This window comes from Melospiza melodia, chromosome 20, assembly GCF_035770615.1.
Source record: "Melospiza melodia melodia isolate bMelMel2 chromosome 20, bMelMel2.pri, whole genome shotgun sequence".
Classification (NCBI taxonomy): domain Eukaryota; kingdom Metazoa; phylum Chordata; class Aves; order Passeriformes; family Passerellidae; genus Melospiza; species Melospiza melodia.
In genome coordinates this window covers 2405766-2508069 of record NC_086213.1, presented here as the reverse complement: position 1 = coordinate 2508069, position 102304 = coordinate 2405766, and the positions used below count along the sequence as shown (strand labels likewise).

Genomic DNA, 102304 nt, shown 5'->3' with positions numbered 1-102304 from the left:
CAGAGGGACACGGGGACACGGCGTCTCAGTGGCAGCACTTTATTTCCTTCTGCCATTGTACAAAAATAAAGAAGTGCCACATGGGCGGGGGCACTGCCCTTCTCTGTGTGTACCAAAAATATCAATATTCATAAATAAATCCTTGTGATGGTCATACCTTAACAGCGTACAAAAAAATATAATAAAAATAGATATTTATATATTAGCAATATATAAATACATCTGCAATCTGCAGAAGTTAAATTAACACTAATGATCAATAAATACCATACAGTAACAAATAATAATACATAAATTAGGGGGGAGGCAGTGGGGGCTGTCACCCACTGTCACAGTGCAGTGGCCAGGGCCGGGTCCCTGCTGGGCACAGTCAGGGCTGTGGTGGCACAGGGGGGGACACGGAGGGGACATGGAGGGGACAGGGATGGATGAGAGCACAGGGGACACAACACAGGGATGTGCAAAGGGACGCTGAGAGCACAGAGACACCGAGCACAGGGACACAGGGCACAGGGATGTGCAAAGGGACACCGAGGACAGAGGGACCCTGAGCACCCAGGGATGTGCAAAGGGACACGGAGAGCACAGGGGACACCCAGCACAGAGGGACACCGGGCACAGAGGGACACGGAGAGCACAGGGATGTGCAAAGGGACACAGAGACACCGAGCACAAGGGACACTGAGAGCACAGGGGACACCGGGCACACAGGGATGTGCAAAGGGACACCGAGCACCGAGGGACACACAGACCGTGCAGGGACCCGGGATTGCACTCCCAGCTGCTCCCCGGGGGCAGAGCTGGCCGCGGGGTGACAGCACGGGGGTGACAGCCCCGGGACAGCCGCCGGTGGCAGCGGCGCTCTCCGTGGGCCCGCGGCGGGTGCTGGGCGAGCAGCTCTGAGTCAGGCTGTGTCAGCCGACCCATTGAATCACTGGAAAATCCAGCGGGGCCCGGGGACAGGGAACAGCACCCGGGGGACCCCCGGCTCCACCGGGACCACCTGGATGGCGGGGAAAGCGGAGCGGGTGCGGGAGAGCCAGCCGGGGCTGTCCTGCAGCCCAGCGGCGGCTCGGGGACAGCAGGGTCCCCGCGGGAGCCGGAGATGCTGTCGGTGCGTCCGTCCGAGCCCTCGCTGCGGTGAGCGGGAGCGGCTCCGCGGGGCATCCCGGCCGTCGGACGCCTCTCCACGCTGGGAGCGGGGCTGGGATCGCCTCACACGGATGGAGGTGACGGAGGTGACGGAGGTGACGGAGGTGACGGAGGTGATGGAGCTGCACACGGGAGGTGCCCGCGGGGCTGCCCTAGGGCCGTGCGGGCCGCCCCGAGCCCCGGGCCGCTCTCCCCGCGCCCTGGTCCCGGCGGCTCCGGCGGCTCCCGGCGCTCAGCTCCGCGCTGCGCTCGGCCATGAAGCGGGCGTAGCTCCAGAGGGTCCGGCAGCCCTGCAGCTTCTGTCGGAAGATGCCGAGGGATGCCGCGGGGCTGGGGAGGGGCCGGCGGCCGGGCCGGGGGCTGGGGGCCGGGAACAGCCCCGCCAGGTTGCTGAGGAGCGCTCGCACCTTCCGGTGGGTCCCGTTCAAGCGGCGAAGGATCTCGGCCTCGGGGGGGTGGAGGTCGCGCTGGTGGCGGATGATGTCCTGCAGCGCCCGCTCCATGTGCACCATCGGCCGCCGCAGCCGCCGCAGCCCCCAGGGCCCCGAGCCCGCCCTCTGCAGCCACGGGGGGCGGGTGTCGGTGCGGCACATGCCGTGCATGTCCAGGTGCTGCTCCTTCTCCTGCCCAGAGATTGAGGATCAGGGATGTGCAAGCGGCACGGGGACCGCCCCCGGCTGCCCTGTGGGGGGACAGGCGCGACCCCTCGCCCTGGGGAGGGGGACTCACGTAGAAGGTGAAGAGTTCCTGCGCGTCCTCGGCCATGAGCCGCACCAGCGCCTGCGTCTGCGCCACGGTGGGGGCCAGCGGGGACCTGCCCCCCTGGCCCGGCACCGCCCAGAGGATGAGGAGCCCCTTGGTGACAGCTGGGGACGAAGAGGAGGGAGTCAGAGGCCATTGGGGCATCGCTGGGTGCAGGGACAGAGCCCTCCCTCACAGGGTCACCAGCCCCGTGCCAGGAATGCTGCCTGCACCACAGACCCTGCACCAAAAACCTGCTGGGTTCATCCATCCATCCATCCATCCATCCATCCATCCATCCATCCATCCGTCCATCCATCCGTCCGGAGGAGGATGAGGAAGGTGCAGAACAACCACAGCAGCCGCTCCAGCAGCTCCCCCTGCAGCGCGGGCCCCCGCCAAGGAGGGGACAGCAGCGACACTCCTGGATCCAGTCCCGCTGTCCCAGTCCCTCTGTCACCCGCGGGACGGTGGATGTGGCACTGGGCTCAGACAGCCTCTGTCCCTCTGGGCAAGCTGACCCCTGACCTTCCGCCATCCGTCCCCAAGCTGTCCCCTCCCAGCATCCCCTCCCTCCCAGCGCTCCCCGTGTGCCACAGCGGGCAATGTCCCCGTCCCCGCCGGCGCCCGAGGGAGGCGACAGCGCCGTGGCACAGCCTCGGTGCCACCTGCCCCGGCAGCCAAGGGGCCCCGCGAGAGGGGACACGGGGCTGGGGCCCACGGGCACACCGGGCACACCCGGGGGCACACCGGGCACACACGTACCTGCCAGCAGTGCCCAGGGCCGCCCGTCGCACCGCATGGCCGGGCAGGGTGTCCGCCCGGGCTGGCACAGGCACTTCCTTGAGCGCTCGGCGAGGGGGAAGCGCGCTTTAAAGGCGCACCCGAGTAACCCCCGCCCCCGAGGATGAAAAGGAAGCTCTGCCGCGAAGAGAAGGGGGAGAGCGGCCGGCGGGAAGGGTGGATGGGGATGTTCTTCGAGTCAGTTCCTCGAGGGAGTCCGGGACCGTGCGGGGAGGCCGCGGTGCACCCGGGTCCGGCGGGACCCCCGCTCCCGGTTCTTGGGACAGAAACCCTTTGGGTGACGCCGGTGTCACCCTCAGCACCCGACAGGCTGAACTGAAACCGGCGCCGGCTGCCCCGAAACCCCAATGCAAAAGAGGCCGGCTGGCAGCGGGGACAGGGATGTCACCCATGCGCCACCACGGGGGGCTCGCATCCCAAATCCGGCTGTGGGAGGCAAAAACCCACCCCGGCAAGGAGCGAGGTGCAGGTGTGGGGAGCGCACGGCATCCCAGCACTGCCCGATGCTCCGGGGGATGCTCCTTCCCTGCTCACAGCCACCCTCACCTCTGGGTGACAAATTTGGGCGCTGAACCAAGCGGGGACCCCAGGCGGAGCCCCTGCGCCCGGCAGCACCCAGGGCAACGCCGAGGGTGCCGGGTATTGCCCAAGGCAGCGCTGCCCCTTGGGCAATGCTGTCCTGGGAGAGCCCGGGGGCTGCCACGGCCTCGGCACAGCCCGCAGCGCCAGGACAGTCCCCTCTGTCCCCTCTGTCCCCCTTGCTGGCAGGCGGAGCCCGCACCCGCAGGGCTTTTCCCGTTCCTTGGAGGTGAAGGGCTCCGCTCAGCGGGCCGAGGTGTCGCAATCCCGTGGATTTTGGTGACCCTGGCCGAATTTACGCATTCGGAGGGTTCGGTGGCGGGGCAGGGACACGAGGCAGAAGTTAACAGCTCCTTCCAGGAAGAAGGATGCAGCGCTCACTCACTTTTAGAAGTATTTTGTTTTCCCAGAATTTCCCTGCCCAGCCGCAAAGACCTGCACGCTCTGCTTCCTCCACCCACCGCCTGTGACGGCTCCTCCTCTTCCTCCTGCCCGCAGCGGTTCCGTGGGGCCGGGGGGTGCCCGGGACAGTCCTGAAAGGGTGGAGGAACCAGGAGAAGAACTTGCTTGTTCCACAGCAGTTTGTCCATCCCTCAGGCTGCCGCGACAGGCTGTCCACTTGTGTGTCCGTCCGTCCATTCATCCATCCATTCATCCATCCATCCATCCAAGAATTCCTCCACCTGTTCAGCTATGCATTAACCTGTCTGTCCATATGATCATCCATCCATCCATCCATCCATCCATCCATCCATCCATGCCCTGCCATGAGGGTGATCAGGGAGAGCTCTCCCCTGCCCACAGCTGGCCCTGTCCCCCCCATATGGCCCTGTCACCCCCTGGGCTGGGCCAGCAGGACCCCACGGCGTGGCCACCCCGCTGTGGCCAGGGCTGTGCAATGGCAGGGGACAGAAATAGCTGCGGTGACCGCAGGGCCAGCAGCAGTTTCTTCATCGCGGGAGCGTCAGCGGCGTCCCATGACTCGGAGCAGGGAGCGAGACAGGAAGGAGAGAGCCCGTGGAGCTGGCAGGAAGCTGGAGGCTGCAAGAGCCCGGGGCTGACGTGGGCACGACGTGCCAGGAGAGGGGCACAGCCCTGCCCGGAATGAGGGAGAGCAGGGGATGGCCTTGGGGACAGGGTGGGAGCAGAGGTCCCGCCAGCTCGTCCCTGGTTTGGGGACAGGGTGGGAGCAGAGGTCCCACCAAGCTCGTGCTGGGTCTGGCTGAGGGCCAGGTCCCTCTGGGGGCACCCCTGGCTGCAGCCCCCACCCCGGGCACCCCGCTTTGGCACAGGATGCCAAGCTGCCAGCAAGGGAAGAGGATGTGGGGACACGGTGGCAGTGTGACAGGGACACCCCCAGGCCTGGGGTCAAGCTCCTGCCTCGGTTTCCCCCCAGTCTGGCCTGGTGGGGGGCAGGGGGAGGGCATAAATGTGGGTCTGGGTTTCCCCAGGGTCAGTGATTTGCTGGGGGCTGCCGCTTTAAGCCATTTTTTCACCCAAACTACAGAGCAGAGAAAGTGGCCGTGTCCCAGCCAGACTCTGTCCCCCTGCCCCATCCCAGCCCCTGCCACCAACACAGAGACCAGCTCTGAGCAACCTCCCTGGGCTACACAGAAATAAAAATAATAAGAATTTTATTGACTTATCAAAAACTATGTGAAAATACAACTTGTGAGGGGCTGGGAGTCACTGTCACCCCTCCATAACAGGTGACAGCCAGGGCTGGCATTGAACCAGAGCCCCCCACTGCCCCCTTGGGGAATTTTGGGGTGCCAGGGGTAATCCCAGCTCCAGGAGTGCTCTCCCCTCCATGGGGCTGCTCCAGGGCTGTCCCTGAGCATCGTGGCCAGCGCTCCCTTCCCAAGGGGACACGTGCCATCAGCCCCAGGCTGTCCCCTATAGCACCACGGTGGCACAGCACTGCTCTTTGGCATGTCCCCCCTGTGTCCCCTCCACCTGGGCCACCCACCCCACCCAGGCCAGGCCAGAGGGAGAGGATGGCACCAGGGACTGCCCCTCTCCTTGTGCCCACTGCCACAAGGCCACCACGTCCCCAAAGCCACCACAGCCCCAGCACAGAGGGAGCGACGCTGAGCCCGGCTCTGTGCTGGGGGATCATTAAAGTGAGCAATTAATGACAGGGGTGGGGAGCAGGGGGACACCACGCTGGGACAGCCAGCCCGGGGACACCACGCTGGGACAGCCAGCCTGGGGACAGCCAGGCTGGGGACAGCCAGCCCGGGGACACCACGCTGGGACAGCCAGCCTGGGGACAGCCAGCCCGGGGACACCACGCTGGGACAGCCAGCCTGGGGACAGCCAGGCGCTATCTGCCGCTCTCCTGCCGCTGCTGCAGCAGCTGGATCACCTCAGCAATGCCCTCCTCGGGGACCTGCGGGGCACAGAGGGGGTGTCAGCCTCAGGGGACACCCCAGGGCTGGCAGGGGTGCCCGGGGAGGGGCAGGGCTCACCAGGGCATGATCGAAGTTGAAGGTGCTGATGTAATAGGCCGAGATGTCGGCGGCCGCCAGCGGCTCCGCGATCTGCGCCACGATGCCACACTCGTCTGGGGACAAAGGGGCCTCGGGTCACTGCCACGGGGACATGCGGGGACAGCAGCGCCCCACGGCACGCCCTGGCTGGCAGTGGCACAGGAGGGGACGCGGCCAGCACGGGCACACTCACCGAAGCCGAGGGGCTGCCCCCCGATGCGCACCATGCGCCACAGCTCGCCCGTGGAGCTGGTCAGCAGCAGGTCACTGGGGAAGCTGAGGGGACAAAGGCAAGTGTCACCCCCTCCCCGAGCCCCCAGAGCCAGGGACAGAGGGACAGACGGCCCCGGGGTGGCACCTACCGCTTCTGGGTGTCGGCATCCATCACGATGGAGATGTAGCCCTCGATGAGGGAGAAGGAGAAGAAGGTGATGGAGTCCAGGTCCTGGCTGCCGGGGGCTGCATCCCACGGGGGGCTGCGAGGGACAAGGGGACACTGAGAGGGGTCACACCCCCAAAATGGGGAGCAGAAGGGTTTGGTGGTGCCTCTGGGTGTCTGAGCATCGTGCTGGGTGCTGCAGGGTGGGGGAGAGGGGACAGGAGCAGGTGTCCCCACAGGCTCTGCAGCTCACAGGTGACAATAGGTTTTGGGGCACTCTCAAAAGGGCAGGATCACTCTGGAGAAGGAGCATGCCACCAGCAGGGACCCCATCCCAGGGGACACTGCAGAACCCCACCAGGAGCATTTCCTCCCACCAGCACCACTCCCACTGCCTTTCCCAAACCCACCCCCTCCTGCTTTAGTCTCCAAATGGGCTTTGGTACAATGGTGGCTTTGTCCCTCGTGTCACCTCGGGGTTCCCACCCCTCACTGTGGGTGACAAAACCAGTTTGGAAAACACACCCAGAGTCTGAAGACCCGCTGGGACCAATGGCAGGCACCAGTGTCACCGCAGTTCAGGTGGCACCAGGCCAGAGGCCGCCCCCACGTCCCCATCCCCGGGACTCACCTGTGGGAGTAGAAGAGGACGTCGATGAGCATGGTGGCGATGGCGGGCAGCGTGTCGGGGGCCACCGTGAGGACACAGAAGCGCGTCTGGGGGCTCTGCACCGGGTGCAGCGTGGGGCTGGCGGCTGGCAGGGGAACGGCGGCGCGTCAGGCCTGGGGACAGCTCGGGGACAGTCCCGCAGTGCCACCCCGTGGCCACCGCGCCCGCAGCCCCAAGTCCCAAAGGATGTGGGTACCACGGCTGGGAGCTGCAGCATCTCGGTGGGGACTGGGTGGCCCCAAAATGGGCATCTCCAGTGGGAACTGGAGCATCTCCAGTGGGGTCCCTCAGACATGCAGGTACCACTGGTGGGAGCAGGAGCACCTTGGCAGGGGACAGGGTGACCATGGGGGTCCCCCAGGATGTGGGAACCACCCATGGGAGCAGCATCTTGGCAGGGACTGGGTGGCTCTGGGACAGGGTGGCCTTGGAGGTCCCCAAAAGATGTGGGTTCTACTGGTGGGAGATGGATCATCTCACTGGGGACTGGGTGGCCCTGGGACAGGGTGGCTCTGGAGGCCCCTCAAGGAAATGGGTACCACGGGCTGTGCTGGAGCACCTGGGTGGCCCCAGGGGACACAGAGCCCAGTGTCACTCACGTGGCTTGGGCTTGAGGAAGCCGTTGCTGACGTCATCACAGGTGACAGGGACACACTCGCCACCCTCCTCCTTGTAGATGTCGAACTCCCCGGCCAGCGTGTGGATCACCACGGGCAGGTCCCGCTCCCGCACCTGCCCCGGGGCAGGATCAGCACTGCCACCCTCCTCGGGGCACAGAGGGGCCCTGGGACAGCCAGCCAGGTGTCCCCGTGCCCTGTGCCACTCACCAGGATGAAGTCGGTCTGGTACGTGGAGAGCATCAGCACCGAGACGTGGTGCTCGGCCAGCGGCGCGATGACCGAGCGCGCGATCTTGGTGACACCGGTGGCCTGGCAGCCGGGGGGCTCCCGCCCGTTGGACACCACGCTGAGCACCAGCCACGTGGAATCTGCCACCTGCATGAACTCGGAGGGTGGCAGCTCTGCGGGGCACAAGGGACACTGAGGCAGGTGGCTCTGCAGGGCTGGGCACAGCCACAGAGCCAGGGCCAGCTCGGGCACTGCGTGCCACACTGTCCCCAGGGCTAGCTCAGACACTGTGTGCCACACTGTCCCCAGGGCCAGGATTGCGTGCCACACTGTCCCCAGGGCTAGCTCAGGCACTGTGTGCCACACTGTCCCCAGGGCCAGCTCGGGCACTGCGTGCCACACTGTCCCCTGGCTGATGCCCCAGGCAGGATCAGCCCCAGGTGTGGGGACGCTGGTTTGGATCAGCCCCAGGTGTGGGACACTGGTTTGGATCAGCCCCAGGTGGGGGACACTGGTTTGGATCAGCCCCAGGTGTGGGACACTGGTTTGGATCAGCCCCAGGTGGGGGACACTGGTTTGGATCAGCCCCAGGTGTGGGGACGCTGGTTTGGATCAGCCCCAGGTGTGGGACGCTGGTTTGGATCAGCCCCAGGTGTGGGGACGCTGGTTTGGATGAGCCCCAGGTGTGGGACACTGGTTTGGATCAGCCCCAGGTGTGGGACACTGGTTTGGATCAGCCCCAGGTGTGGGGACGCTGGTTTGGGGTGCAGATCCACAGGTGGAATGAGCCAGACAGGGCTCAGCTGCCCCACCCTGGGATTTGGCCATAGGGACCAGGGGGCCAAGGCTAAGCCCCCCCAAACCCCAAGATGTGTCTCTCCTCCCTGTGCCAGCACCCCAGGCTGGGTGCAGGGGGATGTTGGCATTGCACCCCAAAACCAGCACCACCAGGGCCGTGGGGCTGCCCAGTTCATCCTCTACCCCCAAAGAGCCCCCAAGCCCTGTGCCCATCACCAGGGATGTTCAGGGATGCACACGGGGCATTGGAGGGGACAAGGGGAGGGTCACCCCACTGCCCTGGGGTTCCCAGCACATGGTGGAGAGAGCCCAGGCTGGCAGAGGGGCACAGCTGCTTCCCAGAAATCTGCGGGTGTTGGCAGGGTGGGCATAGGCCAGCTGTTCCTGCCTCCCACCCTCCTGCCCAGGAGAGGGGCTGGCACTGCTGGGGCACCCCAGGATTCATCCAGGCTGTCCCCTCCTCTCTGGGCTCCCCCTCCCAGCACGGGACGGGCCAGGGCCCCCATCCATCCCTCCCACGCAGGAAAGGTGGGAGCAGCTCCCATGGGAGGTCACCCAAGCCCGCAGCCCTTCCGTGGGCACCCGGTGCCCAAGCCCGGCTGAGACCCCAGACTCATCACACCAGTGGTGGGGGGGATGTCACACGGGAGGGTCCGGCACGCACTGAGGGGACCCCTGAGGGGACAGGCTCCGCACCCCGCTCCCAAAGCCGGCCGGGCAGGGCGGAGCGGGGCCGGATCCAGGCCCGGCGGGTGTTCCCAGCGCCTGTTCCTGTGCAGGAAGCGCCAGAACAGCCTCGGCTCCGGCCCAGCGCCCAGCGCTGGGAACAGGGGGGCGGGACAGGGACTCGGGGACATGGGGACCTGTCCCAGAGCTCAGCGTTTAATTGCTTTTCAACACCACTCTGGGCGAGGCTGAATGCAAGGGGACCTCGCTGTCCCTGTGTCACCCACCCCAGGGCTTTATCCTGATCCCAAGGGAATGGGGGGAGCAGCTCTCCTCTGCTGGGGGTCCCCTTCCAGCCTGGCAGCGGGGGACACCGCAGCCCCCGGCCAAGGGGGGTTCACAGGGCACTGCGGGGCCATTGTTCAGCACTTCCCGCCCTCCCCTCGGGATTGAGGAATATTCGTGTGCAGGCCCCAAAATAAAACAATACGTGGGGAACAGCTCTGGCTCTGGGAGCGGGGAGAGCCCGGGACACGGTCCCGCTCCACAGCACAAGGAGCCGAGCCTGGGAGCCGGCCGTGAGTGCCCCTGGCCGGAGCGCTGCCCCTCGTTCCCTGGGTCACGGCCAAGGCTCGGCTGTGCCCAGCTCCTGCGGCCAAGGCAGGAAGGTTTGGGCGTGGGGAGGCGGGCCGGGATCCGGACCCTCCGGCTCGGCCCGTCGGGCCGGTACCGGGGCAGGGCTGGCGGCGAAGGTGATGCACGGCACACGCCGGCTCACCAATGGCACCTCCCTGGGAGAGGGAATGGCTTGGAAGGGATCAAACCGCCCCAGGACACCCCAAAAGCTGACCCTGCTGCCGGACAGGGCTCACCCTGCCAGCCTGGCTGGGCCTGTGCTTTGCCCTCCTCTGCCAAAGCTCCAGCTGGCCCTCGCAGGGAGGAGGGACGGATGAAATCGGACGCGGGAATGATGACAGGAGCGCTGCCAGAGCCTGGAGCGCTGCCCGCGGGCATCCCGGGAGGTGCCCGCGCCCTGCCGGGAGCGCCCGGGCTCCAGGGGCAGCTCTGCCCGGTGCCACGAGCCGGGGGCACCTCAGCCCGGGAGGGGCTGCCGGCGCGAGGGCAGCCACGCCGGAGAGCCTCGGCCGGGCAAGCCGGCACATCCCCGGCGCAGGCGCCGAGGGGACGGGACGGGCACGCTCCGAGGGAGCCAAGCACAAGCCGGGACTCGCTCCCTGGGCCCAGGCGCGGAGCCGGGCTGGGGACGCGCACAGTGGTGCCCGCGGTGCCAGCCCGCCCTGCTCGGTACCTTTGAAGCCCTCCTCGTCCAGCATGACCGTGTAGTCCTCGGGGGTCTCCGTCAGGCTGAAGAACTTGCATCTGAAGCAGAAAAAATCGGTGCTGCAGACCTCAAAACCGCCAGCGTCTCCCGGGGCCGGGAGTCGGGGGGGGAAGAAGAGGAGGAGGAGGAGGAGGAGGGTGGGGGGAGAAAGGCCGGTACCGGCAGCGCTGGGGCAGGAAGAGCAGCTTGAGCAGCGGGTGGGTGTAGAGCCAGAGCCCGCGGCGGGCCAGGCTCAGCACCCGCACCCGGTGCTCCAGGATGTGCAGGTCCATGGCGGCCGCGCCGCCCCGGGAGCCGCCGCCGCCGCCGCTATAAGGGCGGACACGGGCCCGCCCCGGAACCGCCCCGCATCGCCCCGGGACCGGCCCGGGCCCGCCCCGCATTGCCCCGGGACCGCCTCGCATCGCCCCGGAACCGCCCTGGGACCGCCCCGCCGCCGTTCGTCCACGCCCCGTGACGGCCCGGGGACCGATCCGGGAACGCTGCGCATCTCGCTGGGACCGCCCTGTGACCGCCTGCCTGGGCCTGGACCGCCCCGCATCGCCCCGGGACCCGACCCGGCACCGCCCCGGGACAGGCCCGGCACCGCCCCGGGACAGGCCCGGCACCGCCCCGCACCGCGAGAGGCCGCGACCCGGGCCCGGCACCCCGGGAGCAGCCCCGGTTCGGAGCCCCGGGATAGCCGCACCGGAGCCCCGGAACCAGCCCCAGTACAGAACTCCGTGGTGCCCAAACCCAGCCAAATTCAGCCCCCCGGGGTGTCTGGAGCAGTTCCAACTCGAGTCCCGGGGTACCCCCGAACTGCAGCCCTGGGGGTGCCCAAGGAGACCCTCTGGGAGCCCCATTCCACCCCCAACCCCTGCACCCAGCCGGGTCCCACATGCTCAACACCAGGCCTGGAGAGGGAATTCACCAAACCAGGGCCACCCCCAGGAAAAGGGAGTTCTGGAGGGAGGAATGAAGGTTTGGGCATAATTCCTGCCTGCCAGAAGGAGAGAGATGGCCTGGGCACCATTTTGGATGGGAAACTGAGTTCTGGGGTGTCATGGAATTAATTAGGGGTCCCTGGCCCTGTTCAGCCACAGGAGCTGTGACAGTGGGAGAGGGGGAAAGGCCTGGGTGCTGGGATGGGAGTGCACCAGAGCCTGGCAGCCACCACTATCACAAGCTGGGGCAGGTCTCAGTCTCCTCCCATTCCACTTCAAACGGGCAGCCCCAAGGCTGGGTGAGACAGCAGGGCTGGGCCACCCTTTGCAGTGACAGAGCAGTGACAGAGCGGTGACAGCAGCGCGGCCAGTCCCAGGTCACTGCCCAGCACCTGCCCCCCAGGACAAGGGCAGCCAGGGCAGATGGGACCCAGGGAAGGGTGCATGCCAGGGTCAGTGCCCAGTGCAAATGGGATGCAGGGGAGGGTGTTCCACAGGGACAGAGAACCGTGGGAAGGGTCCAGATGTCCCCCGAAGCTGGTACTGGTGCAGCAAGCGTGAGGTGACACCACCCTTGCCTCCTGCCACCCTCCACCCCCATCCCAGGCCAAGAGAGGTGGGAGCCAGGGCTGCGCCTTTACACACTCGCTTTATTGACCCCTTTGTACAAAACTGCTTTTCCCGCTTTATTTTACAAAGCCACCACCCACCCTCGGGAGGGCAGGGGGGGCAGAGGGGACCCCACAACCAGGGAGCACCTGGCTGCTGCTCACCCACCCCGTCTCACCTGCGCTGGGCCCGGGGGGCAGCAGTGGTGGGGCGAGCCCTGGCAGGGTAAACACTCCCCCTGAGCTGTGGGCAACTTGGGGGTGGGAGGGGATGGGATGGGGGGGCTTTAGCCCCAAAACTCGGCATCAAATCCTGCTGCCTCTAGCGCATCCTGCCTCGGTCCCTGTCCTGCCTCGGAGGAATAATAAATAGGCTCAGTGAGTAGGTAAGTTGGGTACTACATAAAGGGCTACAGCTTGATATATCCTCACTAGATAAGAGGGGGCGAGGGGTCCCAGGGCTCCTCGTGTACCCCCAGTGCCCTGTGCCAGGCCTAAGTGCTCGGGAGCCGGGGCTGGGGCTGCCCGGCTGGCGCAGGGTGGGGGCCACAGGGGGGACCCGGGGGGTGATGGGTCGAGGGGCTCTGGGACGGGGAGAGGGGCCCGAGGGGCAGCCCAGCCCCCCAGTGTGGGGAGGGAGCTCGGGTGGCTCAGCCACCCCCTGCCCGGGCTCCCACCGCTCGTGGTGCCAGCACCCTGCGGGGTGGGCACCCAGCGCAGACCCACGGTGTCCCCTTTGGTCACCACACCTGGCCAAGCTCCACGGATGCCCCGAGAGGGCCACGCTGTTCTCACGGGGCCGCAGAGCCCCCCTGTCCCATCCCTCCAGCTCAGAGCCCCCAGCGCCGGGTGCCAGGGGTCCCCCTCGGTGTCGTCGCGCCCGGGTCCGTGCGCAGCCCCGCTGAGCCCGGCTGCCCGGGGGTGGGCCGGGCCCTACAAGTACGTGTCCTCGCTCTCCCGGGAGCTCAGGCTCTCCTTGGACTGGTGGTGGGGGGAGACCTGGGGGTGCAGCAGCTCCCGGGTCGTGCCGGGCGCCCCGTTGCCCTCGGCCCCGGGGCCGTTGGCAGGACTGGCCGGGCCCTTTTCCCGGCTCTTCTCCTTGCTCTTGCGGGCCTTGGGCACGGGGGCGGGCCCGGGGGAAACGATGATGGAGGGCACGGGCTCCAGCGCCTTGCGCGGCGCGGGCTCCGCCTCGCTGATGGCCTTGGCGCCGTGCAGGCGCGGGGGGGATTTGCACTGCAGCTCTCCGTGCGTCTCCCGCCACTTCTTCAGCTGGATCAGGTGCTCCCGCTCGATCTGACGCTCCGTCACCGGCAGCTCGATGACCTGCGGGGACACTTGTGCCATCAGCGACAGCGCCACCGGGGCTGGGTGTGGGATCCCCCTCAGGGCACAGGCCACTGCTAACCGAGCCTTTCGGGAGCTGCTGCCCATGCTCCACCCACCCAGGGACAGCCCGGTCTGGCAGCACTGGCCCCCCAGACCGCCCCCAGCACCTCACCTCCTGCACCAGGAAGGCCTCCTGCATGATTTTGGGGCTGAGGGCCCTCAGCCTCTCCATGGTCTCATACTGGCCCTGGCAGGATTTGAGCTTGTCCGAGGAGCCCAGGGTGTGTTTGAGCAGCACCAGGCCCACCCGGAAGATGATCTTCACTCCTGCAAGAGGAGACGTGAGGCAGTGAGCACCAGGCAGGACAGGGTGACACTGCCACCATGTCCCTCAAATGCTGTGGGGCAGCAGATCTAGTCCCACTAACAGTCAGGACATGCAAGAGGGAGAATTTGGGATGTACACACCTCCTAACCCCCAGGAACACAGCCCACCTCCACCCCAGGCATGTGGCTGCCCCAAACCTGCCCTGCTACAGGTCCCATGGCCGTGGGGAGTGCAGCCACCCCATGAGGAGGATGATGAGGATGAGGATGGTGGGAGCTCCCACCTTCACAGAAGAACATGTCCCAGACGCGCAGCACGGAGCTCCAGGGCAGCGTGCGGGAGAAGGCGCACATGAACCACTCCGTCATGTACAGGATGGGGTCGATCTTCTGCTTGCTCAGGTGCTTGTAGGCCACAGGTGAGACCTTGTGCAGCAGGGAGAAGAGGATCTGTCCGTCCAGCTGGATGGCTTCCTGCAGGGACAGGGAGCAGCATCCCAGTGAGTACCCCAGCCCTGGATCAGCCCCCAGTGCCCCCCAGCAGGGGCAGCCAACCCTCTACACCTGATTTGAGCAGAGCTGTGTCCCATGGATGCTGCACTGAGACCCCCATCCCTGAATGTGAAATGCTTCAGGGAGCCTCAGCACAGCAGGGACACTCTGGGGATACCCAGCCCCTCCACAGACCCCTTTCTTTCCCCAGGGTGAGGAGCTGAAGAGTTTTTGGCCTGGAGATTCAGAATCATGGAATGGTTTGGAAGGGACATTAAAACTCATCACATTCCATCCAATTGCCATGTGGTACCTTCCACTGTCCCAGGCTGCTCCCAGTGCCATCCAGCCTGGCCTTGGGCACTGCCAGGGATCCAGGGGCAGCCCCAGCTGCTCTGGGCACCCTGTGCCAGGGCCTGCCCACCCTGCCAGGGAACAATTCCCAATTCCCAATATCCCACCCATCCCTGCCCTCTGGCACTGGGAGCCATTGCCTGTGTCCTGTCCCTCCATCCCTTGTCCCCAGTCCCTGCCAGCTCTCCTGGAGCCCCTTCAGGCCCTGCAAGGGGCTCTGAGCTCTCCCTGGAGCCTTCTCCTCTCCAGGTGAGCACCCCCAGCTCTCCCAGCCTGGCTCCAGAGCAGAGGGGCTCCATGGATTCCTCTAGACTTGCTCCAGCAGCTCCAGGTCCCTCCTGTGCTGGGCCAGCTCTGCAGGTGGGGCCTCACCTGAGCAGGGCAGAGGGACAGAATTCTCCCTCCCCTGCTGCCCACACTGGGGGCTCAGCCCAGGACACACGGCCAGGGCATGGCCAACCCTGACCCAGCAGCACCCCAAAGTCCTTCACCCCAGGGCTGCTCCTGATCCCTCCATCCCCAACCCAGATTGATCCTGGGGGTTGCCCCAACCCACACGCAGCACCCTGCAGGTCCCTGCCACTGCTGAAAGCACCATGAGCCCTTTACTCACCAGTTTCTCGCTGTAGTAGCCAGGGAGGTACTTCTCACAGATCTGCACCAGGCACCAGAACGCTTGCTGCAAGCCAAGGGACAGCAGGTGAGCAGCCAGAGGACATCCCTGTGACCCACTGCCTGCTCCCAGGGACCAGGGGAGAGGGTGGGGAGCAGCAGAGCACCCCTGGGGCACTGTGAGTAGCCCTGAGCCGGGCACCCCTCCCATCAGCACCCCCCAAGGGGCCCCACACCCCCCGGGAGGTGCCAGCTCTGTCCCGGAGCCGCGTGCCCGTACCTCAGCTGGCATGTGCATGAGCAGGACGGCGGCGATGGGCGCCTGGGCCTGGCAGTACCCCTCCTCTGGGCGGTACAGCGTGTACGCCTTCAGCACCCGGAACAGGTCCTGCTGCCTGCGGGGACACCGGGCACAGCTGGGCACACTGGGCACGCACAGCTGGGCACACAGCATGCACAGCTGGGCACATGGTGTGCACAGCTGGGCACACGGCACACACAGCTGGGCACACACAGCTGGGCACACACGGCACGTACAGCTGGGCACACACAGCTGGGCACGCGGTGCGCACAGCTGGGCACACACGGCACACAGCTGGGCACACACAGCTGGGCACACACAGCACACACAGCTGGGCACACTGGGCACGCACAGCTGGGCACACAGGGCACGCACAGCTGGGCACATGGCACACACAGCTGGGCACACACGGCACGCACAGCTGGGCACACATGGCACGCACAGCTGGGCACACACAGCTGGGCACATGGCACACACCGCTGGGCACATGGCACACACAGCGGGGCACACACGGCACGCACAGCTGGGCACACACAGCTGGGCACACACAGCTGGGCACACGGTACACACAGCTGGGCACACGGCACACACACACAGCTGGGCACACCGGGCACATGGCACAGTCAGGCACACACGGCACACATGGCACACACAGCTGGGCACACACGGCACACACAGCTGGGCACACAGCATGCACGTGGCCCAGCAGCCTTCCCCGTGCATGCCAGGCTGAGCCTGGCTCAGTCCCTGGCTGGGATCCCTTTTCCACACAAGCCCAGGGCCGCAGGACACAGCAGAGCGCAGATCCTGCCTGGATCTGGGACTCGAGCCATGGATACAACCACCCTGCCCAGGGTGAGCCATGGACAGGCAGGGACCCAGCAGCAACACAGGGGCACAGCTGCTCCCCAACACGCTGGGAGCAGCATTTTCCTGGTGAAATGGAGGGCACAGGCTGCCACCTACTCCCTCTGCCCTCCTGTCATGGCAATTCCCACCCCACTGGGTGTCAGAGCTGGCCTGAGCCATCCTGTTTTCAGCCAGTGGACGCTCTGTGACTGTGGGAGTATAGGGAGGACACTGGGCACATGAGTGTGGCTCCATGAGCTGGGACAGACAGTGCCCACCCCATCCATGGCTGCTGAGGGCTGGACTCACATACCCATGGCCTCCACGTGAGACGAACATCTCATGGAAGGGGAACTGCCGGTGGAGATCCCGCTCGATCACATCCAGCCACTTCGGGTCTCCTGTGAGGAGGTCCAGTTCCTGGGGAGGGCAAGATTGGGGTGAGCAACACCCTTGACACCCCCCACAAGATTTCTGAGATGCCAACAAACACCCAAGCCCCAGCAGGAGCCACCCCAGCAGTGCCCCCTCCCTGGTGATGGGAGCCACCCCAGCAGTGCCCCCTCCCCGGTGGTGCAGGAGGGTTCCCAGCAGGACTCACATCAAACTTGCCCATGTTCTGCTCCAGCTTGACCTTGCTCCCAGACAGGTACTGCCAGGCACGGCCCCGCAGCGAGGGCGGGATCCCCTTCTGGCAGCGCAGGCGGATCTGCAGGACAGACACACAGACACAGCGTCAGGGGAAACACAGAGTGTCCCGGGGCAAGGGGGCAGCCAGGCCAGCACCACGGCCACAGGCTGGTCCCCTGCTGATCCCAAACAAGGAGCAGTGTCCCTGAGCCCCTGGGATGCAGGGATGCCAGCTGGAATGGCAGTCAAGCCCCAGCAGCACGGGGGAGCTGCCAGAGGCCCAGCAGAGGCTTTGTGGCTTGCAAACAGCTCCAAACAAGCCTGGCACTGCCTCAAAGGCAGATCCTGCTGGGAGCTGGAAAAGCAAACTCTGGAGTCAAGGTGGAGAGTGAGTCTGCCCCACATGGGAAGCACTGAGGACACAGAGGAGGTTCCCCAGCCCCCAGTCCAGTCCCCCACACCCCTGTGGGGCCATGGAAAGCAGGGATGTGCACCCTGATAAGTGTCTCAGCCTTTCCACCTGCTCATCCTGGGCAGAAGGGCAGGTGTGGTTCTGTCTCTGTGCATGGCCAGATCCTGAGGCCCCTGGAGCCAGCTCCATGCCCACAGTTTCCTGTGCCCCTGGTTTCCCTGGCACTGGGCACCAGCCAGGACCAAAGTCCAGGCGAGGCAGTCGGTGCCTACCCTGCGTGGGGAGCTGAGCCAGCTTAGCCCTGGGGCTGCCTGCACCAGCAGGGACCAAAACAGAGCCCCCAAAATCCCACTGCAACTCCTCATCACAGCAGCAGCCCCAAATCACACAGTGATGGAATGGTTTGGGTTGGCAGGGACATTAAAGACCATCTCATTCCATGGGCAGGGTCACCTTCCACTATCCCAGGGTACTCCAAGCCCTGTCCAGCCTAGCTTTGGATACTGCCAGGGGCAGCCCCAGCTGCTCTGGGCACCCTGTGCCAGGGCCTGCTGGGCACCCTGTGCCAGGGCCTGCCCGCCCTCACAGGGAACAATTCCCAATTCCCAATATCCCATCCAGCCCTGCCCTCTGGCACTGGGAGCCATTCCCTGTGTCCTGTCCCTCCATCCCTTGTCCCCAGTCCCTCTCCAGCTCTCCTGGAGCCCCTTCAGGCCCTGCAAGGGGCTCTGAGCTCTCCCTGGAGCCTTCTCCTCTCCAGGTGAGCACCCCCAGCTCTCCCAGCCTGGCTCCAGCCCTCAGAGCATCTCTGGTGCCTCCTCTGGACTCTCTCCAGCAGCTCCACAGCCTTATGTGTCCTTTTCCCCACAGTCCTCAGCCAGGGTATGCAGCAAGGTGGGCCCCACAAGCCCAGTCACCCCCCACAACACCCTGCAAACCCCAGCACAGCCTCCCCTCCTCATGTCCCTGCTCGGGTGGCACATGCCAGCTGTGCCAGAGCTCTGAGAGCAGTGGCCAACAGCTCCCAAATCCTCTCCTGCCTGCCCAGGGCTGTGTTTCCCTGCTTGCTGGAGCAGCTGAGGAGCAGGTGGCTGTTTCCAAGCACAGCACCATCACCTCCCCAGGGGGTTTGCTGCTCCCTCAGTGGTTGTTTGCACGGGCAGGTCCCTTTGTGCTGGCAGGAAACACAGCGGACGATGCCCAGGGCTGCAGTGGGCAGCTCCATGGCTGCTGACAGCTCCCATTTCCAGCCAGCTCCCCTTCCTGCTGACGGAGCTGCCAGGAAGGAAACTGCCTCGCTGGGTTTTGGTTGGGCAGCCCCTCCAGCTGGCTGGGCCAGTGCTGCCAGGGCTGAGCAGCTCATCCCCTTGGACCCACGTGGGGTGCTGCCATCACCCCCACGATCCCACTGTGATCTGGAGTGTGTCTGGGCTGAGGGAGGCTGAAAGCAAGGTGAAGCTGGAGCACTGCCCGGGCTGGGAGAGCAGTGGGAGCTGCCCACCCACACGTCTGCCCTGCTCCCAGCACGCGGTGCTGGCACAGTGCAGCTCCAGGAGGGATGTGGGGTCAGGCTCTGCTGGGATCAGGGCCAGGCAGGGAGCGTTTGGGATGCTGGAGCAGTGCAGGTGTGAGCAAGCCCGGCAGGAGCTGGCCCAGGGATCCACGGGCTGCCTGCCAACCCTGTGAGGCAGCCAGAAAAGTGCTGGGGTTTTTCACAGGCTCAGGGAGCTCCCCCAGAGCAGCAGGGACCTGCACCAAGCAGGCTCCTGCCAGACCAAGGATAGTTGACAGCATCCAAGGCCAGGCCTGGCAGCCTTCCCTGAGCAGCCCCAGGGATACAGGCACAGAGCAGCATTCCAGAGCAGCCTCTCCAAAGCTCCAGGCATGGATTTTTGCTGCAGGACAGACCATACAGCACATCAGCCCCATGGAGACTCCCAGAGGCTCGGCCCAAGCACAAGGGAGCTGCTGTGCCAGCTGGAGCCCTCTGCCCATCCCAGAGGGCACTCTGTGGCACACGGCTGGAGAGCGGCAGAAATTGCCCATGGAACAAAGCACCCACCTGCTGTGGCCCAGAAATCTCTCCCAAATCCCTTAAGAGCAGCCAAGAAACAGATGAGGGATTCCAGTGTCATTCACCAGCAGGGACAGCACTCTGGCACACTGAGGAGACTCTGCCAGCATGGGGAGGAGGATGAGGAGAAGGCCCTTTGGCCACTCTCTGGCACTGCTGTCCCATGTCAGCAGCCTCACTGCTCCCAGCAGACACACAGCAGCAACCCTGGACTTGCTGCATCCCAATTCCTGCCTCATCTGCAGGCTCAGGGATCAGGGAGCCCAGCAAACCAAGCCACAGAGCCAGCACACCAGGAGTCTCCCAGGGACCCCCGTTTGCAGACCAATGTCACGCGCGTCAGACTCAAACATTTCCTACACCGAGCTTTTTTTGGTCTGCAAGATGCTCAGAACAGAAGTTTCCATGAGCAAACAATTCCCATGGCTGCCTGCAGGCAGCCAAAGAAGGCCTAGGAAGGCTCCAGCCCGGCAGGGAAGAGCTGGAGGCAGAAGTGGGCTCCAAGTTCCAGTTTCCAAGGGCAGTGAACAGCCCATTCAAGCCAACAGCATCACCCAAAGGCACACAGATGCCTCTCTGCAGGGAACCAGTGACACCAGGCTGCCCCAAAGGGACACTGCTGTGCCTGGCTGTCCCTCACTGCCACCTCTCAGAGGTGACATGGCTGTCACTTACCTTCTTGTGTTTCTTGGCCATCCACTTGTCCCAGTTGTTGAGCATATCCAGCCACTTGGACTCCCGCTGCCGCAGCACCTCCAAGGGCACCTCCTCCAGCCTGTGGGACCGGGAGGAAGAGGCCGGTCAGCGGGTGCCTGGCCCTCCCCATGGCGCTGACCCTCTGGCCTCCCGAGCACCCTGGGTGCCCCCCATGCCCAGGTGGCTGCAGCCCTCAGGGCTCAGGGCTCAGGGCACGCTCGCAGCTGCCGGAAGCGCTCGCCACCCGTGAGTGAAGTCGCTGCAGCAGCAGAGCAGCTCAAAGCTCTCGGGAGCGGCCTGCACCGCACGCAGCACGTGCTGCAGCATCCCCGGGGACACGGCAGGAAGGTGAAGCATGAGCAAGACCTGATCCCTGTGGCAGGCCCAGCTGCACACGGAGAGGGCCGGGGCCATGAGCACCGTGTCACTCACACAGCCCCGGCCACGCCGCGCTCCCAACGCCTGGCGCTGCTCCAGGCCCGGCGCCGAGCCCGAGCAGGGTCCCCGAGGAGGGAGGGGAGTGTTTTCCAGAAACGGCTCCGTCTAGCCAGGGAATCCGACTTAACCCTGCTGAGGCAGGGGGATGCTGGGGGGATGCTGAAGACGGCACTGCAGCCTCCAACCCCCCGTGGCACCACATCTGTGCAGAGATGGGTGACAGGCAGGCCCAGGCAGGGACGCCCAAGGAGAGCAGACGCTCCTCCAAGCCATCAGTGCAGACTCAATGCCTTCCCAGGCTCTGCTCCACACTGTCCTGTGGCCACGCCAATCTCAGGAAGAGTCAGATCCTTCCTGAGGACCCGAGGCCAGCGGCCTGGTGCTGAGCATCCTCCAGCAGCCAGCCCCACCACAGGACATGCAGGCCCGGCCTCCTCCCTCCCTCCCTCCCTCCCTGCACATGCCGAGCCGGAAAGCTGCGGCAGGGTGAGCCCAGGGCCGCATCCAGCTGGCAGCGCTGCCCCGCGCCCTGCCCAGCCCTTCCAGCCCAGTCCCACCCACCGCAGCGGGTCGGACGGGGCGAGCGCGATTGTTCCGAGAGCAAACCCGCTCCCAAAGGATCTGCTTTGCTTGGCTCCCCACCCTCCCCGGCACGGCCAGGCATGGCCGGCAGCTCCCCAGCCCGGCACGGGGATGGAGGCAGCGCTGGCCTCCAGCCGGGGCTCCGCGAGGCGTGGGAAGCTCGGGACGCTGGATGCAGGAGCTGGCTGCGGGCCGGCTGGAGCTCTGCCAGCACAGACTGGAAGCTGCTCCCAGCTCATGGCTGCTTGGCAGCGGGCAGGGAGCGAGGACCGGCTGCGTTTCATATGGCCCGGGCGGGAGGGTGGGGGCACTCCAGGCGGGGAAGTGACGGGATGCCCTGTGCTGGGAATGCGCTGCTCTGCATCCACGCCGGGTGACATCCCCACAGCTCGGCCCTTCGCGGTGCCCTCACACCCTCCATGGGTGCTCGGATACCCTGCCTGCCCTTCCTGTGCAAACCCAACTCCGGCAGCCACAGCAGGAGGGCACACATTCCCCTTCATCCCCGCCTGGACAGACAGTGAACCAATAAAGGAGCAGGGCAGGATTGGGCCCCAGCACATCTGTGGGGTGCTGCAGGAGCCTCAGTCCCCAGTGACTGTCAGCACCCCTGGGAGCAGCCACTGGCCTCCAGCACCACGACCTTCATGCAGAGCTGCTGCTGCAGGGACAGGGACACCCACAGGAATGACAGCCAGGACAAGTGTCCCCTAAATGTGGTGTGTGCTCAGGACAGGGTGCAGCACCGCAGGAAGGAGAGGCCACACCACTCCCGCAGCGCCGAGGGATAAGGTTTATCACCCGGAGTGATGCACCTTGCCCAGCGCCAACATTCCAACCTCCAGCACCTTTTCACCCCACAGACCCACCCAGAAACACCCACAGGCCACGGGGGGTGAACACTGCTCCTCACAGACAGGGAAACGGAGGCACGGCTGGCACCGGAGCACTCAGGTGGGCAAAGCCCAGGGAGTGTGCTCCAGGCAGTGCCCGGGCTGCCGCGCGCTGCTCCCACTGCCACCCCGACTTTCTCTGGGCGGTGCTGTGAAAGCAGGGCCAGGAAGACAAACGCCAAACACGCTGCCGAACCAGCTCGACAGCAACAGCACATTCCTGGGTGTCAGCACCGCCCTGGGGCCCAGCGCCTCGGGTTAGCCTCACTTCCTCCGAGGGTTTCCTCCGGCAGAGCGGGGTGACCATGGTGCCCAGCACTGCCAACAAGGGCTCCTTGCAAAGACACCACGGCCTGGCCTCCTTGGCTTGACAGAGGCCAAAAGTCCACGGGAATCACTGCCTGGAGCTGACCAGACACTGACCTCGTGTGCTGGCAGCTCCCGATCCCAAATGGGGTGGACACCACTTCCCAGCCATTCGCCCTCTTCAGAGGCAGATGGGACAGCTGGAACAGCTTTTGGGGCTCTTCACACAGCCATCACAGCATCATGGAATGGTTTGGGGTGGAAGGGACCTTAAAGCTCATCCAATGCCATCCCTGCCCTGGGCAGGGACACCTTCCACTGTCCCAGGCTGCTCCAAGTCCCATCCAGCCTGGCCTTGGGCACTGCCAGGGATCCAGGGGCAGCCACAGCTGCTTGGGCACCCTGTCCCAGGGCCCCAGCACCCTCAAACAGAACGATTTCTCCCAGATATCCTATCTAACCCTGCCTTCTGACAGAAGGAAACCATTCCTCCTTATCCTGTCACTCCAGGTCCTTGCCCAAAGGCAGGAGTCCAGCTTCCCTTGCCGCCCCTTTAGGCACTAGAACGGGTTCTAAGCTCTGCTCGGAGCCTTCTCTCCTCCAGGCTGAACACCCGCAGGTCCAGCCCGGCTCCCTTGTTCACATCCCGGCTGCTGCGGCCTCCGCCGCGGGCACGAGCGATGCCTGACAGCGGTCCCAGCGGTGCCGGCGGCCCCGCGCCCAGCCCGGGGGCGGCGGGGACAAACCCCCCGGGGCGGGGAGAGCCGCGGCCGGCCCGGCCCAGCCCCAGGCCCGGCCCTGCGGGGGCCGAGCGGCCGGAGCCGACTGGGCCGGGCCTGGGGCGGCTCCTCTGCGCCTCGGTGCCCCAGCGTCCCCCCGGCCCCTCACGGCCCCGGCCCCGGCCCCCCCTCATGGTCCCCCCTCACGGCCTCACTCACGTCCCCTCGGCGCCGCGGCTGCCCACGATGAAGCCGAACTTATCGACGCGCCGCTCCTCGGGGCCGCCGCCGTTGATCTCGGAGTCGGAGCCGAGCGAGCTAAGCTCATCGCCGCCAGGGTCGGCGAGGCTCTCGCGGGTGCCCGCCAGGCTGCGCCCGCCGGGCGAGCTGGGCCCGCCGCCCCCGCGGCTCTTGGCCATGGCGGCGCCTCAGCGGCGGCGCGGCCGCTCCGCCATGCCGGGACACGGCGGCGGCCACGCCCCGCCTCGGCCACGCCCCCTCCCTGCACCGCCATTGGGCGGGAGCAGAGAGTCGGCCAATCAACCGCCGGGATTGTGGGAAGGAAAGCCCGCCCCCGAAGCTGATTGGTCGAGAGGACGAGGAGAGCTGTCCGTCAAGTGCCGGCGGGTGTCGGTGAGGGGCGGGGCTCCGTGCGCCGGCAGTGGGGCAGCGCTGGGGCGGGAGGCGCTGGGACCAGTACGAGACATAACGGGAGGGACTGGGACCAGTACGAGACATAACGGGAGGGACTGGGACCAGTACGAGACATAACGGGAGGGACTGGAACCAGTACGAGACATAACGGGAGGCGCTGGGACCAGTACAGGACATAACGGGAGGGACTGGGACCAGTACAGGACATAACGGGAGGCGCTGGGACCAGTACGAGACATAACGGGAGGGACTGGGACCAGTACAGGACATAACGGGAGGGACTGGGACCATACAGGACATAACGGGACGGACTGGGACCAGTACGAGACATAATGGGCTGGATTGGAACCAGTATGAGACATAATTGGATGGACTGGGACCAGTATGAGACTTAACAAGGATGTATTGGGACCAGTATGAGACATAATGGAGCTGTACTGGGACCAGTATGAGACATAATGGAGCTGTACTGGGACCAGTATGAGATAGAACGGGATGGACTGGGACCAGTACGAGATAGAACGGGATGGACTGGGACCAGTACGAGACTTTACAGGGCTGTACTGGGACCAGTACAGGACACAACAGAACGGACTGGGACCAGTATGAGACAGAACTGGGCTGTACGGGGTTCTGCATGAGATATAATGAGCTCTGTTGAGGCCAGTGTGAGCCATAATGAGCTGTACTGGGACCAGTACGGGCCATAACACGCCATACTGGGATTGGTATGAGACACAACACAGCTGTACTGGGATGTGGATGAGATATAACAGGGCTGTACTGGGACCAGTGTGAGCCACAGCAGAGCTGTACTGGGACCTGTATCAGGGGCTGTAGCAGGACCAGCCTGCCACAGTGGGGCTGTACTGGGATGGCACTGGCATTCCAGGAGGGCTGGATACTGGGACTGCAGGAGGGTTGTGCTGGGAAGCACTGGGGCATCCACAGGGATCTGTGTCCCTCTCCAGAGCTGTCCCTGCCCTGCAGATCCCACCATTGTGTCACCTCAGAGTCACCAGCCACAGCACCCCAGACAGGTAAAACCAGCCTGTCTCTCCCAAAAATAACACACCAAAGGATCTGGAAGAGACTGGGATGTGCTGGGACCTGTCCTGGGTAAGGCCTGCCAGGGCCAGGTCCATCCCTCCTCCAGAGCCCAGAGCTCCATTTCCCCCCTCTCAGCCCAGAGCAGGGGGTATTGGAAGGATCCTTCTCAAGGTGCCAAAAGGAAGAGGGAATGAGGCTCCTTAAAATCAGCAACTCGAGCTACTTCCAGATTTTTCTGGCAGCCAGGCCCCACCAGTCCTTGCCACTGAACTGGAAGGCTGTGATGGAGCTTGTTTTGTAGCAGATCTCCACACACACAGTCTGCTGCAGCATTCATCCCTCGGATTTAGATGGAAACAGGCTGGCAAGGCTCCACAAAAGTGATTTCCAGGGGGAAGTTTTCTTGCTGGAGTGCCGGTAGAGGGGCTTGGCTGGAACTGTTACGGAGGGCACGGAGGGAACAGCTCCCACCAGGAGCTCCTGGTGCCCAGCACAGCAGGAGGAGGAACACAGGGTGACCTTCAGCACAGCCCAGCCCAGCCCAGCCCCGGATACAAACACAACTTCTCCATTTCACAGCTCCCTTGGCAGTTTTGTTCTATCCGCTCTGGAAAACCCCGCTCACTGCCTGTTTTCTCCAGGGCTGCACCTATTGTCTGCTTCTGGAGAGAGAAGGGAAGTGATTATCCTGCCTTCCTGCAGGGCAGGAGCAGCCTGCACCCACCATCCAGGCATTCCTGCAGCAGGGAGGGGAGCAGGCTGTGACAGGGACACGTGGGGACCTGTCACAGACAACAGCTGGACACGGTGGCCAGGGAACACCTGGGCTGGGCCAGTGCCAGCCACCTTCCCCACAGGCACACGGCTTCCTCCTGAGCCCAGGGGAGACAGCAGAGGCAGGAGGATGCAGGCTCTTCCCTCCTGCTTCATCCCTCTCTCCCCTCCTGAGCATGGAATAAGGTAAACAGGATGTTCCTATACTGCCTGAGCATGACTACAAATATATGTAATAATAAATGTATGGCTTTGGGTTACCCAGAAAAACAGAGGTACCCAAATTCCAGACACCTGGCTCTTCCTGGGCACCTCATTCCATGGATTAACTTTGCTGGGTTGTGTTTCTATCAAATGCTGACTGAAGGCCCAGGAATCATCTGTTTTCCAGACCCAGATGCTCTCCAGGACCAAGAGATTCCAGCTGCAGGATATAATTGTTAAATCACATTTTCCAATAAAATTCTTGCTAAGTTCAGACTATTTTCCCCCCCTCACACATAAGCATTCCTTCAGGAATGACTGAGGAACACCAGGGAAACCTAAACAAGCCCCTTTTCTTGCAGCTTTTCCCAGAAATTAAGAGGATTTCCTATTGTAAACTGCTTAATTACAAATCCTGGTGTATTTCCCCATCCGGGTGCTCCGAAACCAGGCACATCCCCATTAAAAACCCCAAATCCAAGGAAGGAGAGCTCCAAGTTTATTAAAACAAATCACAGGCTGTCCAGAGCAGACCCAGACCTCCTTTATCACAGAAACAGCAACACAATCTCATGCCAAGGGAGAAAAAAATTCTAACTCAGGGTCCACACAAGATCCAAGACAGGGAAAGAACAAGAACAAGGAGGTTAACAAGTGTGTGGAGAAGAAGTTTTCAATTAGCAGGAGGTTAAATGAAGCAGTGAGTGCTGAGGGCAGACAGATGATGCCCCTGGCCACCATAAATCCCCCAAAGATGGATCTAAACTAAGCTGGGCATGACCTTGATGATGTCTTTTCCCAAGGGGATTCAAGGGAGAGCCTGCACTCAAGCAAAGCATTGATCACTACAGACTATGCACTACTCTGACACATTTTGGGGCTCCATCAGCTTCTCATCAGTGGGGGTCAGAGTCTCTCTGTTCAAACTACTGCTGGGGGGCAGTGGATGCAGCCCCCAAAAGGCAAGAATGGAAACAGGGCTGGGAGGGTTGGGGTTACAACAGGGACACGTTACATGTCAGGACTCCACACCTCCTATTTCTTCCTGCCTCCTCTCTCTTTGAGTGCCAGGTGAATCAGAGAGCCACTGGTCATGTTGTAATAAGCCAGGGAGTTGGAATCCTTGATGAAGATGCCCTGAGGGGAGGAGAAAAGGATAAAAAAAAAAAAAAAAAAAACACACAAAAGAGCAGTCAGAGCACAAACCTCAATGTTGCCTTCCCACAAAATCCCACCCAGATCTCAACCCTCCTGGCTGTGCCCTCAGAGCAGGGGATGAGAGGACACTGCAAGCTTTGAAGCCCCCAGAGAGATTCCTGTGTCCAAGGTGGACACTGGAGGTGGGTATAGAATCTTAGAATGGTTTGGGACCCTAAAGATCCCCCATCTACCCCCCTTGCCATGGGCAGGGAGTCTTTCCTCTAAACCAGCCAATATAGACAATGTGGCTCCTACAACACACAGATAAAGAGTCACCACAATGGGAGCCACCCAGGTTCCACTCTCCCCCCACCTTTTTTATTTTCCCTTAAAAATAATCAGCTCAGCTCCCTTTCTTGTTAAGGGTTAACAGAGTATCTGCCCACAGATGAACTCTGAGGAGACAAGTGCACAAAGTTCACTGCTTAGGCAGCAGGTTATGCCTGCCTGGGCACATGCATGACTGGAAATAAGTCATTAAAAAGGAACGGGGCTTTTCTCACAGCTCTGGCTCCCAGAGGAAGAGAGAGAAGAGAGAGTGAGCCCTTCCCTTCCCAGAGCTGCCAGGGTTCCAAAGCTCGCCCACCTCCCTGAGCACACAGCAGAGCTGTGGGAGCAGGCTGCTGCAGTTAAATGTCAAAAAAAAAACCACCAATACAACAAACTAATAAAACAAGAGGCTGATTTCAGAGAAAGCCACACCAAGTTTGGAGGACTCATCAGCAGCAGCAACAATGTGAAAATCCACTGATTTAATCACCTGTCTTGCTGTAACAGAGGGCAGATCTGTCACAGCTGTGCAGGAAAAACATTCCCTTTGCTCTTCCAGTAGCTCAGAGTGCATTAAATTATACATTATAATTTTTATTTTTAAAAAGGTCATGTGAGAGAATGCACTGAAGAAACAGCCAGCACTTGAAGACCTTATACCCACCTCATACTGCAGCTTCTGCTTCCCAGCTGGCATCCCTGTGGCCTCATGGATCTTAACCTTTATCACAGACACCTGGGGGGATCAAAGGGCTCCTTCAGAGCTTTGTCCCAGTCCTGCTCCCCAGCCCACGGGGCTGCAGTGTGGGGAGCAGGCTGAGCTCCCAGCTGCTGCTCTGACAGGCAGCACATGGAGCAGGGCAGGGCAGGGGGATGAGCTACATGCCTGGTCTGAGAGGGGCAGGGTGAACACCAGCACTTGGCCATTCAGCTTCCATTCTGTCTTGTCCTGCATGTTGGGAACCTGGACTTTGACCGTGACCGGGCCCTATGGGAAAACACAGATAAAGGCTCTCAGGGCTGTGATAACACAGCTCCAGACTGAGTGCTCATTTCCATATCTTGGTTCCTCAGTAAACACACTCAAATGTGTTTACAAGTTACTCCGCTGCTCCCACAATAAAACATTTGGTTGGATTTCTCCTCCTTTTGTGTGCCATCTATCAAGCACCACACACACTGATGGTGTCACAGGTGAGGGTGTGAAACACTGAGACAGCTTCCCTGTGCACATGAAACCACAGAATCAGATTGGTTTGGCTTGGAAAGGACCTTAAAGTCCATCCACTCCCACACCCTGCCATGGCCACAGGACACCTTCCATGATCCCAGGGTGCTCCAAGCCCCATCCAACCAAGGACAGGGCAGCCACAGCTTCTCTGACCCTGTGCCAGGGGATCCCCACCCTCACAGGGAACAATTCCTTCCCAGTATCCCACCTAAACCTTCTCTTTTACTTTAAACATTCCCAGAAAAAGCATACAGCCCTTCCTAAGGATTTAAAGCTCCTCCTGTGGCACTGGCACTCCTCAGGAAGGAAGGGAGGCTCATATTTAGCTCACCTTGTTATGGAATACACCACATTACACCCCACTATCATGCTGGCACTGATACTCTAATCTCTTTGCATCTCCAGCTTAGCCCTCCTCTCTTGAAAAGCTCATTAGCAACTTTAGTTCTTCTCTGCATTATAACCTACCTCTCGCTGCCCTTAATTACAGAAGAGCATTATCCCACCCTGTGTAGCTCTTCCCAATAAGAGACAAAGGAGTTTGGTTTGCTCAGGAATGACAAGAGAAAGGAGACACCCCATGAAGTCCCTTTCTTGCCAGGTATTTTTGCCCCTCTGTGCATGGAATTGGCTTTGCAGCCCCTTTGGAGCTGGAGTGGAGCAGCCCATGACTCTGAGCCACACGTGTACCTTGTTCCTGCGCAGAAATTCCTCCTCTGGAATCAGGCTGTCCTCACTCTTCAGTTTCTTGGAGACTGGCTCATCCTCCATGGGTGGCGGGGGGTGCACGGGAGGCATGGGCGCCGGGGACGGCACCGGAGCCACGGGAGGAGCAGGGACAAAGGCTGCAGAGGATGGGGACACACAGCACAACCCACAGTCACCCCCTGAGTGCACAGCAAACACCCCCTCGCAACAAAAACCCTTTGAGCAGAGCAGCACAGGCTGAAAATAAATGCCACAATACATGGAGGAAGTTACAACCAACAGCAACATGCAAACTTCAAACATTCAGAGAGCTCTTATATTGGGAAGCATTCCAGGAAGAGATAACAAGGCATGAGAGCTTCCTGCAGATCTTGCAGAAAAAGAACACGCTCTCAGTTTGGCAGGCAGCGGTGCCAGCTCCTCCAGTTAGGGAAGAAAAGAAGATGAAAAAAAGGAAGAATTGCTTCTTACATCATGCTTTTTAACTTCAAAGCACCTAATGAGGAAAAGGGCCAGCAAACAGCTTTTCCTCAGCAGCAGCAGCTTCTGTAAGGAGCTGTGACACCCACTGAGGTGCTGGCAGCTTCTCTTTACTTTGCATTCTTAATTTTCACCCGGGCAGGCTCCTGGGGCCACAGGACTCCCTGCACTTTATGGTGCAGGAAGAGCCTTGAGCCCAAAAGCAGGACTAGGCAAGCCATACCCAACACCCCCAAACTCTTAACAACACAACTTAGCGCCAGTTACACAGCAGAACCAGGCGACAGGGGGAAAAGGCTCCGAACCAAAGCCCACCCCAAAGGAATCACCCAACAACTCCCCACGGAAGGCACTGACCTGTGGGGACGATCATGGGCGGCGGGCGGGGGCTCATGATGGGGGGCGCCGAGGGGGGCATGGGCACCACGTTGATGCGGGGGGTGTGGATGATGGGGGGCATGGGGGTAGCAATGACGGAGCCCGGGGGCAGCCGCACCACGGAGGTCATGGGGGGGCGCGGCATGACGGGCACGGCGGAAACCACGGCGGCACGGACAGGAGGAGGCATCTGGGGAGAGAGGGGGAGGCTGCTCAGCAGGAATGCCCAGGAATTGCCCACAGCCCCTGTTAAAGTAACAGGGGAACACAGAACCACGGGTTCTGCTGTATAAAACTTGCAGAGAGCCTTGTGGCCCCACCATATGGGCAACCCAAGCTGCTCTGAACAGGCACAGAAACCTCATTAACAGATTAAAGGGGTCCTCCTTCCCTCCCCGCTGTGGGATCAGATCTCCAGGCACTTAATTCCTTTGCTAAACTGCTGTTTGGGACTCACAGCAAATCCCTTCTTGTTGCTTTGATTTTTTAAGATTTTCCCAAGGTTTCTGATGTTAACATTTTTGTAGCGAACTTCTTTACACACTTTCTGTAAATAACTCATTGTTTTGCATTCTTTTATAAAAAAGGAGAAAGTTGATAGACTGTTAGTTTGTCTAGTGTCCTTGGAGAGGTGGCATTGTCACCTTCCAATCTGCTGTCACTTTTGGAAAACTATAAATGTTAAGAGTCAGAAAATAAACTTCTCTTTTTTCTTCCCCTTGAAAACAGCGGTGTGTGCTTCTGCTCTTTCATGTCCTATAGCAACACTTCTTACCTTGGGCTGCTTTTGTCCAACATCACTCTACACCAACAAAGGCCCCCAGCCATCCCTTTCTTAGCCATATTCTCTGCCTCCTAAATCCCACTGCCCAGCTGATCCCAGACTTTTTGATACCTCTAAGGTAAAAACTCCACCTAAGTATGATATTCCATTTTTAACAGCAAGTTCAATAAGGTTCTTCTAATATTTCCAAACTACTCTTAAACCACAAACTTCCCACAACATCATCTTCCATGCTAGCACCCATGACCTCCATCAGGACCACTCCTAATTAATTACAGCCCCAGTAAATGGCTTCTGAGAGCCCAAGAACTCACGGTGGGTGGGCGAGGTACAGATGTGATGGGCTGGGCACTGGCAGGGGGGTTGGAGGCTGAGGAAGGAGGGGGTGGCTGGGGTATCTCGTTGGGTTTGCTGGGCCCGATCTTCTCCTTGCTGTCATCCTCTGGCACCAGTCCCTTGGCCTTGTGGATGGCTTCAATTTGCTCTTGCAGAGTGATGTTGGCCTGGGCAGCCTGCTGTGTGCGGGCCATGCTGCCCGAGTGGCCATCCCAGGTCACCTGAGAGAGTAAAATAAATCAAATTAACCCAACCTGGCCAGACTGCAAAGAAATCCAGAGAGCAGCTTGATAGAAAGAAAAACAATTCAGGACTCTCATGTCTCTGAGCATTCACAATGCTACAGGGACCTACTATAAAAACAACTCCAACCAATTGAACACAAATTCCCAATTTCTACTCTACCTTCTCCTCTGGTTTCTGGATCTCTTCTTCACCAATCTTTTTACCAATGGCAGTCTCCTCTACACCAAAGATATCAGTACGACGCTCTGCCAGCTGCTTCAGGCTGCTCTCAATATCCAAACCTGAGGGAAAAAGAGCAATTCTTATCTCAAGGAATATAACAAAACTTCTTACTGATCTATTAGTTGATACCTAGTGGCTGAGTGATGCTCTTTTCACACAGAGTATTCTGAGTCAGAAGGGACCACAAGGCAACTTTCTGGTTTTTTGGAAAGATACTGCCCATCAACAGCTGACAAGCACTCCCATCTCATTCTCCCAGAAAGGGCATCACACAGAGAGCTCCATTCCAGGGGGGCAGGGAGGGGCTGTGCAGTCAGTGCTCAGGCTGACCTGGGGCATAGACCTCGTCATCGCTCTGCTTCTCCCGGATGGATCGGTCGCGCTGCTCCAGCCAGCGGGGATCCAGCAGCCCAATCCTCATGTGCTCCTGCATTTTACTGGCAGGAATCTTTTCTCCAGTGATGGGAGACACCAGGTACTCATCCGGAGCCGGGGCGGGTGGCAACGGTTTTGAGGCTAGGAGAACAAAAGCACGGCGTTGGTTCAGGCTAGAAACAAATGGTTTGGGATTGCTTAGGAAGAAATAAAGGTGGGTTTTCAGTTTGATTTACCTTTGGGGTCGTAATCCTTCCGCACAATGACCTGGTCTGGTGTGGGGGGGAGAGGGGGTGGCATCGGGGTTTCTGGAGGAGGAGGAACCTTCTGACCTTCATCTTCATCATCTGACCCCTTATTGAAAAGGAAACAAAAATCAAGTTCCAGTGGTCAAATTCTTTTGAGACATCCTACACAGTGCTTAAGAACAGATTTAGGCAGCTTCAAAGCAACGGAGCTGTTTTGGACACCTATGGCACAGTGGTTCCTCTGGACCATGATTCAGAAATTCAGCAGCCCCAGAAGAGGAAGCAAATATTCCTCAGCTTCCACATTACAGCAGCCCTGTGCACAGGGGCTCACAGTTAACCACACTCTTGTTCCCTGTTACCAGAAAAACAGCTTACAGTGGGCAGAGGCTAAGATGAGTCATCTGTCAGTGCTCCAGACTCTGGGCACAAAATAGCCTGAAAGACTCAAAACCACAGAAATATAAAATCCACACCACTGGGTGCCAAGATTACTGGATTTCTCTCTTGGAAAACATTAAAAAAAACAACCTTATTCCAGCAGTAACAGGTTGTTTGGAGATGTCATCAGAGAGAAATTTCATTTCCTCAAGAAACTGAAGAATTATTTACAGTGAAAGTGGGGACCATTATAAACCACATGAACTTCAGGGGACAAAATCCTATTGTCCAGTTACCTCATCCATATCCTGCACTTGTGTGTCCTGATCCAGCTGGGCTGGAGGCTCATCTGTTTTCTCTTGCTTTTCATCTTCCTCATCTGATTCCACCTCCATCTCCACCTCCTCACTTTCCCCAAACTTCTCATAACGCTCTTGGATCAGGATTCGAGCTCCCAGCTCTTCTGGAGTGGTGGGAGGAGGGAAATTCCCTACAAAGCAGAAAACAGAGCTTCTGTTTCTCTATCCCATTCCATTACTCAGCACACACTGACAGAAATGCCAATTCTTCAACAGAAAGCAGTGGCAACAAAATCCTTGGCAGCCGGACGATAAGGAAGGGAATGGATGGAGTCTATACAAACACCAGCATGATACATGAAGATAAAGTGACTTATGAATGGAAACACAACTAGAAATTGGGACAAGCTCTGGTATCCTGGTGGAATTGGAGAAGTGGACACTACTGCAGTCCTGGACTTCCTTCAAGGAGAACATCAGTGACTCCAGAGAAAAACAACAGCCTTGTGTCACAGACATCTTTTATGAAAAATCCTTTCCTTAAGATTTTGCCTCCTGAGAAGCTGAGAGGCCTCAGGAACAAAATGTAAACAATGGTTATCTGCTGCTGTGGAATGCAACAGGTGCATCTGGGATTGGTCTCATGGGGTTGTTTGTAATTAATGGCCAATCACAGTCAGCTGGCTCGGACTCTCTGCCTGAGACACAAGCCTTTGTTATAATTTTTTCTTTTTCTCTTCTTAGCTAGCCTTCTGATGAAATCCTTTCTTCTATTCTTTTAGTACAGTTTCAATATAATATATATCATAAAATAATAAATCAAGCCTCCTGAAACATGGAGTCAGATCCTGGTCTCTTTCCTCATCCTCAGACCCCTGTGAACACGGTCACAGCCCTGAAAAATGTCACTGTAAGGCTTTTCCCTTCAACTCTGAAGGATAAAAATGCTGCAAACCCCAATGTCTGCCTAAAAATGGCACTTCAGGACACATTTCCTGACAACATTTAACATCAGTACCTTGCTCATTGGGCTGGAAGTCAACTGTTTCCACAACCACAAAGTCGTGCCAGTCAATCTGGGCATAAGCAACACGCTCCTTCTCCTTCTCCTCCTCCTCCTTCTTTCTCTCTCGCTCCTGGAACTTGGCCCACTCCACTCTGTAATAGACCTGCAGGAGAAGACAGAGCCTGGTGTCAGACAAGGAACAGAACAGCCATCCCACTGCTGGGTTGCAGTGAAACGAAAGGAACAACAACTGGAGCAATGTCAGGCTGAGCTCAGGGCAAGGCTCTTCCCCCAGAGGGTGCTGGCACTGCCCAGGCTGCCCAGGGAATGGGCACGGCCCCGAGGCTGCCAGAGCTCCAGGAGCCTTTGGGCAGCACTGCCAGGGATGGACAGGGTGGGGTTGTTGGGGGGTCTGGGCAGGGACAGGGGCTGGGCTGGGTGCTGGGATCCTTCCCACTCAGGATATTCCAGGATTCTCCTCTGTAAGCACTTGGAAATGGGCTTGTGCAGTATCTCTGTGCTGCCACAAACTACCCCAAATAGCAGCACCAGCTGCAGCTTAAAGCAACTCTGAGCCTCTTCTACCTGAGTGACAGCAAGTGACACAGCCATTTTATTCTCTATTTGCTGCGAAAAGCCAAAAACACGCAAAAAGAAAAAATTCAAAACATAGCCAAAATGCTTCAGCATTTTTTCAATTTTTTTCTGGAATACCTGATCCAGGACTTCCTTGGGATTTTCAGCCTCCTTCTTGAGCTTGAGGAGCAAGCCCTTTGGTGGGATCAAGATCTGAAACACATTTTGCATGACAGTTGGTGACAGTTCTCTGTGCCAAAGCCTCTTTCAGTGCAATTATTCCCTTTCCACGCTGCTAAAAATACCAGCAGACCCCCAGGGCTATATCCTATTTATTCTACTGCAGCCCTCTCGCTACTTACTGCTCATCCCTGCCCTTTAAAATACAAATTTCCAATTTTTATTATCATTATATTACATTATATTATACATAAATAAAATAAATATATATTTATATATTACATTATATAATATATAATTATATTATATATTATTATTGTATAAATTATAGAATATAATTATATAATACAATATATTCTTATATAAACTTCCATTATATAAACATCCAATTATTATTATATAAATAATATTTATATAATAATATATAAACATATATATTCTTATATTCTATATAATATATTCTATTAGAATATATTATACTATACTATATTAGAATATACTATACTATATTAGAATATACTATACTATATTAGAATATACCATATCATGTCACGTCACACCATATCACGTCACACCATATCATATTATATTATATTATATTATATTATATTATATTATACTATATTATATTATACTATATTATACTATATTATCTTCCAATTATTCTCCAGGTTTAAAAAAAAAAGAAAACAAACTTTATTGAGATGACAATAGTGTGTGGTACATTTAGGTGACAGCCCACTGTGTTCAGCACAACATCCTCTCTGAAGAGCAGGATTTCAAGGACGGATTCCTGGATATTTCCAGCCTGGCTGGTTTGTAGGGCTTCATCAGCCCTCTGAACTCCAGGGAAGGAATCCCCTGCCCAGAGCACCTTTGTGGAAGTACCTTTGTGTACTGCTCCACCAGCTTGGTGAAGTAGTTGAAGAGGCTGTGCTGGGGGCGCAGGAAATCAAACTGGTAATTCCTCTGCTCCTTCTGCATGAGCTGGGTGAGGAACTGCCGCCCGTTGCGCGCCACAAACTGCGCCGTGAGCTTCACCACGTCCAGGTCGAAGGCCGAGATGGACGGAGGGTCCGCGATGAACTCGAACTCGGGCGGGGGCTCCTTGGGAACCACGGTCTCCTGGATCACCTGGGCCTGCACCTGCAGGGACAGCACACGGCCCTGTCACCTCCTGGGGTGCCTTGGCAGGCTGGGCTAGAACAGAGCCACACAGTGTCGGAGCTCAGTGCATCCCTCTGGGTGCCCAGAGTTGTTGGGACCCCTGCCAGGGGGCTCAGAGACCCTGGCACACAGCCCAGAACACCTGTGGGTTTGATTATGACCCGTGGAGCAAATTACCAACCTTGTATGAGGACCTGAAAGCCACAGAAGTTCAAGTAATGTAATAACAAAATTATCACTAGGTGAAAAAGTAGATTTTGGGGTTTTTAGAACAGGGGTTTTGGGGACAAGATGGAGGGACTTGGGTGTGTCCAGCCTTTCTTCTTCTCTACCTCCATCTTCTGCTGTGATGGTGGCACTTTGGGATTGGTTTAGAGTAGAAGCTCACTGTCTAACACAGGTGATAGGTATTGGGAAGTAACTGTAAACATGTTATACATAGTTTGTAGTGTAAAGAGATAACACTGCCCTGGGGGCAGGCAGAGTGCCTGGAACTGTCCTGCTGAGGGGACCTTGGCTGGACAGGAGAAAAATTTTTCTAGATAAGATACAATGAACAACTCTGAGACCGAGAACTGAAGAGCTCCAACTCATTCTTCAAATGTGCGGGCCGAAACAGAGACCGCTCACGTGTCTCAGGGCTGCAATAAACTGTGAACTCCTGAGGACACAGAGCTAAAGGATAAAGTAGGGATTTTTCCCACCTTGGGCAGCACAACTCAAAATGGCCACAAAACAGACAACAGGTCAAGGGGTCTCTCACTTTCATAAATTTTGCTCCATTTGATATTGGAGCTAATTGTCCAATTACAGCTTTAGCCCATAAAGTCTCATCCTTCTTGTTTTCTCTCTTCAGGCCCCTGTGTTTGTGATCTTGGGCCTGAGATTTGGATCATTTGTCCCTGGTCCCCAGCTAGAGAAGGAATTGTTTTGTCTCCCTGCTCTGTGAAGAGAGCTCACCATCCATAATATGAAGCCTAGACTTACACACCAAAGCAGAACATAATCTGAAAAATACAAAAGCTAAAACCTGAGGCATCACCTGCAAGGAACAGTCACCAAACACTCAGGAGAATATTTTTTTTCCTCCAGCTGCTGCAGGAAAGCAATGCCAGTTGCCATCCTGGCAGGTGCAAGGATAAGAAATCATCAGGTATAATTTAATACTATTAAAAATGTTGTTCCAACAGCAAACAAATCTGGAATGTATCAGGCCTTTGCTACAGGCCTCCCAGGGCCAGCAGTGTGGCTGCTGGCCATGCCAAGCATGGAAAAGCCCTGGATTCACTTCATGCCCTTTTCCCACCCAGAATGTTTAAAGGCACACCTGAACAAGGTGAGCAGCATTCTGTACTCCAAGTTTTAAGGGGAGGTTGATCCTTCTACAAAACTGCATGCAACAAGGCCAAACAGAACTCCAAAGGATTCCCAAGGCTTGCCTCTGCCACATTCCAAGTGATCCCCAGTGTAAGTACTTTGTAAGTCAACACAGAGCTAACTTAATTAACACGGACCAATTAAACTGTATTTGGCAGTTTCAAACAGCTTTCAGTTAACAGCAGCTGGGAGATGCACATCTGCATCAAAACACAGCCCCAGACACTCAACTCCAAGCCTGTCACTGCTGGCATTTTGACAACTGTACAACCAACTACTCCTTGACTTTCAAGCTTCCTCCTCAACCCCAGGCTGTGACACCACTCCAAAGTGGCCAAATCCTTCCCCAGAGGGATGAAAAGGAACCCTCACCTTCTGAGGGAGCTGCTGCTGGGCACTCTGCTGCTGCTGCATGACCTTGGGGATGGCAGCCGAGGGCTCCTGGGCTTTGCCCTCCTTGAACTCGCTGACCTTGTGCCTGTAGTAGGCATGGTAGGGGTCGTTGGGGTTCAGGAAGTTGAACTTGGGGTTATTTATTTCATTCTGACGAATTCGGGCTTCAAATTCTGGACCATTTCTGGGGAGCAAGAAGAAAAATTGTTCAGATCATCAACTCAATGGTAAATGTCTCTTTCAGACTAGGACATGCTGAGGCACCAGCCCTTGGAGATCATTTTCTCTCTCTCTCACATGTGAGGAGTTTTTCTCTCAGTAGCTGGACACACACAGGTTGGATACAACTGTCCCTTAATTCTGTCTTTAATGTGAATATTAAAAATTCACACTCACAACTGCTCCACAGTTGTGTCTGCACTCAAAGGCCATTCCCACCACTGACTGAACTTTACAGTTATGAAGCATGAAGCTGACAAGTTACTACATCAATTTTATCTGCTCTGTTAACAAGTTCTCAAGACTAATTTCAGTTCCAGAAGGATCATATAAGGGAAAAAAAAGCAGTAAACACCAGCCAGTGCAGGGCCTGAGCAGCCCAGAGTGCTGCATTCAGGAGCCCCAGCCCAGGTGACACCTCCTCCTCCCACCTGAAGCACGAGCCAGCTATTTCAGGGCAGTCTGAGAAAACTCCCAGCTGCCACAGGGTGCTCCTCTTCAATCCTCTGGAGATCTCCCAGCCTCATTTAGACATTCCACCTCCTCCAAAAGAGGAGGGCTCTGCAATCCCAAGGGATAAACACAGTCCCTTATGCTCAGAAGCAGCCAACACTCCCTGGCAGCACTTTGGAGATGAATTACACAATAAGGGTTTGACTGGAGCAGGTTTGCTAATTCTCTGAAACCAAACCCCACCACATTTTAGCACTAAAACACATCCAAGGCTCCCTTTGCACCTGGAATTTGGTTTCCCCTTCAGATCATTCACAACAGGCCCTATTACCCAGTTATGGCAGCACCCACTGCACATTTGAACAAGGGTTTTATTTATTTACTACCAGTTTCTCCAGCAAAGGGTGTCTTACACCGCCTTCAGCAGAATATTGTTGTTTCTTTTCCAATTCTTAAAATCCTTCATGCAAAACCACAAAACTGGGACCTGTTGCAGCTTCTAGGGCTGCACTGAGCAGCAGGAGGATGAAAATGCCAGGAGCAAGAGACACCACAGTGCCACTCACCTGGCTACAAAGCTGGCAGTCTTGTCCACGATATTCCTGACCTCTGGGGGAGGGTAAATGATCCCCACCACGGGCTTGGCTGGGGCTGCCTCCTCTTTAGGCTCCTCTTCTGGCTGTAATAAAGATAAATTCATTGCAAAAGGTGAAGGGGTGTCAGGATCAGGCATTCCAAACACTCCCAATGGCACACAGGAACCTTCACCCATCCTCCTCCTCCTCAGCACTGAGCTGGCTGAACAATCTGGATCATCCACCCCACCAACTCCCTGGATTCTCAGGGGCAGCAGGACAAGGAAGGGGCCTCCATGGGAAGCACAACAATTTTCCTGTCCCAGCCTTGACCCCAGGGCTATATTTCAATGCTGAGCCAGGAGTCTCCAGTAACATTTCCAGCAATAATTCATCATTCCTCACCAGCTGTGGAAGTTCTGTATCCTCCCAGGGGCCCGTGGGACCTGAGTTATAAACTCCACATTAAATAAATCACAGCTTTTAATGCCAGTGTGGTTGCAACAGAAGCTGTTTTGAAGATAAAATCTCCAACAGAATGTTGTTCTGATGTTACAGGAGGATCCAAACCAAAATCCCAGAACCTTCACTGTGGATGGCTCTGTACAACCAGGAGCTGCCTTTGCAGGACACTGAAGATTCTGCTTCTCCTTCCTCACCAGGCAGCTTCCAAGAAAAGCTGTTATAAACCAGCTCAGATCTGCTGGAAATGTTTATAATCCTAACAGGGACAGTCAGGAATAACTTAAAATCCAGGGATAACTTAAAACCCATGGAGAATCCAAGCCAGAGAATGATCTCAGGCCAAACTGGCCCCTGGCAGTGCCCAAGGCCAGGCTGGGCAGGGCTGGGAGTACCTGGGACAGTGGGAGGTGTCCCTGCCTGGCAGGGGTGGCACTGGATGGGCTTTAAGGTCCCTCCCAGTGCAAACCATTCCATAAATACCACCCTAACAAAGGGTGTTAAGAGAAAGGCACCAGGAACATTTCTAGTTTTCCTTCCCACTCCCTCAGAACATCATCTTGGGGAGCTGAAGGATGGGGCAGCATCACACTCGAGATATTTTATTCAGCAGTGATGCCAAGCTGCCTTGGTAAGCTCTGTGCATAAAAGCCACGGGGTTTTCAGGGGGAATCACAACTTTCCAAGGCTCTCAGTGAGAGCAGCTCCCTGTCAGCCCCAAGAGTGCTGATGCTGCTGTGTGAGAGTCAGGGCAGCAGCTCCAGCCCTGTGGGAGCTGAATCCCCATCTCAGGAGTGCAGGAGGAATGAACATTCCCATCTCAGGCTGCAAAGAACATGAAATGGCCAAGGGAGAAAGGATCTGGGAGGGAGCTGGGACACACAGCCCTGCCGTGCTCCAATCCTTCCTCACATCATTCCTGGAGCCAGGGCAGCTCCCACAGCCCCTGGGAACTGCCAGGGAAGGGCTCAGCTCCTGCCCAGCCCCAGCAGGATCCAAGGAATGCTGCAATGGTTTGGATGGGAAGGCAACCTGGAGCTCATCTCACCCCAGCCATGGCAGGGACACCTCCCACTGTCCCAGGCTGCTCCAGCCCCAGTGTCCAGCCTGGCCTTGGGCACTGCCAGGGATCCAGGGGCAGCCACAGCTGCTCTGGGCACCCTGTGGCAGGGCCTGCCCACCCTGCCAGGGAACAATTCCCAATTCCCAATATCCCATCCATCCCTGCCCTCTGGCACTGGGAGCCATTCCCTGTGTCCTGTCCCTCCATCCCTTGTCCCCAGTCCCTCTCCAGCTCTCCTGGAGCCCCTTCAGGCCCTGCCAGGGGCTCTGAGCTCTCCCTGGAGCCTTCTCCTCTCCAGGTGAGCACCCCCAGCTCTCCCAGCCTGGCTCCAGCCCTTGCAGCATCTCTGGTGCCTCCTCTGGGCTCTGTCCATCAGCTGCCCCAGGGCTGGGGCCGCTCTGCAGCGGGGTCTCACCGCAGCGGGGCACGGGGGTCACTGCAGTGCTCCGGATCAAACCGCAGCTCCCTCAGCCCAGCCCAGCCCAGCCCGGCCCGGTCCGGTCCGTGAGGGCCCCGCTCCCCCCTCACGGTTCGCGCCATTCCCGCTCCCTCCCCTCCCTCACCGGTTTGCTCTCGGCGGGGGGCGCGGGCTGCGCCGGAGGCACAGCCTGCACGGGTCCGGCGGGCATGGCGGGGCGGGGGCCGGGGGCTCCGCGCCGGGCGGGGCGGATCGAGGGCCGGGCGGGGCTGGGGCCGGAGCGGCGGCGGCGGCGGCACCGACTGGGGCGAAATGGCGGCGGCGTGCGCGCCGGAAGTGACGCAACGCCGGCGGGAAGTGGGCGGGCACAAGGCGTGAGCCGGCTGTGGGATGTACCATTAGAGTCCGGCGAGGGGGGAGGGAGCAAAGCAGGAATGCACCACTGCGGCGCGAGGGGGCGCGGTTGTCATGGCGACAGGCTGGGACGCCGAGGCCTAGCACAGTCCCGGGCCCCGCGGTTGCGGCTGATCGCTCCGATCGGCCCGGTTCCCTCCGGTTCCCCAGCACTCCTGGCGGCCGCCGGGCCCAGGGGTTACTCCAGCAGCCTGTCCCGGTAGGGCGTTGCCTGCACGCCAGGCTTGGTGGCCCCGCTGTTCCCGGGCCCGGCCCGCACCATGGCGCACCTGCTGGGCCACCGCGGCTGCATGGAGAGCCTGCGGGCCGACCTGCGCGACCTGCAGGCCGCCATCGCCGACGTGTGCTCGCGGGCCGGCGCCGTGCGCTTCCCCTCGTGGAAATTCCCCGACAAGGTGTCCTGCGAGCTGGACATCGCCGTGCTGCTGCAGCGCTACCGGCACAGCGACAGCGAGCCCGAGTTCAGCCAGCACGCACACGTGGTGCTGCTGGAGCTGCTCATTGACAGGTGAGAAGGGCAGCTGTGTGTCTGACCTGCCGAGTTATTGGTACAGGGCTTGCAAGGGTTGCAGGATGAAGAGAGAGACGAGAATGTTGACCTCATGTTCAGAAGGCTTGATTTATTATTTTATGATATATGTTACATGAAGACTATACTAAAAGGAATAAAGAGAAAAGTTCTGGGAATGCTAGCAAGCTAAGAATAGAAAAGGAATCAATAACAAAGTTCTGTATAAAGGAATCAATAACAAAGTTCTGTATCCGGGCAGAAAGCAAGAACAGCCCTGCCATGAGTGGTCAGTAAATCCAAACATTCGCAGAACACCATCCACAGCAGCAGATAACCATTGTTTACATTTGTTGCTGAGGCCACAGCTTCTCAGAAAGGGGAAAAATCCTAAAGAAAGGATTTTTCACAAAAGATGTCTGTGACAAGTTATCCCAGTCCTGGAGGAGCTTTTGGGCACCTCAGCACAGGGAGAACTCAAAGGTGTTAATTAGACAGCATCCAAATGAGGGCTGAGGGTGAGAGCACCTGATGTGTTCAGCTGGAACAGAGAACACTGAGGTCAGAGCTCAGTGGGGCTGCAGCTCCTCCAGGGTACAGCTCTGATCTCTGTGACCAGAAATGGGATTCAAAGAGTGGCTGGAGCTGTGCCAGGGAGATTAAGCTGGATATCAGGAAAAGGTTCTTCCCCCAGAGGGTGCTCAGGCACTGAACAGGTTCCCCAGGGAATAATCAGCTGGGTTGGAAAAGACCTTGGAGATCATCAAGTGCAATCTGTGACATAACAGCACCTTATCAATTAACCCATGGCACCAAGTGCCACATCATGGCCCCGAGGCTGCCAGAGCTCCGGGAGCCTTTGGCCAATGCTCTCAGGCACAAGGTTGGATTGTTGGGGTGTCTGTGCAGGGCCAGGACTTGGACTGGGTGATCCCTGAGTCCCTTCCAGCTCAGGATATCCCCTGGTTTTATGAAATCTTTTGGATGCTTTGTTCCCCGTGTATTTCCATAATGAGCAGTACCAGCACCACGGCCTCATGGCCTGCTGAGCTTTAAAACCCAACTGCTTTCCCTGCCTAGAGCTCCCAGCACAAACTGGCCACAAAGAAGCAGAGCCAGAGGTGGAGCAGATGGGACAGGCTGCTTAAACTGCCTCCCAAAACCTTGGAATCACTGGGACACAGCTGCATCAACAGCCCAGGGAGGCCAAAGCCCCTTTACAGTCTGAAATAAATACAGCTCTGGTTTGAAAGATGAGCCATTCCCACTGAGCTGTTGGCCCTAAAATCGGGATTTACAGCAGCACAGGTACCCCAAATCTTTGGGGGGAGCTTAATCACAGCCTCTCAGAAGTGGCTGCTCCACGCAGTGATCCACACCTGGGCAGTTCCAGGAGCACCAATGGCACCCTCCTGCATCCTGCTGCTGCAAATCCTGACTTTAGGCCCTACAGCTCAGTGGGAATGGCTCATCTTTCAAACCAGAGCTGTATTTATTTCAGACTGTAGAGGGGCTTTGGCCTCCCAGGGCTGCTGATGCAGCTGTCCAAGTGATTCCAAGGTTTTGGGAGGCAGTTTAACCAGCCTGTCCCATCTGCTCCACCTCTGGCTCTGCTTCTTTGTGCTGGGAGCTCTAAGCAGGGAAAGGAGTTGAGTTTTAAAGCTCAGCAGGGCATGAGGCCCTGGTGCTGGCACCATGGAAATACATGGGTGTCTTGGTTTGGAAAGCCAGGAGTCTGCTAAGGAAGGCAGGAGCTGCCCCTGAAATGGAGAATGCAAACCCTCCCCACCCCTCTGAATTGCTATGAATTTTAAATTAAGGGGCTCTCAGGCAAAAATATGGGAGCAGGAAATAACAGTTCTTTAATAGGGAAGGAAAAAAATAGAATAAAATAAACAATGCAGTACACCAGAACAACAGTGACAGAGTCAGAACCCAACCTGACACCCTGTGGGTCAGGGTGTTGGTGGCAGTGCCATTGGAATTGTGGCTCAGCCCTCCTGCAGTGTCAGGGGTGGTTCTGCTGGAGCAGGGATCCTGTAGAGAAGGATGGATTCTTCCTCTGAAGATCCAGTGGAAGGAGAGGCAGCTGCTGTTCCTCTGGGGAATCCCGTGGAGAAGCCGTGCTGGTGTCTCAGAACCTCTGGATTATATCTGGGTAGGAATGCTTGGCTCCTCCCCCTGGGCTCACATCTCCCAATGGGATGCTGTAGTTCTTATCAGCCATGCAGGGACATTCAATAGCTGTTATCAGCAATGTCCCCTCATGAGGGAGGTGTGAATGTGGGCACTCAGAGAGAGATAAAGCAAACTGCCCACTTGACAAAGGTAATCTGCCATAGAGATGGTAATGGAAAACATCTTGCGTTGCAATCTTCAACAATGGGGAACAAAGCATCCCAAAGACTCCATAAACCCTGAGCTGGGAGGGACGCAGGGACCATCACTCTGTCTGGGTGACGGGAGGGGCCCCAGCCGGCATTCCCGCCGTGTTTCCCCTTTTCCCAGGCTGCTGCTGCTGCTGCAGAGCTTCACGGGCTACGCCGAGGCGCTGCTGAGCGGGCGGGCGGTGCCGGCGCCGCGGGGCCCGGGACCCGGCATGTCCGCGGGGCTCACGGCCAGGACCTTCTGGAGCTCCATGCTGAAACTCGGCGCCCTCTGCCAGCAGCTCCGCGACCAGGTGGGACAGCTGGGTGGGACTTCTGGGGACGTCCCATGAGCTGAGTCACTCCCCTCGCCTCCACGGGTTTGGATCCTGGTGCTTCTCGCCGTGCCAGATGAGCCAGATGTGCGTGCAGCCTCTGACTGCTGCCCCTGTGTCACACATCTGTCCGCTCCCAGCCCGAGTCTCTTCCCTCCACTGCATCCCTCCTGCTCCACGACCTCGGGATGAGTGACCTGGGCTGCCTCCAGAGCTTGGGAAATGAATATTCTCCCACTGCCAAAATGCTGCAGCTCTGCTGGTCCCACTGTGGATCTGAGCTGCCTCAAGACAGTGAAATAAGTGGTGGTAAAAACAACCTGTCTGGCATTTTATTTTCCCCAGAATGATCTTTCTCATGGAAAAGCCTCACAACAATCCAGGAGGGCAAATCCAGGGGTGGGACAGAAGGGATGGTGGGGAGCTGGGGAGGAGGTTTTGCTGCTGAGGCTTCCCCACGGTCACTGTCCCTTGGCTGCACTGCTGTCCCATCTCCACACCTGATTTAGGCTTTTATGGGTCATTTCCACTCTGATCCAGGCTCTGGTTTTGTTCCGTGCTCTCTCCCTCGGGAGAAGGGTTGCAGGTGGGGGATCCCCACACAGCAATCCACTCCACCCTCTGCTCCCCAGGTTGGGAAATGTCAGCAGGAGCACCTGAAAAGCATCTTGCCAGAAGTTCTGGAGTCAGGAACTGCCTCAGAGGATGCCCAGCCCAGTTCTGTGTGCCCAGATCCCAGTGCCCAGCCCAGGGCTGGCCCCAGCCCGGCTCTGAGCACCCGCAGTGTCCCCACACAGACCCCGGGGCCACCCCTGGGCTCCTGTGACAGCTGCTCCAGCGCCCAGGCCAGCCTCCACGAGGTGGGCAGAGCCATCACCAGCATCTGCCAGAGCCAGAACATCCCTTCAGCTCTCAGCAAGTTCCAGGAGGTGCTGGAGGACGGCACAGGGAGAAGGAACCTCTCTGCAGCAGACATGAGCTACTGGGCCTCGGAGCAGAGCAAGGACCTGTCCCGCATCAACAAACACCTCCAGGGGCTGCTGCAGCAGCTCAACCCCGTGAGGGCTGAGCTGGAGCAGATGGGCAAGCAGAAGGACAAGCTGCAGAAACAGGTTGAGGACTTTTCCAGGAAGCTGCAGGCAGAGAAGAGCATCCAAGCAGAGCAGCAGAAGGCAGCTGAGCAGAGCCTGAAAGCCAAGGAAAAGGAGCACTCCAAGGCTGTGGCCAGGCTGGAGGAGGAAAAGGATGAGCTCAGGAGAGGTACAGAGCTGTTCCCAGCTGTTCCCAGCATCCCCTCTGCCCTGGGCTGACACCCTCCCAGGCCCAGGGGCATTTGCAAGAAAAAGAACAGAGTCCATGGGCAAATTCTGGCCCCATCACCATAAGCAGGGCTTCTTGTAGGTGCTGGGGGATTTTCCCTGCTGTGAGCCCAGTCCTGGGCAGTGGGAGCTGGTTGTGTGTGTCCTGTCACTGGATGCAAACTCTTTGGTGTGGCTGCTTGCTGCCCCTTGGTTGGGCTGTTTTTGAGGAACTGATTAATGAGAAGATTTTTGTGCTGGTTTAGAAGCTGCTCTGCTGGAGGAGCAACTCTCAGCCCTGAAGGAGGAGCTGGCAGCAAAGGAGGTGGCTGTGCAGGAGCTGGGTAAGGGGCTCACCCAGGGCTCACCCAGAGCTCACACATCCCTCTCCCCCTGGCCTCACAAGTGTGTCACAGCCCTGCAGCCCCCAGCACCCCCAGACTGGGCTGTGGAGCTGTGGGGATGGGCAGAGGATGGGCCTCCTTCACAGCAGCACCCCAGCATCACCCAGTGCCAGAGGGGGCTGATGCTGGGAGAGGTTTGGGGGGCTCACAGGTCTCCTGTCAGACCTGCCTCCCTTTGCCAGGGCCTGTGCAGGGCACGGGGTGCCCCCGAGCCACAGAATTGTGGACTGGTTTGGATGGGCAGAGATGTTAAAGCCCATCCAGTGCCACCCCTGCCATGGCAGGGACACCTCCCACTGTCCCAGGCTGCTCCCAGCCCCACTGTCCAGCCTGGCCTTGGGCACTGCCAGGGATCCAGGGTGGGCACCCTGTGCCAGGGCCTGCCCACCCTGCCAGGGAACAATTCCCAATATCCCATCCATCCCTGCCCTCTGGCACTGGGAGCCATTCCCTGTGTCCTGTCCCTCCATCCCTTGTCCCCAGTCCCTCTGCAGCTCTCCTGGAGCCCCTCTAGGCACTGGAAAGGGTTCTTAAATTCTCTCTGGAGCCTTCTCTTCTCCAGGCTGAGCACTCCCATCCCTCCCATCACCTCCATGCTCCTCCAGCCTCTCTCCCCTGCCCAGCCTGGGCCATAGTGGCTGTGTCTCCCCAGAGCTCTCCAAGACCACCTTGCTGGAGGAGGTGAGCACCACAAGGGTGGCCAAGAGCCAGGTGCTGGAGCTGGAGGAGAAGGTGCAGGTGCTCACAGGCCAGAGGGACAGCCTGCAGCAGGAGCTCAGTGCCAGCAGGGTGCAGCTGGAGCAGGAGCTGAGTGCCAGCAGGGTGCAGCTGGAGAAGGAGAAGGTCCATGTGGAGAGCCTGCTCCGGCACGAGGAGGTACAGCCAGAGCCTGGCAGGGCTGTGGGGATGGGGGCACGGCCCCACACGGGCTCACCCCCTGCACAGTCCCTGCAGGCCAAGCAGAGCACCCTGCTGCAGCAGCTGGACAGCCTGGACAGGGAGCTGCAGGAGATGCAGGCCAGCCTGGGAGAGGCCGAGGAGGACAAGGCCCGGCTGGCAGAGCAGCTGGAGCAGAGCCAGCAGCAGAGTGGGAAACAGCTCCAGCAACAGCAGGTGAGTGCTGGTGCCCAGGTGTGGGACACAGCCTCTGTAGCCAGGATATTTTCTGAAAAGTCCTTTCCTTAAGATTTTGCCTCCTGAGAATCTGAGAGGCCTCAGGAAAAAAATGTAAACATTGATTATCTGCTGCTGTGGAATGCAACAGGTGCATCTGGGATTGGTCTCATGTGCTTGTTTCTAATTAATGGCCAATCACAATCAGCTGGCTCAGACGCTCTGCCCGAGCTACAAATTTTTATCATTCCTTCTTTGTCTATTCTTTGCTAGCCTTCTGATGAAATCCTTTCTTCTATTCTTTTAGTATAGATTATATAATATGAATAATATAATATCTATAATATAATATCTATAATATTATATTAATTATATTATATAATATTATATTATATTTTTAATGTAATATATATCATAAAATAATAAGTCAAGCCACACGGCCACATCCCTGGGGAAGAGGCCTCTCCCTCCACCCTGTGCCTGACAAGGCTCTGGTTGAGTCAGGGCAGAGGAGAGCAGCAGGAAGGGACATCTTGAGGTGTTTCCACATCTGCAGTGTTCTGTTCTTGGACACCCAGACATGCTCCATCCACACTTTGTGGTTGGTGCTCGTGCTCCCAGCACACACAGGGATCTCACAGCTAGAACCCTGCACATTGCCCATTTCCAGCTGCCATGGGGCATCCTCGTCATCAGGGAAGGGTGGGAGCCTTCCATGAGGGGCTGAGTCCTCACTCTTGCAAACTTCATCTCCTCCCTGCTGTGCCATGCAGGAGCTGCTGGACACGCTGCAGCAGGAGAAGCAATCCCTGGAGCAATCCATCGTGGAGCTGCAGGCCAACACATCCCAGCTGCAGGAGCAGGCACAGGAGCTGAGGGAGCGGGAAAGGCTCCTGGTGTTCTTCCCTGATCTCCACACGCCCACTGAGACGCAGTTTGAGAGTAAGGGAGCAGATGGGTTTGTGCCTTGGGTCTCCAGAGCTCCCAGGGGATCCTGCTGGCCCCAGACACTCCCACTGACACCCAGGAAGGGCTCAGACCCTGTGTGAAGCTGTGACCATCCCAATGTGCCTCTGTGCATCCCACAGCAGGGCCAGGACATTGAGCAGAGCCAGGACATGGCAGAGCTTCCTTTGCCCACAGGCTTGGGGTTCCTGCTGCCACCTCCCAGGCTGTGCCACTGCTCCGTGCCCAGGGTGGGCAGGAGGGGTGCCCACACCTCTGAGCAGACAGGCAGCAGCAGGCTGGGCTGTTGGATTTTGTCTGCAGGCAGTGGGAACTTAACAGAGGACATGAAGAATCAGCTCCAGGCCAACAAGATCAGGATTGAGGTGCTGGAGAGGGAGAACACACAGCTGGAGGCTCTGCTGGCCAAGGTGAAGGCAGCAGCCGAGCAGGGCGTGCTCAAGGTGAGCTGGGTGCCCCAAAACCACCCCCTGACCCCCAGACATCCTTTGGGGACCCTGGGAGGGCCAAGCCCAAGCCCCTCATGCTGCTGGGAGGTTTCTCTGGTTTAACTGCTGTTGCCTGAGGTGCCCGGGGCTGGTTCCAGCTCCTTTCCATCAGTGTGTCCATTGTGCCACCAGCTGTGGTGGCCAAGGGATGTGACTGGAGCTGAAGCTGGTGGGGGGAAATTTCACCCTCTCTTCCTTTCCCCAGCTCATCCCACAGGCCCAGCTGGGGTCCCAGCTCCTCAGGGCAGCCAGCAGGCAGGACAGTGGGTGAGTAGGAGCCAGAGGAAGGGGCTGGGGCGGGTTCCTGCCCTTCCTCCCCTCTAACTGCTCCCCCCTGCAGGCGGCTCAGCAGCGGGAGCAGCGGGGACAGCCCGGGGCTGCCAGGATGCACGGACAAGGGCTGGCACAGAGCTGCCAGCAGCCAGCACTCCAACAAACTGCGGGCAGAGCCCTCCCCCCAGGCCAAACCCTGCCTGTCGCTCCCAGTGCGCCGCCTGGGGCTCAGCCTGCCCTCGCTGCACACCGGGGCTCACCGCAAATAAACACGGATCACTCTGCATTTCCTGACACACAAACTTCCACCAGCAGCACCTGCCCTGCCCAGGGGACCTCATTACTGGGTCTTGGTGCGTCAGGAAGGGAAAGCTGGGCTCTGCCTGCTTCCTGGGGGAGCTGCTCCAGGGACGTTGCTGGGCACTGGATCAGTCACCCTTGGCTACGCTGCTGCCGGAGTCCCCAGGAGAGCCCTGAGCTGATGCCAGGGCACAGTTTGTGCTAGCTCCTGCCAGGAACCATTCCCAAAGGGGCCTGGGATGTGGCCACACTTGGAAGAGGAAAGCAGAGCTGGCGTGGGATGAGAGGAGTCCAAACCACCCTCAGCCCACCAATACAGCCACAGCCTGGGAAAGTAATTGTCCCTCTATGAGCCCCGAGGGGCTGGGAACCACCAAGCCACTGGCACAGGCTGGCCCTGACCTCTGAGCTGCCTCCCCAGCACTGTGAGCCCCATGCAAGCCCCACAAAACCACACAGGCAGCCCTTGCTCCATGTTTAATAGGGATGGACACGTGCCACGTTGCAGCCATGGGGCAGGACCCAGGCAGGGCCCGTGCTGTGTCCCCAGTGACCGTGCTGGCTCTGCAGCTGGCTCGTGCCATCCTTTCTAATAAGTTATTATTATAAATAAAGCATCCAACCCCTGCCCTCCCACGGTGAGGCCGTGAGTCACCCACAGCCCTGCCAGCCCTGGCAGAGCTGTCACCCACCTCCCAGAGGGGCTGGCACTGCAGCCAGGCTCTGCCTACCCTGCCACGGCCACCAGCAAATAGACAAAAACCCAAGACTTAGAAAAAATGCTGTGAGCAGGGCAAGAGCACAGCAGGAGCAGGGCTCTCCCTGCCCCAGCTCCCACCCCATTACACCCATGGGTGCCCCAAATCTTCCCTCCCCAACACTGCCCATCTGGACCCCCCACCCCTCTACTCACACCCAGCAGGAGAGCCCAAAGTCCTTCCCTCTCCGAAGTCTGGGCACTGTGATGGGCACAGCCACACCAACCCTGCTGTGGCAGCAAGTGCCTCTCACTGGGCACCCCCTGCCCCCTCCCTGTCCCTGCAGCAGCCGTGGGTCTGTCCCTGGAGTGTGTCCTCGGGCCAGCTAGCTGTCCGTGCAGCAGTTCCCTGCAAGGGAGGACAGACAGACAGCCTTGGCACAGGGAGCCTGGCAGGCTCCAGGTGCTCCCCAGGCTGTGCCCAGGGTCGGGGGGGCTCAGCTGAGTGCCAGGGCGGTTCTCACCCAGGATGTTGCGCTTGCAGAGAGGGCAGGTCTGCTGCAGCAGGAGCCAGGGATCCACACAGTCCCGGTGGAACTCGTGGGAGCAGGGCAGCACCCGCAGCCACTGCCAGCAGGGGAGGGAGGGCACGTGTGAGCACAGCTGGGTGGTGGGACACAGCCCAGCCCCTGCCAGGGACAGAGCCCAGACCCTGCCAGGGACACCCCAGCCCTGCCAGGGATAGAGCCCTGCCCCTGCCAGGGATGGAGCCCAGACCCTGCCAGGGACAGAGCCCAGACCCTGCCAGGGACACCCCAGCCCTGCCAGGGATAGAGCCCAGCCCTTGCCAGGGACAGAGCCCAGACCCTGCCAGGGACAGAGCCCAGCCCTGCCAGGGATAGAGCCCACACCCTGCCAGGGACACCCCAGCCCCTGCCAGAGACAGAGCCCAGCCCTGCCAGGGATAGAACCCAGACCCTGCCAGAGACAGAGCCCAGCCCTGCCAGGGATAGAACCCAGACCCTGCCAGGGACACCCCAGCCCTTGCCAGGGACAGAGCCCAGCCCCTGCCAGGGACACCCCAGCCCCAGCAGTGACCAAGGCTCGGCGCAGGGTGGGCTCCAGTCCCACCTGGCTCTTGTGGAACTGGTCCAGGCACACGGCACAGCTGTCGATCTCACAGGCGCGGCTCCGGGGCGGCTTCCCAGGGTGGTAGCGCCGCGTTTTCAGCGCCAGCAGCCGCCGCCGGATGTGCTGCTTCAGGTCCAGCTGCAGGGGGAGCTGAGGGTCAGAGCCCACCCAAACCCCGGGCACGGCACACAGCACAGACATTGCCACATTCCCACCTCGGCATCCCGCTCCGACAGCTCCTGCCGCGACTGCCGCTGGGCCTGCACCATGACGCCGGTGCAGAGCAGCAGGGCGATCAGCAGGATGGTGTTCCACAGCTGCTGCAGGTACTTCTGTGGGGACAGCGCTGTGGGCACGGCAGCCAAAGCTCCCAGCCCTGCTCCCGGGCCTGCTCCCAGCCCCATTCCCAGCCCCATTGCCAGCCTCACTCCTGGCTTCGTTCCCGGCCCCACTCCCAGCCCCACTCCCAGCCCCACTCCCAGCCCCATTCCCAGCCCCATTCCTGGCCCTGCTCCCAGCCCCACTCCCAGCCCCATTCCCGGCCCTATTCCCAGCCCCACTCCCTGCCTCATTCCTGGCCCCACTGGAGCCCCAGTTCCATACCTGGACCTGCGAGCTGCTCTCCCCAGGGCAGATCACCCCCTGCCACTCTCCATAGAGGCCCCCTCGGGACAGGCCACAGGTGGACCAGAGTGTGAGGGTGACTCCCTGCAAGGCAGGACACGGCATTGCTGATGGCCACAGCAGCGTCCAGCAGTGTGAGCACACGTGTCCCGGGAGGAGAAACACTGCTGCTGCCAGCTGCCCTGTTCCCATGGGCTCCCTTCCCTTCCCTTCCCTTCCCTTCCCTTCCCTTCCCTTCCCTTCCCTTCCCTTCCCTTCCCTTCCCTTCCCTTCCCTTCCCTTCCCTTCCCTTCCCTTCCCTTCCCTTCCCTTCCCTTCCCTGTGCAGCTGCTCCCCATGGATTGGAGAAGTCTGGCTGGGCACAGTCACGCCCTGCTCTCCCACTGGCAGAATGAGGAAGAGGAGGACAGACAAACATACCAGGTTCTCCAGCAGCACTGCCTGGTACGTGATCTTGGCCGTGGCCCGGAGCCCACTGTGAGCAAAGAGCAAAGTGTCAGTTCCATGGACACAGCAGGATTTGGGCACAGCTCCCCCGTGCCAGGGAGCACCCCCTCCCCACAGGGATGGGCAGTGACCGAGGGGGACCAGAGGAACATGCAGGGGAGGTGACAGCAAGACCCTTCCTCCCCAGCTGTGGCCAGTGACCCTGCACAGGGCTCTTCCCCCCAGCCACGTGTGACACCATGGCAGCAATCCCAATGTCCCACACGTCAGGAGGACAGACAGGGTCCCACTGCTGCTGGTGGTGAGAACAAACACCCACAGATGTTGTGGGGATGGTGGTGCCATGACAAGAACCAACCAATCTGGATAATTTCTATTGAGTCCTAAAGCTCTTGGCTGAGGCCACTTGCCAGCCACCACATGGGGACCCATGGAAGGGCTCCAGCCCTGGGGAAGGGCTGGATCTGACCCAGATCTCCCCCAGTAACACATCTCAGTCCCAGCTGGCCTTGGCATGGCTCAACACCACCCCAGCAAACATGATGGGCTGAGTGAGAGGCCCCAGGGTGGGGGGCAGCCTGCTGGGGGACAAAGCAAGGACAAGGACAAGGCAGGGAGCAGGCAGGGGCCAGGCAGGCTCCAGCCCAGGCCGTACCGCAGCAGCGCTCCCAGCAGCCTGGTGACGTTGTCGGAGGATTGGATGACGATGACGGGCTTGGCCAGCAGCTGGGACACGTCCAGCTGCAGCGGGAGGGAAGGCAGCGGTCAGCGGTCAGCAGAGCCCGCCCGGCCCCGCCCTGGCACTGCCCTACCTCACGGATGGTGTTCTGGTTCAGCGCCAGGATCAGCAGGGCAGAGGCTCCCAGCACCAGGGCTCGCTTCATCTGCAGGGACAGCGGGGACACGATCAGGGGACAGCGGGGCTGTGTCCCCAACAAGCTCCTGTCCTGCTGCAGGAAGCACCCAGCACATCTCTGCCATGGTGAAGGGTCACAAGGGACCCAAGAGGGGTCAGAAGCTGTCACCAAGCACAGACCAGGAGCCCCCAGATCAGGCCAGGAGATAGCCCAGGTGACACCCCTGTGGGTTTGTGACCTGCAAACACCACGGCAGCCCTCAGGGTCACACAGAGGGTCACCTTGGTGACAACGGCGGTGGTGAAGGACTCCTCCTTGGCACCCCGGGGGCCCTCGGCCGGCTCCTCAGTGCCCACGGGCACCACCCCGATCCAGCCATCAGCAGCGCTCAGCTCCGGCTCCACGTCACCCACCTGGGGACACGGCAAGGACAGGGAGAGCTGGGATGGACCCCAAGGCTCAGGGCACCCCCAAAGCACCCCCATGCCCCAGGGGTCCTGGGGAGCCAGGCACAGTGTGGGGACAGGGACAGCAGGGGGGTAACACAGGGAAAACAGCCTGGCCTGCAGTGCCTCTGTGCTCCTGCGGGCACCTTCTCCCTGCTGCTGGCACACCCGAGCCGTGGCTGCCTGCCCTGGTCAGTCCCCAGTGTCCCTGGCGTCCCCACCAACCCCCCAGTGCCTCCCAGTGCCCTTCAGCTCCCTCTCCTCCTCTGCCTCACTGCTTTCCCAGTGCCCGAGGATCCATTCCAGCACCCACCGGCCAAGAGTGACCCCTCGCTCCCACTGACCGCTGCCCTGCCACTGCCCCCTGGTCTCCCAATGTCTCTGAGCTGCCACCGCCTCCCCTCATCACCGCCACCCCTCATCACCGCCACCCAGCAAGCACCCACAGCTTCCCCTCATCACCGCCACCCAGCACCCACCGCCTCCCCTCATCACCGCCACCCAGCACCCACAGCTTCCCCTCATCACCGCCACCCAGCACCCACCGCCTCCCCTCATCACCGCCCCCCAGCACCCACCGCCTCCCCTCATCACCGCCACCCAGCACCCACCGCCTCCCCTCATCACCGCCACCCAGCACCCACCGCCTCCCCTCATCACCGCCACCCAGCACCCACCGCCTCCCCTCATCACCGCCACCCAGCACCCACCGCTGCCCCCTCATCACCGCCACCCCTCATCACCGCCACCCAGCACCCACCGCCTCCCCTCATCACCGCCACCCAGCACCCACGTCCCCAGCCCCCAGAATCCCCTCAGTGTCTCCCGGTGCCCCCAGTCCCCACCGTTCCCCTGCCCCCCCAGTATCTCCCAGCGCCCTCCGGTTCCCACTTCTCCCCTCCCAGGCCCTGGCCGGTGCCAGCCGCACCCCAGCCCCGCTCGCCGTCTCCCCGCGCTCACCAGCACCAGGCGGCCTCGGATCTCCATCTCCTCCCGCTCCCCCCGCGGGCCGCCCCGGCCCGGCCCGGCCCGGCCGCCCCCCGCTCCCAGCACGGCCCCGCGCAGCGTGTACGAGCCGCCGGGCACCGCGCCCGCGCTGCCGGCCCCGCCGCCGGCCCCGTCCCCGTCCGGCCCCGCCGCCCCGGGCCCCGACACGGCCACCTCGACCCGCGCGGGGGTGGCGGGCCCCGAGCCGGCCCGGCCGAGCGCCAGCAGCGGGGCGAGCAGCGCCGCCCGCACCGCCGCCATGGCTGCGCGCCCCGCGCCCCGCAGCGCCCCCTGCCGGCGGGGAGGACCCGCCGCGACACACACCGCCCGCAGGGGGAGCCCGAGAGCCCCGAGCGGGACCGGGAGCGGGACAGGGATCGGGATCGGAACCGGGACACGGATTGGGACAAGGACAGGGACTGGGACAAGGACAGGGATCGGGATGGGAACCAGGACAGGGACCAGGACAAGGGCAGGGACTGGGACAAGGACAGGGATTGAGACAAGGACAAGGACAGAGATCGGGATGGGAACCAGGACCGGGACCAGGATCGGGATCGGGATAAGGGCTGGGATGGGGACAAGGACAGGGACAGGAATCAAGACAAGGACAGGGACTGGGACAAGGACAAGGATCAGGATGGGGACCGGGACCAGGACAGGGACTGGGACAAGGGCTGGGATGGGGACAGGGACAGGGATTGGGACAAGGATAGGGACAGGGATCAGGACAAGGATAGGGACAGGGATCAGGATGGGGACCGGGACAGGGATCAGGACAAGGACCAGGAGAGGGATCGGGACAGGGACTGGGACAGGAATCAGGATGGGAACCAGGACAGGGATCGGGACAAGGACAGGAACAGGGATTGGGATGGAGACAGGGATCGGGATGGGGACTGGGACAGGGATTGGGACAGGGACAGGGGTTGGGACAGGGACAGGGGTTGGGACAGTGACCGGGACAAGGACAGGGACCAGGATTGGGATGGGACCAGGACAAGGGCTGGGATAAGGACAGACACATGGATCAGGGTGGAAATCAGGACAGGGATAGGGGCTGGGGGGATGGGGATGGGGATGCAGACCAGGATGAGGACCGAGAGCAGGAGAGGTGCAGTGACAGGGAGCAGGGACCAAGACTGAGACAGTGACAAGGACCATGCCCAAGCTGCACACTTGGCAGAGCAGGGACAAAAAAGGTGATGGGGACAGAGACCAAGATGGGAACCAGGAAGAGGACAGGGACCAGGAGAGGGACAGGGACAGGGAATTGGGACCAGGATTGAGATCTAAACACAGAAAAGGGCTGAGACTGGGATGGGAACCAGCACTGGGACAGGGATGGGGCAGGGATAAGAACAAGGATGAGACCAGGATGGGAACAGAAACAGGAACCAGCTGGAAAACAGGAACAAGGAGAGGCACTGGAAGAACAACAGGAAGTTGGATCAGCACGGGGAAAAGGCCAGGAGCAGGACTGGGATGGGAACAATGAGAGGGACCAGGAGGAGGATAGGAAACAGGAGCAGGGACCGGGAGTGGGAGCAAGACAGGGACGAGCACTGGGATGGGAATGGGAACAGGCAGCAGCAGCAGGACAGGGACAGGGATGGACTCAGGGACCAGGAAACCAACTGGCACCAGGAGAGTGACAGGGACAGGAACAGGCACGGGGACACAGATATCCACATCCCCATGCGTGGATACAGGGACACATGGGGACACAGGGACACGTGTGCTCTGGGGGAACAGGGACATGGGCAGCCACAGCCATGGCACAGGCAGGGACACGGGCACCCCTGGGTGACACGGACACACACCAACACCCGAGTGCCCAAAACACAACAGCCCCCTGCACCGGACACCCCCCAGCCTGGGGGGCACCCGGCAGCCTCCAGTGCCACATCCTGACCCTGGGGTACCCCATCCTGACCCCCACCTGCCCCATCCTGACCCTGGGGTACCCCATCCTGACCCCCACCTGCCCCATCCTGACCATGGGTGCCCCATCCTGACCCTGGGGTACCCCATCCTGACCCCTCACCTGCCCCATCCTGACCATGGGGTGCCCCATCCTGACCCCTGGGTGCCATATCCTGACTCTGGGTGCCCCATCCTGACCCTGGGTGCCCCATCCTGACCCTGGGTGCCCCATCTTGACCCCGGGGTGCCCCATCCTCACCCCTGGGTGTCCCATCCTGACTCCCAGGTGCCCCATCCTGACCCTGGGGTGCCTCATTTGACCCCTGGGTACCATATCCTGACCCCTGGGTGCTCCATCCTGCCCCCAGGTGCCCCATCCTGACTCCCGGGTGCCCCATCCTCACCCCTGGGTGCCCCATCCTGACCCTGGGTGCCCCATCCTGACTCCCAGGTGCCCCATCCTGACTCTCGGGTGCCCCATCCTCACCCCCGGGTGCCCCATCCTGACCCCTGGGGTGCCCCATCTGACCCCTGGGTACCATATCCTGACCCCTGGGTGCTCCATCCTGACTCCTGGGTGCCCCATCTGACCCCTGGGTGCCCCATCCCGGCCCTGCTCTGGCCACGTGTGCCCAGCCCATGTGCCTCCGGGGGATTTGCTGGCTGGATTAGCTGTGGCATGGGCCCAGGCTGACCTGCTTTTGGCAGGGGCCACGCCGGGAACGGGGCTCAGGGCTGTGGGACCCGGGTTCCCGTGGCTGCAGGGTGCCATGGGATGGGTCTGGGTGTGTCCCCGTGTCCCTCGTGTCCCCATCCAGGTTGAAGTGCGGGGGTGTAATCACAGGGTGGGCACGTCCCTCCTCCCAGCCGGAGCCGGTTTAACCACACGGTGAAACCCCGATTGCAGCGGGTCTGGCTGTGCCATAAACAACAGCCGGGAGCACGGCTGGCTCAGGAACAGCCCGGAGTGTGGGGACACTGTGGGTTTGTGGGGGGAACACCAAAATGGGGCCTGGGGTGGCTCCTGCCAGAGCTGCCCCACGGAGGGGACATAGAGGGCTGTGAATGCTCCGTGGAGCATCCGTAGGTTCGTGGGATATGTGTGGCTTCCTGGGCATCTGCAGCTCCAGGGGACATTTATGGGTCACAGAACATGCATGGCGCCATGGGACATCTATGGGTCCCTGTTCCAAGGGACACACATGACTCCATGGCACATAAATGGCTCATGGGACATGCACAGATGGGACACAGGTGGCTCTGTGAGACACCCACAGCCCTCAGGGACGTGGTTTCATGGGATGTTTCCATGGGTTATCCATGGACATGTATAACTTCACAGGATACCCATGGGACATCCACAGCTTCATGGGACAAATAGGGTTAAATAGGGTTCCATGGGACATGCAGAGCTCTCTGGGACAACCATGTGTCCATGGGGCACACGGGGCTCTGCGGGATATCCATGGGACACACACAGCCCCATGGGCATCCTGCTCCTGATCCCCATCTTCCACTCACTGAGCCCTCCATCTGTCCCTGTCCCTTCTCCCTGGCACCCTGCCCCAGTCCCTGCCCCACTTCAGATCCCTGTTCCCACCTCCCATCCCTGTCACTGCCCTCATTGCTGTCCCCTCTCCCTGACACCTGGCCCATATCACCATCTCCCTCCATACCCCAATGTCCTCCCACACCCCCTCCAACCCACTGTGTCCCCCAAACTCTCACAGAGCCCCCACCCTTCTGCACACTCCATAACCCCCAGAGCCCCCTACACTCATCTCACCCTTGCCCCCCCAAATCCCTGTGTTCCACATGCCCCCAAGGCCCCCTGTGCCCCCCTTTGCCCATTCCCCACATTCCCCATGCACTCCTACCCCACATGGCCCCTACAGTCCCCAAGTCCCTCCTACCCTCAAGGCCCTCTATGCCCCCATACTCCCCATACCCCCTAAGCCTCCTCATGCCCCCATATCCCCCATAAACCCCAAACCCTCCCAACTCCTCCATACCCCCCCATATCACTTATAGCCCCCACACTCCCCTATAGTCCCCAAGCTCCCCTGTGCCTCCTCATGCCCTCATACCCCTATAGCCCCCATATCCTACAGCCTTCCATGTCCCACATGCTCCCCATACCCCCATACCCCCCATGACCCACATACCCCTCCATGCCCCCCACACCCCTCCATGCCCCCATACCCCTCCATAACCTCCATGCCCCATAACCCCTCAAGTTTCCCACAGCCCCCTACAGTCCCCAAGCCCCTCTGAGTCCCCATATGCCCCCTGCCTCCCTCACCCCCCGCACCCCCATCCCCGACCCCGGGGCGGCGGCGGGCGCTGACCGGGCGGGCAGGGGTCGGGCAGGGTCCAAGGCCACGGGGGTGGGCGGGGGCCGGGCCGGGCCGGGCCGGGCGGGCCGGGGGGCGGTCCCGGGGAGGTGCTCGGAGCCTCCCCGGCCGCCGGGGCCGGGCAGAGCCGCCCGCAGCGCACCATGAGCGGCCGCGTCGGGGACCTGAGCCCGCAGCAGGCGGAGGTGCTGGCCCAGGTGAGCTGGGACGGAGCGGCCGGGGAGCTGCGGGGGGAGCGGGAGCGGGGCCGGGGCCGGGGCCGGGGCCGGGCTGTCCTCCCCGATGTGCGCCGCATCCGCCGCGGGACCGGCATCACCCCCACCCCGCAGCCCAAACCCACGGGCAGCACTTCTGCTCCCGGCCCGGGGGGCTCCGCAGCCCCCCAGAGCACCCCAAACCCACCGGCATCACCCCCGCTCCCGGCCCCGGGGGCTCCCACCGCCTCGTGCAGCCCCCACATCCCCGGCTCCAAACTCGCGGCATCACCCCCGCTCCGGCCTCCGGGGGGCTCCGCACCCCAAACCCCCCGGCTTCACCCCGATTCCCGGCCCCGGACGCGTCCCATCGCCTTCAGCCTCCACCCCGCCCCCAAATCCGGCGCCGGGAGGCTCCCGCTGCCTCCATCCCTCAGCGCGGACCCCAAACGGGCGGGCCGAGCCCCGCTGTGGCACTGCCCACAGGGCCGGACCGTCCTGGGTGGGTTCTGGCGGTCCCGCTGGCTGCACCATCCCTCTGGCGGGCCCCCATCCCTTTCCCGTCCTCCCTGGGGCTCGGGGACCTCCTGTCTCACTGCGGGCCCTTGGGACGGTGCCCCTCTGCCACCTCCGTGCCACCCTGCAGCCCAGTCCCAAGGCTGAGCCCCCGAGGTGCTGCCCACCAGGGAAGGACCATCCCGGCTGTGCCACCAGCCTGGGCTCCGCCGAGCCCCGTTTTCTTCTTCCACCCTTCCCATGGGACCGGAAAACTTCCTGCCCTCACCGCCGGGATTGCAGGCCCGGGGACACCCAGGGCCGCCGATTGTCACCCACCACGGCCACCCCTGCCAGGCGCTGCGGTTTGGGTGCCAGCTGTTATCGGGGCTCAGTGCACCGAGAGGGCACCCCCGTGTCTTTATCTTATCGCTGCCTTTCAGCCCCAGCCAAATTCCACTGGCGGGCGATGACCCCGCCGGTGCCAGCACGGGGGGCAGGGGCAGGCGTGGGGCACGGTGCCCAAACCGTGCCCGGTGCCAGCCGTGCCCTGGGCGAGTGACGGAGGCGAGCGGCCGAACCCGTTCGTCCACCACCACCGGCTTTGTCCCAGGGTGAAGGAGCTAATCCCGGGTTTAATTACCCCTAAATTCAGCGGGAGATAAGCTAATCAGGCTCATTAAGGGGAGGGCCTCGGCTGGTACCGAGATTTGAGCTGTGGCCTGGTTGGGGTGAGCGGGGCCACATGGACAGGAGACCCTGGGTCCCCCAAACCTCCCAATGCTGCACCCCAAAACCCTCCTGCCTCTGCTGGGGAGCTGTGACCCACTGGGGGTCACAAACAGCAGGGGACAGTGTGACCAGCTCCATCCCAAAGGATGCCACTGGTGGGGACTGGTCTGCTTGGTCCCTCCCTGAGGGCACCCCAAATCTCCCAGTCCTGCACCCCAACACCCTCCTGCTTGTGTCACGGGGCTGTGACCCATTGGAGTGTCACTGAGACGGGGACATGTGGCAATCTGCTGGTGACTGCCTTCATCCCAGGGATGCCATTGGCAGGGCCTGGTCTGCCTGGTGCCTGAGGGGCCCCCTCTGAGGGGCCCCAGCTTCCCCAGCCCCCCAGTCCTGCACCCTGGCATCCTCCTGCCTGTGCCAGGGGGGCTGTGGCCCACTGGGGTGTCACTGGGCAGGGGTACACCCAGTGACAGCCTCCATCCGTCCCAAAGGACACCCCTGGGGGGGACTGCTTCACCCAGTCCCTGTGAGACACCCTGGGAGGAGCAGGGTGGTGACAGCCCACACACCTTATGCAAGGGCCTGGGGACACCCAGAGCATGGCAGCTGGGCTGGGGACAGTCCCCTGCCAGGTGACCGCTGATCCTGGCTGCATGTGGGGCAGGGAGGGGCACAGGGTGGCCATCTCCCCTGGCAATGTCCCAGTGCTGGCTGGCATGATTTTTGGGGGGCACAAGGAAGGGACAAACCTCCAGCCTTGAGGTTTTTGGGGAGGATCAGGGTTCACCAACTGTCCCTCTTGTCTGCGCAGTTCCGGGAGAAGGTGCAGGACGTGCTGCCCTCCCTGCCCTCCCAGGACGACTATTTCCTGCTGAAATGGCTCCGAGGTAACCCCAAAGTGGGGCAGTGCTGGCGGGGGAGCCCCCGTGGGGCTGGCGGGGTCTGAGCTCTCTGCTCTGCTCTCTTGCAGCGCGCTCCTTCGACCTGGCCAAGGCAGAGGCCATGCTCCGCAAGGTGAGAGGGGCACGCTGCTTTTGGGGCACCCCACCGTGCTGGGGCAGACCTGGTGTGAGACCCCACACCCTGGGCCACGGGGGCTCCACCCCAGCCCATGGGGTTCACCCTGTCCCAAATCTCACCCTGGTCCGCTCTGCCCCGCTGCAGCACGTCGAACTCCGCAAGCACATGGACGCCGACAACATCCTCGCCTGGGAGCCACCTGAGGTGAGTGTCCCTGGGCTCCCGGGGGTGCCCTGGAGGGGACTGTCCCTGTGAGGCCCCTGGGGTGTGTGTGAGGTGCCCTGAGCCCCCTGTACCCCCGCAGGTGATTCGGAAGTACATGTCGGGTGGGCTGTGTGGCTACGACCGCGAGGGCAGCCCGGTGCGCTACGAGATCATCGGGCCGCTGGACGGCAAGGGGCTGCTCTTCTCCGCCTCCAAGCAGGACCTGATCAAAAACAAGTTCCGGGACTGTGAACTGCTCCGGCTGGCCTGTGAACAGCAGAGTGAAAAGGTGGGAACCTGCCCACACTCTGCTGGCCCCAACAGCCCCTTGTGTCCACATCTGGTCTGCCCCTACCAGTCATCATCTTCCCCAGCCCTACAGGTGCCTGTCCTGTCCATTTCCCTCTGTCCGTGTCCCTGCCAGCCCCATAAGTCCATGCCCATCCCCAACACTCAATGCCCTCCCCAGCCCCATATATCCATCTCTGGTCCATTCTTACCAGACAATGTCCTTGACAGCCCTGTATATCTTACAGGTCCCTGTCCTGTTCATTTCCCTCGGTCCGTGTCCATTCCCACAACTCAAAGTCCTCCCCAGCCCATCTCTGGTTCATTCCTACCAGACAATGCCCTTGACAACCCTATAAATCTTATAGGTCCACGTCCTGTCCATCCCCATATGTCCATCTCTGCTCCATCTCTCCCAGCCAATGTCCTCACTCACCAGCCCTACAGGTCCATGTCCAATTCACCTCCCTCAGCCCCACAAGTCCATGTCCTGCCCACCCCACCATGGACCATGTCCCTGCCAACCCCATATGTCCATCTCTGGTTCACACTCCCACCCCACCACTCTGCATCCTGCCCATCCCCACCAGTCCATGTCCCTGGTGTCCCTCAGCCCAGGTCCCTGTCCCAGCTCCCATGGTGCCCCTTCTCCCCACACCAACACTTAGGAGGAGGCTCTGGCTGGTGTGACCAGCCTGTTGGGGCCACCCCATCCCTGAACCTCCCTGTGGGTCCTGCCTGATCCCCCCCATCCTCCTGTCCCAGCTGGGCAAGAAGATTGAGATGGTGATGATGGTGTACGACTGTGAGGGCCTGGGCCTGAAGCACCTCTGGAAGCCAGCTGTGGACACGTACGGGGAGGTGAGGGCTCCTGCCCACCCCCCTTCCCATGGACCGCCGGGGCTGGTCCCTGGATGATGCAGGAGCGGGTCCCTGCAGTGCCCTGCACTCCCCAGAGCTCTGGCTGGGTCCTGCTGGGTGCATGGCATGGGTGACCTGAGCTTCCCCGTCTGCAGATCCTGTCCATGTTCGAGGAGAATTACCCCGAGTCCCTCAAGCGCCTCTTTATTGTGAAGGGTGAGTTTGGCCCCGGGGTCCCGCTGCCCTTACCCAGGTGCTGACGCCCCCCTGACGCCCCGCTCTGCCCCCAGCCCCCAAGCTCTTCCCCGTGGCCTACAACCTGGTCAAGCACTTCCTGAGCGAGGACACGCGCAAGAAGGTCGTGGTGTTGGGATGTGAGTGCTGACCCTCCCCAGCGTGCCCCAAATGGAGGGACTGCATTCCCCCTCTGCTATCACCCCACCCAGGGGGGATACTCCAACCTGCAGCCCCCCCCAACCCCGCTGTCCTCCCCCCCAGCCAACTGGAAGGAGGTCCTGCAGAAGTACATCGACCCCGCGCAGATCCCGGTGGAGTACGGGGGGACGCTGACAGACCCTGACGGGGACCCCAAGTGCTCCAGCAAGGTAGGAGGAGCTCCTGTGGGATTCTTTAGGGGTGCTGGGCAGTTCCCCCACCCCACATCCTCCATCCCTTCCAGATAAACTACGGGGGGGACGTGCCCCAGCATTACTACGTGCGGGACCAGCTGGCACAGAAGTACGAGCACTCGGTCGTGGTCAACCGGGGCTCGTCCCACCAGGTCGAGTACGAGATCCTCTTCCCCGGCTGCGTGCTGAGGTGAGGGCAGCTCTGCGCCGTGGGGAGTGGGTGGGTGACAGCGCCGTGTCCCCAGCCCGCCGCAGCACTGCCCCTGTGCCCTCCCTGCAGATGGCAGTTCCGCTCCGAGGGCGCCGACATCGGCTTCGGCGTGTACCTGAAGACCAAGGTCGGGGAGCGGCAGCGTGCGGGCGACATGACCGAGGTGCTCCCCAACCAGCGCTACAACGCACACATGGTGCCCGAGGACGGCTCCCTCACCTGCTCCACGCCCGGCATTTGTGAGTGCCGAGCCCTCCCCGGGCCGCTGCGGGACCCCCGTGTCCCTGACCTCACTGTCACTGACACCCCTGTGTCCCCCCGCAGATGTTCTGCGCTTCGACAACACCTACAGCTTCCTCCACTCCAAGAAGGTGAGCTACAGCGTGGAGGTGCTGCTGCCCGACACCGCCTCGGCCCAACAGATCCAGGGGGAGTCCCCGAACCACAGCCCCTGAGCGCCCCGGGCTGCACCGCGCCCCCAGGACGGCCCCGCGGGAAGATGGAGCCGGGGCTGAGCCCCGGGGCTGCCGGACTGAGGCGGTGCCGAGCGGGGCCGGGCGCCCGCAGCCCCCCCAAACTCTGTGCCTTATGTGGGTGCCGCACCCACCGCTGCTGCTGCTGCTGCCTGGGCTGGGGAGTAAAGGGATGGACTGAGCGGGGTCTGCTCCGTTTGTGGCTGCCCCTGCTGCCCGCCGCAACCCTGCAGCCAGCCCCACAACTGCCCCCAGCCCCAAAGCTGCCCCCAAAATGCCCCCTCAGTCTCACACCTGCTCCCCCCAGCCCCTTGACTGTGCCCCAGACCCACAATTACCCACCCAGCCCCAGAACCACCCCCAGCACCAGAACTGCCCCCTCAGTCTCACACCTGCTCCCCCAGCCCCTTGACTGTGCCCCAGACCCACAATTATCCACCCAGCCCCAGAACCGCCTCCAGTACTACAACCACCCCAACCCAGCTGCCCTCAGTCCTACAACTGCCCTCAGTCCCACAACTGCCCCTCAGCCTCACAATTGCCCCTCCAGACCCGCAACTGCTCCTCAGCCCCACACTTGCCCCTCCAGACCCACAATTGCCCCCAGCCCCACAACTGTCCCCCAACCCCACAGCTGCCCTCCAGACCCGTAACTGCCCCTCAGCCCCACAGTCGCCCCCTCAGCCCCGGCCCCGCCCCCTTGACCGCCGCTGACGCAAGGCCGCGGGGTCACGTGCGCGGCCAGGCCCTGCCCCCGCCGCCATCCCGCTGCACCGAGGGGCGGAGCAGGAGCGTAACACACGGGGCGGGGCATGCAAATTAGTCTCGAGTGGGCGTGGTTCGGTGACGTGGAGCCGGGGGCGGGGCATGCGGCGGGAGCGGTGGCGCGCGCCATGGGGCAGGAGGAGCCCGACCTGTACCGGGACACGTGGGTCCGATACCTGGGTGAGCACCGGGCACCGGGCACCGGGGACTGACACTGAGCGCTGGCCCCGGGAGCCGGGCGCTGACATTGAGCCCTGACACCGGGAAGCGGGTACCGGCACCGGGCACCGGGCACTGACATTGAGCGCTGACACCGGGAAGCGGGCACTGACACTAAATGCTGACACTGGGAAACGGGGACTGACATTGAGTACAGAGCACTGACACCGGGTACCGGCGCCGGGAACTACGGGAGCGCCGGGAACCGGGCACTGGCACCAGAAACCCGGTACCAGCACCGGGCACTGACAGTGGGTACAAGCACGGGGTCCTGGGCATTGACATTGGGCACTAACATCAAATACCACTACCGGGACCTGGGCACTGCCATCGGGTACCGGCTGCACAAACAGGGCAGTGATACCGGGCGCCGGCCCTGTCACAGGGTACTGACACCGGGGACTGGGCATTGACACACTGGACGCTGGTACCGATGTCAGGCACCACATGAGGAACCAGGCACTGACAGCCGGCCCTGCTTTAGGAGCATGACACAGACACTGCATCGGGTACCGGGCACCACCCACTGCCCCAGGTGCTGGGCACTGCCGCGGTACTGGGCACTGGCACTCTGGTACCAGTGCTGGGTCTGTGGTACTGGGCAGCACCAGATACTGCACACTGCACCGGGCACTGATAGGGGGTTCTGGTACCAGATATTAGCGCCACACAGCAGGCCCTGGCACTGCACTGGCGTGGCACAGCACACAGGGTAACAGCACCAGGTACCTGTCATTGTCACCAGCACTGACTCTGGCTTGTGGCATCATCCACTGGCACGGTGCATGGACACTGGACATCAGGACAGTTACTGGTTCCTGCCAGGCACTGGGCACAGACACAGATCCCCAAGTGGGCACTGTCACTAGCACTGGGCAGTCACACACACCAGCCCTGGCACTGCTCACCCTCAGCCCCGCTGTCCTGGTGGCAGCGGGTCCAAGCGGACGCAGGCACCACAAACACCCCCTGTGCGAGATCCATCCGGTGACACTGGGACACCCTGCAGGGGTGACATGGGGACAGCCAGTCCCTGACCCTGCCACCCCCTCAGGTTATGCCAACGAGGTGGGCGAGTCCTTCCGCCCGCTGGTACCGGTGCCGGTGGTGTGGGCCAGCTATGGCGTGGCCACCGCCTACGTGACCGCCGACGCCATCGACAAGGGCCGCAAAGCCGCCACCGTGAGTGCCACCCTGCTCGCCCCCAGCCTCTCCATCCCTGCCCTTCTCCTGACCCTGGTCTCCCCCAGGCCCACCCACGGGACCCCTGACCCCTGTGTCCCCCCAGGCCCACCCGCAGGACCCCACGCGCGTGGGGGTGGCCGTGGTGGACACGTTCGTGTGGCAGAGCCTGGCCTCGGTGGCCATCCCCGGCTTCACCATCAACCGGCTGTGCGCCGCCTCGCTGGCCCTGCTGGGCACGCTGACCCGCTGGCCCCTGCCCGTGCGCCGCTGGACCACCACGGCCCTGGGGCTGGCTGCCATCCCCCTCATCATCACCCCCATCGACAGGTAACGAACGGGGACACCCCTGGGGCGGGGACAGGCGCTGCCACCACCCCATCGTCACCACAGCCCGGAGGGATGGCACACGTTTGTCTGCTTGGGGCTGGGAGCAGAGGGTGGTGACGGGATGTCTCCACTCCAAGGGGCTTTGCTGGGGTCCAGCCAGGACAGGGATTATCCGGATTGAGCCGGGATTAGCACAGTGAGGCTGTGCTAAACCTGGTTTTGGTGGCGCTGGTGTCTCAGGGGATATTAAGGACAGCCCCACCCATCCCACATCACTGCCCCAGAGACCCCCGGGCCCCGCTGACGCCCTCTCCTGCCGCAGGACTGTGGATTTCCTGATGGATTCCAGCCTCCGCAAGATTTACGGGGCACCGGGAGAGCCCCCAACGTCCCACTGAGCACCTCCCCATGCACTGGGGAAACAGGCATGCTGCTGTGACCCACCTACTGTGACGTCTCACTCTGGTGACCCCCAGAGTGGCCACCCTGCCCCACACTGGTCCTAATAAACCATTTCAAACATGACCCCTGATGGGTGATGCTGAGGTGCCACCAAGACCAGGCCGTGTCCTCTCCTGGGGGACAGATGGGTCTGAGTGAGTCCCAATCCCTCAGGGGTCTCCATCTGCCCAGAGCAGCCTGCTGTCCCCACCCTGGAACCTTCTGCACCTCCACAGCCTCATGGGACATCCTGAGGACTGTCCCCAAGGAGCTGCCACCACATCCATGGTCTCCAAGGACACGAAATCCATGCAGCCCGGAGCTGCCATCTCCAGCACCGCAGGCTGGGACAATGCCACAACGCCTGGAAGCCACAGGAGCCTGGAGATGTGGCTTGCCAGTGTAGGAGCACATTTCCATCCATTGGTGGCATCCACACACTACCAACCAGGAGAAGCTTTAGAGAAAGCAAAATCACGTTTATTGGTGAGAAAGAGGCTCTGTTTCTCTGTCTCCCTGAGGAGCAGGGCCCCCACCACGCTCTGCAGCTCAGCCTGGAAGGGACACCTGTGCCTCGGTGGCCGCTGTCCCCTCCGGGGGCTGCCCAGGTGCCCGGTGGGCAGGGCCAGCCCCAGCAGCCCCCCCAGCACAGCACTGCCCACCAGGGCCAGCAGGAGCCTCCTCACCATCCGGCACGGGGCTGGGAAGGGCACAAACACACCCGGGGGTCACCACAAGGGGTGGGGGTTTTGGGGCCATGGGAGAGCATTGGGGTGTCCCTCACCTTCGTGCCATGGCAGCTCCTCCTTCTGCACCAGCGCTGGTCCAACAGTCTCCTGGTGGAGTGTCCCCTCTCCTGGGAATGCTGTGGGAGGATATAACCAATGCAGTCCAGCCCAGGTCCAGGAGTCCTCCCAAGACCCCAGAACAACCTGGGGCCACCCTGTCCCAGCCCTGGTACCTGGCATGTCTCCATGGAGGGTGTCAGCAGCGGGACAACCGGTGTCACAGCAGTGGCATGGGGTACAGTGGACAGGGTCCTCTGCGTTGTGCCAGCTGGGAGAGGAGAGGACAGGACTGGGGGGTGGCTCTAGGGGTGCCCAGACTCCACCACAAGACCCACATGGTGCTGTCCCAGAGGAGATGTCTCCAAGCATCTCCACAACACCTCTGCAGCGTAGGGGGAGCTGGAACCTGTGGTGATGCCACCATCTGCCATCGAATAAGAGGTGACAACCAGACAACAGTGGGGTGACTTGGTCTTCCCAGAGATGGGTTCTGCCCCCAGCACACCCATGGGGTGCTTGTGTCCCCACACACACACACAGCGTACCTGGCCGTGGTGAGGCTGTAGAAGCAGGACCTGGTGGCACGTCCTTGTCCCCATGGCATCAGCAGGCAGTGCACGTAGACCTGTGAGACACCACGTCCTTCCTCAGGGACTCTGCTCTCCTTCTGCATCACCTCGGGGAGCTGAGGCCACCCCAGCAGGAGCACCATGTCTCAGGATGGACAATGTTTTGGGACACCCAGGTCATGCCCCTCCTTGGGACCTCCATCCCTCCTCCAAGGGCACCATCCCGTGGTGGTCCAGTAGCACTGATGCACGTGGCTCTTCATGGAGATGCTGGGACTGAAGTGGACACTGGCTTCCAGGTGGATTACAGAGCCAGGGCTGAGCACTGGCAGCTTCTCTGGAGTGGCACTGGAGTCCTCTGGGAAGTGTGGGTTCAGTGTGACAGCCCCAAACCTGTCCCACCAGAGGTGAGGGCACCAGACACATCCCAGACCACCATCCCTACAGCTTCCCCCTTTCAGAGCCCACCCGCTGTCCTGGCTCTGTCCCCCAGGCCTCCTTTCCCTACTCTCCAGAGCTTCCTGGACTCCCCATAGAGCTGAGAGGGACCATGTCACCCATGGGGGCAGAGCTGACCCCAAACCCCATCGTGGTATCGGGCACAGGACTGGGAGCATCTCAAAGCCCTACACCCTCCACATGGATGGGGAGGAGCTCCTGCAGGGACAGCCACCTTTCCTGGTGCTCCAAGTCCTGGGGCCAGCCAGGAGAAGGCTCTGACTGCTGCTGGTTGAGCCCTGGGTCTTGGCTGGACCCATCCCGTGGTCTCACCCCCAGTGTTTTCCTGGACTCACCATCCAGGAGCCTCAAGGTGAAGTTCAGGATGGGCTCCTCAGAATGGGGGTGAGCAGGAACCCTCCCTGTCCCCATGCCTGAGGGCATCACTGGAGCTGTCATCGTATGACCAGGGGGCTCTGAGGCAGCTGGAGCCATGGTGGTCCCTGCAAGGGAAGGGCTGAGCCAGCAGTAGCATGTCCCAGGCAGAGCAGGGACATCCAGGTCCTCAGGTGTCCCCAGGACTTGTTGGGGACAGCAGCACAAAGGCACCTAGAGCACCCAGGAGCACATCAGGGGCTCCTCTTTCCCCAGCTGCACCACAGGAATGCACCAGGAGCATTCCCAGCACCGTGACCCTGCCCAGGGCTGGGGACAGCCCAGGAGCTGCTCATGGGGTGGGACACCACAGCCAGCAGCCACAGACCCCACCAGGGCCTGTGATCCCCCTCACCCCAAGCAGGACCCACCAGCCCTGCTGGGACCTCAGGGGAGCTCCTGGCAGCCCCTTGCCCCAACCCTCAGAGCTTGGGATCATTTTAGGAAGGCTCCTCTACCCTGGCCAGCCCCCAGGTGACCATCAGGAGCCAGCACTGGGCAAAGCAAGGGACACCCACCTCCCCCAGGACAGCCAGTGGGAGGAATGAAGGGGGATCCCAGCCCCAGTCACCCGGCACCTCCAGCACAGCCCCACCCAGCAGCACCAACAAGCACAGCTCCATCCCCAGTGAGCAGCATCTCCACCCCACCAGCTGGGGCTCTTTATGGGCTTGGGGCTGGGTGTCAATGGGTCCCAGCTGGCACTGGTGGGGCTGGGGGCTTTGCTGGGTCTCTGCAGCCATCAGCAGCCCCACACCTGGGGCTGGTCCCACCTCTCACACCTTCCCTGCCCCACCACAAGAGCCTGTGCCCATCTTCCAGTCCCCATTGCATCCACGGCCCCAGTGCCACCACTCAGACTGGTCCTGCAGGTGGTCCTGAGCATGATCCCATACCCACCAGTCAGTCCTGGTCCCAGGTGTGATGCTGGGCCTCCCATGCCATTGTTGTGGTCCTGGTCCTCAGCAAGGTGCAGATCCCACCACAAGGTCCCATCCCCACCAGTCAGTCCTGGTCCTGTGCATGGTGCTGCTCCCACCATGTCCTTGTGCTCCTGCACGTGGTGCTGATCCAAGCAGATCCCAGGTCACCACGTGGCCCGGTCCCATCACTCAGCCTCGGTCCCTTGGACGTCCCTGGTCCCACCTCAAGGTTCTTAAGCCCACCCCAGTTTGGACCCCATCATTGTCAGGCTGATCCTGGTGCCACCAGAGAGTCCCAGTCCCCAGCACCCCTCCTTGTCCCATCATAGCTCTGCTGGAGAGGAACACCACCTGGGAGCAGCAGCTTGGTCACAGCCAGAACAGAGACCTGGTGAAGTGCTCGTGTCCCTGGGTCCTGCCTGCCTCAGGTGTCCCCATCACAGCCCCAACACCCCCCAGAGTCTCCTCTGAGTGGGCTGACCTGGTGGCCTGACTGCAGAGGGAGCGTGGAGAAGACCCAGTGCAAGTCCCATGGCCACCCCTGAAATGGGGTGCTCCCCACCAGCAGCAGAGCTGGAACATGGTGGCACCAGTGGTTTGTGTCACCAGGGATGGCAGGTCCCATGGCTCTGCTGTCCCTGTGAAGCCAGCAGACCTTCCTGGGGGCACCTGCACACCATGGGGTGTCCCCCACACTCAGCAGAGACACTGGGACAGATCCAGGCACCCCACTCACACTGAGGGTCTCATTCCTCAGCACTGCCTGGGGGACACAATGCCCTCCACCCCAGGACTGAAGGGGACAGTGGTGCCAGGACCCTGGGGAGCTCCCAGAAGGAGCAGGGACTGGCTGAGCATCCTGCTGTGGCTGTGAGAACATCCTCACCTCATCCATCCCATCTCAGAGGAGGAGATGGCTGGAGACCAGCTGGACCATCCTTATATCCAAAACTACCAAATATACAATGATATTACAAAAGTAAATTATTCTTTTATTTCTGGTTTTTACAGAAGGAGCTGAACACAGGTAGGGGGACAATGGGGGTCCCTTTGCTGGGGGGTGGCTCAGCCACAGGTGCCACCTCTGTGCCCAGCCAGGGCCACTCTCAGTGGGACGTGGTGTCACCGGTGTCATCCAGCCCAGCTGGGACGCACGAGGTTTGTCCCCAAGGCAGGGTGGGCACTGGGGATGGCCCCTGGCCCCAGCATCCCCACTGTGCCCTGGATGGCATCATGGGGACAGTCCCACTGCACCCACTCCCATCTCCTCCCCACACCAGTTGTCACCAGACCCTGTTGGCCTTTTGGGATGTCCCCTGTGGGGACCAGGACCACGGGCTCCTCTAACTGGGACGATGGGGGGCAGTGAGGGTGTGCCCTGTGCCACGGGGACTGTTGATAAAGTCCGGGGCTTTTGGGATGGGTTTTCCAATCTCCAAATGGCTCCGGGTGCCTCTAGGTCACAGCCTAGCTGCTGTGGGCTGAGAACATGCTGCACTCATCACACCCAAGGGCTGAGGCAGTGCAGCAGGTTCTGACATTCCCACACCCCAAAACCAGGGCTCAGTGGGGTGATTTGAGGAGCTCCTGGAGGGTTGGGTTCCCTGTGGGCATCTCTGCCCACCCTGGGCAAGGGAAACCCTCTAGCACTGCTGTCCCAGCACATCCCTGCCTGCACCCAGCAACCTGGTGATGGATGTCCTGCTCCCGCTGTGACGAAGCCACATCCTTCATAAATCCCTCCTCCAGCTTTTCCATGGGGAAGGAATAAGTGGATCCTGCAGGAAAACACCACCCCTGGGCCCCCAGCCCTTGACTCCACTGACGGAGGCAGAGTCTCCACTCTCCTGCCCAAGCTGGGGCTCTGCAGGAAAGTGATGGAGGGTCCCCCCAAAAGTTCCTGGGCTCCAGAGCCTCCAGCCAGTTCCAAACCAAGAGAACCATGAGTAACAAAAACGAAAGCACCTGGTTCTTCCCCAGGGAAGCAGGGGACCCGCCAGCCCCTACCACTTGAGGAAGTCCCGCACGTGGCTCCATAGCTTGGTGATCCAGAGGTTGGCCCCCAGGTCAGTCAGGTACTGGATTTCTGGTGTCAGCATCTTGCGGCACAGCTTCTGGTGCTTCTTGCTGATCTTCTTCTTCAAGTTGTACCCCAGGATGGTCTTCTCCCCCAGGGGCTGCCAGGGCTGCATGGAGGACTCCTGGATGGCGCTGGCGTCCACGGCGTGTCCCCCGTCGATGCAGATGCTGGTCATCTTCTTGTTCTCCCTCTGCAGCTCGGCCACGTCCCGGGCCATCCTCTCCCTCCCGTAGGCCTCCACCTTGCGCCAAAAGGTGGCATTGAAGTAGCGGTAGAGCTTGGCGTCGATCAGGTTCCAGGCGGTCGCCTGCTCGTACAGCTCCGGGGTCAGCCGCGACACCGTGGAGCCCTTGCGGGCGTTGAGCTTGAAGTAGAGGACGTCCTCCAGCTGCCAACACAGCAGGTCCTTGAGCAGCACCAGCGACTCGTCAAAGTACTCGAGCAACATGACGAGGTGGAAGCGGCGGTCGATCTCCCGGATGTGCTCCTCCACCAGCGGGCTGTTGGCGTCCATGCTGCTGTCGTAGCCGAAGTCGAAGAAGAGGAGGTTTTGGAGGTAGTGAGCGTTGAACCCGTTGGGGTCGTAGTAGTGCTGGGGGTCCCGGAGGAACTCGTCCAGCTTGTCCTCCCCAGTGATCTTCCAGGTGAGGGGGATGACGGGCCCGAAGTAGTGGAAGGAGGACTCGAAGAGGTACGCGGGGTCCCGCAGCACGGTGACGAAGGTGGCGTCGGGCGGCAGGAGCTTGCGCACCTCCTCGTAGTGGAAGCGCATGTGGTTGCAGATGATGTTGAAGCACACCCCGGGCCGGTAGTGCTGCACCTGGCTGCGCTCGAAGAAGGACGGGTAGTAGAAGTCGTTGCGGCCATTGGGGAAGGCGAATTTCAGGCGGTGCTTCTCCCCGAAGCGGAAGAGGATGTTGAGGATGGTGCTGCTGGCGGTCTTGTGGGTCTTCATGAACATGACGTTGAGCTTGGGCCGGCAGCTCCACCCCGAGGTGCTGCCCGAGCTGTTGGACAGGGATGGAGCCTGGGCCAGGTGGGAGGAGCAGGAGAAGGGCACGGGGATCCTGGGTGAGAGAAGAGGTGGAGCACCATGGTGAGGGGCACTGGCACTTAGAAGGATTTGGGATATTCTGTTCTGGTGGAGCTGGATCTGGGGATGGGTTCTGGACCTGGGAATAAGTGCTGGATCTTGGGAATATATGCTGAACCTGGGAAGGGGTGTTGGACCTGGGGACAGGTGCTGTGCCTGGGAATGGGTTCTGGAAATGGAAATAGAGCAGGGGGTCTCCATGGGCATGGCCACGGTGGTCCTGGAGGAGGTGATGCCAAAAAGTGCATCAAGGAGAGCTCTCCAAGGTCACAACTCCATGGAGAGGACCTGATAACATTTTTATGGGGTATGAAAGCTCTCAACCCTGGATTGAGAGGGGAGCTATGGAGGAGGCTTGGGAGCTCTCAACCCTGGATTCGTGCAGGGGGGCCAGCGAGCTCTCAGCTCTTTGTAGGATCCATGGGGGAGGCCTGGGAGTTCTCAATCCCTTGTAGGATCCATGGGGGAGGCCAGGGACCTCTCAACCCCTTCTAGAAGTCATGAACTCCTCACAGAGTCATGAACTCCTCCATGGAGGAGGTCTGGGAGCTCTCAACCCTTTACAGGAGTCACAAACCCCTCAAGGGATCTGTGGAGCTCTGGCACCCCTCAGCACCTTGTGGGATCCAAGAAAGATTCAGCTCCCAGCAAAAAGGGAAATAATTCCAGAGCCTGGCCCCACAGATGAGTTCATGGGCCCTGAAGGGACATGTGAGGACACAAGGGACCTTATCTGAGCTGCCTGAGGCAGCAAGCAGAGCACACAGAGCAGAGTGACTTTGGACACCTGTAATCAACTTGCCAAAGTGATCCTTGATGAGGATCCCCACCCAACAGCACCAGGTTTGTGAGGCACGTGGACCTTGTTTACAAGCTTGGAGATTAATTTGATGACAGGCAGCACGGGCAGGAGCTGAGCACTGTGGAGCAGTGAAAGAATCTGAGACTTGAGTCCTCTCCTCTGTCCACTCTCCTCTCTCCTCTCTCCACTCTCCTCTCTCCTCTCTCCTCTCCCTTTCCCTCCCCTTTCCACCCAGGAGCACTGAGTGCACCACGGTGTCCCCAGCCCTGCCAGGAGTTGGGAACTGCAGAAAGGGGACATCTTGGTGTGAAGCCACGAGGGCCTGGAAAGCCCCAGGGCCATCTCCATCAGCTGGGGGTTCCTGGTGTGGAACAGGGAGGCCGAGCTGCAGGGGGGCACGCGGGGACCCCAGACTCACTCAGTGACGCTGACTTGCAGCGGGGGCACGGCGTAGGAGTAGAGCAGCAACATGAAGCTGGTCAGGAGGGTCCCCAGGACCAGCCCCTTGCACATGGACCTCCAGGGCTTCCCATGCCACAGCATCCTGGTCACCTGCAGCCAGAGAGGAGAGACGATGGTGCCAGGGACACGGGCACTGGGGGTGTGTGGCTCCAGCGAGGCACGTGGACGTGTCACAGGCACGGAAATTCCCAGGAAAGCATCCCACTGGTGCCTGGCGTGATCCACAACACATCTGTGGCACGGGCCCAGAGGCTCTGCCCGCCCTGCCAACCTTTGCCCGCCCTGGGAAAACCGAATGACTCCTAGGGTAGGAGAGGCTGCAGGGCTGGGACTGGGGGAAAGGGGAGCCATGGAGAGCCCAGGGGCAGAGTGGGCAGCTGGGGGACAGAGAGGCCATTCTCCACTGGGACACCACCAGCACCAGCAGGCGCTCCCTGAGGGTGCTGGGATCCATTTGCCCAGGAAAATCTGCAGGCCAGAGCAGGAGCTGCAGCAGCTCGGGATGGTTTGGGTGCTGCAGTACCCTCCCCATGCGGCCTCTCGGCCCTGCCAGCAGCACTGGGGGACTCAGCAGCCCCAGGTGGGGGTCAGGGACACGGAACTGGGGACAGAGGGGTACAGGCAGCATGGCATCCCCAAACACACAAAACACACAGAGGGCACACACAGACACCCCCGTCCCCTCGTGTGCGCCAGGACACACAGCCCTCAATGCGTACATTCATACGCACACAAAATGTGCACACACATCAGCCATGCTCACTCACACACACACACACACACACACACACACACACACACGCTCACAGAGCCCCTGTGCCCGCTGCCCCCTCCCCAGCGCTCCCCCCGTGTCCCCGTCCCTGTCCCCTCCCTCCTCCCGGGACACGGGGGTCACCCTCACTGTGACACCGCATTGCAGCAGCGCCGTCCCCTGCGGCAGGACGCGGGGACACGGGGACACGGGGACACGGCACCCGTGACCGCAGCCCTCCACAGCAGAGCTCCGCTCCCCGGAGCCCCCCCGAGCTGGGGGCTGAGCCCCCCGGCCCTGCACCCCCATTTAGCGGCGGGAGCAGCATCACCTGCCCGCCCCAGCCTCCGCTGCTCCCGCTGTTCCCGCTGCTCCACATCCTCCGGAGCCCCCCGGCCAAGGCTGGCTGCGCTCCCACTGCGTTACACCCCCAAAAATACCCCCTGGCCCCCCACCCCCGCCTCGCATCGCCCCCTCACCCCTCAGAGCTCCCGCGGATATCCCGGCGGGGTGAAACCCCGCTGCCACGAGCCGTGGGTCGCAGCCCGGCGCATCCCAGCCCCGGAGCCCCCCGCTCCCGGCTCACCCCCGGCCCCGCGGTGATCCCGGGGCGCCGCCGCTGCCGCCGCTCCCCCGCTCCGGCCCCCCCGGCTCGGATCGCCTCGTGCCGCCGAGATTTCCAGCTCGATGAATAATGAATGGAAAATGCAACCGGAGCCCCGGGCTGCGGCCGGCGCTGGGCACAGCGCCGCGGGCAGGGGGGGAGCTGCCACAGGGGCACCCCAAAAGCTCATCCAGGTGCCCCCCACTTCCCCTGGAGCCGGGACCGCTGGATCAGGCCGGGCTGGTGCATCCAGCCTCTTCCCGAATGGTTTTCATGTGCGAGGGGGGGTGCACGGTGTCACCACGGGGGGAGCAGGTGGCTCTGACAGTATCCCAAAAGCACCGTGTGGGTGGGAATGCCAGACGGCTCCAGGAGCAGCTGGAGTTCGGCTTTACACGGTCGGTGCCTGTGATTCCATCGCAGTCACCGCCTGGCACCACCTGGAAAAGCCACTGGCCCTTTGAGAGGGCTGGGGAGACACCCACTTTTGTGGGTGCTGCCAAGAGGGAGCAAAGTTGGCACCAGCTTTGCTGGCACCAGCTCCACAGGAGAGAGTGAAATGGCACCATAAACCCCTCTGATAAGTCCCAATGGATCCCAGTGAGTCCAGATGGGTCCCAATGGATCCTGATAGATCCCTATGGGATCCCACCAGGCCCCCAGGACCACACGGCACCGAATTCCAGAGCTGTGGGATGCCAAGGGGATGCCTCGCTCCACTCTGCCTGCCTCCCACGGGTGGTTCTGGCAAACACTCCCCAGCTAAATATTCTATTGACTTTGCCTTGAGTGAGCAGCTTAATTATTAATAGCTCGTTAGGAGAGAGTGGTGCACTGGGTGTTCTCCTGGGGCTCCCACGGGTGGGGTGTGCCCGTGGCGCCAGCCGGCTGAGATGCCCAGCTGGAGAGCACGGCTGCACCCACCATTTCCTCAAGGGGTACCCCTGGGCCAGGCTGGGCCAGGCCAGGCCAGGCCACCCAGCCCTGCAGCCCCCTCTCCGTGTCCCAGCAGCTCCCTATCTCCCTGGGGGCACCCCAGTTGGCTTTTGGGCTTTCCCTACAGCATCCATTTTTTTAATAGGGCCAAGCCCCTGCCATACACAAGGCGCATGCACCTGCTTGCTCCTGATCCCACAAATCCGTGGACACGCTGTTTTCCAAAGGCCCCATCCCACACGGGCATGCTGCTTCCTACCCCCCTGTCCCCTCTGTGCCCCATGGGTACACAATTCCCCTCATCATCCTGCCCCATAGAGCTGCTTCCAGAGCATCCTGCTGCCCCCCAGCACCCCAACACCCTCCAGGCATCCCAACATCCCCTCAAGCATCACACTACCTCCTTATCATCCTGTGGCCCCCCTCAGCATCCCACTGCCTCCCAAGCAACCCAACGAGCATCGTGCTGCCCCCTCCCCATCCTGCCACCCTCCAAGCACCCCCTCACCCCCCAGTATCCATCACCTTTTCCTGTCCCGCACCGCAGGCGCTGGGCCGTGCCTCTGCTCTCCTGCGCTGACCGGGGTGCCGGGGGAGCGGGCGGCACGGGGCGGGGGTGCCGATGCTGCTCCGACATGGAATAAGCTCTTCCCGGGCAGCTCCCCGCAAATGCCGGCTTTTCCAAAGCCTCCCCACTGCACGGCGCCGTTTATGGCATCACCGGGATCGCGGCCCTGGGTCTCCGGCCTGGCAAGGGGGAAGGGGACAGCAGTGGGAGCGGCTGGCGGGGGACGCGGGGCTGCGGCCGGGCACTGCCCGGCTCCCCGGGGCCGGCCCTGGGTGCCTGCGGCCACCCCAAGGCACCCGGCCCCCACCCACTGCCGGGGCACAGAGGAGCCATTCAGCCCGTGCCGCGAACAACGGGGACATTTGTCTCCATCTGTGACCGCGGCCTCAACGGGGACATTGTCCCCGCGGGCCCCGCTGCCGGCCCCTCGGCTCCCTGCCACCAGCCCGGCGTGGCCCCACAGCCCTGGGTGACCATGGCTGGCCCTGGGCGGCCGCACCCACCTCTCGGCAGCCACCGTCGTCCTCCTCCTCCTCCCGGTCCCACAGGACGGCTCCTGGCCTGGCTGTCACCTCCCTCAGCCGGAGCTCACCGGGGTTTGGGGAGCTCCCGCACCCCGGCCCAGCCCCCTGCTCCCCGGGGCACCCTGGCCACGCACCATCGGCTCCCCTTCATTCTCCCGCAGCTTCCCCGCCCTCTTTCCTCCCTCCCACTATGTTTCCATGGATTTATGGCCTTAATGACAGCAATATTCCAGCATCTCCAACCTTGGTGTGACAAGTGTGGGACAACCACGGTGCCACCAGCCTTTCCACGCTCCTCTTGTCACAGTGGCCAACTGGGTGCCCAGAGGGTGCCCTGGCTGCACCAGGAGGGCTCAGCCCTGTCGCTGGTCCATCACCCTGCATGTGGCAGGGTGAAAAAGGGGCTCTTGTGTTCCTGGATGCGGCCTTGGCTCTTCCTGCTGGCCTTAGTCTCTCTCACTAACAGAGGCAGTGTCAGCATTGGGGCCTCAAGCAAGGGGTGACCCCCTTGGCCATGCCTGGGGTTCACCATCCCTGTTGGAGGTGTTTGGGGTTCAGAGCTTGTCCCTAAAGGATCTGAGGATATCACCTTGCAGTGAGCTGGCAGCTCTTGCCCCATCCTGCCTGGCCTCATCAGTTCCCACACCAGGGTAACCTGCACAGGGAACCCTCCTGGATCAAGAAAAGCCAAAACACCTCAGTTTTCATTACCATCATCATCATTGTAACAGGAGAGATGAAGACCATTTATCACAGTCACAGGATTTGCTGTGGAACTATCCCTCCCTTCCTCTGCAGGGCACCTCTCCCAGTTCCAGGTTTCTCCCTCTTTTTTGGGATGTGTCACAGAAGGACACCAGGTTTCCCACTTTTTGCAGGTGCATTATGAAGGGATTCCAGGTTTCCCCGGTGTTTTTGAGGGGATGGATTGTGAAGGTTTCCCCCCCGTTTTTGTTTTTTTTTTGGAATGGGTCACAAAATATTTCCAGGTTTCTCATTTTCTGGGGAATGGGTAGTAAAGAAAGGGTTTGCAGCCAGAAGAGAGCTGCAGTGGCCGGTATGTGGCAGCTCAGCCATGGAATGCTGACAGCCTGGGGGATGGATGTGAGCGAGCTGGGAAGCTGCAACCCCCCAATCTCCACATCCACAATGTCCCACAGAGTGACCAGGAGGGCTCCACCACCTCACACCCACCCCTGTCCCTGTCCCTCCCAGATTTGGGGCTACACAGCAGCACTCACTGAGAGCCGTGATGGCCGGAGCCGTGGATCCTGAGGGAGCTGTGGATCCTCAAGATTGGGTGAGGAGGCTGAGGGTGACAACGCTGAGGGGTCACACTTGGCTGGACACAGCCTTTATGGGCTGGGGAGGTGCTGGGCAGCCGTACCAGTCTGTGCCCACTGGCACCGGCCCTGCCCGGCCGGCCCAGGCCCTCAGCCCGGCCTGGGAGCGAGGCCTGGGCCTGGGATTTGGGAACTGGGGTTTGTTTGGAACCAGGGTTGGTTGGTTTGGGGCTGGGGTTGGTTTGTTTGGGGCTGGGGTTTGCTTGTTTAGAACTGGGGTTTGTTTGTTTGGGGTCAGGATTTGTTTTTTTGGGCCAGGAGCTCCCAAGGTTTAAGGCCCCGTTCGGGCTCTCCTGCTCTGAGGGGAGCCCCAGCCCTGGGGCTGCCCCAGGGGTTGGTCCTGCTCCTCTTGGGAGAGGGGAAATCAAGGAGAAAACCATGAAAACAAACGGAAAAGCCTTCCAACCCTCTGAAATGGAAAAAAAATATATAAAGAAAAAAAAAAGAGGGGGAAGGAGGTAAAAAAAAGGGGGAGGGGTTGGTGCTGCTCCTCCTGGGAGAGGGGAAAGCAAGGAGAAAACGATGAAAACAAACGGAAAAGCCTTCCAACCCTCTGAAATGGGAAAAAAAAATATAAATAAAAAGAAAAGAGGGGGAAGGAGGTAAAAAAAAAAAGGGGGAGAAAAAGCGGGGGAACGAGTGAAGGGGAAAAATAAAAAATAAAAAGGAATAAAAGGGAAAAGATAGAAAAGAACAAATGAAAAAGAGAAAAATGGAAAACAGGAAGAATGGAAATAGTAAAAAGATAAAAAGCACTTAAATAAAATAGAAAATAGAAAAAAAAAGGGAAAAAATTCAGGAAAAGAAACTAAAAAGAAATAAAATCTGAAAGTCTGGGTGTTCCCAGCTCTTCTGTCTGAGCTCACTCCCTTCCAGGGGGTGTCTCTCTGCAGATCCTCTGTGTCCCCACAGCAATGCCAGTGGTGTCCTCCAAAAATTCTTGAGACAGAGCCTTCACCACATTTGGGGACAAAGGTGTGCCCATAAACCCCATGAGACATCTTGTCCCCAGCTGTGGTGCCTCCAAGGTGTTTTGGGGGGAAAACCCAGGACTGACAGGTAACTGCTGGTGCCAGGAACGCATCCAGCAGGACCAGCAATCCTGGCACCAGCCATGGATCTCCACATCACCTCCTGAGGGGCCCCCCCCACACCCAGGCAGAAGGAGCAGACAACAAACACCACCAGAAAAGCATCACCTTCTTTAATTAAAAATACAGGGGAATATGGTTTTCTGTGTGGACACTGGGAAGGAGCTCTGGGCTCCACACTCCTCTGCCCCAGGGAGCTCTGGGAGCCAGGCTCCAGCAGCCAGGGCTGTGCAAATTCACGTGGAACGATCCCAGAGCTCTCCTTGGCCTCCTCTTCCTCACACAGAGGTGGCACCAGCAGGGAGAGGACAGTCCTTGTAACACCGACTCCGCAGAGGGGAGCGGGGCAAAGGCAGAGCAGCAGGTGGATTTACAGATGGGAAACGCTTCAAACACAGCATTTCTGCCCCAGCAGCAAAGCCAGGGGTTTTCCACCCAAAAGCAACAGTGGAAAACCGTCGAGGAGCCCCCGGCCCCGTCACGCTTGCCGCGCCTTCTTGTTCTTCTTCTTCTGCTCCTTGAGGGCTGCGTCGTGGGCTTTCCTCTTCTCAGCCAGTTTGTTGGCCTGGGGAGAGACCCCCGAGACCCCCAGTCAGAGCAGGACAGGGGCTGCGAGCCCTCAGACCCACCCAAGCTCCAGCTGCACGTGGAGGACGGGCCCCACAGGACCAGGATCAGGGCTGGGATCCAGGGAGGGGACACAGGGAGCTCTGCCCGCCTGGGGACATTGGCAGGGACCTCAGCTCTTCACCAGGGACAGGGAGGAGCAGAAGGAACGAGTGGGTTTGGATGAGGTGAGGGCCCAGCCTCCGTACCTCGCGGATTTTGCGCTTCTTCCCGAACATGATCTTCTTGTACAGGTACTTCTCCCTCTTCTTCATCATCATGATGGCCAAGCGCTTCTCCTCCTGCTGCTGCTCCTGCTCCAGGCGCTGCTTGTCCTCCAGCCGCACCTTCCCCGCTGTCACCTTCACAGGGAGCACCTGTGGGGAGCCAGGCAGCTCAGGACACCGGGAACCCCCTCCTTCCCTGGGGAAAGGCATTTCCAGCCCTTCCACTGCGGGCCAGGGAGAGCCACAGCCCTCACAGCCAGGCCCTGACAGGGATGGCAGCTGCAGCTCGTGAGTGGGGGGCCAGGAGCACCCCTGGGAGTGTTCCAGGCTGGGCTGGAACAACCTGGGACAGTGGGAGGTGTCCCTGCCCATGGCAGAGGCTGGAACAAGATGAGCTCTAAGGCCCCTCCCAACCCAAACCATTCCATGACTGAGTATCCCAGTGGTGCCAGGACAGGGACACCGGGGCTGCCTCCATGGGCTCCCACCTTTTTGCTTTGCGTGCTCTGAGTCTTCTGCTCTTCCATCTTTTGCTCTTCCATCTTCTGTAATTTCATCTCCTCTTCTTTCTCAGACTCATCTTCCTCTTCCTCCTCTTCTTTGTCATTGTCACCTTCCTCTTCCTCCTCTTCTTCCTCCTCCTCCTCCTCTTCACTCTCTTCCTCTACAAAGAGACACCATCGTTACCCTTGGGATGCTCCACAGCAGGCACAGCCCAGCTCCCAAACTCCTCTGGGGGCTCCCAGCACCTGGATTCTCTCCCCTCTGCAGGGCCAGCAGCTTCAGCTTCTCGGGAGGGACGTAGTCACCCTCCTTCTCCGTCACGAAGGGCGAGAGGTGCGGGGGCAGCAGGAGCCCGGGGAAATAATCGGCCACGGGCAGGCACAGCTTGGCATTGACCGAGTCAAAAACCCACTGGGGCTGCAGGTAGTACCTGGGTGGGGCAGAGGGGACACACCTGAGCCTCTGGAGCCCGCGGGACAGCTCTGGGATGGCTGCTGTGGGCAGGGCCCCCCTGCCCCACGCACCTGCCAACCACCTGCTTGTCCAGGCGGGGCCGGTCGATGATGTGGTGGGTGATGGACGGGTCGCTGGCGTCGTAGGTGGCACCAATGCACAGGGACTTGTCCCAGGACACCTGGCCACCAAAGCACCTGCGGGCAACGCCACCAAGGAGTCAGACGGGCAGGTGGGACCCTCAGGGTCACCTCACCCACAGGACATTGGGTGACCTGGCCCCAAAGTCCTGCCAGAGGGGGAGGCCAGGGCTGCCCCCACGCACCGGATGACGAAGGCCAGCGGCTCCCGGGGCACCTCCCTGTTGAGGAAGAAGCGCAGCCCCTCAAAGAGCTTCTTGTGCTTCTCCAGAGCCTCCTGCTCCTTCTTCTTGGCATCCATCAGCTCTGCTGTCTCCTGCTCAGAGCAAAGCCCTCAGCCTCCTCCCCACACACAGCCCTTGCCAAGGCTCCCTTGGCCACCAGGGGTTTCAGGAACTGTCCCCAAGCTGCCAGCCTAGGCACAGGACAGGCTCCCCCAAGGCCAGGCATGAGCCCCCCACCAGGGTCTTACCCCCTCCACTGGGAATTCATCCATCTCCACCTCGTCCTCGTGGGCTGGAGCCACTGCCCGGGCCAGGCTGGAGCTCAGAGCCGAGAGTCTCTGCAGGGAGAGGACACAGTCACATCCAGGGGCTGGGAACGGGGGAAGGGGATTTCTCAGAGCAAGAGGCTGGAAGAGCCAGGGCCCGGACAGAATTCAGCTCCTCCCGGGCCCATCCCCAGCATGGGGCTCTGGGGGGTCCCTGGCCATGCAGGGGGAGGCTGGTGGTGCCTGAGGCCGAGCCCAGCTCTGCCCTACAGGAACAGGGAGTTTGGGATCAGCACCCTGCAGGGATCTGGCTCTGTCCTTCAGTGCCACGCCAGGAGGGCTGTGAGCAGGACATGAATGCCACACAGTGTCCCCCCAGGTCACAATGCCAGCAGTGTCCCTCACCTCCAGGTAGCTCTCTGAATCCATGGCATACTCCTTGCCCTCTGCAGGCTTCAGCTCATCCTCAGTCTGGGTGTCAATCTGGGGAGGAAAAGGGGTGAGGAGGCAGCTCCCAAACACAGATATCCCAAAAATCTCTCATTTCCACCAATCTGGGTTGCCACCACCGCAGGGTGGGACACAGTGACCCCGGGGTGGCCTCACCTTGGGGGGGTACAGCAGGTTGAGGGACTGGTAGAGGCGGAAGTTGACGAAGCCCAGGAGGGTGGTGTAGAACTCGGTGAAGGTGGCCATGACCCGGTAATCCACGTCTGTGGGGTGCTGCCAGCACACGGGATGGGACACAGGGATAAAGGACCCCCCTGCACAGGGACCCATCCCACCCACAGGGAGAAGGATCACACAATATTCCCATTTGGGAAGGCACCCATAGGGATCATCCAGCCCAGCCCCTGTCCCTGCCCAGACCCCCAACAGCCCCACCCTGTCCATCCCTGGCAGTGCTGCCCAAAGGCTCCTGGAGCTCTGGCAGCCTCGGGGCCGTGCCCATTCCCTGGGCAGCCTGGGCAGTGCCAGCACCCTCTGGAGAAAAAGCCTTTCCTTGAAAACCAACCTAAACGTGCCCCAAGTGCAGAGATGTCAGAGCCACCACCAGACCCTGGGCAGGGAGAGCTCTGCAGGCTCCCCCCAGGGTCCTGCTGCCATCCCTCCATGTGCCTGGATACATGGAACACTTCATCCCATCATGGATGGGGACCTCGGGGTTTGGTCCAGGGACTCCAACTCTTCAAGGTGAAGAGTGCAGGGGACAGCAGAGCTGGACAAGAGCAGGACAAGGGGAATGGCTTCCCACTGCCAGAGGGCAGGGCTGGATGGGATATTGGAAATGAGGAATTGTTCCCTGGCAGGGTGGGCAGGCCCTGGCACAGGGTGCCCAGAGCAGCTGTGGCTGCCCCTGGATCCCTGGCAGTGCCCAAGGCCAGGCTGGACAGGGCTTGGAGCCACCTGGGACAGTGGAAGGTGTCCCTGCCCATGGCAGGGGTGGAATGGGATGGGCTTTAAGGTCCTTTCCAACTGATAACATTCCAGGGTTCTATTGATTCAGAACCATAAAAACACAAAACCTCAACCCAACTGTGCTCAGCCCTGGAAATGCTGGGAGGGAATGGAGAGGGCCCTGCTGTGCCTGTGAGCACCTGCCAAGGCTAAGGGGAAGCAACCCCATGCCCTGGAGACATGGAGACACTGCAGAATCCCTTTGGGGAGGCTGCAGGTCTGACTCATCCCTTCCCTCTGCTTGCACAGGTTAATCTTTAATGGCTGATAAAGGAGCACATTAATGATTGGAGACATATGAATGACTGGGAGATTGGCACCGGCAGCCCCGGGGATCCTGAGGTGACAGCTGGCTGTGTCCCCACGTGCCTCTGCAGCCAGGCCCTGTGATGTGTGTGTCCCATGTGCCACGGGACAGTCCCTCAGCCCTTGGGGATCCCCGGGCTCTCCCCAGGTACTCACGTCGTGGGCGAAGGCGTAGGGGGTGACCCAGGTGATGGGCTGCCCCAGCACCTCTGCCTGGTAGTAGATGCCCTTGATGGAGAGGAACACCTGGCAGGACAGAGGACAGAGCACGGGCTCAGCAGGAGGAATGCTGCTGTGTCACTGTCACTGTCACCCTGCCCCTGGCAGGAGGTTCCTCAGATCCCAGTGGGATGTGTGAGCCCATAATCCAGTGGGGTCCCAGCCCTGACACCCCAGTGGGATCCTGACACAGACATCTTTTATGGAAAATGCTTTCCTTAGGATTTTTGCTCCTGAGAAGCTGAAAGGCCTCAGGAACAAAATGCAGACAATGGTTATCTGCTGCTGTGGAATGCAACAGGTGCATCTGGGATTGGTCTCATGTGGTTGTTTGTAATTAATGGCCAATCACAGCCCAGCTGTTCAGACTGTCTCAGTCAGTCAGTAATTTCTTTTCTATTCTTAGCCAGCCTTCTGATGAAACCCTTTCTTTTACTCTTTTAGTATAGTTTTAATATAACATATATCATAAAATAATAAATCAAGCCTGCTGAACCATGGAGTCAGATCCTCATCTCTTCCCTCATCCTAAGACCCCTGTGAACACCATCACAATATCCCTGCCCTGGCATCCCAGTGGGACCCCTGCCCTGTCCCCCTGGTGGGATCAGTGACCCGACATTGCAGTGTCCCCCTGCCCTGATCCCCTCAGTGGGATGTGTGAGCCCATAATCCAGTGGGATCCCTGCTCTGACACCCCAGTGTCCCCCTGCCCTGTCTCCAGGCAGGACTGAGTGTCCCCACAGTGTCCCCCTGCCCTGACCCCTCAGTGTCCCCCTGCCCTGTCCCCGCCGTGTCCCCAGGCAGGGCCGGCTGTCCCCGCAGTGTCCCCCTGCCCTATGGCCCCAGTGTCCCCAGGCAGGGCTGGCTGTCCCCGCCGTGTCCCCAGGCAGGGCTGGCTGTCCCCGCAGTGTCGCCCTGCCCTGTCCCCACAGTGTCCCCCTGCCCTGTCCCCGCAGTGTCCCCAGGCAGGGCTGGCTGTCCCCGCAGTGTCCCCCTGCCCTGTCCCTGCAGTGTCCCCCTGCCCTGTCCCCACAGTGTCCCCAGGCAGGGCTGGCTGTCCCCGCAGTGTCCCCAGGCAGGGCTGGCTGTCCCCGCAGTGTCCCCAGGCAGGCCGGCTGTCCCCGGGCCCACCTTGCGCAGGGAGCGGGAGGCGATGACGAAGTTCTGGAACTCCACGGCCAGGCGCCGGCACAGCTGCACGGTCTGCACGTGGCACTTGCCCGTGCGGGGGAAGGTGGAGAACAGGAAGCACATGGACAGGGCATCGTCCAGGTCCCGCAGGGCGTCCACAAACGTGGGGTACCTGTGCCCAGGGGGGGGGACACGGGGGTCACTGCCAGCCCCAGAGCCCTGCACAGGCTGCTGGGGCTGGGGGAGAGCCAGGGGGAGGAAGGAATGGGAGCTGTGGAGCATCCAGCTGCTCATGCCAGCAGGGCACACACAGAGTGAGGGAACAGCCTCATTCAGGATGGTTATGGGGTTTCCTCCCTCAGCAGAGCCTTGGCAGCTTTAACCCTCCATCAGCCCCCTGAGGAAAGCACCCCACAGGGAGAGCAGGGAGCTCCCTGTGTTCTCCTGGAGCCACCCAGGATGGCTGGCTCCTCTCTCATTCCTTCTTCTCCAGCCCAGAAACACAAAATTCCACCAATAAATCCAGAAACTGTACATGAGGTGGATTCCCAGAGAGGGATGGACATGGTGAAAGATCAGAGAATCCCAGCATGGGTTGGAAGGGACCCTAAATCCCACCCAGTGCCACCCCTGCCATGGCAGGGACACCTCCCACTGTCCCAGGCTGCTCCCAGCCCCAGTGTCCAGCCTGGCCTTGGGCACTGCCAGGGATCCAGGGGCAGCCCCAGCTGCTCTGGGCACCCTGTGCCAGGGCCTGCCCACCCTCACAGGGAACAATTCCCAATTCCCAATATCCCATCCATCCCTGCCCTCTGGCACTGGGAGCCATTCCCTGTGTCCTGTCCCTCCATCCCTTGTCCCCAGTCCCTCTCCAGCTCTCCTGGAGCCCCTTCAGGCCCTGCCAGGGGCTCTGAGCTCTCCCTGGAGCCTTCTCCTCTCCAGGTGAGCACCCCCAGCTCTCCCAGCCTGGCTCAGAGCAGAGGGATGGGTGGCCTGAAGACCACAGAGATTTCCACAGGATCATCCAGTGCCACCCCAGCCATGGCAGGGACGCCTCCCACTGTCCAAGGCTGCTCCCAGCCCTGTCCAACCTGGCCTTGGGCACTGCCAGGGATCCAGGGGCAGCCCCAGCTCTCCCAGCCTGGCTCCAGCCCTTGCAGCATCTCTGGTGCCTCCTCTGGGCTCTCCCCAGCAGCTCCAGGTCCCTGCAGTGCTGAGCCCAGGGCTGGCTGCTGCAGGAGGCTCAGCCAGGGCTGCCTCACCTCTCCTTGACGATGTGGTCGAGTTTGTAGGTGGGTTTGTTGTCCTTCAGCCTCTCCACGGTGCCCCACTCGCTCTTGCCGTAGGCCTTGCGCAGCTTCCTGACAAACACCTGTGGGGACAGGGGGACGTGGGGGCTCTGTGGGCCAGGACAGCCCCCAGGGGGCCCCTCGGGGGGGGGACACTCACCTTGTACTCCCGGAATTTGTTGACAATGGGCTCATGGAGCAGGAATTTGATGTCCTTGAGCAGGTAGAAGGTCCTGGGGGCCGTGGAGCCCTTGTTCACCTTCTTCTTGTGCTTGGGCTCGTGGGGGTAAATCCCCTTGAGGATGCAGAGACGCCTGGGGACAAGGGACAATGCTGGGACAGGGGGGGCACGGCTGCCCTGTGTCCCCTGGGCCAGCCCAGAGCCCTCCCATGCAGGGGGAGCCCCAAACTCGGCAGCCTGAACCCGGGGCAGCTGCGGGGACAGGGAGAGCCCTCGGGGAGCAGCTCGGCCGTCCCAAACCCACAGCGGGCCCCACCGGCCCTCGCTGCCCTGGGTGGCACCGGGGGAGATCGGGGCACCGGAGGGTTCGCAGGAAGGGGTGAAGGGGGTTCGGGGGGCACCGCAAGGGCCGCACCTGAAGTCGGGCAGGCTCAGCTGCAGCTTCTTCCGCGCCCGGTTGCGGGTGATGTAGTTGGTGGCGGCTCCGCGCTCGTACTGGGGAGAGACGGCGGCGTTGGGGGAGCTCGGGGGGGCGGAGGGGAGCCCCGCAACCGGCCCGGGGCCACCGGGAACCCCGGGAGCGGACAGGGAGCAGGGACGGGAACCGGGGCATGGGGGGCTGGAAGGGGGCACCGGGCACGGCCAGCGCGGGGGCAGCAGCGGAACCGGGCACCGGGAGAGGGAGCGAGCAGCGCCGCCAGGGAGGGCTGCAGGGGCACGGCGCGGCCGGAGGGGCGGCACCGGGGGAGCAGCACCGGGGGGCACGGAGAGGGCAAGGAGGGGGGAAGGAGGGACGGCCCGGGGAGGCTCCGGGCGGTGAACGGAGGGCGGGCAGGGCCCGGTACCTTCTTCTTCTCCAGCCCGCCCATGGCCCCCGCGCCGCCGCCGCCGCCACGTGCCCGCGCAGCGCAGGACCCCGCGCTGCCCGCCGCCCGCCTGCGCCCGCCGCCGGGCCTGCGCACACCGAAACCGCCCCGCGCGGGCACCGAGCGCGGCGTGAGCACCGAGAGCAAAGCGGGCACCGAGAGCAAAGCGGGCACCGGGCGGGCCGGGACAGGCGGCAGTGGGGGCTCAGTCAGGCGCGCCGCGGACAGCCCGGAGCCCTAGCAGGAGGGGTCCTGAGGCGCAGAGCGCACTGGAATATTGCGGTGCCGCGCGGGGGATGCCGGGATATAGCGAGGCAGGGAGGCACGAGGCATGCCGGGATATACCGAGGCATGGTAGCGCGGGGCATGCCGGGAGGTACCGGGGCGGGGCTGCGCAGGGCATGTCGGGATACAACGAGGCAGTGCCACTGAGCATGTCGGGATATAGCGAGGCAGCGCTGGCACGAAGCATGCTGGGATATAGCGAGGCAGCGCTGGCGCTGAGCATGCCGGGATATAGCGAGGCCGGACCGGCGGGCCCGGCCTGGGTTCAGGGGCCGGGTACACACACCGGTATGGCGGCCGTGGGTCCCTGCCCGGGCCTCCGGGTCCCGCTGCCCACCTGTGGTCCCTGGCGCCGCAGCACCGACCGCAGGCACCGGCCTGGGGGCCCACAGCGGGGCCGGTGTTTGGGGAACAACCGGGCACGGGGGGTCTCGGTGCCAGGGGCTCCCCAGGCCGCCCCCGTGCTCGGGTGTGCCCGGGCTGGCGGGACCTGAGCCCAGCGCGGCCCCGGGATGCCCTCCTGGGCTCGGGGATTCGCTTTCGTGGCTCAGGACCGCACCCAGCCCCCAGCAGGGGAGTTCCACTTTGCGGGGCTCAGGACCCCCTCAGCCCCGGCTTTAGGGATGTTTGGGGGGTTCGTGCCCCCTCCCCGCCTGTCCCGCGGCTCCCGGCGCGGCTGATCCATCCCCGCTTTCTCAATTAAATCGTTCTTGGAGGCGAGCACGGCGATTCTTTCCAGGGGCCGGGTTTGGCCGGGTTTCAGCCCTGTCTATTTTCGGGCTGTGGCCGCCGGCGCTGCCCCGAGCAGCGGCAGCTCGGGTCGGGCTGTCCCGGGCAGGGTGTCCCGGGCTGCCCCGGTCAGGCTGTCCCGGGCTGTCCCCGCTCCCCTCGGCCGCGCCTCAGCACAACTTCTGCCCCGTTTGTGCTGACTCGGCCCCGTTGTGCGGAAACGGCCTCTCGCCACACCTTCCCGTGCTGTCCCCGCTCCCGGCTCGTCCCGTCTCTCTCGGCTGTCCCCGCCGTGTCCCCTGTCCCGCTCCGCCATGGGGCTGCCGCTGCCGCTGCTGCTGCTGCTGCCCGCGCTGCTGCCCGCCCGCTGCTGCGGTGAGTGCGGCCCCGGCCCCCAGCCTGCCCGGGAACCCCCGGCCGGGGCTCGCCCTGAGCTCGGGGGGTCCCCGAGGAGCGGGGCTGGGGGGATGAGCCCCATCTCCAGCCCTCGGTGACAAATTCTCCGGGGCTCAGCTCCCCCTAACCCACCCCTGCTCCTGCTCCATGTCACCTCTTCTTGTTTCTTCCTCTTTTTTTGGTGGGAAATCGGGAGGTTATGGGATTTGGGGGGTGTGTGGATGGGTGGGCGCTGGGGTCCCTCCCCACCGCGGCCCCGCACAGCTTTGGGGGGCTGTGGGGCTGCAGGGCCCTACCGGGGGGATGTCTCGGGCCCCCTGACCTGCGCTGCCTCTCCCGGGCCGGGCAGAGCCCCCGGCGGGCTCGGGGGGCGCCGTGCGGGCGCTGAGTGCGCGGCTGCTGGGGCTGGCCCGGGACCCCGAACGGGACCCGGACCCCGCCGTGTACCTGGCCCTGCGCCTGGCCCGAGAGCACCACCCGCGGCTGGAGCGGCGCTACCTGGAGCGGCTGCAGGACAACTTCCAGCACCCCTACGGCAGGTGGGTGCCCCGGGTCCCCCTCGGGCCTTTGGGGCTGCTCCTGTGCCCCGCACTGACAGTCTGTCCCCGCAGGAGCCTGCAGGGCTACGGGCGCTCCCGGTGGGACGCTGAGCGCGGCATGTAAGTGTGGGTGTCCCGGGGTGCCCTCGGGGCAGGTGGCACCTCGGGCGGTGCCCTGGGAGGTGACGGTGCCTTGCAGGAGCGTGGAGGAGCCCCCGCACACGGGGCGGCTGGCACTGTACCTGCTGGGGCTGCAGGCCTCCTGTCCCCCCGTCAGCCCCCATCGCTCGCTGGTGACATGGCTCAAGTACTACCTGGAGGAGGAGTGGACAGGTGAGGGTGTCCCTGCGGGGTGAGTGCCCCCCTGGCACTACACGTCGGGCCATGAGGCACCGGCTCACCCTGGTGTCACCACCCATTGTCCCCAGGCTCCCAGCAGCGAGGCCACCCCGTCACCAGTTACTACCAGTACGGGCTGGGCGTGCTGGCGCTGTGCGTGCACCGCAAGCGCGTGCGGGACCCGGTGGTGCAGCGGCTCCTCACGGCCCAGCAGCACGGAAAGCTCGGGCACGGGGGCAACACCGTGGGTAAGGGCCTGTGGGCGCAGGCGGTGGCACCCTGGCAGTGTGTGACTCAGGGGTGACACCGGGCGGTCCCTGCAGACACCGAGGCCGTGCTGGCGCTGGCCTTCACCTGCCTGGAGCGGAGGAGGCTGGTGGGGACCGAGCTGGCGGCCAAGCTCCGGCTGGCTGCGCGCGAGGCCAGCAGGAACATGGCCAAGGCCCAGGGCCCCGACGGCATCATCGGCAACATCTACAGCACCCCGTGGGCCCTGCAGGTGGGTGTCACCTGAGGGGACATCTGGGCTGGCACTGGGAATGGGCATGGGGGAAGTGGGTCTGCAGATCTGAGTGTGGGTGCAGGTGGAGATGTGGGTGCCCAGGCAGATGCAGCTGCCGTGGGGCAGGTGATGCTCAGCAGTGCAGTGCCCAGGTACCCAGCCCTCCTCCCTCTTCCCACCACCTCCATCCCTCCCCGTCCCAGGTGTTCCTGGCCACAGGCGAGTGCCAGACAGAGCCGGCGTTCGGCCAGGCCATGGCTGCGCTGCTGGAGAACCTGGAAGCCTTCGGCACCGCTGCCACCATGGCCCAGGTGCTGCCGGTGCTGCACGGCCACTCCTACCTGGACATCGCCTCCAGGCACTGTGGGGAGGAGCCAGGTGAGAGCTGGGCTAACGGGACTGGGGTCAGCGCCGGTGTCCCCACAGGGGTGGCTGTGTGTCACCAGTGCCGTGGTGGCTTCCCGCAGACACGCTGACACCCCTGGACATGGAGCCCCTGCCTGAGGTGCCGGGGAACAAGACGGTGCAGCTGGTGGTGGAGTGTCCCCTGCCCTGGTGCTATGACCTCCGGCTCTACGACCGCCTGGTGCCCGTGCCCGCCGCCGCCTCCCTGCTGGACGTGCTGCAGGCGGCCGCAGCACTGGACCCCCGGGAATTCAGGTGTGTGGAAGTCACCCTGTGGTGATCATGTGTCCTGCACCTGTGCCGGGCTCACTCCGTTCCCAGCTCACAGCTCCCTTGGAGCTGCTCTGTGCCCCCCCAGCAGTGCCGAGGCCGCAGCCTCGCCCCTCTGACCCCGCTGTGCCCCCCCAGGTTCCAGACCCAGGACACCCCCCAGGGCCCCTTCCTGACCCAGGTGCTGGGGCTGGAGGCCCGGCAGGAGAAGCGCAACTACTGGCAGATCCTGTCTGCGCCCAGCACCCCCCTGCAGATGGGTGAGTGGCGGGTGGGGGTCCCTGGGGAGGTGGCAGGGATCCCCCACAGCCCCGTGGCTGCTGTCTCACCCCACACTGTTGTCCCTCTCCCCACAGGTATCGCCGAGTACAGACCCCCGGATGGGGCGACCATCATCCTGCGCCTCAGCGAGTGGTAGAGGGTGGGGGGTGATGGCAATGAAACCCCCACTGTGGGCACAGGACCTGCCGGCTCCCTGCCTCCTGCTTTCTGTGGGCCGGCACCCCAAGTCTGCCAGGGCCACGAGGAGGGGACACACACCGTGCTCTGTGTCCTACAGGAGCACCAAAACCAGCAGCCCCTCGAGTCCTGGTCGCACTCGGGAATGGGGCAGGCAGCTGCTGGGAGCAGCCGTTTTTGGGGTGTCCAGAGCATTTTTGGGGCGGCCAAAAATTTGGGGAGTCCGAGTCAGCGCTGTTCATGCTCAGCAAGCTGGATCCTCCTCCGGGGTTCCTGAGCCCCCACTGTCCCAGGGCTCGGGCACCGCAGTGCCCGAGGGACCCCCCCAAATCTGCCCATCTGTGACTCCCGCTGGGTTTAACCCGGCCCCAAATCCCCGGGGCAGCGGCGGCCCGGGCTCGGGGCTCAGCGCCGGGGCCGGGCGGCGTTTGGAGCGGGGCGCTGCGGGCCGGGCGCGGGCGGCGCGGGCGGTGCCCCCGGTGGTGCCCGGTGCCCGTGCCCGCCGTGCCCCGCCCGACCGGCAGTGACGCGCTGCCCTCGCGGGGCGGAGCCTCCGCCCTCCGCTCCCGCCATCACCAAACTTTCCGCCCGCCCCGGCCGCCGCCGCCGCCTCCCGGCACATGGCACCGCCAGTTCTGCGCTGAGCCCCGCCAGCAGCACCGCCGGGCAGCGGGGACAGCGCCACCCGGGCAGCGGGGACAGCGCGACCGCCACCGGGGGACAGCGCGGCCGCCGCCGCGCCAGCGCCGCTGTCACCGGCAGCCATCGCGGGGCTCGGGGAGGACGGGGCAGAGCGGCGAGGGGCGGCCGGAGGCGGCGGAGCCGGTGCCCATGTGCCCGCGGTCGCGGCGGGGCGATGAGGCCGCGATGAGCGCGGCGGGCGCGGGCACCGTGCGGCCCTGGAAGCCCGACCCGGGGCAGGCGCACGGGGGGCGGCCGCCGGGGCCGGCGCTGCCGCTGACCCTCAGCGTGCTGGCCTGGCTGGGCACCGGCACCACCATGGCCGGCCTCAACAAGTGGATCTTCGCCGCGCACGGGTTCCGCTACCCGCTGCTGCTCTCGGCGCTGCACATGCTGTCCGGCGTGGCCGTGGGCTACCCGCTGGGCTGGGCACGGGCTCCGGGCCCCCGGCCCCGCGCCAGGATCTACCTGCTCAGCCTCACCTTCTGCACCAGCGTGGCCCTGGGCAACCTGGGCCTGAGCTACGTGCAGCTGGACGTGGCCCAGGCCGTGGCCACCACCACGCCGCTGGTGACGCTGCTGCTGGGGCTGCTGGGGGGCCGGCGGCCGCACCCGCTGCAGTTCTGGGCCATGGGGCCGGTGTGCGCCGGGGCCGCCTGCAGCATCGCCGGCGGCCTCTGCTTCTCCCAGCCCGGCTGCGGCTTCCTCCTGGCCGCCACCGTGCTCCGCGCCCTCAAGTCCATCCAGCAGAGTAAGTGCCACCTGTCCCTGTCCTGCATGTCCACCCCTGGGGTGCAGGGGTGCTGGTGTCACCTCGGTACCACCCCCGGTGCTGGGGGTTCTCCCTGCTCGTCCTGCCATCCTCTGTGCACCCTGGTGTCATCCCAGCCCCAATTCCACCCCACCCTATCACTGCTGTCACCCTAATGCCTCCTTTGTGCTTTGACCGTGGCCACGATGTCACCCCAACCGTGGTGGCGCTCTGGCTCCCAGGTTCACCCCAGTCCCGGTGCCACCTGCTGTCCCTGTTGGCCTTGGTGCCACCCTTGTGGCATGGCACCCTTGTCGTGCTTGTGGCCCTGCCCTGAGGTGACCTGACTGTAGTTTGTCATTGGTGACACCATTGGTGTCCCTGTGGTGTCCTTGGGCCAGGGAGCGTGGAGGTGCCCTAGCTTGGCTCAGGGTCACCCAGCCTGTCCCATCCCTGTGGGCTGCTGGACTCCCTGCGAGTCTCCCCTTCCCAGGGTGGCCACGGTGCCACCCAGGCCATGGTGTCCTTGGCACATGGCAGTGAGGAGCCAGCTGGGATGGTTCTGGCTGGGAAGGGAGCGTTTCCTCTGGAGCCTGTGGCTCGGGGCACTGTGGGGATGGGCTCTGGCATGGGGCCCTGTGCCCACCCCAAGGGCTCCATAGCTGTAGTGGGACGCTGTGGTCCCCCAAGGGACACCGCTGGTCTTTGTGCCACTGCCCTGTCACCCTTTCACCCCTGGTGGGACATGGACAGTGGCCCTGGGGAGGGTAAGGACATGTCTGCATGTGGCAGCCAGCCCTGCTGTGCCTGCTGTCCCCTCTGTCCTCAGATGACCTGGAGGAGGGGATATGGGGACAAACGTTCTAAAACAGGCTGGGAAAACTGCCCTGTCCAACCCTCCCAAACACAGGCACCCGTGAAAGTGGACACCCTCAGAATCAGGGCATCCCCAGAGCGGGACACCCCCTAAAGCAAGGAATCCCACAAATGAAGGACTCCTGAACAGAGACACATCCAAACCACGGAACCTCTAAAGTGGGACCTCCCCAAACCAGGGCACCCTCACCCCATGGAAGGAACTTCCCCCCTTCATTTTCCCTTTCCCGGTGACATTTGGGATCCCTTTACTGCTCTGTCTCCCGCGGGTGGGTGTCTCCCGTGGGTGTCCCTGCGGCGGGTGGGTGTTCCCGGGGACGTCCCACTGAGCGTCCCCCTGTCCCCCCAGGTGTGCTGCTGCAGGAGGACCGTCTGGACGCGCTGTCCCTGCTGGGCCTGACGTCCCTGCCCAGCTTCGTGCTGCTGTTCGGGGCGGCCGTGGCGCTGGAGCTGGGCCCCTCGTGGCAGGGCGTCCTTCGGCCCGACGCCGCGCTCTGGGGCTGCGTCCTGCTCAGCTGCCTGGGCTCCGTCCTCTACAACCTGGCCACCTCCTGCCTCCTGTCCCTCACGTCGGCCCTGACGCTGCACCTCCTGGGCAGCCTCACCGTGGTGGGCAACCTGCTGCTGTCGTGGCTGCTGTTCGGCACGCGGCTGGGCGCGCTGGGCTACGCCGGCGTGGCGCTGACGCTGGCGGGGATGGTGCTGTACCACCGGCCCCGGCTCCTGGCCGCCTGCTGGGGCCTCTGTGGGCTGCGGCGGCACCCGCGGCACGAGTAGGGACCCACGGGGGGTGAGGGGCCGGGAGGGCTCTGGGGGAGCGCTGGGCACGTGTGTGCCAATGAGTGTGACTCATCTGTGCACGTGTGTGCCAGGGTGTGTGACTCCTCTGTGTACATTTGTGTGCCAGAGTGTTAATTGTGCACGTGTGTGCCAATGAGTGTGACTGTACATATGTGTGTGCCAGTGTGTGACACTGTGCATGTGTGTGCCAGTGTGTGACACTGTGCGTGTGTGTGCCAGTGTGTGACACTGTGCACGTGTGTGCCAGGGTGTGTAACTGTGCACATGTGTGCCAGTGTGTCTGTCACTGTGCACGTGTGTGCCAATGAGTGTGACTCCTCTGTGCACGTGTGTGCCAGGGTGTATGACTGTGCCCACGAGTGCCAGTGTGTGTGACTGTACACGTCTGTGCCAAGGTATGTGTGTGACTCTGAGTACATGTGTGTGTGCCAGGGTGTGTGACTGTGTACACAGATGTGCCAGTGTATGTGACTGCACGTGTGTGCCAGTGTGTATGACTGTGCCCACGTGTGCCACTGTGTGTGTGTGACTGTGCACGTGTGTGCCAGTGTGTGTGACTCTGTGCAGTGTGTGCCAGGGCGTGTGTGACTGTGCACAGGTGCCCAGAGTGTGTGACTCCTCTGTGCACGTGTGTGCCAGTGTGCATGGCTCTGTGTGCACACACAGCTGCTGAGGCACACACGTGTGTCAGTGTGCATGGTTGTGTGCCTGTGTGTTTTCTGGTGTGCTCAGAAGTGAGTGTACACGCCCTGCTTTGCACAGTGTCCAGGTGTGCTGGTGAGCACAGCACTGTGCACACAGACGTGCTGACGTGCACACGTGTGTGGAATTGCACACTCTTGGGTGTGAGTGGGTCTGTGCACAGCTCTGTGCCTGTGGGTGTGCACAGGCTCTGCAGGTGTGAGCATGGCTCTGTGTGGGACATGCCTGTGTTAATATGTATGACGCTGCACACATAGGTGTGCACAGCTGTGTATGGATGTGTTGGTGTGCACATGTCAGTGTGCACATATTGGTGTGCACAGGCCCTGTGTGCACGTGTCAGTGTGCATGCATTGGTGTGCACGTGTTGGTGTGCACACGGGCTTTGTGTGCAAGCAGGTCTGTGCTTGTGGGCACGCATGCCCTGCCCCAGGCCGTACACAGGTGTGTGCACAGTGTCTGTGTGGCACACGCGTGCTGGTGTGTGCAGGCTGGGCGGGCACGGCTCTGTGTGTGTGTGTGTGCAGGTGTGTGCAGGTGTGTGCTGCTGGCAGGTCCCGCTGTGCACTGGCTCTGCACGTGTCCGTGTGTGCACACAGGGCCCAGGGACGTGGCTCTGGACACACCTCTGGACACACAGCTCCGTGCATCCAGCTGCCGTCCCACCTGGGCAGACAGACATGGCTGTGTGTCTGGCTGTGTGTCTGTGTGTCTGTGTCTGTGTGTCACTACTGAGCTCTGCTGGCTGGAGTGGCCCCTGGCTCTCTGTGTACACTCGGTTCTCGTGGCCGAACCGAACGCCCAGGACAGGGCGGGTGTGTCCCCTCTCCTGTCCCCGTCCCCACCGTGTCGTGACAATCCCAGGGGCCGCCGGTGGTGCTGCCGATGTTGTCCTTGTCGCCACCACGCCCCTGAGCCCCCACAGCTGTCCCCACCCCTCCCAGCTCGCTGCAGACTGGCATCCGTGGCAGAGATGGTGAGAGCCCAGCCGAGGGCACGGGAGCAGCCTGGACCCGCTGCCATCGCTCCAGGACAGTGGTGGGCTGTGACACGGGACAGTGCTGGGCTGTGACACAGCACATGCCATGGCAAAGGGACACCCGGCGTGTGTGCCTGGCACCGCTGCCGGGCCCGTGGTGGCCTTGCCACACTTGTATCCCCACGCCGGGGCCGAAGGACCCAGCTCCGATTGCACTTGTCCCAAAATAAAGCTCTATTTTTGTTGTACTCCACCCTTGGCTCCCAGCGATCTCCTGGCCAAGAAGGAAGGAAGGGAGGAGCGCCCCGTGCAGGGATAGCAAAGCGAGGCACAGAAATGCCTCAGGATGTGGCAGCTCTTGGGAAGCCGTGTCCAGCAGGGACAGCTGTGGCTGGGCAGCTCCAGGGCTGGCACTGGGACACCCCACAGGACACGGCAGGGGTGCAGTGACACAGAGAGCACCCACTGACCACCAGTGTCTGGAAAAGGGCTGGCTGCTTTGCCCTGCCCTGGGCTGCCATGACACTGGAGCATCCTGTCCCGTGAGTCATGGAATCATGGAATATCCTGGGTTGGGGAGGATCCACCAGCATCATCGAGTTCAGCTCCTTACCCTGCCCAGGACAGCCCCAAAAGTCGCACCATGTGTTTGTTGCTTGTTCCATCCCTCTCAGCCTGGTGACTCACTTGAACACAAAACCACAGCCCCGCTTCCCCCGGAAAATCCCCACTGGTTCCCGCCCTCTTTCCGAACAGCGATGTTTTTCCATCATTAGGGCAGTGATTTGAGGCTGTTTCCAGCCACACCCGAGGAACGGCTCCTCCGCAGCACCCGGGTGAGGGCGGGCAGCTCTCCGGGGTGTGCCCGGCGTGCCACCGTGCTGCCACCTTTGCCAAGGTGCCCCAGGAGCGGCTGGAGCGGCGCCCATCCCAAAAAGGACACAAAGGGCCGCAGTTATCGGCCAGCGGCCCCTGCTCCGGCCGGCAGCGTGTTTGCTTTCCGGGCTCACATTCCAGAGGCTTTTTCACCGCGGGGAGTGTTGGAAGGAGGAGGGAGAGCTGCAAAGCTGCCACCTGCAGCATGGCCGGCTCAGGAGCTCCTGCCTGTCCCAGCCCCCAGACTCATTTGCTGGCGCTGGGCTCTGCCTGGCTCCCGGCTCCATCCATGGCTTTGCCTTCCCCACCTTGGATCCAGTGCCCTGTGATGCTCCTGGTGCCCTGCAGCTCCCTGTGTGTCTGTGTGTGTCCCTGAGCAGTGGTGACAGTGCTGGGGGCTCAAGGGCAGCGTTCCTGCTGGGATTGGGCTTGTGTTGTCCATGGAAAGGCCAGCAGTGGTGGCTGGCTGTGGTCACCCTCTCTCTGGGTATTCCAGGCCATGATCTCAGCCTGGTGTTATCCCTTTGGCCCCAGCAAGGATTGGGTTTCTCACCCCTCTGACAGCTGCCCATGTGCTGAGCCTGGTGCTGCTCCGGCCAGGCTGGATGAGGGAGAGGCATCCCAGCCCTGGGGATTTTGGGAAGGGAGCAGATGGGACACGTTCCTGGAGAGCAGCCCCTGGCACAGGGCAGGAGCAGCCCAGCTGGAACAGCGGGCACAGCCCTCACAGGGGCATAGGGAGGGGAGGCTCCTTCTGAGGAGGGGTCACAGCTCTGAGGGATGGGGGCATCTCCACGTGCTTGGAGGTGCTGGCTGACAAACCATGGAATGACAAGATGCTTTGGGTGGGAACAGAACTTAAAGGTCATCTCATCCTATCCCCTGCAATGGACAGGGACACCTTCCACTGTGCCAGGCTGCTCCAAGTCCCATCCAACCCAGCCTTGGACACTTGCAGAGATCCAGGGGCAGCCACAGCTTCTCTGCATAGCCTATTCCAGGGCCTCCCCACCCTCCCAGAGAATGATTCCTTCCCAATATCCCATCCACCCCTGCCCTCTGGGAAGCCATTCCCTGTGTCCTGTCCCTTTGACCCTTGCTCAAAGTCCCTCTCCATCAAGGAGCTCCAGTGAAGTGTGAAAGTCCAAGGTGGGGGAAATAAACCTGAGTGCGGTGGGACAGGGCAGCTATGGCATTGTGCCAGACAGTTTTCATGGATCTGCTCTGAAGCACTGCTGAACCTGAACCCTTCCCTGGAAGTGGCAATGGAACGTGCTGGGATGGGGCTGGAGCAGGAGCAGCGTGTGCCCACACAGGGGAGAGGAAATCCAGGCTGGATTTGCTGTGTGCCTGGGAGCACAGCGTGGAAATGATCTCTGTTTCAGGACAGGGATTAACTGCTGCCCTGGGGCCTGTCTGCCCTGGCACAGCAGGGGCTGGGATCTGCAGCAGGGACAAACACTTGCTAAGCTGTGGAGCCTGAGCCGGGAAATTACATCCTTCTGGGATATGCTGGGCTGTGCTCTCCAACCTCCCACATCCCAGTCCTCAAACAGTGTCAGGGACTGTCCTGGGTACGAAGCTGGAATTGTGGCAAAGCCTTTTTTAGGGTAGATGTAGGAAGATAGCATTTTTCCTTGTAGGACAGCCTAGCCCAGAGAGCTGAGGGTGTTTGAAGCTGCCCAGATGAGACTGGAGGCCAGGAGATGGACAGGATGACCCCTCAGGCTCCCTTCCAGCCCCACAGCCTCTGTTCCAGCACCCAAAAATCCCCTTCAGGCTTTGCCCTTGACCATTTGGTGGCTTCCCAGCTGGTTTCACTGCTGGCTTCACTGCTGGCTCTGTGTCACAGGCTCCTGCCCTGCCCTGAGCAGGCTCTTGGCTCAGTAGCTGAGTTTCTAAAAGATGAAATCACTTAAAGACATTTTAAAAGCCTTAGAATCAGAGGAAGATGGAGTGGTTAAGGTTGGATGTGCTCTCTAAGATCACCAAGTCCAACTGTTCCCTCAGCACTGTCAAGGTCAGCACTAACCCATGTCCCCAGGTGTCACATACTCGCATATTTTTAACATTTACAGGGATGGGGACTCCACCACAGTCCTGGGCAGCCTGTTCCAGTGCCTTGCCACCCTTTCTATGAAGAATTTTTCCTTAATATCCAACCTAAACCCCCCTTTGTGCAACTTGAGGCCATTTCCCTTGTCCTGCCTCTTGTTCCCTGGGAAAAGAGCCTGACCCCCACCAGGCTCCAGCCCCTCACATCTGTTGGGGCTGTGGGACCCCACCAAAGAATGGGATTCTTCACCATCAAGGAGCAGCTTGCTCAAATCATAAGACATGGAATGATTTGAGTTGGAAGGGACCTTAAAGTTCATCTCATTCCAAAGCCCCGCCATGGGCAGGAACAACAACCATGGACCTCCCAAGCACCTCCTGAAAAGAGTTGTGGTAGTTAAGTGGGAGAACAGAAAGGTGACATCTTTTGGTCTCTCCCAAGCAGAGATGCTGGAGCCTGTGCTCGTCCTTCCCTCTCTGGAAGGCAGCAGATGACAGGACTTTGAGTTGCTGTCTCAAACCCCAAAGCTCTATCCCAGTTAGGAAAAACAAGTGCTGGTGACATTCCAAGTCTCCTGACTCACAGCAAGTTGCTGTCCTGCCTCAGCAGCACATTTTGTGCTGGAATAAAACAACACTCCCAGAGCACGTGGTGGTCTCAGAGTGCCTGTCAAGGCCCTGGTACAAATGAGATGTGAAAACTCTGCTGATTTTATTAATAGTAAAATTCACTACTCGTGGAGTATCTCAAATCCTCTGTACTTTCAGCAGCCCAGACTTCATGTTCCAGCTTCTCACATGTGAGTTTATTTTCAGTGCTCCAGCATGGCTCTGGGAGAACTGCTGCTGGCTTTCCCTGGATTTCTTGCCAAGAGGTCACAACAGCTCATTTGTACTCAGAGCAGCAGAGTTTCTCCTACTCCATTTCCATAAACGTGGGGCACCATCCTGGCTGGAGAGCTGAGCACCTGGATCTGCTGGTGCTGGACCTGCACTGGCCTGGCCCTGCTGCCAGGAGCTGCTGCTGGGGTGGCAGGATTGGACCTTGGAGAAAGCCACTGTGCCCTGGGCTGAGCCCCAGTGTGGGCAGCAGGGCAGGGGCATTCTGCACTTCTATACCAGCCCAGGTGAGATCTCACCTGCAGAGCTGCCCCAGCACAGAAAGGAGCTGGGGATGCTGGAGAGAGTCCAGAGGAGACACCAGGATGAGCAGAGGGATGGAGCAGCTTTCTTGTGAGGAAAGGCTGAGAGAACTGGGATAGCTTGGCCTGGAGAAGAAAAGGCTTTAGAGTGACCTAATTACAGCCTTCCAGTACTTGAGGGGAGCCAACAAGAAAGATGGGGAGAGAAAGAAAGAAGAAAGATGGAGAGAGACTTTGGACAAGGGTCTGGAGAGACAGGACAAGGAAGAATGCCTTCAAACTGAAGAAGAGTAGGTTTAGACTGCACATTTTGAAGAAACTATTCCCTGTGAGTGTGGGGAGGCCCAGAGCAGCTGTGGCTGCCCCATGCCTGGCAGTGTCCAAGGCCAGGTTGGACACTGGGGCCTGGAGCACCCTGGGATAGTGGAAGGTGTCCCTGCCCATGGCAGGGGGTGGAACAAGATGAACTTTAAGGTCCCTTTCAATCCCAACCATTGCATGATTCCATGGTTCCATGGTTCTGTTCCTGTAGGGAACATGGAGGATGCTCCATCAGGCCAAGCAGCCAGTGGGACTGACTCACCCCTGTGTGTCCCCATGCCGTGGATCCTGGCTGTCACTGAGCCCAGCAGCTGCAGATGGGGGCTGGGGGTGTCCTTCAGGGGACACATGGATGCTCCCTGTGGGGACAGAGCCCGGTCACTGCTCCAGGCAGACACCGAGGGTGGTGCTGGGGCAGTGGCAGAAGGGCAGGAGGAGCTGTTGGAACACGGTGTCACTGAGGCAGAGTGTGGAGGTGACTCCTGACAGCCACCTGCCAAGGTCACCATGACAACAACCGACCAGCCAGGGCAGAGACCGGGCCATGGAGGAGCAGGGCCAGGCACGGCCTCGTGTCACCTTCTTCACAACATCCCAGAGCCAGCAGAGCGGCTGGCCCCGGTGCAGGGCTGGGGCACCCTCACACTGGGCTGGGGATGGGGAACCCTCACACCGTCCTGGGGAACCCTCACACCATCCTGAGGCTGAGGGACCCTCACACTGGGCTGGGGATGGGGCACCCTCACACTGTCCTGGGGCTGGGAAACACTCACACCATCCTGGGGGACCCTCCCACTGTCCTGGGGGCCCCTCACACTCCAGGAACAGGTCTGTGGGCCTCTGACATGAAGCCCCTTCTGACCCTGAGCAGCCCTGCAGATTGGGACCTTGACTTGGACTACCCCCTGCCCACCTGCAGCAGCCACACCAGTGCCCAGGATCTGCAGCTCCTGGAGGAGCAGGTGAGGTCTCCTCTTCCCTGGGGCAAAGCTCATGGCCCCTGTGGCACAAGGAGGCCTTTAGGTCTTCAGCCAGCTGGATCAGGAGGGGGTGCCAAGGCTCTCTCCAATGGCTGGGAGAGGCAGTTGTTGGATTTGGGCCACCTTTGACACGAGTGGTTGTGCCTCCATCCCAAACTCAGGACACAGCTGCCATATCCTAAGTCACATGTGGTTTGGAATAACCTA

General features: G+C 61.2%; 11 protein-coding genes across 14 annotated transcripts; 5 read left to right on the top strand and 6 right to left on the bottom strand.

The window, feature by feature from the left end:
- Positions 1-5508: 5508 nt before the first annotated feature.
- On the bottom strand, positions 5509-10763 carry CASTOR1 (cytosolic arginine sensor for mTORC1 subunit 1). The gene is made up of 9 exons (XM_063172801.1): positions 10631-10763; positions 10439-10509; positions 7645-7838; positions 7417-7549; positions 6779-6902; positions 6131-6244; positions 5962-6044; positions 5748-5842; positions 5509-5668 (listed from the first exon to the last, which is right to left on the bottom strand). The coding sequence occupies exons 1-9, from the start codon at positions 10741-10743 to the stop codon at positions 5603-5605; spliced, it is 993 nt and encodes a 330-aa protein (XP_063028871.1). The 5' UTR covers positions 10744-10763; the 3' UTR covers positions 5509-5602.
- Positions 10764-12027: 1264 nt separating this feature from the next.
- TBC1D10A (TBC1 domain family member 10A) lies at positions 12028-23438 on the bottom strand. The gene is made up of 9 exons (XM_063173475.1): positions 23239-23438; positions 20061-20160; positions 16871-16978; positions 16583-16689; positions 15400-15514; positions 15121-15186; positions 13946-14135; positions 13507-13661; positions 12028-13331 (listed from the first exon to the last, which is right to left on the bottom strand). The coding sequence occupies exons 1-9, from the start codon at positions 23436-23438 to the stop codon at positions 12939-12941; spliced, it is 1434 nt and encodes a 477-aa protein (XP_063029545.1). The 3' UTR covers positions 12028-12938.
- A 2739-nt stretch (positions 23439-26177) lies between these two features.
- Positions 26178-40980, bottom strand: SF3A1 (splicing factor 3a subunit 1). Its single transcript, XM_063172959.1, has 16 exons — positions 40894-40980; positions 38797-38909; positions 37538-37742; positions 35510-35767; positions 34580-34654; positions 33878-34028; positions 32857-33050; positions 32168-32285; positions 31887-32072; positions 31494-31615; positions 31067-31309; positions 29948-30158; positions 29093-29247; positions 28058-28159; positions 27836-27907; positions 26178-26838 (listed from the first exon to the last, which is right to left on the bottom strand). The coding sequence occupies exons 1-16, from the start codon at positions 40957-40959 to the stop codon at positions 26737-26739; spliced, it is 2373 nt and encodes a 790-aa protein (XP_063029029.1). The 5' UTR covers positions 40960-40980; the 3' UTR covers positions 26178-26736.
- A 369-nt stretch (positions 40981-41349) lies between these two features.
- On the top strand, positions 41350-49591 carry CCDC157 (coiled-coil domain containing 157). The gene is made up of 10 exons (XM_063172952.1): positions 41350-41670; positions 44179-44350; positions 45004-45631; positions 45936-46013; positions 46726-46949; positions 47019-47186; positions 47960-48128; positions 48456-48595; positions 48846-48907; positions 48981-49591. Exons 1-10 carry the CDS (start codon positions 41423-41425, stop codon positions 49180-49182), a joined length of 2091 nt encoding a protein of 696 aa, XP_063029022.1. The 5' UTR covers positions 41350-41422; the 3' UTR covers positions 49183-49591.
- An 84-nt stretch (positions 49592-49675) lies between these two features.
- On the bottom strand, positions 49676-54663 carry RNF215 (ring finger protein 215). 2 transcript variants are annotated; one of them, XM_063172953.1, is made up of 10 exons: positions 54376-54663; positions 53251-53382; positions 52925-52996; positions 52768-52853; positions 52086-52140; positions 51645-51749; positions 51257-51373; positions 51042-51179; positions 50435-50537; positions 49676-50319 (listed from the first exon to the last, which is right to left on the bottom strand). In XM_063172953.1, the coding sequence occupies exons 1-10, from the start codon at positions 54661-54663 to the stop codon at positions 50297-50299; spliced, it is 1119 nt and encodes a 372-aa protein (XP_063029023.1). In that variant the 3' UTR covers positions 49676-50296. The 2 variants fall into 2 exon arrangements, with proteins under 2 accessions (XP_063029023.1, XP_063029024.1); XM_063172954.1 differs by lacking the exon at positions 54376-54663 and having other exon boundaries at positions 51257-51370; positions 53251-53786.
- Positions 54664-58792: 4129 nt separating this feature from the next.
- On the top strand, positions 58793-63899 carry SEC14L2 (SEC14 like lipid binding 2). The gene is made up of 12 exons (XM_063173276.1): positions 58793-58879; positions 60918-60993; positions 61077-61120; positions 61271-61330; positions 61431-61619; positions 62384-62479; positions 62635-62695; positions 62770-62853; positions 62978-63084; positions 63159-63298; positions 63389-63558; positions 63644-63899. Exons 1-12 carry the CDS (start codon positions 58826-58828, stop codon positions 63772-63774), a joined length of 1212 nt encoding a protein of 403 aa, XP_063029346.1. The 5' UTR covers positions 58793-58825; the 3' UTR covers positions 63775-63899.
- Positions 63900-64651: 752 nt separating this feature from the next.
- On the top strand, positions 64652-66813 carry MTFP1 (mitochondrial fission process 1). Its single transcript, XM_063173275.1, has 4 exons — positions 64652-64737; positions 65831-65958; positions 66065-66288; positions 66611-66813. The coding sequence occupies exons 1-4, from the start codon at positions 64686-64688 to the stop codon at positions 66684-66686; spliced, it is 480 nt and encodes a 159-aa protein (XP_063029345.1). The 5' UTR covers positions 64652-64685; the 3' UTR covers positions 66687-66813.
- Positions 66814-70853: 4040 nt separating this feature from the next.
- GAL3ST1 (galactose-3-O-sulfotransferase 1) lies at positions 70854-77315 on the bottom strand. 3 transcript variants are annotated; one of them, XM_063173117.1, is made up of 3 exons: positions 77136-77315; positions 74276-74409; positions 70854-73029 (listed from the first exon to the last, which is right to left on the bottom strand). In XM_063173117.1, exons 2-3 carry the CDS (start codon positions 74398-74400, stop codon positions 71886-71888), a joined length of 1269 nt encoding a protein of 422 aa, XP_063029187.1. In that variant the 5' UTR covers positions 74401-74409; positions 77136-77315; the 3' UTR covers positions 70854-71885. The 3 variants fall into 3 exon arrangements, with proteins under 3 accessions (XP_063029187.1, XP_063029186.1, XP_063029185.1); XM_063173116.1 differs by lacking the exon at positions 77136-77315 and adding an exon at positions 75657-75839; XM_063173115.1 differs by lacking the exon at positions 77136-77315 and having other exon boundaries at positions 74276-75142.
- Positions 77316-80233: 2918 nt separating this feature from the next.
- Positions 80234-88039, bottom strand: PES1 (pescadillo ribosomal biogenesis factor 1). Its single transcript, XM_063173178.1, has 15 exons — positions 87989-88039; positions 87559-87638; positions 87123-87276; positions 86936-87045; positions 85674-85845; positions 84477-84566; positions 83163-83279; positions 82962-83039; positions 82539-82628; positions 82252-82382; positions 81998-82123; positions 81719-81903; positions 81458-81633; positions 80952-81119; positions 80234-80701 (listed from the first exon to the last, which is right to left on the bottom strand). Exons 1-15 carry the CDS (start codon positions 88010-88012, stop codon positions 80615-80617), a joined length of 1788 nt encoding a protein of 595 aa, XP_063029248.1. The 5' UTR covers positions 88013-88039; the 3' UTR covers positions 80234-80614.
- Positions 88040-89414: 1375 nt separating this feature from the next.
- On the top strand, positions 89415-91937 carry TCN2 (transcobalamin 2). Its single transcript, XM_063172806.1, is given in 11 exon segments — positions 89415-89593; positions 89595-89763; positions 89766-89958; positions 90031-90078; positions 90158-90291; positions 90387-90545; positions 90621-90796; positions 91003-91177; positions 91267-91459; positions 91613-91734; positions 91831-91937. Coding segments are annotated over 11 exon segments (1458 nt in total). The 5' UTR covers positions 89415-89566; the 3' UTR covers positions 91893-91937.
- Positions 91938-92764: 827 nt separating this feature from the next.
- Positions 92765-96976, top strand: SLC35E4 (solute carrier family 35 member E4). Its single transcript, XM_063173177.1, has 2 exons — positions 92765-93365; positions 94591-96976. Exons 1-2 carry the CDS (start codon positions 92765-92767, stop codon positions 95016-95018), a joined length of 1029 nt encoding a protein of 342 aa, XP_063029247.1. The 3' UTR covers positions 95019-96976.
- The last annotated feature ends 5328 nt before the right edge of the window (positions 96977-102304 follow it).

What these genes read in the sequence shown, in the direction of transcription:
- CASTOR1 (XM_063172801.1), bottom strand. Translation starts at nt 10,743, where the DNA reads ATGGACCTGCACATCCTGGAGCACCGGGTGCGGGTGCTGAGCCTGGCC. An exon ending in TTCCTGCCCCAGCGCTGCCG is followed by an intron (nt 10,510 to 10,630) that starts GTACCGGCCTTT and finishes TTTCTGCTTCAG; the next exon opens with ATGCAAGTTCTTCAGCCTGA. An exon ending in CTTCCTCAAGCCCAAGCCAC is followed by an intron (nt 6,903 to 7,416) that starts GTGAGTGACACT and finishes TTCCCCTGCCAG; the next exon opens with CCGCCAGCCCCACGCTGCAC.
- TBC1D10A (XM_063173475.1), bottom strand. Translation starts at nt 23,438, where the DNA reads ATGGCCAAGAGCCGCGGGGGCGGCGGGCCCAGCTCGCCCGGCGGGCGC. An exon ending in GTCTCACGTGGAGGCCATGG is followed by an intron (nt 15,515 to 16,582) that starts GTATGTGAGTCC and finishes GTGTCCCCGCAG; the next exon opens with GCAGCAGGACCTGTTCCGGG. An exon ending in GCTACTACAGCGAGAAACTG is followed by an intron (nt 14,136 to 15,120) that starts GTGAGTAAAGGG and finishes CTGTCCCTGCAG; the next exon opens with GAAGCCATCCAGCTGGACGG.
- SF3A1 (XM_063172959.1), bottom strand. Translation starts at nt 40,959, where the DNA reads ATGCCCGCCGGACCCGTGCAGGCTGTGCCTCCGGCGCAGCCCGCGCCC. An exon ending in AAGTGCAGGATATGGATGAG is followed by an intron (nt 32,286 to 32,856) that starts GTAACTGGACAA and finishes CTTTTCAATAAG; the next exon opens with GGGTCAGATGATGAAGATGA. An exon ending in AATTTCTGCGCAGGAACAAG is followed by an intron (nt 28,160 to 29,092) that starts GTACACGTGTGG and finishes GTTTTCCCATAG; the next exon opens with GGCCCGGTCACGGTCAAAGT.
- CCDC157 (XM_063172952.1), top strand. Translation starts at nt 41,423, where the DNA reads ATGGCGCACCTGCTGGGCCACCGCGGCTGCATGGAGAGCCTGCGGGCC. An exon ending in CTGGAGCTGCTCATTGACAG is followed by an intron (nt 41,671 to 44,178) that starts GTGAGAAGGGCA and finishes CCCTTTTCCCAG; the next exon opens with GCTGCTGCTGCTGCTGCAGA. An exon ending in GGTGGCTGTGCAGGAGCTGG is followed by an intron (nt 46,014 to 46,725) that starts GTAAGGGGCTCA and finishes GTGTCTCCCCAG; the next exon opens with AGCTCTCCAAGACCACCTTG.
- RNF215 (XM_063172953.1), bottom strand. Translation starts at nt 54,663, where the DNA reads ATGGCGGCGGTGCGGGCGGCGCTGCTCGCCCCGCTGCTGGCGCTCGGC. An exon ending in CTGCTGGGAGCGCTGCTGCG is followed by an intron (nt 52,141 to 52,767) that starts GTACGGCCTGGG and finishes CTTTGCTCACAG; the next exon opens with TGGGCTCCGGGCCACGGCCA. An exon ending in CTGCAAGCGCAACATCCTGG is followed by an intron (nt 50,320 to 50,434) that starts GTGAGAACCGCC and finishes CCTCCCTTGCAG; the next exon opens with GGAACTGCTGCACGGACAGC.
- SEC14L2 (XM_063173276.1), top strand. Translation starts at nt 58,826, where the DNA reads ATGAGCGGCCGCGTCGGGGACCTGAGCCCGCAGCAGGCGGAGGTGCTG. An exon ending in AGGCGGAGGTGCTGGCCCAG is followed by an intron (nt 58,880 to 60,917) that starts GTGAGCTGGGAC and finishes TTGTCTGCGCAG; the next exon opens with TTCCGGGAGAAGGTGCAGGA. An exon ending in TCGCCTGGGAGCCACCTGAG is followed by an intron (nt 61,331 to 61,430) that starts GTGAGTGTCCCT and finishes GTACCCCCGCAG; the next exon opens with GTGATTCGGAAGTACATGTC.
- MTFP1 (XM_063173275.1), top strand. Translation starts at nt 64,686, where the DNA reads ATGGGGCAGGAGGAGCCCGACCTGTACCGGGACACGTGGGTCCGATAC. An exon ending in CACGTGGGTCCGATACCTGG is followed by an intron (nt 64,738 to 65,830) that starts GTGAGCACCGGG and finishes CCACCCCCTCAG; the next exon opens with GTTATGCCAACGAGGTGGGC. An exon ending in ATCATCACCCCCATCGACAG is followed by an intron (nt 66,289 to 66,610) that starts GTAACGAACGGG and finishes CTCCTGCCGCAG; the next exon opens with GACTGTGGATTTCCTGATGG.
- GAL3ST1 (XM_063173115.1), bottom strand. Translation starts at nt 74,670, where the DNA reads ATGGCTCCCCTTTCCCCCAGTCCCAGCCCTGCAGCCTCTCCTACCCTA. An exon ending in CTGCAAGTCAGCGTCACTGA is followed by an intron (nt 73,030 to 74,275) that starts GTGAGTCTGGGG and finishes TCTCTCACCCAG; the next exon opens with GATCCCCGTGCCCTTCTCCT.
- PES1 (XM_063173178.1), bottom strand. Translation starts at nt 88,012, where the DNA reads ATGGGCGGGCTGGAGAAGAAGAAG. An exon ending in CCGCTGGCCTTCGTCATCCG is followed by an intron (nt 82,124 to 82,251) that starts GTGCGTGGGGGC and finishes CGTTGCCCGCAG; the next exon opens with GTGCTTTGGTGGCCAGGTGT. An exon ending in AGAAGCGCAAAATCCGCGAG is followed by an intron (nt 80,702 to 80,951) that starts GTACGGAGGCTG and finishes GTCTCTCCCCAG; the next exon opens with GCCAACAAACTGGCTGAGAA.
- SLC35E4 (XM_063173177.1), top strand. Translation starts at nt 92,765, where the DNA reads ATGTGCCCGCGGTCGCGGCGGGGCGATGAGGCCGCGATGAGCGCGGCG. An exon ending in CCTCAAGTCCATCCAGCAGA is followed by an intron (nt 93,366 to 94,590) that starts GTAAGTGCCACC and finishes CTGTCCCCCCAG; the next exon opens with GTGTGCTGCTGCAGGAGGAC.